The sequence below is a fragment of the Cupressus sempervirens genome, chromosome 5 (genome assembly GCF_028749045.1).
Source record: "Cupressus sempervirens isolate cs-2001-9-10 chromosome 5, ASM2874904v1, whole genome shotgun sequence".
NCBI classification, from domain to species: Eukaryota; Viridiplantae; Streptophyta; class Pinopsida; order Cupressales; family Cupressaceae; genus Cupressus; species Cupressus sempervirens.
Genome location: NC_143122.1, coordinates 691,876,826 through 692,003,095, shown reverse-complemented (window position 1 = coordinate 692,003,095; position 126,270 = coordinate 691,876,826). Strand labels below are relative to the sequence as shown.

At 35.8% G+C, this 126,270-nt stretch overlaps 1 protein-coding gene across 1 annotated transcript; it reads left to right on the top strand.

Moving 5' to 3' along the window:
* Positions 1 to 57,333: 57,333 nt before the first annotated feature.
* Positions 57,334 to 125,008, top strand: LOC149557845 (putative RNA-dependent RNA polymerase 1). Its single transcript, XM_089832322.1, has 4 exons — positions 57,334 to 58,950; positions 62,003 to 63,906; positions 123,562 to 123,712; positions 124,226 to 125,008. Exons 1-4 carry the CDS (start codon positions 58,435 to 58,437, stop codon positions 124,982 to 124,984), a joined length of 3,330 nt encoding a protein of 1,109 aa, XP_089688448.1. The 5' UTR covers positions 57,334 to 58,434; the 3' UTR covers positions 124,985 to 125,008.
* Positions 125,009 to 126,270: the final 1,262 nt, after the last annotated feature.

The window sequence follows — 126,270 nt, the reverse complement described above, 5'->3', positions numbered from 1 at the left end:
TCTCTACCATTTCTAGTGTTCATGGGGAATGATAGGTAGATCAACTAGAAACAAAACTCATAAATATCATTTGTTTACCCATTCAACTGACTCACATCCATCCCAATATTTCTCTTCACATGATGGACAAAAGCATTGCATTTATTGTGTGTGGATACTTCAAGAACCTACATTAGAGCTTCTAAAAGAGTTAGCTCACTCGATACTATTAGTGTACAACAATCTTCATATGGTGTAATGTGTTGTCCCTACCATAGGTTAGTATATTGAGGGGTGGGTGAATCAATATACTCACTGATCTCAACTTTTTACTTCAGATCACACTTCTCACTTATCTATGGTTTAGTGCTAGCTATAACTCAACTAGTCAGGATTAAGCAAAAGCACATAGCATGAAAGTAGCAACACACAGCAAAACATTTATCTCATGGAAACCCAACTAGAGTATATACCATAGTGTGTGAGTTGATCTTTACATGCTTACACTCTTCTAAAGTGCACCCGATCAAGAGCTTATTTGTGTTAAAAGATTACAAAAAAATAGTAAGGTGTCACCCTATTAGGGGGATTTGATAAGACCTTATAGTCTATACTTATTAGGGGCAACTTAGTTAAAGGACATTAAAACACAATATAATGTGTCGCCATATTAAGGGATTTGTACAAAGAATTTTTTTGGGTCCAACCTTGATAGGATTTTTTTTTGTAAATATTAGTAAACAAACAAAAAAAAATTATCTAACAATTTAGCTACTGAACTTAGCTTGAAATAGATCCTTCTTCAGCTATCTTGATGAGTGTGGAACTAATCTCTATCTTCTTTTGGATCAAAAACTTCAGACTCTGATCACTTGTGTGCTTGAAAATCTTTTCTTATGCACACAATACACCTTATGTTGTTTGGACTCACTCTCCTCTTTTTACACAATCACTCCTTGAAGATGACCTTTCTCTGATCACTCTTTTTCACACTATGCAAATCCACCTTAGCTAAACTCCTCTGGATCTCTAGCTATTTGCTTGGAAATCTAACCTTTACTCTTCCAACTTTGTTTTCTTTAATAATTTCCTCTTTCTTTGCTTGGAAGACTTGACCTAAGATTTTAAAATTTTAATTCTTGCCCTACTACTAGCTCGGCCTCCCATTGTAATAATGTGTCACTCATGTCAGGTTGTGGTGTGTTTGTACAGGAGTCATGAGTGACATGTATTCTCGATTGACTTACTATTATTGGAAATAATTCAAATTTGAATTCTTTTGGCTATCCCTAGATCCTTTACCTCATTACCATTAAATGAAAAATTGAGTGCACTCTTACCCTCTACATGACTAGGAAGTCACAAGTTTCTTGATTTATGCTCATCATGCTGACCTAGCTAATTCAACTCATTGTTTTATCTACTTTCCTTCCACTTTGCTTCCTCCTACTTACATGTACTTAAGTTAGCATGCTTTTTCTAAGTGGATCACCTTTTTCATCACCTCTACTAGGTTTCCACATCCTCTCGACTCAAATTGCCCTACCAAGTTAGAATCACACATTAGTGTCCTTTACCGATTGTGCCTATCCAACAATCATGATTCCTTTGTATGTGTTGCCAAAAATGTCAACACCTTTGATGAGTAAGTCTATTAGTTTGTCTATCGATTAGTCTTCAAGACACTTAGGCCAACAAAATCCCCCTTTGGTATTAATGGAACAATTTAGTCATTTTAGCACTCTCTATTTTGTATGGGTGCTTTGCTTTCCTTCTTTCATTGTCTCCACTAAGATAATGCATTTTTGTGCTTTGATCATTTGCAGCTCCATTTTTCCTCCTCTCAACTTCTTTCCCTTGAATAGGAATGCCAAAGGTGACCATTTTTTCTTGCATGTTGCTCTCTTCACTGCTCGCACTATAGAGTAGTCCCTTGTTCTCATCAATCCAACTTTAGTCTTCTTTGTTCCCTGATCATGGATTGATGTAAGCTTGACTGGGCTTAGTTTAGGCTAGATAGGTGGTAAGACCCCTAATATTTCTCTCAGATACTCAAAAGTATTCTTTTAAAGAGGCTTTGAAAAGATATCATTCAAATTCTCCTTGGTTGGTACATATTGTAGCCTGGCCTATTTTTCTCGCACTTGTTCCCTCAAAGAATGGTATTTGATGGATATGTGCTTTTTCTTTGAGTGCATAACCAAATTTTTGAATGTTTTGATAGCACTAGTGTTATCACAGTTGATAACTATTGGTTCCTCCATTTTCTCCTAAATTCCTTCAAGTAGTTATTTGATCCAAAAACCTATGTGTAATTCATTGATGCAACAACATATTTTGCTTCAATTGTTGACTATAGTATGGAGTTTTGCTTATTTCTAGTCTAGGCAACTAGTCTTCCTCCAAGAGAGAATGCACCTCTAGTTGTGCTCTTCATATCATATACATTTCCTACCCAATAAACATATGTAAAGACACTAACTTCAAAGTTACCTTAATGAGGATGTGATAGACCATATTCTTCAATACCCTTTAGATACTTGTAGATTCTCTTCACATGGTAGGTTGGCCAAAAAATCTAGTCACAAACCCAACTTTTTATTCTAGGCTCAACCTAATGTGCACCACATACTGCATGTTACCAATCATGGATTGGTAAAATGTCTTATTCACTTCAAGGCTTTTATCTTCCTTTGATATCTTGCAACTAGTTTCCATTGGAATACCTACCAGTCTTGCTTCCTCCATACTAGATGTCTTCAATATTTCTGTCACATATTTAATCTGCCCTACAAAAATCCCTCCCTTTAACTAGGACACTTGGAGTCTAATGAAGAACTTGATTTCTCCAATCATGGACATTTTAAACTTCTTCATGGCTTCAAAAAAAATCAACACTTAGCTTATCATTTCTCCAAAGATGATATCATCTACGAAAATCTTTGTAATCAACAAGCTTGTTTTTGCTTCTTACTTCATTTATAGATTGTAATTATTATTGGTTCTTATTAAACCAATTTTTTTCAAGTATGAGTGTAGCCTCTCATACCATGCTCTTTTTTCCTATTTTAGTCCATACAGGGATTTAGTCATTCTACATACTTTGTTCTTGCCTTGTTCATTTTCAGATCCTTTAGCTTGCTCAATATAGACTTATTCCCTTAGAGCTTCATTTTGGAATGCAGACTTTATGTCCATTTGATATACTTGAAATTCTTATGTGCTACAAATTCTAGGAGTATCCTAACTCATTCCAACCTGGCCATTGGTACAAATATTTCTCCATAGTTTATGCCTTCCTCTTGTGCATAGCCATTGAAAACAAGTATAGCCTTGTTTCTAACCACTTATCCATCTTTGTTCATCTTGTTTGAACACCGATTTTGTACCAATTATGTTCTTGTTATCAGGTCAAGTGACCAAAAGTCCATGCATCATTTTTCACAATTTGAGCAATTTCTCCTTCCATGGCCTTTCTCCAGTCTTGATCTTTCAGAGTCTCTTTTGTAGCTTAGACTGCATGTGTGAGAGTAGATACACTTTCTCTCTCACCTTTCTTTTGTTTATTACTCTAGCGTCTTTATTCCCAATTATCTAATATGTTGAGTGGTGTGTTCTTGCATACATTGCTAACACCAATTCTCCTTCGATTGCCTTTTCTCTTTGCTCTTCAAATCAAGCTTCTTCTACTGGAGTTGGTATGATTTCTTGTATAGGTTTATCCTTAACTGGTACTCTCTCCATTGCATCACTTAGTGGGATGTACTCAAATTACTTGTAATCTTATGGTTCCTTCTTATTGTCTTCCTCGTTCTTTTGTGAGAATTCATCCACCTTTACATTGGAAGATTCCACAATTTTGTTTGTTTGAAGATTAAGACATTGGTATGCTCTACTTTTGGTAGCCTATCCTAGAAAGATACCCTCATCACTTTTAGGGATGAACTTCCCTTTTTATTCATCCCTCTTGGTATAACATTTTCTTCAAAATACCTTGAAGTAACTAACAAATGGTGTATGACAAAACCACAGTTCATAGGGGGTCTTCTTTGTCACCTTCTTTACTTGTACCCTATTCAAAGTGTATATAGTTGTGCTTACAACCTCTCTCTAATAGATCTATGCAACATTATTTTGCATCATCAATGTTCTAGCACAATCTATGATAGTTATGTTTCTTCTTTCAGCGACATAGTTCCATTGAGGTGTCCTGAGAGCTGACATTTTTCTTCTAATTTCATGCTCCTCATAGTATATTTAAAATTCTTGTGAGGAAAACTCACCTCTGTGGTCTTATCTAGAGCACTTCAATTCTCTATTGGTCTTTCCTTCCACCTTTTCTTCGAACACTTTGAACATGTGGAAGGCTTATGACTTTTCTTTTAAATAAAAAGTCCACATCATTCTAGAAAAATAATTAATAAAAAACATAATTTATATGTCATTAGATACACTCTTCATCCTCATGGGACTACACAAATTAGTATGAACTGGATATAATACATGTTCTAAAGTAAGTGACTTGCTAGAGAAACTTGAACTTGCCAACTTTCCTAATTGACAATCTTTATACATAACATTGTTAGGTTTATTAAAAAGGGGTAGACTCTTATACAATTCTTCCTTCCTATTTTGACAATGTTTTTACTTGTAATATTAACACAACCTCCTATGCCAACTAGGGTATGTGCAGGATCATGGTGTGCCAAAAAGTGGCGATGTGAAAAAAAATAGAGTTTGAAAATGTCTAAAAGCATTTCAAAATCCGCTCTAACTTTTTTTCACCTATCTAGGTACCAAACCTGGAAAGTAATGCCCAACCCTTATCGGATATCCAATTTGATATCAGATACCCAATATTATATCCGATATTCGATATAATATCAGATACCCGATAATGAATACTTAAAAATATATAGTATGAAATATATATAAAGTAATATGAAATAATAAATTAGTTATTACATTATATAATCATAAAATAATGAATATATATTATATTATTTATGAAGAAAAATATTATTATATTTCAAAAATCATTCACAAATATTAATATGAGTATAATATAATATAATAGTATAAATTACTAATATAATATAATAGTATAATATTATATTGTATTATAATAGTATAGTATAGTATAGTATAATATAATATAATAGTACATAATATAATATAATAGTATAATATAATATTATATTATATTATAATATAATATAATATAATATTATAATATAATATTATATTATAATATAATATTATATTATAATATAATATTATATTATAATATAATATAATATTATAATATAATAGTATAATATCCTAATAATATAATAGTATAATATAATACTAATACTAATATAATATAGTATAATGCTAATATAGTATAATAATATAATACTATAATATAATAATATAATACTATAAAATAATATCATAATAATATAATAATATAATATAATATAGTATAATATAATATAGTATAATATAATATAATACTAATATGTTATTTTTGACTCGTAGGGTATTTCAAAAAAGACAACCCACGGGTTGATGTGGACAATATCGGATACCTGATATTTGCCAGTTTTTATAATAATAAAAAGCAACCCACTGGTCGTTATCACTATGAATCTCGTGCACAAGGTTTCGGATATGGGCTTCCATATCACGTATCTAATATAAGTAATTTTTTTTAGTTTTTTTAATCAATTTTAAAATAAATTTAATAAATTTTATCATGAATTTGTTAGTTGTAGTTGAATTTGTTAGAAATTAGGGTTTTTTGATAGAAATTGTTAAAATTAAGGTTTTTTAAAATATAAATTATGTTTTACAAATTAATAGGAATAGCTAATCAAAATGATGACACTAAGGCAAGGAATATTATTCCTCATAACCTCCCACCAAAAAATCCAGTGCCCCTGCAAAACTGTCCACCAAATGATCCTTTACCCCCCCAAAACCCTCCTCGAATTGAGGATTTGATAAATGAAAATCTCAACGAATTGAGGGGTTTGCGAAGAACATATAATAATGTACCCACATTGGCTCCTATGTTATCCACGTTAAACACCATAGTGGATAACATTGAAACCCTTACCAACCAAAAAAATGTCGCTCTTCGTTGACGTGATGAAATGCATGAGATGTTTGATGATGGCTTGGACTATGATGAGGTTGTGGCCCTCAATATAACCAAAGAGGATTTGGCTAGCCTTTATGCGAACCCAAAAATTGGTATACTAGTTGACAAAAAAAAAACTCAAACTATCAATCAAATGGTGCACAAACAACACCATACGTGCAAACTTTTGGGATCGTTGGTGCATGGTTTTTGATATCCCTCCACATAGCAATTTAGAGGTGCCATTTTATTTCCTTAGACAATTATATGTAGAATTTGTGTTGAAACTCAAAGTGAACTATTGGAGCAAGAAGCCCAACATGGGTGTAGAACTAGGAGCTTCTCAGAATAGACCCTCTTCCCAGTGGAAGAAAGCTGGCACTTTTGTCCCCCCTACTAATATCCCCCCTCCTTGAGTGCAACATCCTAATATTATGGTAGAGGCTAGCTCTCAGACCATTAGAGTCATTCATAGGCTAAGTAGCCTATTGATATCTCAGGCTAGGTCAGTCCTACTTGATGATGCTAGCGCCAATTCATCATCGGCTAGCTTATCACACGTTTGTGTGCCTCACACTTGCCTTATGTGCAAGAATATTTTCCTGGGTCCCATAGATGATCTTGCTGAGTATCACTTTGTATTAGATGAGGATACACCAAACACATGTGTAGAGGCTATAGACCCTGATGCGAGAGAGGAGGGGAATGTACAGGCATTGACTCCTTCTGTGGCGATACATGTATAAAAAAAAAATTTAATGACATATGCAATTTAAAGTTAATTTTTATAATAGAGTAATTTTAATTTTTAAGCCACACTGACTTATACATGTATGTGATCTTCATTCATGTTTAGTTGATGACCGAGGAGGAGCTCAAATAGGTTAATGATGCCACACTCTCAGCCATTTCATTTGGCCTTGAGACATCTACGGTACATTATGTTGTGTTCTCATTATTTTTTCTATTTGATATTGTAGCATATATGGTTGCTTATCTTTCTTTTATCTTGTAGGTACCACCTGTCCCCAGGGGACAAAGTGCGGGGGATGAGCCAACACCCATTGACAAAGGAAAGGTAATTAGGTGCTTTTTATTTGATTAAATATCGATGCATTCTTGTAAAATGTTTGTGGTAATGAAATTTAATTACATTCTTTATTGTATATAGGGTGTGGCTACTACAATGAGCCCATACAAATTCTGTGTCGTAGACGCTTAGGCATTTCCATTCACACCGAGGGCCCCATTGTATGTATAACTATCATTTATTTTTTATTTTCCTTATCTTCATAAATAAATTCCAAACTGATTTCTGTGATATTAACAACTACTATTTTGTATCTCATAGGAGACTCCTAGTGCACACGAGGTTCGACGGGAGAGTTTTGTAGATTTGATGATGCAGTCACTATATCCTGAGGAGGAGCCTACACTAGTAAGTCGTAGTTTGAATTCATGATTAAATATGTTATAAATTTAGCATGTTATGAATTATAATGTTATAGTTTAAGTTGTAGATTCATTTGTAAAACATATTTGAACATACACAGCCCACAATCAATGAGGTACAAGCATTGCCGAGGGCATACGAGAGGACTCCTGACCAGCGTAGGAGGTCGACGAGAGAGGTATTTATTATGAAAGTTTAATTTTATAAATATTCATTAAAAAAAATATCATTATGCATTTTAGTAGTTCAATGTTAGATACAAAGAATCATATAAATTTAGTAGTCTAACTTTGGGTTTTCCTTTTTTATTTATGTAGGAGGCATCTGATCCACCTAGGGTAGCGAAGATGCTACATTTTGATCATCCACCGGTACCCTAGGATAGCATAGTTGTTGTAGGATGCGTCATGAGACATTTTGAGATGGCATATACCACATTGCTTACAGAAACATTGATATTATACACATTCCAATGGCATGATCAGCCACATTTTGTATATGGATCTATGTATTTTGATATATATTTATGTACTTTTTCTATGACCTATGACCCCTTTTGACATATTTCATGACGACATATGTCTCTAGGGCTCCTAGGACCCCTAGGGACATATTACAATCATTTATATGGGTCGAAAGGGGCCATAGGATGACCTATGACCCCTTTTGACACATTCCATGATGACATATGTCTCTAGGGCTCCTAGGACCCCTAGGGATATATTACAATCATTTATATGGGTCGAAAGGGGGCATAGGATGACCTATGACCCCTTTTGACATATTCCATGATGACATATGTCTCTAGGGGTCCTAGGACCCCTAGGGACATATTACAATCATTTATATGGGTTGAAAGGGGCCATAGGATGACCTATGACCCCTTTCGACATATTCCATGACAACATATGTCGCTAGGGGTCCTAGGACCCCTAGGGACATATTAGAATTGTTTATATGGGTTGAAAGGGGCCATAGGATGACCTATGACCTCTTTCGACACATTCTATGACGACATATGTCTCTTGGGGTCCTAGGACCCCTAGGAACATATCAAAATTGTTTATATGGATCAAAAGGGGCCATAGGATGACCTATGACCCCTTTCAACATATTCCATAATAACATATGTCTCTAGGGGTCCTAGGACCCCTAGGGACATATTAGAATCATTTATATGGGTTGAAAGGGGCCATAGGATGACCTATGACCCCTTTCGACACATTCCATGATGACATATGTCTTTAAAGCTCCTAGGACCCTTAGGGACATATTACAATCATTTATATGGGTTGAAAGGGGTGATATGATGACCTATGACCCCTTTTGACACATTCCATGATTACATATGTCTCTAGGGCTCCTAGGAACCCTAGGGACATATTACAATCATTTATATGGGTCGAAAAGGGCCATAAGATGACCTATGACCCCTTTCAACACATTCCATGATGACATATGTCGCTAGGGATCTTAAGACCCCTAGGGACATATTATAATTGTTTATATGGGTCGAAAGGGGTCATAGGATGACCTATGACTGCTTTTGACACATTTTATTACAACATATGTCTCTAGGGGCCCTAGGACCCTTAGGGACATATTACAATCATTTATATGGGTCGAAAGGGGCCACAAGATGATCACCTATGACCCCTTTCGACACATTCCACAATGACATATGTCGCTAGGGGTCCTAGGACCCCTAGGGACATATTACAATTATTTATATGGGTCAAAAGGGGCCATAGGATGACCTAAGACCCCTTCGACACATTCCATGATGACATATGTCTCTAGGGGTCCTAGGACCCCTAGAGACATATTACAATTATTTATATGGGTTGAAAGGTGCCAAAGGATGACCTATGACCCCTTTTCGACACATTCCATGATGACATATGTCTCTAGGGGTCCTAGGACCCCTAGGGACATATTAGAATCATTTATATGGGTCAAAAGGGGCCATAGGATGACCTATGACCACTTTCGACACATTTTATTACAACATATGTCTATAGAGGTCCTAGGACCCCTAAGGATGTATTATAATTGTTTATATGAGTCGAAAGGGGTCGTAGGATGACCTACGACCCCTTTCAACACATTTTATTACAACATATGTCTCTAGGGGCCCTAGGACCCCTAGGGACATATTAGAATCATTTATATGGGTCGAAAGGGGCCATAAGCTAACTTATGACCCCTTTCAACACATTCTATGATGACATATATCTCTAGGACCCCTAGGGACATATTACAATCATTTATATGGGTTGAAAGGGGCCATAGGATGACCTATGACCCCTTTTGACACATTTTATTACAACATATGTCTCTAGGGGCCCTAGGACCCCTAGGGACATATTAGAATCGTTTATATGGGTCAAAAGGGGCCATAGGATTATCTATGACCCCTTTCGACACATTCCATGACGACTTATGTCCCTAGGGGTCCTAAGACCCCTAGGGACAGATTATAATTGTTTATATGGGTCGAAATGGGTCATAGGATGACCTATGACCCCTTTCAAAATATTCCATGATGACATATGTTTCTAGGGGTCCTAAGACCGCTAAGGACATATTATAATAGTTTATATGGGTCGAAAGGGACCATAGGATGACCTATGACCCCTCTCCATGCATTTCATCACAACCTATGTCCATAGGGGTCCTAAGACTCATAAGGATGCATTGGTTGGTTCCAATGCATCAAGAGGGGTCATAGGTTAACCGATGACCCCTCTCGATGCATTTCATGATAATTTATATCCCTAGGACCCCTAGGGACCCATTGGGAATGTGTTGAAAGGGGTCACTAGGGGCCCTAGGGACATAGGTCATAGGTTAACCTATGACCCCTTTTGTGCATTTTATGACAATATTATATTTAATAATAATATAATATTGTATATTTTAATATAATAATAATATATTATTAGATTATATAACAATAATAATCATATATGTTACTAGATTATAGATTTAATAATAATAATAACCATATATATTATTATATATAATAATAGTCATATAATATTATAATATATATTTAATAATAATAATATTTATCATATATATTACTATATTATATTTAGTTATAATTATTATTATTATATTTATAACTATATTATATTTAATAATAATAATCATACATATTGCTATAATATAATAATAATTATAATCATATATAATAATAATGATAATAGTTAATAATAATAATATCAATGTCCACAGTTCCCCCAAATAAATTTCCCTCTAAAACACTCTAAAGTTTCCCTCTTAAATTTATTTCCTCTCAAATTTCCCCCCCTCCAAATTTGACATTGGAAAATCTCTCATCTCAAATTTCCCTCCAAATTTCAATTGAAAAATCTCGGACCTGATCGGATACCTGATTTGAAATCGAGTATCCAATTTGAAATCGGATATCCGATTTGAATTCAGGTATCTGATTAGCCCTAGTATTTATCAAGCCTATTCAGTCAACCCAAAAAATGTGTTTGAGAAGGGTTTCACTGATACTCAAACTTCGGGTAGCCATCTGATAATGTTATTTTCATCGAAATTGAATGAAATGAAAAGAGTTTTTTTATAACACTCTCGAGATTCCGTCAATATAATTGTTGTCAAATTCTAAGTTCGATAAGTATTTATTAGTTAATTTTCAATGAAGATGATTGTAAAGTGTTGATTGACATACTGATTGAAAAATAACTATAACTTTCAAACGGTATAACATTTTTTAAATCTAAAAGTTGCATCACATTCTATGCTTCGCCTAGTATAAGAAAAATAAATTAAAAATTAAATTTTGTAAAATTTTCTATTAGTTAAGGTGGTCAGACACGAGAGTTTTTTTTTCGAAAAATTTTTAATAGAAAATTCATATTTAATTATTTATTTGGAATAAAAATAACCAAAAATATGCCTCACATCTGGGCATGAGTCTACTTTTTATATCTATAATTATATTTTAAAAATATTATCATTTGATTTTGATTAAGGTGGTCAGACATACACCTACTTTTTATTTTCGCCCTGAAATTTTTATAGTACTACATTAAAATCCAAACTTTTGACCAATCAAATTTTTTTTCTTCAGATAAGGCCTAGTATTTTAGAAACTACATTCAATTTCTTACAGATTATTTTCTTAAAAATTTTTGATATAAAGTCCAAAACCATTTTAAAATTATGTGTCAAGTTGACATAACCCTGATTTGTTGGTTTTTCACTGCCACTTAAGGCCATAGTTTGGTTGACCATGATCCTGCACATACCCACCAACTATTGACATTTCTAGCTATCATACAAGTATTTCCCAAAATATTGAGGTAAAATAGGTTGCCTCTTCTTTGATCTCTTGTTGCTAGGAGCTTGCATGTCTTGTTAAATATTCTACAAGACCCTTTGTTAAACTCAAACTTATAACCTTTGTCCATTAGTTGAGCCACACCCAACATGTTATATTTTAATCCTTCCACTAGATATGCATCTACACAATGAGTGGGTTCATTTAGGGCTAAAATACCCTTACATATCACCATGCATGGCAAGTTTTTGTCGCACTTAAGTATTCCTCCATCATAGGCCTCAACCACATGGAACTTTTTCCTATCACCTAACATGTGGTATGGGAAACTGCTATCTATTATCTAGTTCTTATGGATATTGGTACTAGTTATCAAGGATATCTCTACCCTTTCTTCTATGATGGTGACAAAAGATACTTCATCCTCACCCTCACCCTTATCGCTAGTTGACTCTTCATTAGTCACACCTTCTTTAGCAATGTAGGATCACTTCTTCTTTTGTTTGGAGTTTGACAACTTCTTGTTGGTACCCTTGCAGTTTTTGTTCTCTCTCCTCGTTGACCTTGTTCACAATGTTCTACCTTTTTCAATTAAAGCATTTGAAAGGAATCTTACCCTTGTACTTCCCTTTTCCTTTGACCAAAATTTTTAATGAAAAGAGCCTCCAAATCTTCTTGTTTATCTTCTTTATCATATAGGATCTCTAGTTCTCTCATGTGTCTATATGTTCCCCTTTCTCTCAATGTTTCAACTAGTGTGATTGAAGCTTTAAATGCAATTTCAACCTTGGGTGGTTGACTATTGTTGAAGTTTCTAAGTTCAAATTTGTAGTGAACTTTCCTATCAAGGCATTGAGTGATACCTCTATCTTGTTTATAGCTCTCATATCTTGAATGGATAACACTCATCTGACATACTTGGGTAGAAAATTTTGCAACACCTTTCTCACGCAACCATCTTCTGTTATTACTCCTCAGCATGCTCTGATGGGTAGCATGATATATTTTTCCTGCTTGTCATAGGCTTCAATATCTTCGCCTTCTTGCATCCTCTTGTCATCAAACTTTCCTCTAAGGATTTCAGCTTTAGCTTTCATGACATACATGTCACCACCATGGAAAAATTTCAACTTCTCCCATATTTTGTATGTTTTCTTAAGTTCCTCCACATATTTATATTTAGAGTTGGATATGCTACTCGCTAGAGTATCCATTATTATCATGTGAATCTCCTTCTCCTTCAATTGGTCTACACCAAGTTGACCAATTGGTTCAACATATGTTACCTCTACATGGGTCTAGTAAGCATCTCCAAGAGTCTTTAGATGAAAACATATCATCTTACACCATAAGTTGTATTTTTCCCTAGAAAATTTTGGTGCATCCCTTTTAAACATCTTGATCTTTTCTTTGAGTTATTAAAATATCATCTCCTGAGGACCTAGGATCTTATACCAATTGTTGTCCCTACCATAGGTCAGTATACTGGGTGGGGGGTGAGTCAATATACTCACTAACGTCAACCATTTACTTTAGATCACACTTCTCACTTATCTATGGATTAGTTCTATTTTTAACTCAACCAGTCAAGATTAAGCAAAAATTCATAACATGAAAATAGCAACACATAACACAATATTTATTTCATGGAAACCCAACTAGGGTAAAAACCATAGTATGTGAGTCGATCCTCACAAGCTTGCACTCTTCTATAGTGTACTCGATTAAGAGCTTATCCTTGTTAAAATATTACAATGACACTGTAAGGTTCTACTCTACTCTACAAAATTTTGATAAGACCTATTAGAATCTTGCCCTATTAGGAGAAGCCCAGTTAAAGGGTTTTAGAACACAAGTTAAAGTGTCACACTATTAAGGGATTCATACAAAGAGCATGTTAGGGTCAATATTCATAAACAAAATAAAATGATCTAACAATTTAGCTACTAAACTTAGATTGAACTAGATCCTTCTTCATCTCTCTTGACCAGTCTAGAACTAAGTTGTGCTTTCTCTTGGGTCTGCAACTTTAGACTCTGATCACTTGTGTTCTTGGCTCTTTTTGCTTATACACATGATACTTATGTTTTTTGGGATCACTCTCCTCTTCTCATCACAATCACTCCTTGAAGATGATATTTCTATTATCACTATCCTTAACACTATGAGATTCCACCTTAGCTCAACTCTCCTGACTTTTTGGATATTTTCTTAGCAATCTAACCTTTACTCAAAGATTCCAACTCTATTTTCTTTTATACTTTCCTCTTGCTTCTCCTCGAAGACTTGACCTAAGAATTCAAAATTTGAATTCCCACCCTACTACTAGCTTGGCCTTATGTTGCAGTAGTGTGTTTCTCATGTTAGGTTATGACGTGTTCGTACAGGAGTCACAAGTTAGATGCATTCTCGATGACTCTCTATTGTTGGAAAGAATTCAAATTTGAAACATTTTGACTGATCCTTAATCCTTTCCCCCATCACCATGAGTTCACTCTTTCCCTCTATGTGACTAGGTAGTCACAGGTTTCTTGCTTTATGCTCATCATGTTGACCTAGCTCTATAGAATGTGCTCAAAACTCACTAATGTCAAAATGGTACTCCCTTAATATATTTTTTCCCTCCTTAGTACTTGCAAGTGAATGTATGAATGTTATGTGAAAAAATATGGAAACCTATTGAGAAGTATGATACTTTTCTTGCACCTCATTTTGTGGGTGTGTAGTTTTTTGTGAAGTTCACAACTAAAATAATAGTATTGAGTGGGAATGTGTCCTTGCACAACTTGAATTGTAAATCCAACCATCAAGCCTTATGTGTATGTCTCGCATACTCATAAATAAATTTTCACAAGAAATCTTCATGAACTCATACACTAGAATCTTTTCAATCACTAATTCACATTTTTACCTTCTTTCCATATTTTAGAGCATACATCACAATCTTATATTTTCCAAAATCTAATATTCTATTTCTAATTGCATGTGTACTATCCATGTGTTGACAAGTTGATAGAAGTTGAAAACCACTACAAATTATGCATGTATCATTCAAGCATGACAACTTGTAAAATTGATGATTTTCTCCTCTTTCACATAAAATAGTAGATGTGAATCCTCTTGAAGATCTAGGTGGCTCATTTATGTTACAATCTTATAGAACAAGCTTAGAATACACAAACACACATTTATGCCTGAAAACATCAAAATGGTTTTAAAAATTCAATATGTACCCTACAAAAACAAGTTGTGTGTGTGTATGTGTGATTTATCTTCATGTAAAAAAGGTTTACCCATTTCAAAATATCTTTAACTAATTTTAATTTGAGGATACATGCTCATAAATTTTGGCAAAGAACTATGTCTGAGTTGAATCCAAGTTTTTTTTTTTGCATGTGGATCACGGATTCAACTACTAATCCTCCTTCATACATCACCTCTATGAATAGGGAGAAAATGTGTGTTATTCTTCCAAAAATATTCAACTAAAAATTTTAAAGCTTCACTAATTTCTTTATCTTTTCGCGGTAGTCTATCGCTAAATATCCATAGCTCATTTTTTGTCTAATCTTCCACTCTTTCATGCCTTAAGATGGCTTAGAGTACCTCTTCCTATTTTCAATTCTTTGCTTGATTTTATAATGAGTGGATCTTTCCTTAATTTGGGTGCTTACTATAATTGATGTAAGTGTGTATCTTGTGATATTACTATCTTTGGTGTGTGACTTACGACCCACTTTGTCATATGCACCCAATTAGATCATTTACAATATATTTTTCGTTTGACTCATTTGTGGTTCTTAGCCCAAGAATCTTCATGTTGGGCCTAAATTTCAAACTCCTCATCATTTCAACAAATAATTGGCTTCTTGTCACATTTAATTCTACAAACAATAATCTCCATATACAATTAACTTCTCTTTGACAAGTGCACTTTAGAATCTTGTTAGGCATTGATTTTAAAATATTGGCATCAATATCAATCAAATATTTTGGATTTCTAAAATGAATTGTAGAAAGTGTTCTAATATCTTCAGTGGGCTCAACATTTTGAACACCAATATAATTTTGGTTGAATTTTGTGTCTTCAATCAAAGATGATGTGCCTTGGAAATAAGATGCAAAAGATAGAATATTGCCTACTTGGTATGTTGATGTTGTGCCTTCAACATGACATGATGGAGTGCATACCTTGTTGGACGTAGAACATAGTGTCTCTTCAACATGAGATGACAATGTGACTCCAATATTGAAAGATGGCATACCTTCACAATTCAATTGTCTTGAAGAGTGTAAGAGTCTCATTTGTCCTCTTTGTCTTTCCAATTCTAAATCGTTTCTTCTTTCTCTTGGTCATTCATGTTCCTCTTCCAAAGACAAATTTTCATTAATCGATTGAAATTTTCTTTGTTAATGTAATACTCTCATTTTACCCCTTTTCATTGCTAAATCTCTCTCCTTCTATTTCATTGTTTGAGTTTTTTCTTTCTTCTTTGGCATGATGATGATGTTTACATGTCAAATCATTCAAACATATGAATTAAAATTATTTATAAATATCAAATCAATAAAATATACAAATTACAATGATTTCTATGAATATAACATATTACAACTTGTCAAATTAGAATAATATTTGTCTCTAGTCACATTGTATATTTAAAAAAGGACTGTACTAACCTCAAGCATGTTGCAATGTTGATTAACACTTGAAATAGTGTAAAAAATATTTTAATTTGGTGATTTATGACCTCCAACACCATGAAAGCCACTTTTTTTCATAAAAGCATAGCATAATACACAATAAAATAGAGAATGTGGGCCTGTCTCAATAGTCATATTTATATTTTACCATTTTGTGTGTTTTCACATAGCATGATCACACTATATAAATATTAAACTCTCTCTCTCTCTCTCTCTCTCTCTCTCTCTCTCTCTCTCTCTCTCTCTCTCTCTCTCTCTCTCTCTCTCTCTCTCTCTCCCATATTCTCTCTTCCTACCACCTTCTTTATCTCTCTCTGTCACCCACTATCTCCCTCCATCCTATCTCATTATGTCCATCTCACACTCTCTCTGCATCAATCAATATATCTCACTCTCTCCATCCTATCATGTTGTGTGCATCTCGCACACTCTCTCTACATCAATCAATATCTATCACTCTCTCCATCCTCTCCCCTCTCCCTTTTTGTATCCCCTACTTTCTCTCACACTCTCTATCAGTCCCATCTCATTCTATCCATCTCTCACTCTCTATCTACATCAATCAAAATCTCTCACTCTCTCCATCATATCCCCTCTCCCTATTCTTTCTCACACTCTCTCTCTCTCTCCATCCTATCCACTCTCCCTCCTATCCCATACTCTATCTCCATCCTATCTTCTCTCTCTATCTTATTCCCTCTCTCTTCCTACCCCCTTCTCTCTATACATCACTCACTATATCTCTCCATCCTATCTCATTATGTCCATCTCTCACACACTCTTAGTATCAAACAATCTCTCTCTCTCTCTCTCTCTCTCTCTCTCTCTCTCTCTCTCTCTCTCTCTCTCTCTCTCCACATTATATCCTCTCCTTATATCTCCTTATGCTATTCATTTTCTACCTCTCTCTCTTCCTATCCCTTTTTGTCCCTCACTCCTTTCCTTCCTCTCTTTTGTCTTTGTAAATGTGTTAATTGGTGTGTACACTCTATACTACATTCACCCTATAGCATTCTCACAATATATTTTACATAGCATGCATGCTCAATAGTGTGCTTACACTATAGGACATGCACACTTTATAATGTATTAGAATTCAATAAGTCTAAGGATTGGCTTTTCCTTGGAGATCCAACCCAAAGGTTTGGTGGTCTCTAATAGGTTTGAGACATGTTTTCCAACAAGCATACCAAAAATGTTTATTTTTTCTCATGTGCTCTCCATTAGGTTTTGTTGTGGTTCAATATTGATGAAATTAGGTTACATGATATTATGGATCTCTGTATTAGCTATGTATCCATATACTTTATTTTGAATTTAGACTAGTTTAAGCCTTTCAACTATAATTTCTTTTGAATATATGTTAATTTTCTCTCAAAACCCAACGTGTAGTATTTGGGGGTTAGATTTTTAGCTCGTTCTTCAAATTTTGCAACAAGTTAGTTTTTTAGAAACTAGACTCCATTCTACACAGTTTTTTAAAAAATTGATTTTTTACAGTGTTGCTTGCGGGGATGGAGTAAGATTATCTGTGAGTCTGATTCCCAGGTGGTGGTGAACATGCTTTCTTCGCAAGAGCTTGAGGATGTTAGTTGGCAGCTGGCCACTATTGTTAAGTAGATTCTTTTCTTCTCTTCCTCTTTTCAATTCATTAGGTTCACGTATATTCCTCGTGAATGGAATAGAACTGCTGATTGTTTAGCCAAATGGGCATCTAGTCATGATCCGGGCTGGAATATTAGGGATAGGAGGCAACTGTCCTTTGAGATGGTGCAAGAATTTGATGATCTTGTTGCTCAGGATCGAGCTCCTTGTTGAGCTCTCCTTGTTGTATTTCTTTTTTTCTTAATAAATTTTTACCCCTCTTTTTGCAAAATAATTTCTAGGGGGAGCACATAGATATTTCATGTTTTTGAGATGTGTCCACTTACCAAATTCATAAATGAATAAATAATTAATTTTAAAAAAAATTAAAATTAAAAAATTAACTAAAAAATATGGGATAAACTACATGGTTTTAGGTAACTTCTGATTAAAATGACCAAAGATTTTTTTTTTTCAAAGTTTGCATTGTAGCAGGATCACACATGACACTATGTTATGTTTTTATTGAAAAATAAGTATCACTTTGTGTAGCCCTCTTTTTTGAGGACCTTAGACTCCACCATTTAAAAAAAATAAAAATAGTAGTTTAGAAACTAGATTCAAAGGACTACAACTACTTTTTTTGTCATATCTTAAAATTTTGACTGTAACTATCTTCAAAATTATCGTTGTAGTTCATAAATTGTTGATTTCATAAAAAAACATAGCATCTTATACCCCCTTTTGGTACCACAAATTCTTGCACTTACTCAACATCTATATATTTTTCAACTCTCCACACTATCAATATTTTATGAATCTTTTAACCATCATTTAAATTAACTTTGATTCCCCTTCTTTTAAGAGTATTATAAAAAATATGGAAGAGATATCAAACCTAGAAGGTGAATTGATGCAATCATGTCAAGAGTTTCTCCAATAGAGATGATCCAAATCATGCAACTAGAGTCAACACAATGGAAATTACAACCAATAATTGTAATCAACACCAACACATATGCAAATGGATCTTATTAGAATCCCAAGAACAAGAATATACATCATATTTTCTTGAAAGTGCAATTTGTAAACTTTTGACAAACATGCCTCATTACTAAAGACACTAACTATCTTCCTAGATCTGAGATCTATCACCACACTTCATCAAATATTCCCCTTCATGACTACTACTAAATAAGAGCCACTACAACACTTCTAAATAAGATCATGGGTCACAAGTTAGTTGGATCAATCACATTCCCCAATAAAGAAAGAAACATATTAAAACATATAGGTTAGGATCCAAATCCATAAGAACACCCTCCAAGATCATATGGAATGAAGTGTGAAAATAAAAGGAGGTCAATCATGAGAATAATATCATCAAACAATGTTTCATTTATCATCATTTATTATGAAATAATATTCAAGATCAATAATTCTAATCTAACTATAAAAATAGAAAGAACAAATAGGACCAAACCAATCTCAAGATAACATCATCAGGAATGAACCAATCAAGATGCAAAGGTAGACATAGATCTTTGATGTAATAGAACACACCATAACGACCACTTATAATAACAAGCCAACTAGGATAATTTCCACACAAAACATAGAAAATGGGAAACAAGAACATAAAAAAAGGAAATATGATGTAAGGTCACCAATTACCCAAGAATACTCCTACATTAGACACCGTAGGTGAATATAAGACGTTCCATAAGTGGAAATTATGAAACCCTTATATGATTCGTGAAATAAATTCCAATTTCATTCTTTCCTCCTCATCTCTGATAGTCACAATCTGCAAATGAGTACTCCTATGGTTGTTATATCCAAATATCTCATAACTACTAATATGCACTTCTCATCATGTAACACTCTTCCAATTGCCCTTGTTGTGCTCACCAAACCATGCAACTTTCCTTTGCCCCATGAAACACACCATTGTATGATTATCATTCACCAATGACCTCTTAAGTTTAGATAGATATTCACTAGATCCTTTCTCAATTACACAACCTCAGGTGCACCCTGCAAGAATATATAGTCCACCAATATAAATGGTGGGGGTGGGGTGAGGGGGGTGTTGAATCAGTTATCCAACTAATATCACAATTATCAACTTTTTTAACCTTTAACCATATGGGCAATATAATCAAAAACCAAAACAAGATACTCATGCACAATAACACTAGATATGTTAACTAGGGAAACCCTTGACCGAAGGGAAAACTCTGGTGGGGATAGTACCCACAAGATGATGTACTAATATAAATATTCCTTGTTAGAGGATGGACCCTATTAGGAATCTATAACAACATTCAGTACATATTAGTCCCTATTAGGAGACTTTGAATCCCTGTTAGGAGATTCCAACCATATTAGGATTTGTGGGAGACAACTAGACCTACTACCCAAACATCTTCAAGGGAAAGACCATTGGACCCACTGTCCAAAAGATCTTTGTATTATTCCTTGTAGAATAATAGAAATGAATAGTACTTCCTTCCTTTGTCCTATCAACGAGACCTTTGCTCCTTCTGATCTTGTAACTTGATCACAAAACTTGCATCCAATAATCCCTTGGATCACTTAGCCACATTCAGTAAACACTCTACTCCTTTTCACACTTCGCACTTCATACAATGATCACAACTTACATACTTCTATGCAAATAAGGAAAACATCTTTCCATTATACCATATCTTCAAAATAATTCCTTGAGTCTTCTCACAATCTATACAATTTATCATGTGTGCAATACTAGGGTTTGCACATCTGTTGATATCATCATCAGACTATCTTCTGCCACTAGTTGTCTGTGCATATTCTTATTACATCTCAGATGAAAGATATAATAGAAACATTAGAAATTGATTTCCAAGCACTCTGTGTCTATACTGCTCCCAGTAAATCAAGTACAACTTATGTACATGTTTGACTTACATGTTGCACATTAAACCTCATCATCAGGACATAGTACTAAACATGTCCATGACCACACATCACCTAATAAGAAAAACCTTGTCCGTACAACTAAGATCTCTCTCTGCTACTATGCCAATCTTCATAGACTTATTGCTATGTTGACATCAATGACAAACACAGTCATGAATGAAACATGGCAATACTCTCTAATTCTTAGGATACTCCATCAATATAGTATCATTAGCATTCATGCTAACACACCCTTCACCACCTATTGTAAATCATTATCTATATGATCTATAGTAGTTTGGCTCTCTAAGGTGTAATTCTTCACCATGCTCAATTTCTTTGTAGTTATTTCTTCTTCCTTCAAAGGAATTAAAATGAATTTCCTCCCACCCTTCATAATAGAAATCAGATTTTATCTACAATCATGAATGACACTTCTACGAAATTGCTAAGGTCTCCCCAACAAAACATGAAAAATACTCATGTTAACCAAATTAAAGGATAATTCATCCTTGTAAGGCCCAATATTGAAATTAACAAAACATTGTTATGTTACTTTCACCATATGATCATATTGAAACCAACATATCCTATAAGAAAAGTGTATTTCTATCTCTTCAAGAAAATATTTTGTACCAACACCTTTGATACAAGGTTATTAGTGTAAAACCCCAAAATTGGCACATTGCCATGCTAAACCAATTCTGGTCTATTTGATCAATCCTAAGTCTTATTTTACTAGGCAATTTTGATTCTAATAATTGCTACTTGACCTAAGTGTCAAATGTAGAAACATTACACTATTTATTTAATTCCTAAGTATTGACTCAAATTAGCTACATTAAACCTATTAATTAAGTTTAATTTAATTAGAAGTTTTCATTCTTTAATTAAATTAAAATTACCTTTTAGCTAATGTACAAGGGAATTATATGTATTTGATTTAATAAGATGTATCCTCATTTTAGTTTATTGAATTTAATTATTCAATTAATTAAGATTTTACATTTATGAGGTCATATTCAATTTTATTAAATTAAATATACTCCCCAAATTCTCTCTTCAATTTAGAAATGGAAACTCTAAGTGAACTGGAATTGGAAATGGAATTAATTCAGTTAACTCTTTCTCACACTCAAAAGAGAATCAATTAACTCTCCATGGCACTCAGAATTGAATCAATTAACTTCATCTGCACAAGGAAGTTTCTACTCTAACTAAATCTTATTCCTAATCTCGACTGTTCATCCAAATTGATCTCAATCGTTGATCAATTTTGGAATTCTATTTAAGAAGCCTTCAATTCCTCATTAAGGAGGTTGATAATTGAAAGTATTGAATTTAAAATGAAATATATATATTTTCTCATACATTTATAGCTTTTAAACTTTCTAGCATAGTAATCTCATCTTAGTGTTGAAATGTATTCATTTAGAATAATATGCTCTTTTTATTCTTAGCTTAATGTATGCATTACATATAGATTAATTTGCATATCTCATATAGATTAATCTTGCATGTTCATATAGAGTAAATCCTTCATTCTAGATGTCTGATTGCTAGCTTCTCATTCTAAGAGCAATAATATAATCAATCTAGTTAGGAGGCAATAGATCAACTTGCCAAATTGTTTCAGATGAACAACCCAATGTTCATTCTCGGATGGTTCTGCATATAATGATCATGTTGAAGTGTGTGAAGAGAGAGGCCCACATTTTTGGCCTCATTTGTTTGTTTGTTTTTTTTTTCATTTTTTAAATATTATGTCACTATCATCCATATAGTATTCTAGATTCTGGCACAAGAAATCTCATTTTTACATAAAGAAACTAAGATTTTGATCCTTGTTTTGCACTTCCTCGCACAAAAAAGTGTATAATTGCATGATTTCTCATGTGGTACACACCATTTTCTCATGCAGGCTTGTGTAGGATTTTGCACGAAATTCTGCATCAGCAAATGCAAAGTGTAGTTTTCAGACTCGATTTTTATCATCGAGATTTAACTAACCATTGTTTCTGAAGAATTTTCATTTTGATTTCTAATTTTTTAGTAGCTTAATAGTGGTTTTTAATAAACTCCTCAAAGAAACCTTATTACAAACCCTTGAAATAGTATTGAATGTTTGATTGCAAGATGTTTGTTAAAGATGCAAATGTGAAAGAAATAGGGGAGTATGCTCTTTACTACTTGGAAGTGATGCCCAAGAGTAAATCAGAAACCTAGACATCTTTGAAAGACCATACCTGAGGGAGGCAAGAAAGTTAGTGGTTGTCCTGTATAAGCCTTTTTAATGAAAGGATGATGACTTCCTTTTAGGAAACCAAAGTCTTGAGAAAAGAAAAGTCAAGATCGATAAGCTAACTTTGTGATGAACATGTCTTGTGTGTTTGGGTAAGTTGACAAGGTAGAGCAGTATGCTCTTTCCCCTTGAGGGAAATTAGAAACTTGGACCCGTAGATCTGAACCACCAGTCTAAGTCAACCTTTAGAGGGCTTGCTAGAGTGATCCAACCTCTGGGAATGACCCAAGTGAGCACACTCCTTTTGCTGGAGATTCCAACTCACTATAATAAAGAAGGTTTGTAGAGTGAAAGACTCCAAAGTTGTGTTAATTTCTTCCTCTTGATTCCTAATATCACATATCAAGAGGAGGCTTTGTCTATTGCACTGGCTAGTGTTAGTGTCGACCCTAGTCTTACTAGTCAAGTGTGTGCACTTTCAAATACTGGTGTGGGTTGTTGGCCTCAACTTCGTTTGTGAAGCCACCGATGGTTAACATAAATGAAAGACAAGTAAAAACCTCTTAGTTAGTTTCTACCTGATTCACCTCTGAAAGGGGGCATAATCTTTGTGCAATGAGGGGGAAGAATCTCTCCTATAGATACTCACCATAGGCATGTACCTAGATGTTGGAAGGTGGTATACACACTTGACCCTTGCTACAAGGGTGCTCATTCAACATATATGTTATTGAGTCCTTGGAATACACCAAAAACACGAGCGCCCTCTAATGGGGTGACATGGCTATGTGAGGTGAACGCATGCACATAAGTTGTGCGACAAAGGTTTTGCTTTCTCTACCATTTTGGTTATAGGGATAAAGTGTGTTTTTTTTTAGTCTTTAAACTTGTCCAAATCTATCAAACAAACAAAAGATCAAGACTCCCCCATCCCTCTGAGTTGCTTTGTCCTTAGTTGGATTGTTTGTGACTACTCCTTGCTTCCCATGTTTGAGAACAACTGTCTATTTGGAAACCAAAATGCTATCCAAAATTTGAAAAATACCCTGATATCTGTCTAAAACTTGTCAAGACAATCAACCTTTTGTTTAGAACTATCGAAACCATTGAAAATCTCTTTGAATTAGTCAAAAACTATTGGTCTGGTCCTTTTCCTCATGCCCAATTCTATGAACTTTCACGTGAGAAAACTCTCTATCAGCACTTCCTCACATGGCTCTGTGCAAGTCCTAGTGCAAGAAAACTAGTCAAAATTTGTTGTTTTGAATCTTTGCCTTCTTTAATGTACTTTCTTGTGTGGTTCCTTGAGAATGCTCACGCGGGATCTTGTCTTAAAACTATCAAATTGTTATGTCAGAGTTATCTGTGCTCCAAGTTTGATCTATGTCTATGACATTTTATCACTTCTCTATCTATAAACAATGTCAAGTTATAGTGACTTCTTGCTTAGTCAATAACTTGTGATCTACATGTGAACTGGTCTCCTCACTTAGTTATCTTATTATGTCCTCGCATGTTTGTCATACTTTGTGTCATGATATTCATAACCCTTGTCTATTCTAACCATTACTCAAATGACTCATACCTAAGTATACAATACCCTTATCTCACTTTTTGAGGCTACGTTCTAGTGTGGTCCTTGTCTAGGCTTTTTCTCCTTGTCATTGTTTATGACTATGGCAACAAGGAGTAGAAATGTGTTTCATCCCCCATAGACTTAGAGGATGTAGAGCTAGGGGTTGTAATTGTGGGAGAGATCACTTCTTAGCTTATACACAATCTATGTCCAGTACTTCTAGTGAGGAGTTTTCACAATCTCCTTCACCTCTTAGATCCCCTCGTGTTCAGAGAACATTTTCCATAAACTTACAACAAACTGGGAACCCCTTGTATCAAGAGGATCCTAAAACTAGCAAAGGTCATACATCTCCAAACAACCCAATTGAATACTTATTCAAGAGACCTTTTCAACCAACATATACTGAACCTTATCATATTCTTGACATGGATGATCAAGACCTCGAAAATGGAGAACATAGTAGAGAAAAAGATCACTAAAGGAATGAAAGACATAAAGAACATTTTACTGATGAGAATGAGGAAGAAAAAGAAATACTTCCTAAACATATCAAAAGATGTTGTAAGGACAAAAAATTCTAGAAAGTCATGGAAATCATGCTTAACGAAGAGAAAGAGAAATACTTTCTCAAACTTGCTCAAGAGGGAGCCAAGCTACCTCATCACTTTAATGTCAAAACAATCATTACGCCTGAAGAGGAAACTGAAACGTCTAAGTTGCAAAAAAAACTAAAGATCATGCAAGAACAGTTAACCCAAATGATGTGTGATAAGGACAAACCTACAAAAACATACACCCTAGACACTCTTTGTCCATTTCCTTTTGACAAGAGTATAGACATGCCTCCTTTTCCAAGAGGAGTTGAATTACCTAAGTACAATAAATACTTTGGAACTTTCGATCCCCAAGATCATTTGTGGGAATTTGGTGCCTTGTCTATGGAATATATGCATAATCAGACATATCTCATGTGACTATTACCATAAAGTCTAGGTGGTCAAGCTATGGAATGGTTTTCACGATTTCCTACTAGTATCAAAATATTCGAAGAGATTGCTAACCTATTTGTTCAACAATACTCTCAAAGCATACAACATCTAGTTAACATACAAGACTTGTGTAACTTTAAACAAAAAGTTATGAAACCTTTCCTCACATTCCTTCAAAGATGGGTACAAATTTACACCATATATTCATGAAAGATTCCTAAAATGGAAAAACTTGACATCTTCACTAATAATCTTTTACTTGACTTTAGGTATAAAGTTCAAGTTCAAGGTCCACACACCTTTGAAGACATGGTCACACAAGCTATCTAGATAGAGGAATTCATGGTCAAAAAGGGTGAACAACCCTTCAAAAGGACACTAAACAAGGGTCCACCTCTAATAAGGACAAATCTAACTATGTGAACAAGAATCAAGAGGTCGTACATGATGGAGTTGTTGACAACATTACTCCCAAACCTTATAAGGTGGCTTTCAATCTTATAGAAAATATAAAAACATCTAAGAATGTTGATAAACCTCCTTTTGACAACAAGACGTTTGGAAACAAACCAAAGAACTCATCTTGGGTTACCTACCAAAAATGAGAATATACACCTCTTGGTGAACCTTTAGATGTGGTCTACAAGATTGTAATACAAAAAAGCTCATTTCTCCATTGGATAACTCTCGTCCTTATGATCCACAACCATGATCACCATGGTGGAATGAAACTCCATTTTGTGAATATCACCAAAACAAAGGTCATAGCAATTGCATCAACCTATGTCACAAAGTGCAAGACTTGATTGATGATGGTGACATTGTTGTGAATGGACATAACAAGAACACGGATCACAAAGCTTTCAAGGAGCCATTCTTGTCTTATGAAAAAGGAGAAAAATCAAAGAAAAAATCTCATAACAAGATCAACTATATGTACTCTAATGATTATGAGATAGTTCATATCGTTGAACTAGTGGATTTTGAGTATTGTGATGTTATCACCATCAAGGGAAAGCTAAAAAAACTAAACCTAAGACACAATTTGTCTTAAGGGGTCCTACATCTAATACATTTGACAACGAACCATCACAATCTTGTACCAACATTGTTACACGTTCTTGCACAAAGTTAGTACTCAAAGGCCCTATGCATTTTGCTCCTAATTTAGAACAACACAAAGACAAACCCCTTACTGGTCCATCTAGAAAAGGAACAAAAGTTACAACACCATCTATGGCTACTAGCTACAATATCCTTGATCAATTACAGCAAACAAGTGCTCAAATCACAATCTTTGAATTGCTCAAAATCTCACCTACTCATAGGCAGATTCTCGACAAAGCCCCCACCGAGGAAAATGTACCTCAAGATTTTGATCTTGAGAGGTTCCAATCTATGGTAGGTCATCTAACTTGACCTTAGTATATGTCCTTCTCTAAGGAGGACAACAATTCACTGAGTCATTCGCATAACCAACCTCTACACATTGAAGTCATGATACACCAAAAACATGTCCGTTGTGTGCTCATTAATAATGGAGCTGGTTTAAACATTTTCTCTACTGCTCTACTCAGACAATTGGGCTATTTTGAAGAGTCCATTGATCCTTGTCGCAAGATAACTATCAAAGCATATGACGAAGTTGGGTGTAAATCTTTGGGTCTTGTTGTGTTACCCCTTTGAGTTGGTCCTGTTGAAAGGGATGTCACTTGTTGATTCCTTGATATTCCATTAGCATATAACATCTTGCTAGGAAGACCATAGATACATGAAATGTGAGCTATGCCCTTAACTTATCATCAATGCATCAATTTTCCATTTCATAGTTCTGAAGTCACCATACCTACAAATACTAGCTATACTTATAACATGCTTAAATCTGCTGAAAGCTTTGAACCTACTAATAGGGAATCTATAGACCATCATGATAACAAGCTGAAACAAATCGAGTAGTCATTCAAGTTGAAAGAAATTGGAATGGATGAATATCACATAGAACCAATTCTATTGATGATATCTCTTCCTGAATCTCCTTGTCATTATGGGAGACCATCTGAAGTGAAGATACCTTTTGTGTTGACACCTCAAACTAAGTACAATGGTACCTTTGTCAAAGCTATTGTACCTCTCAAGGAGGAAGATGAAAATAGAGCCATTGATGCATGGATATACAAAGAGGAAACTCCAATTGAGCTCATAGAGTAGTCTTGTGAAATTACTCTTGAAAAGTATGGTCTAGGTTTTCAACTCATGAAACACTTTGGATACAAGGGGAATGGTACAATTGGATGCAATAAATTTTTTTGGATTGATCCTATCAAAGTGATAGCTAGAAGGTCTCGAGATACATCTGACCTAGGCTTCAAGAAGATTCCCTTCCATTTAGGGATTAACAAGTTTATACCAGAACCTAAAAATCCATCTAACCATGAGTCACAAGCTAAGTCAATTGACCATGAGGATGACATTGATGATGAGGATCCTTACCTTATCCAATTCTTGATGATCTTGCTAAATTCTTTACAAAACCAAATGAATTTGTACCATGTGTCAGCACTATGGATACTAATAGTGATTCTTCTAACAACACTGTTGATTCTCCCTATATTCAACAAGAGAAAGGAGAGTCTAGTCATGCTTTAGTCATTGAGAAACTTTGTAAAAATCTAGATGATGGAGAATTTGTCCCTATCACTATTGGGGAATTCTACAGTCTATCTCAATGTAGCATAGATTCTCGAGAGTATGAATTCGACTCTCTCAGAAGCAACTATAGATGAAGATGATCAAGTTCATGTATATGAAAATCAGTTCGAAGTAGGTGAATTTTCTAGGGTTAGGTTAGATGAGTCTCATTCAACTAGTTTCATCAAGTCTTTGATTAATGACATTATAACTCAAAGGTATTCAAACACACTTGTGGACGAAGTCGCTCTAGGTCTCGAATTGCTTGTCCACACATTTGATGATTATACTGTGAATGCTATCGAACCTGCCACATCTCTTTTACTCACCTATCCCGAGCTCATATGCTGGAATTCCAATGCATCTAGTGAAGTCCCTACATTCTGGAACAACTATGCTCTTGCATGTTACCTAAGCATTGTTGAACCTATAATGTCTTCCACCAATGAACAAAGTGCCAACATGACTAAAGGTGACATCAAATATCTCAATCACACAATCAAAAAGAAAATAAATAAAAGGTCTGATGATGAAAACCACATTGTGGTAGTATTGGAACCTAAATTAGTAAAAATAAAAGACATATCCAAAGGTGAAAACCTCTCTGAGACGCCTACAGATGAGATATTTGATGCACTTCCTAGTCATTTTTAGGAAAGATCATCAGTGTCGATAGAACCAACATAGCCAATCAACTTGGGAATAGAGGAACAACCTCACATGGTACATCTTGTATAGTCATTATCTCCAAAAGAAAAAGAGGAATTCATTGCCTTCTTCCAAGAGAAAAAGATAATTTTTGTGTGGACATACTCAGACATGCTAGGTTTAGACCCTAATCTCATAATGCATCATTTATCTATTGCACCAGGAGTTAAACTAGTCAAACAAAAACTCAGAAAAATGCATCCTCATGTTGCATTACTTGTCAAAGCTGAACTAGAAAAGCTTATGAAAGCTAGTTTCATCTATGCTATTGATTATGTTGAATGGATATCAAACATCATTCCAGTCTCCAAGCATGAAAAATCTATCAGAGCTTGTATAGATTTCTGAGATCTAAACTTAGCATGTTCAAAGGATGATTTTCTACTCCCCAACATTGATATGATGGTAGGATATGCAATTTACTCGCTCATGGATAGATTTTTTGGTTATAATTAGATCAAAATTGCACCAAAAGATCAGGAAAATATTGCTTTCACTTGTGCATGGGGAACCTTCTGTTGGAATGTGATGTTATTTGGTCTGAAAAATGCTAGTGCCACGTATCAAAGGGCAGTTACTACAATTTTCCACAATATGATGCATAAGACCGTGGATGATACCTTTGTTAAGAGCACAAAACACAACACTCACCTTCAAGATTTGGGACCCATCCTAGATTGTATGGATAAATTTAGTCTAAGGCTTAACCCCAAGATATGCGCATTTGGTGTAACATCTGGGAAATTGCTTGGTTACATTGTCTCTACAAAAGGAATCAAGGTTGATCCAGTGAAAGTTCAAGCAATCATGGACATGCCTCCACCCTGTAATATCAGTCAGATGAGGAGCTTACAAGGAAGACTTCAATCCATTCACAAATTCATCTCACAACTAACAAATAGGTCACAACCTTTTAACAAGACTCTACACAAAGGTGTGAAATATAATTGGAGCCAATATTGCGATCAAAGTCTAACACAGATAAATAAATACCTTATTAATACACCGATCTTGATGCCTCCTATCTATGGGAAGCCTCTTATTTTGTACATCTCAGCAACCAAGTCATCTCTTGGTATTTTTCTAGCTCAAGAAGACAATGATCACAAGGAAAGAGCTATCTACTATTTGAGTCGCACACTAATTTCTTATGAAATGAATTATAGTATCATTAAGAAGGCTTGCTTGATAGTAATCTTTGCTTCCCAAAAGCTGAGACACTACATGCTCAGGGTAAAAGCACAGATTTGTGTCACCGTTTGTGATACAAAAACCTGTTTTGGTCAAATCTCATTTCTCTATCAAAACTCATTTTTTTTCAAAAACTAAAAATACCCTTTTATAGATCTTAGATTCAATATCATCATTATATAAATTTTTGAGTGTTTTGATTAGTTATAATATGTTATAATCTCAAAATATTATAAGTTGATATTTCAACATTTCAGAAGATGCTCTCTCAAAAAATTTAAAAAAATAGTAAATCATATCAAAAAAATAAAAAAATAATATTTATCACTTGAGGAGAGAATCCTCTTCACAAATATGTAATTTTTTTCCAAGAAGGAATAGATTTGATAGGGAATTTTGACGGGAGGAAAAAATTGTTGGATTCTAACAAGGTCGAACTTGGGTACTTATAACAAAGAAAATATACATCAAAAATAATTATTTCTTTTTTTGTTCACTAGCTATACATGTCATCTATAAAATATTTTCAAATCAGAACAAAAAAAGATGATTTGCACATACTTGTTTGACGAGAACTACATCCTATATTTTTTATAGTTAAAAAAGGGACTTCAAAATAAAATAAAATGAATAAATTCTTAGTCAAAAAAAATATAAAAATTATACGCATAAAATTCATACAATTCTACACATTTCATCAGTTTACATCATCTTCATATTTTAAACACAAATACCATTTTTTTTGTCATTAATGTTGAACTGTCACATTCTAATATCATGTTTCTTTATAAAAGGTGACACAGGTTTGTGCTTTTACCCCTCACTCATACTACATGACTAGTTGCTAAAATTGATCCACTAAAGTACTTACTCAGCAAGTCATCTCTAATAGGAAGGTTAGCTAAGTGGGTTATGATCTTAGGCGAGTTTGACATTCAATATGTTGAGAGAAAAGCTATCAAAGGACAAGCAATCACTGATCAATTAGCAGAAGCACCAATCTAGATTCTTCTTCCGCTAAACATTGACTTCTCTTATTAGTCAGTTCTAATGCTCACACACCAAACTTGGGTGATGTTCTTTGACGGTTCCTTCATCCAATAGGGATTCGATGCTAGGCTCTTATTCATAACACCACAAAGGTACTCACTACCTAAGGTATACAAGATTTTGTTTCCTTGTACAAATAATATTGTAGAATATGAAGTCTTTATTAATGAGATGAAGATTGCAATTGAATGGAGGATGGATGAATTAAATATCTTTAGTGATTCACAACTCATAATAAACCAGGTCAATGATGTGTATTAGACGAAAGATGAGAAACTGATCCCATATAAATACATGGTGGATGACCTAAAGAAATACTTTTCTCATGTCACTTTTCAACAAATTCCTTGGGTAGACAACAAAGCAGCTGAAGCAATGGCTACTCTTGCTTCCATGTTATAGATGTCAAAGAATGATCTTCGACACGAGTTCCTAGTGGTCATGTTACTCTACCCTAGCTATAATTCCCTTGAATCTCAAATGATTTGTTCTATTGTAGGACACAACTCATCTCGCTACCACCATATATACTCTTATCTACATGACCAAACAATTCTAGACAATCTAACCCAAAATGAAAAATGTCACCTTATCTGCAATGCTTCACAATATGTTATTGTTGTTGACGACTTGTTTAGGAGAGGTCTCGATGGAACACTCCTTAGGTGTCTAGAACTCGATGAGTCCAAACACACATTAATCAATGTACAAGAGGGCATTTGCAAATCTCACTCTAACAGCTTGACACTAGTTCGTAAATTTTTAGAGCTAGTTACTATTGGCCGAATATGGAGCAAGAGGAAATCAAATATGCCAAGTCCTACAAACAATGCCAACTCCATAGAAATCTGATTCACACCCTAGCCAGGGAGCTAATTCTATCTATCACATTGTGTCCATTTCAATAATTAGCCTTTGATCTTGTGGGACAGATTCACCCGTCCTCTTCAAATGGACACAAGTTCATCATTACAAGTGCAAACTACTTCACTAAGTGGGTAGAGGCAGTCCCTCTCTATAGAAAATGTTAAAACTATGGCTCTATTCATTATGAATTACATCATATGCAGGTATCATGTACCTTCCTCCATTATTACCGACAATGGAGGACAACAAAAATAAGGATCTTAAAGAATTGTGTAAAAAGTTTAGAATCATGCAACATTGGTCTTCTATTAATTACCCCCAGGGTAATGGTCAAGCAGAGGCATCCAACAAGGCGATCCTTAAGATTTTGCATTGCACAGTTAACAAATCTAGAAGGGACTAGCAACTTCAGATTAATTCAACTTTATGAGCTTATAGAACAAGTATCGAAACTCTAATGGGTACAACGCCCCTTGCTTTGGTATATGGAGCGGATGTTGTACTTTTAATTGAGGTTGAGATTCCTACTTTGAGAATCTCCATGAACGGCTTCATTATTGATGATAACTATAGAATATCTTAGCTTCAAGAGCTAGAATTACTAGATGAATGTTAGTAAGTGGCATGTGATCATCTTCGAGCTTATCAACATCGTATGTCTAGAAGCTACAATAAGAAAGTTAAGCCACGTGACTTCCAACTAGGTGGTCTCGTTCTAAGAGAAAACCCTAAGAATTAGCAAAAATGGGTACCAAAAGGGAAGTTCAAACCCAACTGGCTTAGTCCATAGATAGTTACTACAGTGTTTGGATCTGGTGCTTACCAACTTTCTACAGCCAAGGGAGAGGTGCTCAAGGAGCCCATCGACACTCTCCATTTGAAGAAGTTTTACAACTGATTTAATTCCAAAAGCTCTTTATATACACTTAAAAGTCCTAAAAAAATCATTATCTTGGTGAAAACCTAGCAATAGGCACCTTGGTAATACCAAAAAAAAAAAAAAAAAAATTTAAAAAAAAAGAGAAAAGAGCAAAATGCAAAAAAATTGAAAAAATTTGAAAAAATAAAAAAAGTGCCATTGATGAAAACCTAACAAACAGGCATCATGGTAGGAAAAAAAAAAAAAGAATCCCTGCCAAGAAGGTGAAAACCTGGTAAAAAGGTGCCTCTTGTTCCAAAAGCTATATCTTGCAATGCATCTTCTAGCTTCCTATATAGTTGCTTTCCTACTTTAGTTTGTTGCTTTTGCTCATGCATCCATGGATTGAATCTTGTCATAACTTGGAGGCAACACCCTACAATGTCATAGGAATCTCTTTCGCGGCAGTCACCAATTTTTCTAATTGTGTTTACCTATTTTTGCTCATGTCACTTTAGCAATTCCTCTGATGGAAAATCTCTCACATCAGTCACCAGTTGTTCTAACTATGTCTGCCTATTGTCACTAGTGTCATTTTAGAGATTCCTCTCCTAGAGATTCTCTCACAACAATCACCACCTATTCTAACTATGTCTGCCTATTGTCGCTTGTGTCACTTTATAGATTCCTCTCATGGAAAATCTCTCACGTCAGTCACTAGTTGTTCTAACTACATATGCCTATTGTCATTAGTGTCACTTTAGGGATTCCTCTAATGGAAAATCTCTTGCGACAATCACCAGTTGTTCTAATTGCATTTGCCTACTATTTCTAGTGTCACTTTTGAAATTCCTCTCATGGAAGATCTCTTTCACAATAGTCACCAATTGTTCTATGTCTATATACTGTCGCTCAGTTTCCTACTAAGGTTCTTCTTACTAGAGATTCCTCTTTCACTTTAGTCACCAGTTGTTCCAATTGCATTTTTCTACTATTGTCACCCTACTGAAGAGATTTATTTCATACATGTTCTGAACATTGACACTTGACATCAATCCCATAACACAAAAAAAAATTGAAAATGATGGATTTGTTTGGGATATGCTGAGATTTTCTTTGTTTGTTTTTCGTTTTTTTATCATGTCTCTTTGATCAACTTGATGATGTCACTTTCAACTAGAGAAGTCAAGATTGGGGGCATGATCTTTTCTTTGCTTTTTGTTTGTTGGTTTAGTTCCAATGATGTAAAGCATCCATATAAAAGGGATTTCCACTATAAGAGCCTCTATCTGGTATTGGATGGTCGTGTATACCTTGACTCATTTTATATGGACTCTTCATTGTGGTTGTTACTTTTCCTTGCTTGTTTGAGTGAATTCTTTGTGCTATAGTAAATATTGATACTCGTCTTGCTAAGTGAACGTACGGGTCACTACGAGTATACCTAGCACACTTCTTTCTTAGGTTACAAATGCAAGGGTCGTTGCGGACAAAATACTTACTAATTGCTTAGCATAAGAAGGATCTCTTGTGTGTCTGGTGTGTATGCATGAAAGAAACATTATGGTCATCCTAGTGTTTATACTTTGATGCTTATGTTCGCTTGCTACATTGAAAGGGACAAATGTTCTAGTCATTCTGGCTTCTTGTGCCTCAAATGCTTACATTTAATCCTGACAATACTAGAACATGTGTCATATTCATATTCCCATGATTGCAATGTCAGTGGGAATTGTACAACATGTAGGATTTAGCTACATGCTCAGTGATGATAATTGTCGAAGCTTGGTAACAAAACTTAGGGTTGCATCTAGTGTAGGGCTACATTGTATAAGCACATGGTTTGATCACTAATCTATTTGCATCCTTTGTGATGAGGGAGTGTTGATTTCTTCAAAGTATTACATTTCTTCATGGTTGCACAAGCATTTGGTTCTTTGGTTCATCCTCTCGATCTTCATGGAATACCTGTCACTATCAACAAAACGGAACACTGCATGAGATGTTAGTTCATTCACATTTTTCATTTCATACATTCTATCATGATTAATCTCATCTACACTACATTCATACATCATATCAAATTTGCATTCATAATCATAGCATAAATATCTCATGTACAACAAGCTATAAAGATAGAAAGATGACACATGTGAAGAAACTCAAATCAAAATCTCATATGTGTGTGTGTGTGTGTCTGTGTAGATTCAAGTGTACATTAGTACAAAACTGAATGCTACTCGAGCACTGTCAATCTCAAAATGATACAAAATGGTGCTGGCACACCAATCAATACATAGCCAGAGAAAAATCAGAATGAAATTGGCTAACTTTATCCCTCTCCCTCCTCTACAGCTGGCAGAGGAGGAGGAGGACGCATATCTAGTCTCACTTGAGGTCGTGCACCTCCTGACTCTCTCACATACTATGGAAATTGAGGCACCTGCTCTACCTCCTCCGGTACAACTGCTGCATAATAATAGGTTGCCCTCACTGACTGTAGCCAAATCTTGTCCTGTTGTTTCTCTGATATGCAAGCCTCTCGCTCCAGCTGCTCTGGCGATTTGCAGATCTCTCAATCCCACTTTGTTATCTGGGTATCCCTCACTGCAAGTTGTATACACAGCTCTCCGAACTATCACTATGTTGTCCTTGCATGATCTCGAGATATCCTTAGGCCTCTTGGGTCTGTGCCAAGATATCTCCACCCTGTAGCTCTACAGTAGGCTGATCCTGCATCTCCTCATCACCTAGCCCCTTCTCTAGCTACTCGGTTAGCTGCTCCACCTCTGTGCACGATCTCTAGGTGTCTCCTCTAATCACTCCTAGGGAATCCATCTCACCTTAAGGATGCCTCTGACCTATCCCACTACCACCATCATCTGGGTCTAATCTCATCTATGAAGGAGGAATAGGCACTTGGCATGTCCTCTGCCTAACTTTCTCCTCCTATGGTTGATATAGTGGTGGTTGTGGTGCTTACACTAGCTGTATGGGTACAACAATCCCCATTGGGTCTATGAATTGAGGGAAGGGATGACTCGCAAAATATGCTCGATATGTTAGAGTCATCCCCCCATCAGCTATGACTGGCAAGTAATCCCACTGTAGTCTATACATCAATCATCAAATGACTTAGATCTAACCTCACTAACCAACCACGATCTAGATCTATAGCAAGCCGTGTGTATGAACAATACTCTTGTGATATGTCTTGTGGCCGACCATAATGTCACCAGACTCGCGTAAGTGAAAATCTCTCTATGACCTACACAAAGTGACCAATCAATGGTCTAGAGGCAAACATGTATCCTAACTCTATGGGTGCATCATGCCATGCCTTTGTCTCTCTCCATAGTCTCCACACTACTGCTACTAGGTTGTCTAGTCGACCTTTACACTACCTAGTATTCCCTAGAGCTATATGGGTCAACTGGCCTTAATATCTACATATATATGGCTCCAAGGGCTATCTCTCATCTGCAAAAATGGGTTTGGTGACAGGAAAATGCTCTCGTGCCCATACCTGAAGAACATAGACCCTGACGACCATGCTCTTCCTCTCATGGTATACAATCTCATGCATCTCATGGAACATCTGGGTGAGCATGCACTAGCCCCATCCGTATCTCTCAGGCGACTCCAACATCAATTGCAACATCTACCCCCATTTGCACTCTAAACCATGCTGACCTCTATCCAACATCAAAAAACAACTGATAAATATGGCCAATACTGATGGCAACTAGTGTGTGGGTCTGTATGTATGTACTAGCTCATCCCATTTGATAGCTCAACCCATGATAAGGTCCTCCTAGAAGATGGCCCTTAGTGCCTCTGTACTTGTCCATGGTACTATGTCATACACTACATGTGGCCCGTGGAATGGTATGTGAAGAATCCTATAGATATCCTTTTGCACGATAGTCATCTCTCCCTGGAGCAAATAGAAGGTGTTCATCTTTGAATGGAAACACTCAACTAGTGCAGTTAATAGGTCATGATTCACTAGCAATGGGGGAATCTGACAAAGATATGACAATCTGAGCATATCAATATGTGCCATGTCTGTAATGTCCCCTTTTTAGCATTCATAGCATGATGTTGTCATTAGCCTATTTCCCCACGGTCCCATAGGCTAACCGGGACATTAAAGGGGCTTAGAGGCCATTTGGCCTAGATAGTTTCAGTTGCAAGTCTTTCTGAGGGGTTTTGAGGCAATTTTGGGCATACTTACTATTTATAGTAAGTCATCTTGGACATGGGCGGACATCCAGTGGCAATGGTATGTCGATGGTAATTGTTTAAAATCGACAAGAAGACTTGTTTATCATTGATAAGATTTGTTATGCATTGATAAAGCTATTTTATAAAGTTAAATTTAAATATTTAACTTTATTAATGCATAGACTATAGTTTGTGGGAAATATTTAAATTAAAAGAGTCCCCTATATTTTATAACACATTGGAGACATAAGTTGCATAAAGAGAGTTATGTTTTATCTCACATTGAGAAAACGAAGGATGGAGCTCTTGTGAAAACACTATAAAAGAAATGGAAGAGCTTCTTTTAAGCATGCTTGGAGATATCAAAGAAATTGAGAAATTTTCTGGAGATATTGTCTCAATAGTTTGAAGGACGAAATCCCTTCAAGCTGGAAATCTTGAAGCCATTGAAAGATATGGTCTTGAGATTCAACATGGTAGCAGTCTGAAAAAAGCAAATACGAAAAAGCAGCCCGAAAAAGCGGAACCAAAAAAGCAGGCGGAAAAAGCAATCTGTAAAAGCAGTTCAAAAAGTGGATCTAAAAAAGCAGTTGAAAAAGAAAAGCAGAAGGGGCAGCATTGAAGGAAATTATTACAGCCATCTACAACTAGGTTCCTTTGTTAATATTGCTTTTTAGGGTGTTATAAGTTTCAGCTGTAAGTGTGCATTATATTGGCATTATCATTTTGAAATCCATGTAAATGCCAAAAGTCTTGGTCATATTTCATGAGCATTGTATTAGAAATTTCATTGCAAATTAATAAGATAATAGTTGTTGGTGTCATTTAAGCAATACAATATCATTATTATCAGCTAGTTAGTTTGCATACCAACTGTTTGTAAAAATGCCAGTTGGTTGTAGGTGTTCATTTCTCATGCTTAGATCATATATATGCACTGAACATTGTCAAAATTAGTAGCACAGTCATGTTAGGCCATTGTGTAGTCCATTTGGAGTCTTCTAGCATAAGAATCTCATTGATGCAAATTGAAAAAAAAGTCATTTAAAGCCAGTTGGAAAACTATATAGTCATACATCCCTTGCATGTGAATTGTTTGATGAAATTCCTTGAGCTTTCATCAGCATTTTTTGAGAGCAGATTAGAGGAGGGCCATTACAGTGGTATCAGAGCTATAAGTGTTGCCATCCTATGGAGGTCTTATAGGGAATTTGGAACAGCCAGATAGAGGGGAAAGTGTTTGACGAAATGTCAAAACACTAAAATCAGAGCATTTATGTTTGAGCATGCGACAAGGGCCTTATAATTTCTGCAATACTAGAGCAAGACAAAATAGGATTTCAAACTTGCAGAGCGAACAATCTAGTTCATCTGTGTAGGTGGACATAGAATCCAGTCATACAGACACAGAGGAGGTATTCTTTGATCAAGACATCATATGGGTGACCGAGATGACAAGAATACATGATTAGGCAGAGGTGGGAATGCCAGTCCAGATTAGTGAAAGGAAAGATTCTTACAGTTATTAGACACCTTAACACAGGGACAATGATCAACAGAGCAGAGAGCACAAGAATAGAGTCAGAGATTGGAGCTTATGATGCAGATGATGGCTCGTCAAATGGGGTTGAATGCTAATGTGGGTGGAGGAAATAATCAGAATGGTAATAACCAGAGTGGTAATAATCAGGATGGGACACATAATGGAGGCGAACAAGTTGGGAACAATTTCGGTCATGCACCCCAGCAAACTAGGATAGTGAGTTCGAGGCCCATTATTCCAACATTTCCTCCTAGAGCTCTAGAGCAGCCTGTACCAGAGCCCCAGATCACTGATATACAGGACTAGCTGAGGAGAGATTAGAAAGTCAAAGGTCCAGATTTTACTGTTGCAATTACCTCTAGGGAATATATAGATGTGTGGATGAAGCATATGCCACGTGGACATGACAGGAACCAGAGTTATGAGCTACGAAAGAAAGTAAGGAAATTTCAGTTACCATATTATGATGGCTCGGGGAAGTCTACAGCAAGAGCTTGGGTTCAAAGGCTTGACACATACTTTCAAATGAACCCTATGCCTGAGGAAGAAGCTATTAAGTATGCAACAATTCACCTAGATGGGTTAGCACACAAGTGGTGGCATCATGGTATGGTCACTATGGGTTATGCACACATTACCTCATATGTGGAGTTTAAGGAGAGACTGATTGAACATTTTGATAGGCCTAAGGAATGTACCTTCCCTATGACAGGCAGAAACTTGTATGAGGAGTTTAACAAACATGTTGATTCGATACAAGGAGACATTAGCACATCTTCAGGTAATGGTTTATCTGCATCGTCTTCACAGGTAGAAGGGGTTACAGATGTTGTGCAGGTTGAGCTAGAAGGTGATATCACAGGGACACCAAATTGTGCGATTGAGATAGATAGTGATTCCAGTACAGTTGGGCTGGACGAAGTTATAGCAGTTGAGGATACTATCATGTTTGAGGATAGTACAGTTGATTAGAAAGTGAGCATTCAAGACTTTACAAAAAATGAGTATGAGTATCAGGCACAGTTGGATGCTTCTTCATGTGAGATAGAGGCTAGTAGCTCTTTACTTGGTTTGGCAAGCCATCTGAAGACAAGGGACAAGAATATTGTCACGGCGTTATCTCATCATGACAGGATACATGGATTGATTGAGAATCACATTTGGATGATTCAACTGCAGGAGAGACAAAAAGGAGTCACAACAGGTTCTTCTTGTGACAACTTACAACAGATCAAGGAAGGCATGGAGGCAATGAAGTTAAGTTACATACACCTACTTTCAGATCACGATCATATCCTTAATCTTGCAAGGATCTATTTAGATGCAGTGAAGAAGGAGGAGAAAGAGGTTGATAGATTTTTTCATGAGCTGGAGGATACTCGAAATTCCTTGGTGTGTACTCAGTTGGCTCTCCAGGATTCTGAGAGAAATGTGGACGAGCTTTGTCTTGAGGTGAGCTCAGTTCAAGAGTTAGCGCATATAGTAGGGACTCAGTTTTCTTTTACAGTCAGATCACATGTTGATGATTTCTCAGAGATGACAGAGTTTACAGGAGAGTCCTAGGATCTGAGTATTACAGATGATAGCTATTCTGAGGTTACTCTTTTGGACAATGTACTAGGGATAGAGTATAGGAGTTCGACCAGTCAGCACAATCATGTGTCTAGTCAGCTGAGAGTTGGCAAGTGAGATATTTCTATTGCTTGCGAGCATTTTGATGCTACTCGTCATTTGTTAGCAGTTTATGGATGGGGTTCTCCTACTAGTGATGAGCAAGGAGACAGTTGTCTTTCTTTAATAGAGATCCACTCTTTATGGGAGGCTATCCGGATTCTGAGACAAAATTATATGCAGTTGGTAGCCGACAGAGATTATCTTATGGAGTGGGGCAGTACAACATATGATGCATTATTGGTCAAGGAATATGAGGTGAGTGAGCTTACTCAGCAGCTTGAGATGACTTCTAAGTTTCTTGAGAGTACACAGTTGGCTTTCGAGGAGTCACAATTTCATTTAGCTGAGGTGACCATGGAGTTGGAACGACTTCAATCTTTACTCGATTCTGTACAGTCACTGATCGTGGTGTCTGGTGATCCGAGGATGTCCATGGCCGAGGTTGATAGAGGCAATGGAGATGAGGATATATTTGTCCATGACACTAGTATTGGCATATTTGGTCTGTTTCAACTGGAGGTAGGTTCAGCTGAGTTAGGCACTACAACTGAGCATTGTGGTATGTTTGACTTGAAGGGCACAGAGACTAGTGATTTTGTTGATTCTGCGCCCTTGGCTATATCATCATCTGACTTAGCTGATGATCAGTCACAGTTGGTCATATCACGTCTGCAGGACGAGTCTTTGACTGAGATTGGTTTTCTTTACCAGCATTATACTAAAGGATATGTTCATCGGTTTGCTTTTGATCCATGTGTTGAGGAGTTGATGGCAGACAGGTTTGGACTGGGCTCTCATTTTTGCTATCTACCGTGTAATGACTATTCACCATCAGTAGTGCATGGGTGTTATGGTTATGAGACAGTGGTCGATAATCTACAGAGTTGTGTTAACTGCAGTAGATGTACAGTGTGTGGATTCTCTATATTTGGTGCAGTTTCATGTAGGAGTGGTCACCATTGTAGTAGAGTTGGAGTGTGCATTCCGCATAAGACGGTGGGTTGTGTGGATGGTGTTTATTATGTTGACAGTTTGGGTGATCTACTCTACTTGGGGTCTAATATTTTAAGAGTTTGTGTCTCGTGGGTTCCTGACTGTGGTAGTAGTGGATTTGGAGTTCAGTTGCACCGTGATTCATGATTCATTTATGGATTTCTCTTGGTTAATTTTTAGAGGTTGTTGTAGGAGCCTATGTTGACTGAAAGCAGTATAATTCATGACTACATTTGGGATCTAGGTGGATTGATTGGGTTGTTATTCAATGATTGCTTAGGGACAAGCAATTTTGGGAAGGGCGGACTATAATGTCCCCTTTTTAGCATTCATAGCATGATGTTGTCGTTAGCCTATTTTCCCACGATCTCGTAGGCTAACTAGGACATTAAAGAGGCTTAGAGGCCATTTGGCCTAGATAGTTTCAATTGCAGGTCATTCTAAGGGGTTTTGAGGCAACTTTGGGCATACTTACTATTTATAGTAAGTCATCTTAGACATGGGCGGACATCGAGTGGCAACGATATGTCGATGGTAATTGTTTAAAATCAACAAGAAGACTTGTTTATCATTGATAAGATTTGTTATGCATTGATAAAGCTATTTTATAAAGTTAAATTTAAATATTTAACTTTATTAATGCATAGATTATAGTTTGTGGGAAATATTTACATTAAAAGAGTCCCCTTTATTTTATAACACATTGGAGACATAAGTTACATAAAGGGAGTTATGTTTTATCCCACATTGAGAAAACGAAGGATGGAGCTCTTGTGAGAACACTATAAAAGAAATGGAAGAGCTTCTTTTAAGCATGCTTGGAGATATCAAAGAAATTGGGAAATTTTCTGGAGATATTGTCTCATTAGTTTGAAGGACAAAATCCCTTCAAGCTAGAAATCTTGACACCATTGAAAGATATGGTCTTGAGATTCAATATGGTAGCAGTCTGAAAAAAGCAGATACGAAAAAGCAGCCTGAAAAAGCGGAACCGAAAAAGCAGGCGGAAAAAGCAATCTGTAAAAGTAGTTCAAAAAGTGGATCCAACAAAGCAGACGAAAAAGCAAAGCAGAAGGGGTAGCATTGAAGGAAATTATTACAGCCATCTACAACCAGGTCCCTTTGTTAATATTGCTTTTTAGGGTGTTATAAGTTTCAACAATAAGTGTGCATTATACCGGCATTATCATTTTGAAATCCATGTAAATGCCAAAAGTCTTGGCCATATTTCATGAGTATTGTATTAGAAATTTCATTGCAAATTAATAAGATAATAGTTTCTAATGTCATTTAAGCAATACAATATCATTATTTATCAGCTAGTTAGTTTGCATACCAACTATTTGTAAAAATGCCAATTGGTTGTAGGTGTTCATTTCTCATGCTTAGATCATATATATGCACTGAATATTGTCAAAATTAGTAGCACACTCATGTTAGGCCATTGTGTAGTCCATTTGGAGTCTTCTAGCATAAGAATCTCATTGATGCAAATTGAAAAAAAAGTCATTTAAAGCCAGCTGAAAAACTATATCAGTCATACGTCCCTTGCATGTGAATTGTTTGATGAAATTCCTTGAGCTTTCATCAGCATTTTTTGAGAGTAGATTAGAGGAGGGCCATTATAATGTCGGCATCATCTAATTGTAGCAACAAAGCTCCACAAGGCAGGTAATGTGATCAGAATCTGACATTAGGAAAGATAATCTGCACACACGAAAACACCAAGCAAACGATCAGTCTCCAAAAGGCGAAAACAACAAATGCAAATGCAAATGCAAAATATAATTGCAAAAATCAATTTTCAAACATTAAATTTGCAATTTACACTAGATTTTTGTGCGAGAAATCATGTTCTCGTACTAGCTTTCACATCTTCGCACGAGGAAACACTTTCTTGCACAAAAAGTGACAAAATAATGAGCGAAATAGCAAGCTAGTTTAGGGTTTCTCATGCGAGAGATGGGTATCTTATGCACGAGGAAACCCATAAAACCAGGCAAAGAAGTACCGGCTTAGTACTTCTTCACGCGAAAGATGATTGGCTTCGCATGAGGAACACAACAAAATTGAAAAAACCCTAAAAAATTCTTTAAATGACTCAAAACATGACAAAAATTCAATACATAGTGAGATTATTGATGACTCACTGAAGGTCCGTAGTCTGTCAGCCGACTATGTCGTCTGGATCACTTGAATCGATGTGAATGCATGGAGACCACCATTTTTCTCCTCAGAGCTCTCTTCTTCACAAAAGACAAAAGCACAAATGAATTGAAAATGACTCTTTAGGCCCTTATATAGGTTTTGACCTAATTTTTGAAAGTGCTCCAATTGGCATGAAAATCACCCCCTGGGCTAATTTGGCTACTCTGAACACATTTTCGGGGTCAAATTTGAAATCTGACACACTTAAATAGCTCAAAAATGCATTTTAAAATTTTGGGACCAACGCGATCAAACGCTCGTGCAATCTATTTTTTTGATACTTTGTGAATCTTGGAATCTTTTCAAATCACATTTTCTTCAAAAAATTCCAAATTTCTAGAAAAAGTCAACTCAAGTCAAATCTAGTCAACTTTGGTAAAACTTGGCCTTTTGGACCTCGAAATCACTTCGAATCGACTTCAAATTTTCTAAAAAAAATTTTGATTTCTTCTATATTCTTTGAACCTCAAATTTCTTCAATATCTTTCACTATACTACTCTGCATCATTGTTCTTATGTGTCATCTTTTGATTTCGCTCCCGAGGGGGCAAGATGATTACATCATTAAATCTTTAAAAACTAGCTTCAACTCAATTTGAATCTTATTTCCTCATCACTCGGGGCATCTTGTTCCCCTCTATCTAGCATCTATGTCATCTATCTTATCTTTTGATCATCTGATCAATTTTATAACAGTTCTTGTAAGAGTTCGATGGACGAGTATCAGGACAGTCTAACCTTGACTCCTAAGGATCAAGCCTCATTCTGGGGATGATTCTATGATAGGTCTTGTTATCTCTTTCATGGACTAGTATTTAGGTGTTCTATTTGGACTGTAGGGGATTAAGCTCCATTCTAGAGATAATTCCAAAATCTCACTAAGGATTAAGCTTTGTTATGGAGATAGTCCTAACTTTTGCTAAGAATTAAGCCTTGTTCCAAGGATAATTCTAAGCTCTTGCTATCAACCACTATTCAATGGATAGGTATCGGGATAGTCTAACCCTAACTCCTAAGGATTAAGCCTCATTCTAGGGATAATTGTATGAATTGTGATTAATCTTGTCATCTTCTAATGCATAGGTATCAGGACAGTCTAACCCCAACTCCTAAGAATTAAGTCTCGTTCTGGAAACAATTCTGTGAAGTTTCACAATCTTTGTTCCATCAATTTTTTGTATCTAGGTGTTCTATCTTGATTCCGTAAGGTTAAGCTTCATTCTAGAGATAACCTTAAAAAGCTTATCAATTTCGGTTTCTAGGTGTTCTATCTGGATCCCCTAAGGTTAAACTTCCTTCTAGAGATAACCTTAAGAAGCTTATCAATAGGTTTCTGTGTAAATCTTAGAACTAGTCTCATCAATTATTGGTGTCTAGGTGTTCTATCTGGATCCCCTAAGGTCAAGCTTCATTCTGGAGATAACCTTAAAAATATTATTAATTGATCTCCTCATCAATTTTGGAATCAAACTCATTTCTTGATCTATGCTTCATACTTCTAATTTCTTTGAATCAAATGGGTTGTTCGCTCATTCATTCAAAGAGGAGCAAATGTAATACCCCAAAATTGGCACATTGTCATGCTAAACCAATTCTGGTCTATTTGATCAATCTTAAGTCCTATTTTACTAGGCAATTTTGATTCTAATAATCACTACTTGACCTAAGTTTCAAATGCAGAAAACCCTACTACGTATTAATTACACTCTTTATTTAATTCTTAAGTTTTATTTAGCTACATTAAACCTATTAATTAAGTTTAATTTAATTATAAGTCTTCATACTTTAATTAAATTAAAATTACCTTTTAGCTAATGTATAAGGGAATTAAATGTATTTAATTTAATAAGATATATCCTCATTTTAATATATTGAATTTAATTATTCAATTAATTTAGATTATGCATTTATGAGGTCATATTCAATTTTATTAAATTAAATACACTCTCCAAATTCTCTCTTTAGTTCAGAAATGGAAACTCTGAGTGAATTGGAATTGGAATTGGAATTAATTCAGTTAACTCTTTCTCATACTCAGAAGAGAATAAGTTAACTCTCCATGACAATCAGAATTGAATCAGTTAACTTCATCTACACAAGGAAGTTTCCACTCTAATTGAATCTCATTGCTAATCTCGACCGTTCATCCAATTGATCTCAACCGTTGATCGATTCTGGAATTCTATTTGAGAAGCCTTCAATTATTCATTAAGGAGGTTGATAATTGAGAGTATCAAAATTATGCTGAGATACACATTTTCTCATACATTCATAACTTTTACATTTTCTAGCATAATAATCTCATCTTAGTGTTAAAATGCATTCATTTAGAATAATATGCTCTTTTTAATATTAGCTTAATGTATGCATTACATATAGATTAATTTGCATATGTCATTTAGATTAATGTTGCATGTTCATATGTATTAAATCCTTCATTCTAGATGTATGGTTGCTAGCTTCTCGTTCTGAGAGCAATAGCATAATCAATCTAGTTAGGAGGCAACAAATTGACTTGCCAAATTGTTTCAAATGAACAACCCAATGCTCATTCTGGGATGGTTCCGCATATAATAATCATGTTGAAGTGTGTGTGAAGAGTGAGGCCCACATTTCCAACATACAATTAGTACTACCACTATCTATAATAACTGTAAAATATTTGTCTCTCGATTTTAAAACAATCCTAAACATACTTTTCCTTTGCATATGACCAACTTCTTTCTTACTAAACATACTTTTCCTAATCATAAGAGATTCTCCAATTTTAGGTGCAACCATACCTTCTTCACATTCATAAATATCATGTTCCTCATGTGTTACAATATTCTATTTACTAATGCCCTTGGTAGAGACCTTAGGACATTAAAAAAGATTATGTCCTATTTTCCCACATTTGAAATGAGTACCTTTGAAATCCTTGTTTCCAATACCTCTACTAAGAATTGTTTGATCGAATTCTTCTTTAACCACTTTCTTCTCTGTGTTTATGCCACCAACTTGTTTGTCCCTTCCTCTAGGGTTTCTTTATCTCTTTTTCAACTTATCTTATACATTTATGGAATACTGATAAGCATCTTGTACTATATTTATCATCAAGATTCTTAACATATCTTGGATATTAAGTCTCAATCCATTAACATACCTAGCCACCTTCTCTTTCAATGACTTTTAGTGTCCAAATCTGATTGTCATCTTGTAGAATTCTTGGAATAATCCTTCACATGTAAATATTTTTTCTTCAGGTTATACAACTTCTTGAATAACTCCAATTCATAATTATTTGAAATGAATTTGGCCTTAAGTTTAGAAACCATAATCCTCCATCTAGTGATCTTAGATTCACCATTATCCTCCCTATCCTTTTGTACTTATTTGGACACCATAAGGCAACATAATGACCCTTCAACTTGGTCTGAGCTAACCTAACCCTTTGAGGATCCTTAAAATATCTTCAACCTCAAAGTAATTCTCTAATTTACCAATCCAACCTATCAAATCATCAGGATCTAATAATAAGAGAAACAAGAAACATCCATTTTGCAAATCTTACCCATTTTTCCATAGCCTTCAATAATCTTTCTTCTTTTGCAGGGATCTCAACTTTAATAGTCTCGAGATCTTCAATGAATTCCTCATATTCATCTTTTGTCTCAAGATTCCTTCTTAATCCAGATAGAGTATTATAGTTCTTATCCCTTACCTCATCACTAAATTCCTCCATCACTTGTTCTAGTCTTCCAAGCTTTATCCTTCTAGGTAACATCCTTCCAATCCTTTGGTGCAATTGCCTTAACTTCAACAATTTGGTTACAATGCTTCAATTATCTCTCCTTTGACAATCTATTGAATACACACTTGGAATATACCTTAATCTACAACCTTCTACCAATGTGATACCTCCAATTATTGGCAAAAAATTCTCTTCCCAACCACCTTGTACATGCCCTCTATTGGTGTAGGTTCGATACCTAGTTTTATCACCCCACAAACAATAAATCGGCAACCTAATAAGCTTAGGAGCATTGATATGCAATCATAAAAATAAAAATTTGCTTTGATACTACTTGATACTGTTATGATAGGAGTTTCCTTAAGGGAAATGGTCCAAACCATGCGGCTAGAGGCAACACAATAGAAATCACAACCAATAATTGTAATAGCAAATATGCAAATGGATCTTCTTATTATCATGCAGGAATAAGAACATACATCATATTGACCTACAATTGCTATTTAAAAACTTGAGTTAATGAGTTTGACTTTGTTTGAATTACTACTCATGAAACATGAGTTAATGAGTTTGATTGAAAAACTACACAATTAAATTCTGATAACAATATCACACTTTGACTTGTGGAAAACATCTCCTACTTTTCAATTGATGACCTTAAGGGCTTTTTGATAAATGGTTCATAAGCTACAACACTTGGTGAAGTTTTTGCAAATGGGGTTGCAAGCAGAGTGAGTTTGACTATGGAGAAAACTCTATAGTTAAGCACACTCAAGTTGGAGTAGTACTAGGATAGGTGATCTCCTGGGAAGTCCTCATGCTTCACCTTGTGAGCATCACCTAGATCCAATAAGTGTTATGTGTTCCATTTGTTCTCATGAGAGATGGATTTGTGTGAATCACTACTCATGAAACATGAGTCAATGAGTTTGACTTAAAAACTACATAGTTAAATCCTAATAGCAATATCATTATTTTCCTTGCTATGGAAAATATTTTTTACTTATCAATTGACAAGCTTAATGAAATTTCTAATAAATAGTTCATAAGGTACAACACTTGGTGAAGGTTTTACAAATGGGGTTGTAAGCACAATGGATTTAACTATGGAGAAAACTTTGTAGTTAAGGACACTCAAGCTAGAGTAGTACTGGGATGGGTGACCTCTTGGGAAGTCATAATGCTTCACCTCTATAAGTATCAGCTAGATCCAATGAGTGCTAAGTGTTCCATTTATTTTAATGAGAGATGGATTTGTGTGAATCACTACTCATAAAACATGAGTCAATGAGTTTGACTCAAAAACTACACAATTAAATTCTAATAGCAATACCACAATTTGATTTGCTATAGAAAATATCTCCTACTTGTCAATTGATGAGCTTAAGGGGCTTTCTAATAAATGGTTCATAAGGTAAAACACGTGGTGAAGATTTTATAAATGGATTTGCAAGTAGAGTGGGTTTAACTATGAAGAAAACTCTGTAGTTAAGTGCGCTCAAGCTAGAGTAGTAGTAGGATAGGTGACGTCCAAGGAAGTCCCGATGCTTCATTTCTGTGAGCATCACCTAGATCCAATGAGTGCTAAGTGTTCTATTTATTTTCATGAGAGATGGATTCATGTGAATCACTACTCATGAAACATGAGTCCATGAGTTTGACTTAAAAAACACATAGTTAAATTTTGATAGCAATATCACAACTTGACTTATTGTGGAAATATCTCATACTTGTCAATTGATGAGCATGAGGGGATTTCTAACACATGGTTCATAAGGTACAACACTTGGTGAATGTTTTGCAAATGATATTGCAAGTAGAGTGAGTTTAACTATGGAGAATACTCCATATTTAAGTGCACTCAAGATAGAGTGTAGTATTAGGATGGGTGACCTCTTGGGAAGTGCCAATGCTTCACCTCTATGAGAATCACCTAGATCTAATGAGTGCTAAGTGTTCAATTTATTCTCATGAGAGATGAATTCATGTGAATCACTACTCATGAAACATGAGTCAATGAGTTTGACTCAAAAACTACACAGTTAAATCCTTATAACAATATCACAACTTTTGACAGATACAACTCATTACTAAAGACATTAACTACATTCCCAGAGATGAGATCTATCACCACATTTTGTCACCTCTTCCTCTTCGTGACTATTGCCTAAACAATAAATACTACAACACTTATATACAAGATTGTAAGCCACCAAGTCAACCAGACTAGTTGCATTCACCAATAAAGCCAAAAATGTGTTACAACATATATGTTAGAACCAAAATCATAAGAACAAGGAGGTTGAATACGAGCATAGGATCATTGAGAAATGTCTCAATTAGCATCATTGATCGTGAAATGCAATCACAAGATCAATAAGTCCAATATGAGTGTAAGAATAGAAATCTAACAAACAAAACTACTTCATATTCTTCCTTTAGCTCTCTCATCTTAATGATGGATCACATAGTGTGATCCGAAATGTTGATGCAAAAATTAGAACACAATCTACCTAGAAAATACAACAAACAAAACCGAACAAATCTTAAGATAACTTCATCAACAATGAACCAATCAAGATGTGAAGCTAGACATAGAGTTACAATGATGCCAATAACATATCATAAAGATCACATAGAATAACAATCCAATTAGGATGAATCGCCACATTAAACATAGAAATTGGAAAATAAGAATAGGAACAAAAAAAATAAAAATTGGTTGATGCAAGATTGTCAATTACCCAAAGATACTCCAACATCATAAACCCACAATAGTGAGTCCTACTTAGAAAACATCACTTTTTAAAACTTTAATGAAGGGTGCTAGCTAATCTCTACACAAAATGCACCAAAGACAAAAAAAAAAAAGTCAAACATGATTCTTTTTTAGATTCATGAAAACAAAACAAAATTTTCTCAAAAAAATTGTTGTTTTCAATCACAAAATTTACAGATCATGAAGATCAAATGTTGAAAATTTCAAAAAAAATTATTGTGTTTTCATTTTTTTGAAATTTAGTCAATAGTGAAATATGTAGGGAGGATAGCCGCATCCTTAATGAAATACATAAAAAGTGCCTCCATTTGAAAATTTAAAACCTTAACAAACTTTTAAACAAAGTTAGTTTTTCAAAATTGGAATCCCTTTATTTTTTCTACTTTTGCAAGTCATCTTCCCCTCTTCTCTCTAAAACTCAACTCAAAAGTTTTATTTAAGAGGAACACTTGAATTAAAAAGAGGAGATGCCTCATACTATCTCCAGCTTCAATCAGACATAATTATTGACACTATCAACAGAGTTTGTAAGCAGCAGAAACTCATTCCCAACACAACAATAACAGAGTTGTTGAATTCACAAAGCAACTACCCCGTCGGTTCATTAGGTGTTATTGTAACTAGATACAACCATTCAGCAAATGAGTACCAACTCCATGTTCATGATGGAGATAAAATTTTAGATAAGGCAACTGCATGCTAACTCCTCTCCATATTATTCCAACCCTCTTTCATAAATGTACTCTTCTAATTTATAGTCACTAAAATTTGGTTTTTATTTGCAACTCTACATTTCATATTTCCACAAAGAAGCATATGCCAGACTAGAGAAACTCCTTGCCAAAACAAGAACACCATTACTCCTAAAAAGTGTCACTCGAAGTAATAGTAAGGATCCGTGCAATTTTAAATTCACCTCTACAACGTTCATTGATGAGCTGAATGATGAATGCAACCAAGTTGCACTTACTGACCTCCTCTTCGCCATCTTCAAGGTGAATTCTTTAATATATCTTCACTTCTATCACTCCATGTCCTACAATTGCAAATAATCTAGTCTAAAGATGTGACATGTATTCATATGCTACTAAATATATTTACATGGAAATATAACTCTCTTTACATGTTTGATTTTGCAAGTTACTAGCACACTAAAACCAAAAAATGCCCATCTACAACCCTATCAACTATGTTGCACTATTTGCCACCAACCACCACCACCCATCCAGTTATTTGCGGCCACCTCTTTCCACTGCTTGAATTGTGCAACAGTCACAACATTTGCACAAGAACCCTTTCTGAAATGTGTAATAGAGACTACAGACGAAACTATCGATTGCACTTTGCATGGTAAGCTACTATAAGAACACATTCCTCAACTAGCAAAGATAACATTTGAGAAATACAATAAAAACATGTCAACAGTTGTCTATCTTGCCAGACGTTTCAACATACATGGTACATTTTCATTTGCACTCAATGGCAATATAATCTCGGTTGAAAAGGACCCAAAAAATGTAAGCTCCTCAACTCTATACTATTGTATACCACAATAGCTGCATTGTATACCACGGTAACTGCAATATTCACTTTCTAATATATTGCTTCATTTTATATTTTGTTCATAGCTGCAGAGACTATGAAAGGAGGAACCAACTACCTACATAGAGAATCCAGTTCAACTCACTCTATTTTTGTTGAACTAGCTACCTACACAAAGAATCCAGTTCAAATCACTCTATTTTTCTATTTTGTATCTCAAATTATATTTGTTTTACGTATACTATATAAGCACACTTTGAACTAAATTTCTCCAATGGTAAAAATGATTACCTATTGTACGTAACTACACTGTGATCCAAGTAATGCCTAAATTTTCTCTTTTTTGAAGCTTTTGTAAATGCAAAGTATTTCTCATGAAAGTATTTCTTATAATTTTTCTCCATGCATTTGGTTGTACATTGGTTGTTTATATCTGATCAAGTGGGGAAAGCTGCTTTGGAATTAAACAATATGTTTCCTACTATTATCACGTGCTAGTCTCACTAATAACATATGCATGATTACTCTCTCAAATTTTTATTACCCAACAATGCAAAGTATTTCTTATAATTGCCTCCATGCATTTGGTTGTACACTGGTTGCTTGTATCTGATCAAGTAGGAAAAGCTTCTTTGGTAGGATTGTTCATCCCTCTTGAAACAAAGTATAATGTTAGCATCTGAGGCTTATAGTCTACATAGTGATAAACCCTCACTACCCCTCATGTGCCTAGAGCAGTTGAATCTTTTCAACTACTAAATTCTACATTAAAGTGCTTATTATTTTCTATTTCTATCGAGTTCTATCATTCTCTCATCTTCAACTTGCAAAAGAACTAGAGCTATGTGTTGACCAAGAACATTTGCTACATCTTTCCCACTAACCCTGCCACAAACAGGGACTAATGCTACACACACCACTTGTTTTATTACCTCTCTCACATATTTTAGCTCTTTCAGGAATGTGTTTGTGTAGTAGCTTACCATGCAGAGTGCAGTTGATAGTTTCATCTATAGTCTCTATTACACATTCCAGAAATGGTTCTTGTGCAAATGTTGTGACTGTTGCACAATCTAAGCAGTGGAAAGAGGTGACTGGGGTGGTGGTGGTTGGTGGCAAATAGTGTAGCATAGTTAATAGGTTGTAGATGAGCATTTTTTGGTTTTAGTGTGCTAGTAACTTGCAAAATCAAACATGTAAAGAGAATTATATTTCCATGTAAATATATTTAGTAGCATATGAGTACATGTCACATCTCTAGACCATATTATTTGCAAGTAGGACATGGAGTAATAGAAGTGAAGATATATTAAAGAATTTACCTTGAAGATGGCAGAGAGGAGCTTAGTAAGTACAACTTGACTGCATTCATCATTCAACTCATCAGTGAAAGTTGCAGAGGTGGATTTAAAACTACACGGGTCCTTACCATTGCTCCGAGTGATACTTTTTAGGAAGAGTAATGGTGTTCTTGTTTTGGCAAGGAGTTTCTCTAGTCTGGCATATGCTTCTTCATGGAAATCTAAAATGTAGAGCTGCAAATAAAAACCAGATTTTAGTGACTGTAAATTGGAAGAGTACATTTTTTTATGAATGAGGGTTGGAATAATATGGAGAGGAGTTGGCGTATAATTGCCTTATCTAAAATTGTCTCTCCACCTTGAACATGTAGCTGGTACTCATTTGCTAAATGGTTGTATCTAGTTACGATAACACCTAATGAACTGACGGGGTAGTTGTTCTGTGAACTCAATAGCTCTGCTAGTGTTGTGCTAGGAATGAGTTTCTACTACTTACAAACTTTGTCGATAGTGTCAATAATTGTGTCTGATCGAAGTTGGAGATAGTATGCATCATCTCCTCTTTCAAACTGGGACCTTTTCTTTATGAAGAAATTTGTTAACAGTCCACTTGTGCATGATTTTAGCTTAGGCATGAATTTTTGAATTAGATTATCTGTTATGTTTGCAGTAATTATCATCTGACCTTCTTTATCAATCATATCTATGTGTGATATTTGTGATTGTGGCAAACTTGGTTGGTCCTTACCAAATGTAGGGCCATATGCAATTAGTATGTCGCCCTTGAACACATTTCCAGATTGGGTTGTGTGAATGTCCAACACACTTGACATTTCATCCAGTTGAGCCCTTGATCTGTCCATAGAATAGCGAGATTGATTTTTTTCATGGGAACAATAATAGTTTGTATAACTATGTCATGAGGTATAAAGGCTACCTTTTTGAGTTATGCAATATATCGTCGATGTTAGAATGAGGTGTAAGAGAACTTGCATCTTGTGGGCTGCAAAAGAAAAGACACAATTTAGTGTGGTGGCGTAATAAGTATTGTGATGTCTATAGTAATGATAATATATGATGGTAAGAAATAGCAATACACATAAAGTGGGGTGATGAATAGAAAGTTTGCATTACTTGGTGTCTAGATGAGGTCGTTTTCTGCTTGCCTCATTGTGTTGCATCTTATTTGTCATTTTGTTGCTTCTCTGAAGAAATATATCAATATGTTGAGCGTATAATCTATTGCAATGTGCACTTGTACTATGTGGTAACCTATCCTCTTTAATCAGTGCTTGGTTAGAGACATGTGCATAAGTTGGTAGCAAATGAAATGTTGATGAAAGAATTATGAAAGGAAGAAGTTGTTGTGTTAGATGCAATATGCTAATTAATGTGGGTTGTAGGTGAAATTGTAAGGATACAACATTATGGTCTGTCCAGTATGCATCTAGTATAGTGAATTTCGCGTGGGACATGTCAATATTATGAACCCAAATGTGATCTAATGAGCTTCCAACTTTTGTTGTTGGCTTGTCTGTGGTTAGATAGAATCTATGGGAATGCATGAACTAAGTAGCAGTCATTGTGAGTTGGTGCATTTTAACATGTCAATGTTGAAGTCTCTAGTAATGATGACCTTTGCATTGTGTGGCAATGTGGAAATGACATTTTCTATAAGGTTAAAAAGCTCTTCAATAGGTGCTCTTGGTATCATGTAGATGTTTGTGATGCGTAGTTGATTTCTAAGATGCAAGAGATTGGTGGTTATTGATTCCAAATGTTTTGTTGCAAATATTGTTGTTTGTAGTGATGTAATTGTTTTTGCATGACATGTCAATAGCCTGCGTATGGACATTGCAAAATAGTAGTTGAAACGTATGCTGAGAAATTTGAGCTGATCTTGTGTCGTATGTTTGGTTTCCTGAAGGCAGAGTATAATTGTATTCATTAGATCATGGTCATGGGCTATTTCTTGACCATGCATTGTGAAGCTTCGTGTATTCAAGGAACATATAATGAAGTGGTGTAGTGGTACTGAGCCTCGAATTTCTTCATCACCTAAACAAGTGCAGAACATTTTTGGGTCCCACTATGTAATGAATTGCGCCCAATGCCCTCTACTGTTGGGGACAATGACAACTTAGAAGACAAAGACCTAGACTTCGAAATTAGAAGAAACCCAGTCCTTTGCAATTGCTATTTCAACCACAGAATCAAGGCATTCTGAAAGATGATGCTAAAGAATCACAAAATATTTGGCAAAGTTTCAGATTACTTCTTCGTAATCGAATTCCAAAACTAAGGAAATGAACATGTCCATTTCATGCTCTGGATAAAGGATGCGCCCATATATGGACATTGCCCAAACACTGTCATCGAAAACTTCATTGACAAATACATTTAAAGTGACACAACACTGCTAGATGCAAATCTATCAAAAATGCAAACACATCATCATACTAGAATATACAAAAAATACAAAATGTCATCTTGTTGATTCAACTTCCCATTGCCCCCAATGAGAAGGACTACAATATTAGAGCCCCTAGCAGTCACTGCTAGCACCCTTAAAGAAAAAGTGAAAAACATCTTCAAACAATTACAACAAAAAAAAAAAACAAAGGAAACTACGTTTGAGAACTTCTTAGATGATTTCCAAATAAATGAAATAGAATACATCTTGATATTGCAATCGACATTGACACTGAAAATTGTCCTCCTGCAACGACTCCCAACTGATATTTGGATAAATCCGTTTGCCAAAGAGGTACCCCAACTATGATATGCAAACATAGATACACAATTTATCTTAGATGCATACGCTGCAACATCTTATTGTAGTTCATACATGACCAAGCAATATCGAACACTGCTACTTGCATTTCGATAGGTACGAGAGCAATGCACATATGCTTATAATGACAAGGTGCAATTCATACAAAAATTAGGCAACGCATTGCTAAACTATCAACAAATGTCTAGTCGACAAGCCGTCCACCTTGTCCTTTCATTGCCACTGCATAAGAGCTCACGGAAAACTATCCTTGTTAATACTGCACCACCAGAGAATGGAGTCCTAATGTTAAAAAGTCTAAAGTTGCTTGCAAAATAACCGGACAACTCTGAAAACATTATATATGCCTCTGTAGTTGACAAGTATATGCATTGACCAACACACTTAGACAACTTATCTTTAGTTGAGTACACAACATTTTACTTGGCCATGCAACACATACAAAAAAGAGAAAAAGACCACTTATCATATGTTATGTAAGGTATAGCCCGCATATCAATTATGGAAACTATTGTCGAGAAAAGCTAATGCTATATTTGCCTTTCAGAAACACTGAACAAGCATTATTACTTGGGCACCAAACATGGAGTGCAACATTCCATGCAAATTGAAACTAGATTGCAAATACCCAACAAATGTTTATAGCACAGGTAGGAATCAAATGGGGAGACATTGAACAAGCTGCAATACAAACTACCAATGACAATTGCCCAATTAGAAGAAACACAGTCCTTTGCAGTCACTATTTCAACCACATAATCGAGGCATTTCAAAAGATGATGCTAAAGAATCACAAAATATTTGGTGAAGTTTCAGATTACTTTTTTCGTAATTGGATTCCAAAACCGAGGAAATGAACATGTCCATTTCATGCTTTGCTTAAAGGATGCGCCCATATATGAACATTGCCCAAACACTATTATCGAAAACTTCATTAAAAAATACATTCCAAGTAACACAACACTGCTAGATGCAAATCTATAAAAAATGCAAACACATCATCATACTACTTTTGCAAATCATCTTCCCCTCTTCTCTTTAAAACTCAACTCAAAAGTTCTATTTAAAAAGAATACTTAAATTAATCTCTCTTCATTTAAAAAAAAAGAGATATGCTCCTAAATGCCCCAAAATTGTCTTAAATTAAATATTAAATACCACATCAGCGAGTCTAATCATATTAACAAAAACTGCCACGGTTGTCTAGTTGATGAACGAATGACAAATATATAAAAGCAGACATCCATTCAAGAGATGCAACACGTATTCTTTGTCCATTCGATCCAACCCCGCGTTTAGCTCATGATTCGGAGAGATTTCACCAGCAAAATATGCTTTCCAGATGGTTGAATTTATGGATATGTGCTTCCATTTTGAGCTGAGGCGAATTTAGTAATGTAAAAATGAATTTTGTGTTCTCTCTCGTAACTACAATCTAGAAAAGAATAATCGCTGGCCGTACAGGATTGGGTTTTCAGTTTGTATACGGAAATATGTTCGTCTGGTGCTGTAGGATCTTGCACCAGCGGTTGACATGAAAAAGCATTGGATGCATACCTAAGAGTACTAGTGCTATGATAACTATGTGCATAAATTTCTCGGTGGATCTAGTAAACCCCAGTATGATGTGGTATATACACAGTATCCAAACAATGTATTTCTGAGTGGCCCAACTGGGATTACAAGTTGGGTTAAGGGCTGTGGGATCTGTGACGTAGTAGAGTGGTATATAGAGTATAATATCAGCAGTCGTCTTTGCAATGCAACCGGAGCGGAGATATAAAACACTATGTTAGGTGTTCTATCATGGTATCCAAGAAATGTGGCTCATGGTTTTGCATGCTGGAGTCAGGATGTAGAGGAAAAGAAATATAGCTAGTCGAGATGTTTGGGATGTTATAAAGATGTGCATGCGTGGTTTTGAGGACAGGGAACATGTGCTGTGTATGGTAATGGAGTTGGGTTGTCCGAAGACTTAAAAAGATTGTTTTTTTGGGTTGTTGGCAGATGTGGGCGTCACTGGAGCAAGCCTTAAACGCGAAATTGTGGGTTTTAATGGACTTGATAAGTATTTGCTTACACGCGAGTCCAGTTGTGTTCTGATTTAGGAAGTTAAAATTTACAAAGCTGGTTTGTGAATCTGAAGAGGCGGTACTTGGGGGAGGTATAATGCTATGAAACATAAAAATATAGGGAATCTATAGAAGTTATACCTCATTTATAACGAGCTCCATGAACAGGGTATTCCAGAGAAAAGAGAAACAAATTTCCTATATTCAGTCTTTGTTGTTGGGTTTTGGGAGGGGTAGCGCAGTAATAAAAATAATTCAATTTTAGTAGAGTGCTGAGTGGCTTAATCATGATTAGTTGCACGGTTCAAATTTCAAACATACCAATAACAGCAATTGCAACGGAACTGGTGGAGTACGTGGAGGGTATTACAGGTAAGGGCAGTGTTTTCGGTTGCGAGATTAAAACAGACAGAATGAATAGGAGGTCCAGAGGATTTGGTAAGGTACAATTTGAGAGCATTGATTCAAGAAAAGAATTGTGCATGCTTTCCCAATTGAGTCTTCTCTTGTTTCAGAATGAAAACTTAATTGTTTCCACCGCGGACACGGACATGTTCCCAAGGACTACTTACTCAATATGTAAAACTCAACTTCTTGCAGGCTGCCCAGTGTACCATAATGCATTGTGTGTTTTATGGTCTGCAAGTGACGTGCTTTCTGAGTTTGAACAGGAGACTAAAAGGGTTAACTTTTTCGTTACTGAAAATGGTGTGGACTATAAGTTGGCGGTTCACTTTCATGACATTGTTAATATCTCCTCATGCGTTTTGAAGGAAAATGGGGCACATGCTATTCTCGTACAGGTATGTGTGATTTTTGCATCCTGTTAAAGTTAAATTATTTTGTAGAGAGATTATGCATTTGTCCTATGCTCTTTAAGTACAAATGCTCAAATGTGGTCTTAACCATGTAATCTGTTCATAAATCTCTTCCCATAACTTATCTCGTAGCTAATTTCCAAAGTTCTACTTTGAGCACTTATCGACATCTCTGTCCGGCTATAATCAGCTTACATTTACTTGTCTGTTTTAAACCGTTATCGCGGTTCATACTATTAAGGTGGATTAGGAGCGTTAGCTAAAACGTTGTTCTCGGGCCTACCCATAAATCTTTGTACTAAATTTCTGAAATAACCCTTCAAGTCCTTCTCACATGCTTGGATTCCTTAGCTATTAATTGCCATATACGCTTAAATCTCTTAGCACCTATGGCTTATGCACAAATGCCAAAGCTGTGCCCGGGTAGAAACTTCGGATTGGGGATTTTTCAAAGGTTTCAAACCCTGTGGAAACCTTGTGTTCAGAATGCAAAGGTCCACCAAGCTGTGTTAAAAAATGATTGAATTTTAATGATGTCTATTCGATAAGGACGAAGAGACAAAATGTTAATCTGTTTTCAAAGTTTCTTTTAATTACAGGGTTTCTATTATATCTTGATTATAAAATCCATTATATAATGAAGCCCCGTCGGTTTAATATCTCTTTCAGACAGTGAAGTCCCCTTGTTTTAATATCTCTTTTAGACAGTTCAATTGCAAGATGTTTCCAAGTTGAGTACGAATATCTTTATGTGCTGTACAATCTGGTATGAAATGTTGTTCAACCATTCCTTTGCTGTAGGAAATGCAAAATTTTCTCTTTCCTCTTGGTGACCGGACATCTGTGTGTGTCACATCTAAGATGGTGAGACCCAGTCCTCAACTGAACAAATAAAATTCTAGCCTTTGACTCAATTGCAGCCTTTAAATAAGCCTTTCCATTATGTTCCCATATAGGGTTGAACTTTTTGATATAGTGTGATTTTTCTGACCTATTTGTTTTGCTCACATGGAAGTCTTGAATTTTTCTTGCACAATTTTTTTTTATGTCTCTTCATTGATATTAAGACATTCCTGCCCATTAATGTCCCATTTGCTCGTCCACTTCTTGTGCTTCATCCAATTCTTCTTTCAATAGTCCTAATTCCTCTGAACAATAATTTTGGGTCAGCTATTTTTTTTTCTTAATGTTTTAGATTTTTTTAAATAGCTTAGCAAATAGATTATAACTGATGCTTCCATTGGAAACATCTTTGCTTCATTCAACGGGATCTCATAGAGAATTGTGAATTTGACTTTAAGAGTATTGATGATTAAATGTTCTTTGATTTTTCCTAGCTGTCTCTAGTTAAGGTTTGACATACTACTCCCCCCAATCTCACAATCGTAGAGGACAACCAGCACGACCAACAAAGCAAAGAGGGTTTTCCAATCCCACAGCTTCGGTTTCCTGCCCCTGTTTTGAAGCAGCTAAGAAGCTGTCCATCTGCTTTGAATCCTTTTTGTTCTACATGTATCTTAAGGGAGCTTATTGTGGAACCAACTCATAGGTACTTTTATTCTGACACTCTCTTCAACAAGCTTTCCCTAAAGATAAAGCTAACATGCTACTTCTTCGTTTTAAAGAAAAACATTTTTAATTTTGATCTTGCTGGTTTTCACTTACTTCCCAACTTTGTGGCAAAAGAGCTCTAAAGCCTTCAAATGTTCTTTCAAACCATGAAAAGATTTCATAATAAGAATAAGGCTGGCTATATACAAAATATATAGCATTCTTCTATAAGAATATATTGAATATAAAGCCATTCTTCTAGTCTGTCAAGATATAACTCAAATAATGTAGAATATAGAACACACCATTATTTGACTCCAATGTTACTGCTAAAACATTCAGACATATCCTCTTTAATTCTGATTTTACCACAAACTTGCTTATAAAATTTGAGTATGATAAAAGTGTGAAGGAAGGCTCTAGTACGGAACTAAGATTTCCAAGCTGTTGTAGCATACCACCTTAAACCTTCACCATTGAATGCATTATCATTTTTTCATTGCTTAAGCTATGGCATGGTCAAGCCTTGTGTTGCCATGTCTCAAAGCTATGTTGACCTAGGATGTTGTTGAATCTGATAGCAGGCAAATGTCTTCTAACAATTGGAGATTTCTCCGTGAACCAGTGCCTTAATTAATGCTTTAGTGCCATTTAGTTTGTCAAACATCAATTTTAAATTCTGCTTTTAACATGTTCATTATTAATAAATGGTATATTACAGTTCAAATTTTTATTATTGATTCATATTATATGAGTAGTGGTTTGTACAGATTTATGACTTATAAGAATGTATGGTCTATTTAGCACTTATTGCATTCTGGCGATGCTGATATAGATGAAAAAACTTCTTAAAAATCTCCCATCCTTGCACTACTCTAACTCAAAACCCATTTAACCATAAAATTTTCAAGATCAAAATCAGTCAGTTCGCTAGCCCATTTAAAAATTAATATCATATGAATTCAATATTTATTCTCAACGTCCCTGGCACTGGAAAAGTCTTATTCTGAGTGGTTGAGCTAACCAAATGCTTATAGCATATATTTTGTCTTTTAAACATAAACTGTAATAACATTAAAAAGATGTGTGACTTATAGAGATAATAATAGGAACAGAAGACATATAAGTAATTTTTGTAACATTAAATACTAACACATGATGCTAGATTCTCGAAGAAGTGCCTCAGCCTTCTTACTTATTGTTTGCTGCTTAACCCTTTTCTAAGCATGCTTACATGCTGACTTTCTATCACACCCACCTTTGATAACTAAGAATTTGTTAAATGAGGAAAAGGCAGTTGTTATCACAAACTGTTAAAAAGGTATACAATTTCTGAGGGATATCAAATTTTGCTGCTCAGGCAAGGTTTTAAATTCACCTCCTATTTCATATGCAATTATCTTTTTATTACAAATATTATGGTGCTTGCAGACTTGGAGTAGAACGCTAAAAAGTTAACATATGATGTTATTTGTTTTTGTTGCAGTGGCAGTTTGGTCCAAGAATTTTTAAGAAGGTTGCAGTGCAGAGATCATGTTTGATAGTTGACCAGGATCCTTACAAATTTTGCAAAGAGGACATTGAGATTATCTGGTGTAGGACAACAGATTTCTCAGCATTCTGTAGCATTGGACAGTCAAATGCATTTTGTCTGAAACTTCCTGATGGTATCGAGCTTACTAAAATCATTGAAAGCTTGCCTCTGCATAGAACAATGGCAGAGCAACTTATTCTAGAAAATGGCAATTCATTTTCTCCTTTTCCACGTATGGTTCCAACTGTTAATGTTCCAGAGGGTGTTAATCTGCCTTATGAGATACTGTTTCAAATCAACTCTCTTATTCATCGTGGGATACTCAGTGGCCCAACACTGAATTGCCACTTTTTTGATTTGCTAAATAATGAGAAGAAATCAGCTTTGCACATATGTCTGGCCTTAATAGAACTACATAAATTGAAGTCGACATGTTTCAACCCAGAAACATGGCTTCAAAATCAAGTAAAGAAGTTGCAAACTAGTCAAAATCAGTTGAAGTCTCTGACAATTTCTGGACATAATGGCACATTGAAATTCCATCAGACCCTAGTTACTCCGACTAGGGTCTACTTTTTGGGCCCCGACTTGAATATTTCAAGTCGAGTGACGAGGCATTTTTCAAAGTATGTTGATGATTTCCTCAAAGTCTCTTTTGTGGAGGAGGACTTTAATAAGCTTCATTCAATTGCTTTGACTGCAAAAACTGAATATGGTTTTCATGCAAGACCACAAAGATCACAAGTATATGATAGAATATTGTCAATTTTGAAGGAAGGCATTACAATAGGCAACAAAAGATTTGAATTCCTTGGCTTCTCAGCCAGTCAGTTGAGGGAAAATTCAGTCTGGATGTTTGCTTCAAATGACGAAGTTACTGCCAAGACCATCAGAAAATGGATGGGAGATTTCCACTGTACAAATGATTCAGCCATACATGCCATGAAAATGGCGCAACCATCTAACTCTTCGAGGCAAACATTAAATGTTCGAGATCATGAAGTTTCCCTTATTCCTGATAGTTATGTTCATACAGATGGTATCAACTACTGTTATTCAGATGGAATCGGGAAGATTTCTTTACGTCTGGCAAAGCAGATAGCTCATATTTGTCGATTGAGTATGCCTCCTCCTTCAGTGTTCCAGATAAGGTATGGTGGCTACAAAGGTGTTGTAGCAATTGACCCTACTTCCTATCATAAGCTGTCTTTAAGACCAAGCATGCTCAGATTTAAGTCAAATAATACGACTTTGGATATTTTAAACTGGAGCAGGTTTTTGCCTACTTTTTTGAACCGTGAGCTAATTGCATTGTTGTCAACTCTGGGCATTCCAGATCAGAATTTTGAGCGCATACAAAGAAGGATGATGGCATATTTAGATCAAGTACTGGTCAATAGAGAAACGGCTCTTGATGCTATACATATAGTTTCCTCAGAGGATGATCGGAAGTGTCTGACTGATATGCTAAAGGCAGGATATAGTCCAAACAGCGAGCCTTATCTTTCAATGATACTTCAAGCATACAGAGGATATCAATTTTCATTGCTAAGAACTAAGTCACAGATATATGTCGCAAAAGGCCGGTCTTTGATGGGATGCTTGGATGAAACCAACAGTTTGAACTATGGTGAGGTGTTTATCCAAGTTTCTAAGACTAACATAAAGTTTTATGATGACGGGATTTCCACATATGGATTCAATACAAACAAAAACACATGCATATTGCAAGGGAAAGTAGTGGTTGCAAAAAATGCATGCTTTCATCCGGGTGACATTAGAGTCCTGCGTGCTGTTGATGTTCCTGAGCTTCATCATATGGTTGACTGCTTGGTTTTCCCACAGAAGGGACCAAGGTAAGAAATTGGATGAGAGCAATATTTTTCTGTCAAATCTTGTTGGATACATGTTTGCTGTAAAAACGTGTAGATGTAGTTAGTCATTGATAGGTACATTCTGACAGCTTTTTATTTCAAAGAATCTGAACCACAGCGAGTAAAAAGTAAATGCCGCTGTTAGTCAGCTACCTGTATCTTTGAGGTTTGGCATGGCTTACATACATAGAATATCAACAAGAATGCAGAAATGTAAAAGTAATGCAGTTTCTGGTTTCATATCCATTGGTCAATTGTAGAAGCAGCCTACTTTACAAACACTGCAAATAATTATGCAATGATAGGTAAGTGAATGTCTCCTGCTGAAGTAAAATAGCACTGCTAACTTGAGAAACCACCAATGTGGTCAGGATCAACATGCTTAACATATTAAACTAACTAGGCTACTGCCTATGTTTTTATCTGTTTCTGGAAGTCTTTCATGTAAGCTAGGCTAGTGGCCACTTATTGCTGGATGTCTTTCATTTATTCTCTTGTATGTTAGGCATTTTTCATGTCAGCATGTGAGACAAGGTCCAAATGGCAGGATTCAACTCTTTTAGACTATTAGTAGTAATATATCCTATTGCACATCCGTTAAAACCATAGATACTCAAAAGGGAGCTTATTTGTCATCCTTAGGAGGCGGATGGACCAAAGGGTATCTTTAGGCATTTGATAGATCAAGGGATTTGCCCGCTTCTCGGTTCTTGATATCAAGTGCTCAGACAAGGGCCTGGAAAATTTGGGAGAGGCCTTTCAGTGAATATTCTAACAGTGGCAGTGATGACTGTTAGGCCGAGAAATGAAATGCTAAGGCAGAATATAATTATTATATATTAAAACTAGGGAAGATCTGCATTTGTATTATAGGCAGTGAAGATCAGTTTGTCACATCCCCCATGATCAAGCACTACTAAAATAATTTTAAAAAATAACGCTTATTAAACTGACTTTTGAAACAAAAAAGAGGATGAAGAGATAAGTTACAAAAAGGTATGGTTGGGGAGGTGGGGAGAGAGAGGGTTTGCATGCCATGGATAAACAATTTCCTATCACGCCATTAAGGCAGTTTAATGTCCACTCTCCTCATCCATGACCCTATGCTAGAAGTATCGGTCATTGGCTAAAAGCAGAAGGCATTTTATTAGGTGTAAAGCCAAAATCTTTACACAGCTATTGTCAATGGCCTCTGCCTGTGATGAAATGGGAGCCAATTCTACGTTTGCTCTTGAATGGGATAAGGTAGATGTGGGGAAAAAGCAGGGACATCCATCAAAGCATTAAGAAGAGAGGAATTTGCCAACTATTGTAGCTGCAATTGTCTGGTAGACATTCATGCAAAATGTGGAAGGATAGAAAAACACAAACTGTTTGACAGAGTGCTCAAAGAAATGTGGTCTTATGGAATGCAATGATTCCAGGACATACACTAAAGGCAATTTTGAAAGGCATAAGAGAAAAACAATTGCACAATACTAGATAAAGTAGGTTGATGAAAGTTGGGTGAGAGGAAAATGCTTTTCAAAGCTAAGGTGCACATTTATCATTTATGAATTGTTGCATGTAGATTTGAAACCAAACATCCTGACATAGGATGCTTAATTTGTTATTTTATTACAACTTCTTGTATTTTTTCTTTTCTAAGTATCAGTTAGCTCTATTAAATTTCTTTTCCTCTTCAAACTAATTCATGCTTTGATTGCTGGGGCTTATGGCTCTGCAACTTCCTTTTCGACACCTTAGATTTCGTAAATTTAGACCTATACACCTTAGATTCTGTAAATTTAGACCTATATTCATATATTCTCAAATTTTACTTCCAAGAAATGCTTGAGTAATAGAAAAATAGTCAGTTGATCAAAAGTCCAACTTAATGGTTGAGAAGCTGAGGAATACTAAATAATGAAATTATTCTCTCTCTTCATGCACATTGGGTAAGCTTGTATGCAATATGCCGAATCTTAGACAAGGCATGTTTGTGAAAAAATGATTGAAAGAAATATGTCCTTGAGAAACCTGTAGTAGTGGAATTATATTACTTTAAAAAGGTTTCCTTAAAAAAATAAACAGACCAACATCTTGGGTACTTGCACTTAAATTAGATCCTGGGATGATCGTGTGGATGCCATCAAAGCATATATAAGAGAGAGTTATGTTGATGTTAAAATTTTCTAAGGGTCACTTCCTATCACCTTTACAAAGCTCGCGCAAGAAGAATTGATGCATGAATTATGTAATCTCTTTTTAGCTAATATTGTGTGGACAAGATGTGAAGTTTTTGCATTCTAGGGCTGAGTACTAGAGAAGAATGCTTTGCTATAGCTGAATATGACACAATAATTTCATAGTGTCTTTATCTCGAAGAAAACATTTCTTATGCTTGCAATAATAGTTTATGTGATATCTTCTTTCTAAAAGATAATTCAATAAATAAATGATAATGTTAAAATCAGTAAATAATTATACAAGACAATTACTAATCTTGTTGGTCAGTTCAATTAATACAAGGATTAGAGAACAAAAATATGATATTACAACCAAACAAGGCCGATCGAAACAAATATCAAGCCTCATTGACAAGGAGATATTATGTACAGAGAAATACGTATTATGGAAGCATCAATTATGTGTAGTCTTCAAACATCAGCAACTAAATGACTCAAGATAATAGAGATAAAAGCTGCATGGTTAAGGATGATGATAAGGAATTAAGTGAATGATTAGTCTAAGAGACTATTGCCCGATTTGATGGATAGCTTCTTATATTGTATTCAGTGATTAAAATGGCAACTCTATATATGGTGATAGTAACATTGCTATTCTTATCACTCCAATACCTATTATGCTTATCAATCATAGTTTGATAAGTTGTGTCTACAAGTAAAGGCACATGATGAAGAGCTTAGTATTGTTAATGATCAGAGTATCAATTGAAGGTTGTTGCTCGATGAATAATGAGAAGATTTCGATGAGGCCATCTCTCTTAACTCAACGGGCAAAGGAGGCATTTTAATCTTATGTCATAATGATGGGTGGCAACCCAATAATAAACTTAGATATTAGAATGATAAAATAAATTAGTGACTAGTTTTCAATATCTAACTAACAGGAGAATATCGTAATCAAACATAATTCGATATGAGAAGTAAGAAAAGTAAAGGAAATTGTTCACCATTAAGATCATTGTCTTAAATATTTAAGGAAGAATTGTTTATCTGAATCAAGGAATGATTAAGTCATGTCTTAAACCAATTTTCTGAGGGGATGCGATTTGCTTTGAGATATATGATTGGGCAGAGACAAGTCTCTCAAGTAGCCAATCATCCAAGGACATCTTCGAAGACTAGGTGACCTTGCTAGATACTATACTACTAGTTCTAGTGATTGATGTATACTACCTGTAGTAGAGTACCACCTTGGCCAAGGTTTTACTTTTAATAAGTAGAAGCACATTCTCTATGTAGTCAATGTTACTACCAGACTCATTTAAGGGTTCTCTTGGCCCTATAATTTGGATATCTACATCTTGATGGTTTTAGATTCTAAGGTATCACAAGTTTCAGCAAATGCATATACCCATCCCATTGCTATTTCTTAAGCAGCTATCAGATTAATCAATGATTTGGCCTCAAGAAGGTTCAGTCTTGTTGATGTGAGTTTTGTTCCACTACAACACGCAAAATCAAATACTTAATGTTTCAAGGAGAAACACCAAACACTCAATCCTCTCTTGATATAAGGTCATCTCTCATGCTAAGCTTGCAAAGTAAGATCATGAAATGACTTCAAGGTTCCTTCTTAATCGTGAACTTCAATTAGTTTTATGATGTGAGATGCTAGTTATCACAAAGGGACTTACATGATTCATTCAATGGATATCAACTCTTGGGCTTCTAGAGATTTTGCTTCAAAACATGCAATGAAAATATAGCTTGGTTTTCTAACTTTCACTTCAAATTAAGCTTAGTTTCTACTACTACTTCTACCTCTAACTAGGACTACAAGGAATCATGGATGACTTGGACTCTACTAGATGTAATCACACTAGTGGCTCCACCCACCTAGTGTAAGCTTTTAAGGAATCCATAAATGATTTTCACATCAATAGCCTTTCTCCAATCCCATCGTCTTGATGCAAACCAAAGATTGAACATCAATTGAAGTTAAGTGTTTACATCAGCTTACCACATAATGCACCCTTACCTTCGGCAAGAGGCTATTGGCCTGAATTTGTTTGAGTAAAACAAGAAAACATCCACAATAACTTCCATTCAACTAAACTACTTTAACATGAAAAAATATGTACTCCAAGTGAAAGATTGAGGAAATCATGCAATACTACAAAGCAATATGAAGTAATCCACCATGAAGAACCAACAATGAATTATCAATTACTTTGATAAGCAGTATAGCAAAAACTTCATCAAGTTGGTAGCCTACTCTATTCTAGCTCTCCAATCTCACCTGCTAAACTAATTTCCTAAGCTCTTGTTAATCTCATCTAATGAATTACAAATGAGAAGGCCTTGCCCTTTTATAGTAGTTCCATTACAATGAAGGGCCAAGATTGATTCAAGATCAAGGGCTGAGATTTCTTCCCACAAACCCTAATTAGGGTTGCCCAATATGCAACCAATTATATGAAGGCGCCAATTTATGGGCTAATAAGAAAAATTACAATGATTTTGGTAGCCAATGAGAAAATGGGACACTTGGCACGATTTGATTGACTATGCTTGAAACTGAAATTTTTGAATTGGAGGAGGCAAACATTTGTCACTTCATCATCCTTTGGAATTTCCTCTTGGAATTGACTTGAATTGCATACATTCTCGTGAACCTGCGAACTTGATCTCTCTTGATTTTCCTTGGATATGTCCTCATGTAGCTGGATACTTTGTGCTTTCTTGAATTTGGTCTTGATTTCAATTTGAGTTTGTGCGTTGATAGCTTCACCATGAATCCTTCCTTCTCACTTGAATCCTCGGGCTCAAGCCATCTCTTTGTAGTATCCGCTTGGAATTTTGAGGCCTTGATCATCACTTTGCTCCATAGCTTCTGTTGGTGTTCCAATGGAGGGTATGTGCACCAACAACACTATGATTTTCCAAGAATGAATTTCAATTCAGCCCTTCTCCTTGAATTTACATTGCAAAACAAAGGAGAAAAGCATTAAGCTTGTGGAAAAAATCTAAGAACAAAATCAAATCAATAATAAACAAAATTCATCCCAATTTAAACCAACCATTGCAAAGCGAGGGCAAATTTTAATCTCATCCCAATCCAAAACCATTTATTATTATTATTTTTTATTTCTAATTTTCGTCACTTTCTCTCTCATTTTTTTTTTTTTGGTTTTGAGGATGGTTTTGGCAAATTAACGAAGGACGATGGTTGGGCTTTGGAAATTTTCCGAAGATGCAAAATTCCCCAAGAGGAAAATCCTTTGGAAAATTATCAATTTCTTCTTCTCATTGTTTTAATATTGCAATGATTAAGTTTGCCACGAATAAAGGCCTCCTAAAGTGTTTGCACTTCATTTTAACCAAAGGGGGAGTCTTGAGATTTTTGGGAGTCTTGAGACCAAACTTCCACTTTCTAGTTGGACTTAGGCTACGGAAATTCCTCTTAAGTGGCATCAAAATGCTCACACAAATTGACGAGCCAAAATGCCTTCCCGACGAGCCAAAATTGCTCAAACTTACCCCGAACTTGGAGACTTGAAAAAACAATGTTCCCAACCAAAACCGCCCAAGACAAAGATTCCTACTTGCTAAAACGAAAAGAGGGGGTCCCCATTTGCAATGGGCCAATGGTGTGAAGAGAACACATCAAGTCCCATTAGACAGGTTCTATGGCTCAAGACAAAGTGGTTCAGATCACTCTATGACTTAGGCATAAGTTTCCTACATGAATCCAGCATGAAGGATTAAATTATACACCTTTCCAAACGAATGTGCCTAACTGAATTGGTTTCCTTAACAAAATTAGATTAATGAAATTCCATCCTCGTAAGATCTTTTATAAAAAAAGAGCTTTGATCGTATCTACTATACGCTTACCATTTCAAATGAATGAATCTTTTATGAATGTTACTATGAGCAAGATTTTTTTAAATCAAATCTGTCTGCAGCTTTAGAATGAATCCATCGTTGTTCAAATGTTGATTGAAGTATTCTTGTGAGGTTTTCACATCATCACCCCAAAATTTTTTGAGACCCCCTTTTTCAGGCAAGCCTTGGCAATTTTCGTGGGTGTTTGGTAATTTTACACCTTGGATGCCTTCAGGGCAGAAGAGAGATTTGATTTGTTTTCACTCGGTGCGAAACTTGATTTTCCAGAACATGTAATTTTATCCTTAGGCCTAACAGATACAACAACATTTTTTTTTGATGGGTAAAATAATATCTGACAAGATAAAATTGCAAATTTTGGACTTAGATGGATTTTTGAAAATTTGATATAATTGTATAGCTTGAGCATTTTCAAAATGAATTTTAGATTTAGTCATTTTGGAAAATCTTGAAATTTTTTCGGTGAAAAGAAATTTTCTTTTGATAGTGAAATGGATTTGGAGTTTGAATTTTGACTGTCAGGAAAAGGATTTATTTTGTTAAAAAATTGAAATTGTATTGCAAGATTGAAATTGGATTGAATTGCAAAATCTCATTAAATCGGTTGAAATTTAGCCTAGAGGATTTTAGAAATGTTAAAGCAAATTCTTATTTTGTAATTGAAAATCGATTTTGGCTCGCTAGATTCAATTTTAATCAAAGTACCGAGAATCAGAATTGGATCGGAATCGGTAAGACCGAATTGAATCGTGAATCGGCCATGAATTGCCCATGAATGGTCTATGATTCAGTAAATTAAGAAAAACTCTTTAAATTTAGAGATTTTAACAATTTAAAACTTATTTTATGCACCCTTTATTGAATATAACTTAAACACACTATAACATCATCAAATAGAAGTTAAATCTTAACATACATAAACATGGAACATAAATTATATATCCATCACATACGTAACTATGTTACATGTAAAATGTAAATTGTAGGCTAGCTGAAGTAAATAGAAATCATATGATCATAATGATTCAAATCATAGAATGTATGTAAGATGAAGATCCATGAGACATCAAATCATAAATGCATATAAGAATCTAAGATGAAGATCCATGAAATGTATGTTTATTAGTATCAATATCTGTAAACAAAATGAAAAAACAAGGCTCCAGCTCAAGCCTCATCATCATCCTCATCATCATCCTCAAGCTCTGTCGCAGCCTTAGCCTCAACCTCTGAGTATCCAGTTTGCCTACTAGAAAGGCGTCTAAGGTAGGTCCTAGAGGATCACCGAGCCATATCCTCCACATGTAAGATGGGCTCACGAACAACATTTCTACGGCCTATGTTTGTGCGTGCGCGTGTGTGTCTACTAGTGCCTGAACGTGCTCTAGCTGACTCCTTTGCCATGGCCACAGCCTCAGCCTCTATATCCACCTTGTCAACCCACTCACAGTCTTCCTTAGTGAAGATTGGATCAACAACCTTACTGAGCCACTCTGATTCTGGATCAATCTCCTCTAGAATGATCGGAGAGGAGTTAGCGCTCAAAATCTGTTTGATCCTAAGACGAAGGTTGCAATGAACAAAGACAAGATCATTTAACCTCTGCATAGTCAACCAATTTCTCCTCTTCGAGTGGATGTGCTCGAACATGGACCAACTGCGCTCACATCCAGAAGCGCTGCTTGGCTGACTTAGAATATGGATGGCAATTTTTTGAAATTTTGGGGTTGTGGGCCCAAACATTTGCCACCATCTATTTGAAATAAGGGAAAACAAAAACAATTAGTCTCATTTACAACCTTAAAATTACATAATCAACCATTAAAATTTAAAATGCACAACTTATAAGTCATAAACTTTAGATTCATGAATATGGCTGTATTGTTCTCCGAGTATCTATGGCCATCATGCCAAGAAAAGTGGCCCTTCTTTATTATTGAACTTGTCGAGCTCAATGATTGCAGCTGTGCTATCCTCATCACTACTCAACCATTGGATAACTGTATATAAGCCGGTGAGAACCTCTTCATCCGGCTTGAAGTCAGGATGGAAACGAAATGCCGGATTCAAAAACTAAGCTACTGCATGGATGAGTCGGTTGAGTTGATTTTTCCATCTCCTATCAATGATATCCCAAATAGGGGTATACTTCTCCTGCGCTCCTGCATATTGGGCTCTAATGGTCTCCTTGGTCATATCCATGCTTTCATATATGTAGCCCATAGAGGGCTTCTCCGCATCAGTAGTTCGTAGGAGAGATACAAGGGGCTCAGTGACCTGCATATAAAGTAAAATGAAAATTTGAGTCAAAACTCAAATATAAAATTATATAACTTAAAGTAAAACTAAATCATTGAACAATTTAATATTAAATATTAAATAGTAAATTGTGAAATACTAAATGTTAAATTGCAATAAATTTACCATAAGGATTTCTTTAGCAGGTTTCCAAAAACCATCATCAAATATGCAATTCACCACATCTACCCCTCCAGTGGTTGTAGCATAGGAAGATGAAATCCACTCCCGCCCAACAAACATGCTTCTCAAATTGTCCCTTGATGTCAACAAGGACTGCAATGTGATGAAATTCGAGGCAAACCTCGTGATGCTTGGATGAGCTAACTCTTTGCCTCCTGTGTACTTCCTCATTGTGCTAAGTACAAATGAATGATTATAAATAAACTTGCATATATTTTTTGCCCATTTGACACATGACTTGACCCACTCAAGCCAATTTCCTCCAACGTGAGGTCAATGCAGTGTGCCGCACAAGGGGATCAAAATATGGTGGGGTGCTTCTCCATCAAAAGTTTACCTACAACAATTTTAAGTTAATTAGAAATTCAAACATGTTACAACTTAGGAAACTTAGAATTAGAAAAAGTTCAAAATTCAAATAAATTTATTTTCAAAACTTGAAAAGTTAGAAGTTTACTTGTAGCAACATACCTTGCTACATTATCCCTCACCACTTGCACCACATGTTGTTCCCCCACCTCTGCTATGACTTCTTCAAACTCACATAAGTATGTGGCATTTTTTATATGAGCGGAAGCATCAATGGATTTGAGAAACATGGTATATCTTACAAAACAACGAATTATAATAGATCATCAACAAATTAGCAATCAACAAATCAAAATTTGAAATATTCAATCATGATTCACAATTATGTATGTAGGAAAGTAAAATGATCAATCACCTCCACAGGATACAAGAAAATTGAGGAGTGTTTTATTCCTCCTATTTGTTCAACCATTAGTCATGATGGTGCAACCCTTTTCGGTTCTCCTCAAGCTCAACCCTCATATCCTCTACCATATCATTCAAGAGGTATCCACTCAAGTCAGCCTCAGTTGGGGCTTTAAACCCCGGACCACAAATAACAACTGCATCTATCATGTTTTGCCAATAAGGAGCCCTATCACAAATAGATAATGATTAGAAATTTAGATGTCAAATCATTATGTAAGCTTGTAAAGTGAATCTATGATTAATCAATGAATTATAAAACAAGTAGATATAATTAAAGTTTTACTTTTAAGTTTAACCTTAAAGAAAACAAAGAAAAAAGAATCAATTACTTGGTTGCAACAAATGGAATGTTGCAAAAGTATCAAAGTTTGCAAATCTCTTTTCTGGCAGCATCATGAATCTCCTTGTTCAAACGCATGCCCTCAAGTGTGGGTTGTGAGCTAGGAGTAGTGCGGGGCACTAAGTAACTATTCATTCTGTTTTTATGCACTCTAGACCGCATTAGGTTGGAGTTGGACTCAGTCTTAGTATAAGAGCAACTAGCACTAGCACTCGCATGAGCACTAGAACTAGGACCAAAAGGAGGCTTGGAAGAACCCTCTCCAACACAACCTATGGATGCGGAAGCTGATGCAGATATGGGAGCATGGGAGCCAATAGCCCTTAACCCTTCAAGTTGCATTTTTTGATTCAATTTTTCTTGTTCATATTTTTCTAATGCCACTCAACAAGTGCGTTTTGCCTCAGCAGTTTGTTGAGTGCAAATTGTAATATCATGTCCAAGTATAACAACAATGTGGTATTTGAATCTATAAATACTTCAAGAATTTATTTCTTCACAAAACATACATTTCGTTTGAAATTTGTTTCTTCTAGGAAACTCTTTAGTATATTTCCAACATTCATTTTTTTTACCCATTGCGGAAAACGAAAGCAAAGTGCTACTGGAATAAGAAAATTCATGTAAGATATCAAAGTTTGAAACTAATAAACAAAAGCTACAAAACAACAAACCCTAGTTTGCAATTTAGTAAAACTAAAAAACATTCAAGATTTGCAAATGAAAATTAAAAAATTTAACAAAAAATGCATAATATACTAACATGCAAAAAAAAAAATCAGCACTTACCTCTTGCAAATGAGTTGAGGAGTGTTGATATTGACTCCTTAATGCTCCCAATGCAATTTATGGCCTCTCCAGATGGACTTCTGATCTCCTTGGTGCTCTTCCTTCTTGCTGGTTGGAAATTTGTGGTTTTTCTTTTCTCTTCTTCTCTCTCACTTTTCCTCCCTTCTACTCATGCTTAACAATTGGAAGGCCTTTTAGGGTTAAAACAAAGAGGAAATGCTAAAAAGAAAACAAAAAAATGTGTTTTATTAAAAAATTAAACCAACTTTATACCCTTCCACACAGCCAATTAAAGCGATTTTTGCCACGAATCGCATGAATCGGCGATTCATGGCAAAAAATTGCTTGAGACAATTCATGGCTCCAAAAAAATCATCTGGCTTGAATTGAATCGCCAAACCGGTGATAGGCAATTTCAAGGCGATTCTAGGAACTATGATTTTAATTATATTCTAATTGCCAAAGCATTGTTAAATGAAAATTTTGACATCTCCTAGGTTTACCTTGTTTCTATTTTGCAATTTCGGATCAAACTGGCAATTAAATGGACCACTTTCACTACAGGGCTAAGTAATTTTAATGTTGCATTTAAATTTGGGCCATTAATTGAGGGATTAACTTAATTTTGTTTTCCCTTCAGGCAGGTCGGCCCACTTTGGAGGCAAAAAGTTTGGTATAAGAGGGGCTTCCCCCCTCTTATTTCCTCATTCATTCTTTCCCTCCTCTTGCAAGTTGAAGCGATTTTCTTCTAGGGAGCGAATTTCTAGCTAAGGCGATTTTTTGGGGCCTAATTTATCCTTCTTTGGCAGCGATTTTTTTCCTCCTTGGTTGGGCGATTTTTGCCCTAGGGCATCACATTTTGGAGGAGCAAATTTGATTTTTGCAAGTTGGGCGATTTTTGCCCTAGGTCAAATTTGTGAGGGAAAGCTTGATTTTTGCAAGTTGGGTGATTTCTGCCCTAGTTTGAATTTGTGAGGGAAAGCCTGATTTTTGCAAGATTGGCAACAATTTTGAAGTCTGATTTTTCCTTCTAGGGCTGCAATTTTCTTCTTCAGCTATGGCGATTTTGATTTGGTGAAGAGGCAAAGCGATTAAAGGTTTGGTTTTTTACATTTGAAGGCGAGTTTGGGAAGTTGAAATTCTGATTTAGGGTAGATTTTGCAAGCAATTCATTTCCTAGAGATTCATTATTTGCAAGGGGGACTGAATTTTCAGAGATCAGATTTGAACTTGAAGAGGCTTGATTATTGGTAAAGGCAGATTAAGTTAAAATTCCCATTCATTTTTAGAGGTGAAGATTGGTTTTAAAGGCGGATTTTATTCCTTGTTCTTGTTTGTTTCGTTTCTCCTATCTTCTTCTTGCATTATTCATTCACCACTTCATCATTTCTATTGATAGGATTGAAGTTGGGAGATATAAGTGTAGATTTCATGTAGGACACTTGGAGAGGCAGAAATAAGCTAGACCACCCTATGATTGAAGTTGGGAGATATAAGTGTAGTCCATCCTAAGGCAATGAAGAGGCAAAAAAAAGTGGTAGTCCCACCCCTAGAATTGAAATTTGGAGATTGATAAGTGTAGAGATAGGACTTGAAAAAACAGAAATAAGCTAGATTCTATCGATAGAAAGAAGGTTGGAGATTGACAAGTGTTTTCTATATCATTTAGAAAGAAGGGGTAGAAATAAGTGTTTAAGATGGTAGATGTTAGTGCAAGCAAGAGCCCAAAGGGAATGAATACCAAAAAAGACAAGGAAGACATGATGCCTAAGACTACCTTCTCGAAAGTGAGGCGAATAAGTGATACCAAGATCGGTACAGTGAACATGGTAAAGTTGAAGGATCAATTGAAGGAAGGATAGTCCTCCATAGCGAAGAAGATCTGCAAGAGCGGAATTGTACACGCAGTGGCTTTCCTTCTTAATGGAATGTGCATCCCAGTTTGATATTGTGACCAAGTCCATTTTTGATGAAGGGAAGAGAGTGTTGGCTAACATCAACGGACAAGTGGTCGAAGAAGTATTTAGTATTCCCTAGTATAAAGGCATGACAATGGTAATGATGGATCAGACAACCAAGCTCTTTCAGGATAATCAGGAGGCCTAATTCATTCATCTAAAGTTGAATTTGTTACACAAAGGCAAGAAGGGAGTTACCAAGTCGTCAAAGCTCACCAAGTCAAATTTCAAATAGGAGTATGGCGATCTAATTGTGCTTCTTAGTTGGATCATGGGTGTGGCTCAAGGTATGCAATTCGAGAATTGGATGTACTACTTTATTGATGAAATTGAAAATAGAGAGAGAAAATTTGATTGCGCTAGAATCATAAGTGAAAATCTAGAGTTGCAACTTAGGATAGTGCAAAATCAAAAGCAATTCTATATGGGAACCTATCTTTTCTATCTGATTGCGAGACTATATGAAAATTCTGGACTTAAGACCTTAAGAGTGATTGGTTATGGGTTGGGGCAATGTTTGGTGTATGAGTGCTATCCACAGCTTCATTTGTACAACACCAAAGATTATAAAATATTTTTATGACGCCTTTGCCATGAAGACGATAAGGATATTACAAGGGACACATGCTAAGAGGCTCTCAACAAAAGCGGAAGTAAAAGTTAAGTATGGGAGTTGGCTCATCCAATTTTCGCAATTCACATATATTAGAGTGGTAGGAAGTACAGTTTGTACCAAGGGACTTCCGAGGTACCCACCTGACAAGATAGTTTTGATGGAGTTGGCTAGGCAACTTGAGCATTATGGCAAGATGATGAAACTTAAGGATGAGATAGGAATTATCTTCCCATTTGGAATAGGCAATGATACTTGCCCCAATCCCGTCGTCTTTGCAGTTGCGGAGAAAGAGTTAGAGCGATATCATCTAGGATGGTATAGAGCAAGATAGGGATTCTATCCTAATGATCTTATCGAGGCATCTCACAAAAACACATTCAAACATATTCCTACTATAGAAGATTTTTGGGCCAATGCACAGAATGACTTTTATGTGAGAAAGCTAGCTTTCTCAAGATTGTTAGTGGGCATGATGAGGGCAATTAGATGGAGAGGCCTTGATATTCTTGATCAACTGGAAGAGGATGAAAATGTGCTAAGAGAGGATTATGTGGAACAGAATTGGGTCCAATGGAATGGGATGGTCATCAGGATCCTTCCTTAGAGGCAGTTATAAGGACAATTGATCTACGCATTGAGTCATGGTACAATGAGAAGTTAAGGCAATTACAATGTCGGAAGGTACGCCTTACTTATGAGATGATGAAACCGAAGACAAAAGGTCCAACAGAGTCAATCGGACAAAAAGGTGGGGGCAGTAGTCAACGACAAAGAGTAGTTAAGAGCAAAAAGAGAAGTTTGGAGGTTGAGAAAAGTAAAGAACATCAGGAACCTCCAGCAAAGAGACAGAGTGCAGCACCATCAAGGGAGAGCATAATTGAGGCTAGGAGCCAAGGGGTTAATACAAGTGGACAAAGGGTCTCAGTAGAGGTGAGTTCTGATTCAGAGTCACGTAGTTACAGTAACAGTACCAAATACTCTCCTCTCGTGGAGAACCAACATGGAAATGATATGATAGTCACTAGTAAAGAAGAGGATAGGCCAATTGAAATTGAGTAAATAAGCCAGGTGCCTAAGGCTGTTGGTGATGCTTTGCTAATCGAACCGAATCCAGATTTGGGGAGATGCGCTGCACCACTATGGTTAAGGCAAATGCTTATGCCAAGAGGTGAGGTGGTGACTGTTCGAAGAATTAAAGATATTCAAGGGTTAGTCGAAAAGGAAGATAGCGAGAAACAAAGACAAATTGCAAAAACGGTGGCAAAGGTAATCATGAGCGATGATGAGGGTCACTAAAAAGTTCAGATGGCTATACCAAGTGTTACCAAGGTGGTGGATGAAATTGTAGCCCAAGAGTATGAGATAGTTTAGCATAACTTGGGAAGAATCACGGATGACATGGAATGTGATGAGATCCACGAAGGCATGGTTTCAATTAGAGAAAGGTTGAGGAAGGCAAACGAGGGGATTGTAAAGTTGGATGCCGAAAACAAGTATTGGAGAGATTGCTAGCCTATCCGACAGTTGCATCAGCAGCCCTTCTGCAAGACAACAGGAGAAACATAGAAGAGATATCGGCTCAGCTACGCGAAATCAAAGATTTGACTAGTGATATAATTCAAGATGGGCGAAATTTCTTGCCTTCCTTTATCGTGACATTCAAGTCATTGGTGGCTATTAGAGACAAATTTAGAACATTTGAAGGGGAGTGGAAGGATTTCCTTCTAGTCAAGTACTTAGCCATTCCCAGGCTACGAGCATTTATTGGGCTACCAGAGAGATTTTTGGAGAGAACCAAGTTGGTGGATGAAGGAGGAATGAGTACAGTGGAGTCTTAGTATGTTGCCTTGACCATTAGATTGAGGATACTTGAGGAGATACAAAATGAGATTTTGTAGCATAGCCCTGGCGTTGACATTTCTATTTCAACCATGATGAGCGATGTTGGGGCTACACTTGATTTTGAAGATATCAAAGAGGAGAATGTCAATGAGACATAATTTGGATCAAGATTGCATGAGTTGGGGAAGGTTGCCATCAAGAAGAAGCATTTGGGCACCCTTGAATCCCTCAATGCCTTTATCGGATATGCAAAAGAATATGAGAAAGATCATGAGAAGACACTGCAAGCAGCAAGCCATGTGATGAATTCAGCTAAGCTCAAGATGAAGCACACGCCTTGCCCTCCCATGAAGAAAGTCAACGACAGGCTAGCCAAGTTCATTGCTTTGGCTAAGAAGATGAAAGAAAAGGGTAGAATTATATTAGAAGATAATTTGATGTAAGCCCAAGTGGCAAATTCTCCTTCTTCTTGGGTAGGATAGGTGTCTAATTCTGATTGGCTACCATTTTGGTGCCTTCTCATTGGTTGCCACTTTTTCTTTTTTTCATTGGTCCATTGATGAGGTGGCATCTTCTCATTGGCCAATGGGGTGGCAAACCTAATTAGGGTTTCTGGGATTTGATCTGAATCGTTGATTTTGCCTTTAATCTCTATTGTTGGTTGTAATTTTGGCCCCTATATAAGGCCATTTGCTCTCATTTATAAAGGGTTGAAGAAAATTGTTGCTTAAGATAATACCAAAATTGCTTCTCTTTATCATTGTTGTGACTTGCATGGTGATTAAGAACACTTGGTGTTATTGCAGTGTTTCTACTTCCAATAGTTAGACTTAAGTTTCTTTGAAGTTGTTAAAGTAGATTTTATTTCAAGAAAGTTGTTAAGAGTAAGAGTAGATGGATAGTTGCATGGTGATATTAGTGGATGTTTGAAAGGGATCGATAAACTAGGCCACTAGCATCCTAGCAGCTGGTTAGGAAGCCTTGCGTGGTAATCTAGTCTTTTTCTTGAATCATTGCATCTATGGAGGTAGAGCCACTAGTAAGCTTTTATTAGATTTGATCCCCATTCATTTGCTAATCTTTCCATTCATAGGAGTAGAAGTAAAACAGCAAGTGGTTCAATAGTTGGAGTTCATTTAAGAAGAAAGTTAGAAAAGGAGAAGCATCATTGGCAAACATACCCTGCATCATCACCATCAACATCATTTGATGCTAGAATACATTGCAAAGCTAGATTCATCATTATCATAGCAAAAGTTCAACATCCTTGAAAGAACAATGTAAGCCCACCTACGTGATTAACCAGCAAATCACATTGATATAATTGAGTTAGTATCCACAGGTGTAAGGAACCTTGGAGTTTTTCTCATGTTCTTCATGAGTATTTACTTTTCAAGAGAGGGATTGAGTGTTTGATATTCCATATTAAGTATTCAATTGCTATATGTTATGTAGTGGTACAAAATTGACATCAACAAGTATGGACTCTCCTATTAAATTCAGCAATAAGCAAGCAGACTTGTAGATGCATCTATATGATATACAATCAAGTATATACAAAGATGTGTGGTCGGATCTATTTAACCTTTAATGTGCATGTAGATCTGAGATTATATCATTCTTAGCACAAGATTATGAAGTGCAAGGATGCATATGTTCTTCCTTAATAATTTGAAATGCACAAGAGTCAAAGGACCCACTAAGCAAATTGCAAGAAATAATATTTTAACTAAAAGAACCTAAAAAGAAGCTTCTAATACATAGTAGTATGCCTTTGTTCTTGATCTTCCTCACAAAGTTCAAATAAAGAAAACTTATTGCAAACTTCATTCTAAAATATTCGAGAAAGAAGAAGACTAGCTTATAGGAGTTGATAGAGAGAAAGGGGAGAATGTTCTTGCAAAAGAGTCACGATTCGAAGAAAGAGACAACCACAATCCTTCCAAATTCACATACCCTTCTTAACCGAAAACAAAAACAATCCAAATGTAATGCTCAACCTGGAGCTCACAAGTTTTCCCTCCGAAAGTCCCATTGATAAACCATACCAAAGCATAAACACATCCCCAACCAATGCTAGACTCTAGAGAGTGTAAGATAACTTTACAAGAAGAGATGTGTCATGCAATACATAGCAAGATGGGTTCATGGATGTTATTGGGAAAATGAGAACACGTATAACTCACAACATTAAGAGCATAAACAAGAATGCTAGGGCATCCAATTATTTGTGGTTATTTTGATTCATAATAAGTAGAGTTTCTATATATGATATAATATCAATTGACAACATATTCTAAAACTCGTTGGAACAAGCACAAAGGAAGAAAAGTTACATGAAATCAATTTAAAATTTGGGTTAACATGTAAGAGGCCTAAATTCCTCAATGCTTTGCCTTGCCCTTGTTGGCAAGAATGAGTCAATGTACAGCAAAGAGAGGAATGATGATACAAATAGAATTGGCAACGAATTTGCTTCACTATATCCTATAACCTATGTTATAGCCCAAATTTTTGATCTTTAAAAACAATATTATAGCCAATGCAATGGTTAATTAGAAACTCTCAGCTATCATGATCTTATGAAATGGAAGTTATGAATAACTGAACTGATTCATGTGAAAATGACTTGTTAGTTGATTACTGTTATTTCAACAAAAATGAATGCTTATATTTTAAGATAAAGGTTAGTGGTGGTTAGCCGTGCGGACAGTTTTTAGTTTTTTTTTCTTGATATTTAAATTTAAATTTGAGGAACATATTATTGTGGAATATGCATTTTTTATTTGTAGGAGCAGATGAAGGGGGGACGCATTGCTAAACGGGATTCACGGAATGGGGCACCAATTTAATCCATTTTCAGACCATCAAGTATGGGCTCTAAGTACCTTGAAGAAGGATTTAACGACTAGGCAACAGAGTATACCTTGGACAGTCATGAGCTACTTGGTCAATTTTTATAACAAGAGAAATATTAAATCTTTTATATTATAAAAAGAACTATTACCTCGCTTTCATTTTTGAGACTGTGGATGTGCTCAACATTATATTATAAACTTTATTTTTGTGTACATATATATAATGCCACCATGATACTCTGATAATGTCTATGAATTGCATATATAAATTTTTTTTATACGTACTCTCAAAATTACACACGCATTTCAATATATGTATATGTAGGTACAATAATAGATAGAATTGAATAGGATGATGACATATATATATATATATATATATATATATATATATATATATATATATATACAAACCATCATGAAAATATAAGCAATATACTTTATTATGACTCCAAACAATGAGTGGTGCCACCTTTTATTGGCATCGGTTTTGAATTTGAATTTTATGGAGTTCTTGTAACTGATATTTGAGCTCCTTGTAATAGGAAGTGGAAGGCTATATCTTTCCTTCCCCGCCGCTGAAGGAGCATATTCTCATGCTTTCTCATTTCTGTCTATGATTTTCTCTATGAACCAAGTATTCTCTCAGTTTACTTTCTGAATTTTGGAGTATAATACCATACTACTTCTGCAATATTGGGCCGCATGGGTGAAGCCATAACGTGCAGGGTGGTTGCTACCACATCAATGATTTGCATTATTTCCTTTTTATTCTTAGGTCATGTATTTTTTTGCAAGTTATCCGCATTTTATGCTATACCATTACAATGCAAGAACTTCTATTTATAATCAGCATTTTCCAAAATGAAGTAGTGGCACAAGCTTTACTTCAGGTGTATGCCCATAGGGACATAACTGCTATAATTCCTTTTAAAGGGAATGCTCAACCAATGTTAATGCATAACAGTGGTATGTTGTGTAAGATCTACTTTATCTTTGACTAGAAGTATCTTTTGATTTCTTTGTTATTGGATATTTACCAGTTGTGGTTAAATTCAAAATGGCTCGCACAAAAAAATCTAATTAATAAGAATCCTGTGATTAACAATAGTCTCCTAGGATGCACCCAAGGCTGGAAGAGCCAAGTGTAAATGGGTGAAAAGGAGAGGTATTCTTGCAAGAAAAATGAACTATTATTCAGTGTCTAAATTTTATGATCATTTAAAGGAAGAAATTGCTTTAGTCCAAGTTAGCTAATGGTTGTCCAAGATATAATCGATTGTCAAGTTGAGCGGTGGTGATTGGGTTGTTTAGTGCCCACCTAAATCCTTGGCCAAGGTAGAATAGAGGCATGCTTGCCATGAATGATCACTAGAGGTCAGGAATGCTAGCTGACAGAGGAATTTCTCAGCCTTGTCTGCTGCTCAGCCAACACTCTAACACTGATATGCTTAGGGTGGTAGGACTATGGTGTCCCAAGCATAACCCGGGGTAGGGAGGGCCTTTCTCATAAGAGATTGTGGGGATATGTTAAGGTTTGCGGTTGGGAGGTTAAGCCTATGCCAATGCTTCTCCTCTTTGCCAGGTCCCGAGGCTTGCACAACACACCGTCAATTATTTTAGTTCATGTATGAAATCCTAAACCTTTTATCTGTACGTACCTTTATATTACTTTGAAATGTATATTTGTAAATATGGTTAAATTGATTTGTTTCTTTTAAAATGTAATCATAGAAGTTAGTTATGGAAGTTAATTTAGTTGTCTTTCATATGAAATGGATATAGTTGCTATTTAATTTTGGATTTATAGTTTGTATAATTCAGAAAATAGTTTCATTTTTGTATGATGTATTGTTTTTAAATTACGTCATGTCATTCCATTATGATATTTGGTTATAATCCTATAATATGTTCTTTACTTTCAGCTTGGTAAAAATGGTATGTTACAACCTACGAGGGTATGTTGGGTCCTCTGAGAGCATGAAAACAAACTAGCAAGCACAAAGTTGCAAAAAAAATAATGCAAACTCTATATTAACGATCATAATGGAAAGGAGGTACTGCTCTAGTTAGTTGTCCCCAACAAGTTATTCTCCTCCAATCTTGATCATAAGGGAAAGGAGGCAAAGCTTGTATTGAAATGATGGATAGGGTGGTATTAGGCATCGTTTCTACAACGGATAAAGTTGCCTTACCATTTTAAGCAAGTGTCAAAAATCTTGTGAGAATAGTTGACAGTATAGGAATATCTTCCGGATTTATCAAACATACACTTCTTTGAGAGAGTAGTGATTTTTTGAAGGACGCTAAGTGTATATGAGAAATATGTTAGCAAGTAATACTAATCTATTCAAAAACAAAAGCATTAACTAGCATATAAACCATAACATAAATGAGAGACTAAAGAGGAAACCCCAATTGGAAATGTGAGCCAAATGAATGGACTCTCCCAATGGGATTTAGCTCCTTGCTTGGTAGATGGGTCTAAAGATTGGGATGTATGCTCAAGGTTCCCAAAAACTAGCTTCAAATGGAGATGAAAAATGACAAATTGGTAGCTTTGTGAGCTCTCAATTTGGCATCATAAGGGTATGGTTGATGGCTTTTGGCTCTCAAAAGGGCATTATAACTTTAGCTCCAAGATTGTGATGAAATGGCTTGGGAGGGGATTCAATTTATAGGCTAAGGGCTTGAGGGATGGAGGGCTAAGATGGAAGGAAAGATGAAAGCCTAAGGAGGGCTAGGATGCACTCAAAAAGGAGCACATGGATTGTGCTTGTTTAGCACCAATCAGGGAGTGACACATGTCACAAGGTGAGTGGATGGAGGAAAGGGGAAGGATGAGTCAACAAAGGAGGCTCAAAGGATAATATCTTCATAAAGAACCTTCATTATGGCTTGTAAGAGCTTGTAAGAGTCTTTATGGCTTTTGTAAGAGCATTCATTGTTGGGTGGTTGGGATATTTTGAGGGGAGTTGAGATTGTTGACTTTCTTTGGCTTAAGAAAGTCTTAAGCTTGTTTAGGGAATGTGACAACATTAGGGGGTGGATTAGGCTTGGGTTTAGGATTAGATTAGGGATGTTAGAGATGTGCAAGTGGATGGCATTAATGAGGTTGGGTGAGTTAGTGGCTAAGCTTGGTTAGTATGGGTGGATGGGGTGGATTAGGCTAAATGGAGGATTAGGGATAGGTTAGGGGTTTTTGGATTTGAGGATTTTATTTATCAAATAGATTTATTTAATAAATGGGGATTTTTGGAATTAGATAGAAGAATAGGATTTAATTGATAAATAATAGGTTTATTTGATTTATCAATTAGGACTATAGATGATTAATTAAATTAATCAACTAGGGATGGCAAAGGATTAATTAAATAAGAATTTAATTAATGATGCCTTTAGAGATGGCTAAATTAGATTACCAAAGCAGTGTAATCAAATTTAGGTGTCTACACTAAGAAGCAAGAGGGTCATTGCCAAACTCTGTAAGAGGGGCAACGACAATCCAAAGGAGGAGCCTCCTCAACCACAACAACAAAAGAAGATAAGTTAGTAGGTGGAGAAGGTAGGATAAATTGCTTTTGATGTAAGTTAGGAACATGGCTTTGCTCAAACTTGCACTTAAGTGATTAATGTGAGATCTTCACATCAATTGTGGCAGGTTTGTAGAACGGACACAATACACTAAGTATGAATTCATTGTTACTAATATCAACATATGAAATTATGACCAATGATAAGCATATCGATTAATTGCGAGGGAAAACAATATTCTTTATTGATTACCAAAATAAACAATACATGATTCATGTTCCAATGTTGTTGAATAGTGCTTAGTTGGTTAGGGAGGCCAATCGATACATCCCCTCACTACCTAACTATCGAAACCCAATACTATCTTTAATTACATTATTGTTTTATTACGCCCTACATTATCCCCCCCAAAAAAGAAGTCATCCTCCAAACGACTACCCAACAATAAACCAAAAGAAAACTAGACTTCAAGATGTAGGGTGGGAAGACATCTTTGAATTGGATGCACATTGCCACAGAAGCCGTAGATCTCATTCTTCCGTCATCTGCTTAGCTCGAACTCCCTATGGTAGTTGCAAGGCTTCCATCCTATCCTTTTCTGCTGATGCCAACTTCTCTGCTTGAGCTTTTTCCTCCTCTTCCCACTCTTCTTTCATTCTTCTTGTCAACTCCTTTTCCTACTGGAGTCCAGGATTGTCCCCCTAAATGCCTCCTCCATCTGAGCAATTAACTGCATGAGAGGTGGTTGCTCTATCACTATAGTCATGGTATTTCTAGCCTTCCATATTTCAGCTGCCTCCGTGTCCTACTCCACTTTGCATAAGTAAACTCCAATTCGTAAGACAATCTTTCTTCATAAATTTTGCAAGGGGCTCTGCTGCTTTGACTATGGTGTGCAACTTCTGCCCCTTAGCTTGTTTTATGATTTCCTTGGTGGTTTGTTCCATCTCCTGCAAGTCCTTGAGGAGATTTTCATCTTTTTCTTGCAATGAAAGTATCTTTCTTGCCCCTACCAATTCTAAGTGTTGGCTTTGTGCTTCCCTCTTGTCTTCATTTCCATCTCCAATAGGGTTGGTGAGGGTGGAGGTAAATCTTTTGCACTCATCTCAAACTCCTGAGCAATTTATCTGTGTCCTCCAACACTGTGTCCTCAACATAAGTTATCTCCTTTTTAGTTCCAAGTCCCTCCATGTGCTTCCCTCTATTACTCTATATTCTCTTCTTTCCTGTAGATTATACAACCAATCCAATCAACTGAACCACTTTGGTTCCCTCATTAGTGTTGAGCTTGATAGTATGTGGGCCTTTCTTATACAGCCGAAGATCTACCACCTTAGTCTGGTTCATCTGTTCTGATGGAACCAAATTCGCCACAACAAGATTTACCACTGCTAGAAATGAAATCCTTTTAGCTCCATTTGCAATTATCTTTCCAATTTCTACTGATGAAGTATGATTGACTCCTACCACTATACTAGCCCCTTCTAGTCGTATGTAATTGCTATCTATATCCTGGCATACAGATTCTCCAGCTTCTTGTACAAATCCACTATGTCATACGATTTGTTGTCACGTTCTGTCGTACGGTTGATATGGTCATATGGTGCTCATCTCTTACTTGTGTACGAGCACTCTAGGTACAGTCCCCCTCCTCCAAGCATGCCTATGTGTGGATCTCTGTCTCGTGGGGTATAGCTCTAGATAATGGTGCTTCTTCTATTGGAAGGAATGCCACATCAACAAGTGTGCCCTTGATCTGGCTTAGTCAGAATTCATCTTCATCAGAGTCTAAGGAGGAAGATGAGGTTGTTGTACATTCCTTCCCCTTCTCCATTTGTACTCTCATCCTCTTCACTTGCTTCTACGGTTTGAGTTTGAATGGAAGGCTCCTATGCTGCTTCATTTCTTAATTTTTTCCTCTATGGCTCTTCGCTACTTACTCCAAAAGTATCCATTTGGAACCAATATGCCATAGCCAAATTACAGGGTTCTACCCTATTTGTAGATACAAACATCCTTTTGTGTTATGGGGCCACTTGTGTCTGAACTGCTTCCAAAAACAAGGCTATTGTGTGATGAGGCATGTAAAATGCCTTTTGTTTCAACTCCAAAAACTCCCTCAGCCACTTTGAAAGAAGTTGGGCCCAATTGTATACCCTCCCTACATTTAGTCTCTTCACTATTGACAACATCTAGATGGCTATGTCAAACGTTCTGCTCCTACCATTGAGTTTTCTTTTCAGCAAATGTTCGATGCATCTCCACTCCTCATTTGCTTTGAAAATTTTCTTCAACCCGTGGCTATTGCTCTTGCTCAAAATGCTTCCCTATTCCTGCTCTATGAGGTTGCCCCTACACATCAAGTCCAACCATTTTTTGTTTTCCTCCATTGTTATTTTTGTTGGAGTTTTCGTTGGATCCTGCCCTTAGTTGGGAACCCCAAAAGCCTTGCTTATCTCCTTTGGAGGATACAAAATGTTAAGGGTTTTTTGAAAATATTGAGTGATTGATAAGTGCCCTTTCTTATCATATCCTGCAACCATTATTCTCAATAGAGGTTCAAACTCTTTTAAATAAAAAATTGGCATGGAAATTATTTAGTCTACCTCAGCCTTGTGCAATGCCTCCTTTAGCACAAGGTCTTCCTCTGCATTCTCCCACCATGCTCTGCATTCGCTTCCCACCACGCTTTTGAATGTGACATTGGTGGCTGTAATATTTTAGTGCTCTTCCCCTTGTCCTTTGTAGCCAAGGCCATTTTCCTCACCTGTAGTACCTTGTTTTTCATTGCATCAATAACTATACCTCTTCTTGAATTACCTATGCTTCTCTTCATCATCTTGTAATTCTTTTTAAGTCTCTAGGTGGCTTTTGTGTTGCTTGATTGACAATGGTTTTCTTCCACGTGTCCAATCGTACCACTCGGTACAATACCCTCTTTCCTATTTAAGGGATTCGTATGATACCACTCTCCTCCTAAATCCGTACCTTGTATGACTATTGTTCTTTCCGTATCCTGTAGGGCTTGCTGGCCTCTCTCCTTCGTACGAAAAGATGGCCTCTCTCCTTCGTATGACAATTTTCTACCTTTGTATGGCTCTTTGATCTGATGTTCGTACGCTATATGGAAAGCTAACCTCTCTCCTTGCGACAATTTTCTACCTTCGTATGGCTATTAGATTTGATGTTTGTATGCTATATGGAAAGCAGTGTACTAATGTTTGCTATCCATACATTGTATGAAACCTTGTGTATGGAAATCATTGTATGAACTACCTTTAGTACAAAATTCTGTATACGGGCTTTTGCATACAGATCTCTTCGTATAGATACCTGTGTTTAGCTTGGTGCTTCTTGCTTCCTTCGCTTCCTTGCCTTCCCATAGGCATCTTCTTCTAATGCTTTCGAACTCTCTTCTATTGGTTTTATAGATCTTGTCTCCTCTTTCTAAGTACTTAAGTGTTTTCTTTTCCATATCCCTCTTCCCTATTTTTCCTTTTATTTTGTACAATTGATTTTCTTATTCTTTTATTTCTATGGAATAGATATGAAAAGCCTCTTTGCTCTCTTTATAAAGTTTCAACTTGGACCATTAATAGTCTTTTAAAGGGGATGTTTTCTGGTGTGGATAATTTTATTGCCCACTTTTAGTTTTTTTGTACGGTCCCAACCATTGCACTTTAAACTTGCTAGGCTTTGTTTCATTCTTGCCATTGAACTTAAGTACTACCTGCCCTGGTTTAAAATTCATTCTTTTCAAATGTTTGTCATGCCAAAGCTTCCTTGTATTTTGTGCTACCTTTGTAGTCCATTGCGCCATCATTCTTCTTTCATCTAGTTTTGTTAAGGCATTGAGCCTCTCTTGTAGGCTCTGCATATCCCCCATTTTGTGCTCAATTGCCACTCTTAGACTTGGTATTGTATATTCCACACACATTACAACCTCTTGCACGTATATTAAGTGAAAAGGGGTTTACCCCATAGTGGTCTTATAGGTAGTCAAGTACGCCCACATGACTGTTGGAAGCCTCTTTTCCCAATCTTCTTTTTCAACTCCACATGTTTTGTACAGAATGGTCACCAATACTTTGTAGCTTCGACTTGTCGGATGGCTCTGGGGTAGCATGGAGTGGAAAAATTATGGAAGATCTTGAACTCACTTGTCATTGTCCTGATCAAGTGATTCACAAAGTCTACTCCTCTGTCACTTGTTATTTATAGGGGTATGCCAAACCGAGTCACTATTTGTTCGCAGAGAAATTTGGCTGTACTTAGTGTTGTATTCTAAAGAAGTGCCTTTGTCTCCACCCATTTTGTGAGGCACTCTATTGCCACCACTATATATCTACATCTGTGAGTGCTGCTAGTAGGAAGAGGTGTAGCATCCCCTTTTTCTGGGCCTTAGCTAACATAGCTAACATCTAGCATATCATAGAAATACAATTACTACACATTTATGAGAAAACAATTATAACAGTTATGTTCATGTGAAAGAGATTAATGATTACAAACAATTTAAATGAATATCTTAACTAGCGATTGAAGGCATCATCAAATAAATTTAAATAAAGAATTTAAGTTCTACATACCCTAAATTCCGAAACTGAAATCTGCCTAGGGCAGTATTTGTAAAATCCATGTTAGTCCATATATACCACTTAGGGCACAAATAGTTAAACCATGGTATCGTAATGTCAAATATCATTTAGGGCATCAAATACCATTGCATCATAATGACCAATACCATTTAGGGCATCAAATACCACTGTACTATCCCTTTTCTTTCCTATTGTTATTTATGACAATCTCATATTGTTAAAGATGCGTTCATATTCATTATTCACATAAATGAAAGACAAATGTAACAACCATCGGGTAAGCCTATCTCATGCATGTAGATACATTTCATGATCAATTTGTAAAATCAATAGATTTCCTAATACATTTAAAATGAAACTGATTTCTAATCATTGTAAGGAACAATTGATTAAACGATATTAATCATCTAACATTTCTTCAACTTGAGATTTCAAAATCATAAAAGTATCTCTATCTTGCAAGCCTTGGCATTTGATGGAGAGGAGAAGCATTGTTAGGGGCGTAACCTCCCAACTGCAGACCCTTAACAATCCCCACATAGGTTCATCGGAGAAAGGCCCTCCCTACCTGGAAATAGACATAGAACACCTTATCCATCCACTGAGCATCTTGGTATTAGAGTATCAATTCCAGTGCTCAACTAGGCATCAAGATCTAAACATTGGTCTACCTTGATCTGACTCTTCTTAATTAAATTTTTTTTCTATTAAGCCTTACAATAACTATTATTAATGGTTCCTTACTTTTCATGGGGGAATGATCCCATAGTCCAATGATTTTCAACTCACCCTTCATCTCAGCCAAGATGGCCCCCCTGGATGAACTTTCTAGGTGTATTCTTGAGTGTTCTTTCTGAATTATAGTCCCAGTCAATTTCTTCCGTCCCTTCCGGACTTGTTAGAGATTCATGAAGTATGCTCTATTGCATTTTCTTATGCTTGTTACCTTTATCTCAGGGACATATGAGTAGATGTCCTTGTATAAGGTGTATTTTACAGATTTGGCTAAACAAAATCAGAGTATCATTATGAGATTAATTCTAAATGAAATTCGCCAGCAATCAACTATAACTCATTATCTAAACTGATGGATGTATCTTTCTGTGGATATTAGTCTGATATGAATCAGAGTTTTCCATTGAATAAGCATTCTGATTTGATATCAGAGCTTTAAAAAAAAGGGTCTTATTCATTTACATACTCACCCATTGGGTGGCTACCTTATTCTCATGATCATACTGCCTAAGCAAGGGCGTAGCTTCAAATTTAGATGCATATATATTTCAGACTTCACATCAAAAGATTCAAACATGAAAATAATAAACATGACTTGGAAAAGTGGTAAGCCCAGTCAGCACAAATATGGAGTAGCCAAGCCGGATATGCTACCAGCAATACCGTGCAATAAAAATGGCCCTGTCCTGGTACCGGTAATCACTCTCAAGTATCCTGAGGTAAATGGGCAGGTTGCAGTTTCAAATAAAACAATAACTCTGCATTTCGTGCTTCAATATGGGTAAAGAATATGTTATCAGGGGGTGTCCCGGGTGAAGAATTGGCCGTATATATGCTTGCTTCCTCTCCATGCTCGGTTATGGCCAGAACAAGAAAGGGGTGGCATAGAGAGTTACAAAGGAAAACAAAGAGACATTGACTGAAGTTGTAAACATATATTATTAAAATTTGGCCACTGCTGTGACACGAGGCCCGATGAGATGATATAGAAATATGAAACGTGGCCACACATGATATAATATTAAACCATAGCCAAGGTGAAAGGAATAGTAATATTGTCTTAGTATATAACTTCATGGTATCTATAGATACACATATATGTGTGTATTATATACGTGTACATGTGTAAATCCCAATCATAAATCTCTTAACTATATGCCAAATATCAAGTATGCGTATATGTCCTTATATATAAGATTGATTTACGTATGTACACATATACATGTATAGATATGTAGGTATCATGATGTCGATATGATAAGACATGCTTATAGATTGGGAGGCTCCAACCAACAACACAATTGCATAGTTACAAACTTGCTCAAATTTCAATTCATGCTTAATGATTTCTTATATTATTAAATGATCTGTAATTTAATAGTTAGTTCATGGTCGTCCAACTTATACTATTGGTTGCCTAGTCATTTACCCTTAGCCATGGTGGTTCAGGGCTCGTACCTATTTGCTTAGTGATGGTGGTGCCCCCCGTGCCCAATTCCTTTCTGGCAATGCTTCCTCCCTTCAACGTCCTCCTGCAAGGAAATTCTCCACAATTATATCATATTCCTCACTATAATAACAATTTACCATAACAAGTTGTTATTCATAAACCATCATAACGACTAATCACCATTCCACTTCGCATGATGAATAACCAACTTTCCAAGATTTCAAGATAACAATATAATAGCATCATAATGATCAATTAACATATCATCTTCATATGAAATTAGAACGATTAACCATCTTACCATTTCACATGATCATAACTAATTTTACCTGTCAATTGACTTCACGTGAAACTTCAATGGCTATATGAACATTTTATAAATTGATTAAAAAATTGGGATGTACTAGGAGGTCCCACAAAATCCAACCCCCAACGTTCAAATAGTTCCTAAGGTTGTGAGGGAAAGACTGGCATGGAATCTCTTTTAAGGGGTTTTCCTATCCTTTGACATGTATGGCAACATAGAACCCATTCTCGAGCATCTGCGTAAAGTTTAGGCCACTAGAGTCTTGCTAGTAATACCTTTCGGGTTGTTGCATCCGATCCCTTATGGCCTCTTGATAGACCTTTATGAAACTCCCTCAACACTCCCATAAAATCCTCCTCCATCACACATCTCCTTAGTACCTCATCTGGCCCCATTTTATCTGATAGTCCATTGAATAGATGAAATGTCTTACTTTTCAATGCGATCTTTCTTCTTTCTGCAACTAACATCTATTTGGGAAAAATGGAAGTTGATAGGTACTTGCCAATAGCTTCATACCAATGCAGTAGTACGGCATGGAATAGTCGTGCGTCTAGGAAATCCTCATTCACTTCATTTTCGACAGTTTTTTTTGACTTTATCCTAGACAACTGATTTGCAATGACATGGCTCTTTCTTGGACGAATTATGATTGATAGTTAAACTCTTGAAGGAGGATTTGCCACCTACTTACCCTTCCTTGAATAATAGGCTTGTTGACCAAGTACATGAGAGCTTGATGATGAACAAAAAATGTGAAAGGAGTGGTTAATAAATAATGTTTAAATTTTGGAACTGTGTAGACCATACCTAGTGCTTCTCTCTCCCTGGTGTTGTAATTTCATTTAACTTTTGAAATGACGACTTGCAAAGTACCCTGGATGGTCCAATCCCTCTTATCTAGTTTGTGCCAATGTGGTGCCTATTGCATTGTTGGAAGCGTCCACATGGACATGGAACTCCTTGTTCCAGTCTGGGTATATAAGGATTGGTGCTCCCACAAGTCACCTCTTTAGTTCTTGGAAAGCCTCCTACTCCTTTCCCTAGACGAATTGATCTTCTTTCCTGGTTAATTTTTCCAAGGGTAGGGATATTTTTGCAAATCCATTTATAAATCTCCTATCGTATCCCACATGCCCTAAGAATGATATGACACCAATCACATCTAAGGGAGCCTCCATGTTAACAATGACTCTGATCTTGTTGGGATTTGTTATCAACCCTTCTTTGCATACTATGTGGTACAAGAGCTTGCCTTAAGGGACCATAAATCCACATTTCTTTGGATTTAATGCTAGCCTTGCCCTCTAACATCGTTCTATGTATTCTCCAATGGCTTTCAAGTGGTGCTTCTTCGCACTTTAGATTGACCAGTCGTCCAGGAAAGCTTTGAAATTCCCTATTGACATTCCATCAAAGATGTGGAGTATGATTCTTTGGAATGTGGTGAGTGTGGTGCATTGCCCAAATGGCATCCTAGTGTATGCATACACCTTGTCTTCCACTATGACTATGATTTGCAAATTGTCCTCTTTCGCAATGTTGATTTGGTTATATCCTAGAAAGCTGTCCATGAAGGAGTACATCTCATGATTGACCACTTATAAAATGTTGTCAGTAAATGGAATTTACCACATTTAGGCATCTGAAGTCTACACAAATCCGGATTCAGTTCCATTTTTTTTCAAGGATATAACTATGGGCGACACCTACTGTTACATACCAAATTTTGGCTCAATTTAAAATTGTTTATAGTCGTTGAGGTTTCATGTGAAGTTAGTTGATAGGAGCACGTGGAGGGGAGGGAAAGCATTGCTAGAAAGGAATTGGGTGTGGGGGGTACCACCATCACTGGGAAAATAGGTACAAGTCGTGAACCACTATGGCTAAAGGGAAAATGGCTAGACAAGCAATAGTGTACGTTGGCCAACCATGAGCTGCCCAGTCAGTTCTTTTTTATTTTGGTCGGAAATAGAGATTTTTATTTAAAATAGCCAGGAGGAACTTGCCCCGAAGCAAGAGTGGCAACAAGGCTACCACAATTCCTACAAGCATCTCAACAATATAACAAAACTAAAAATCGAAAAGACGGTAAAGAGCCAAACAACTCAATGCCCCTCATGGCTCGCCTGTTTATTGTGTGGCCTGAGAACCATTCCAAGTTTCATTGGAAGCTTAACCTTTTTTCTCTTGACCACTTGCCATCCATCTTCCACTCTAGTAGCCTCGCCTGTCTCAGAATCACATGTTCATCAGGATCATTCCCAAATTCATTCACCCCTGATCTCCCTTCATCCACCAAATGTTCATTATGTGCTAATTTACCCTGTTTTATATGGTCCATTGTTTTAGATTTTTCCCTTCCAATCGGTGTTTTCACCTCCATTTGAGCCTTCTGCCCCTTACCCCTAACCATGGCTTCATTTTCCTTCAACTTCTATGAAGAGAGAAATTGTCCCGAGATTGTCTCGTACCCAACACCTATCGCCGCAAATTGGGAAAAAGTATGTTATTTCTCTACTTTCTTCTTTATTGTATAGTGCTGGGTCATTACATCTTTCTACCATGTTGAAGTCTTAATGCCTTTCACGTGTTCACACTCTGCAGCAACATGACCTATTTGGAAAACCCTCTTCAAAGTTCATTTCCACCAATATTCAGGCAAAGGTAGAGTAAAGAAGATTTGAGGAATCATCATCAATCAGCAAAAATGTACCTAAAGAATTACCAATGGACTCCATAGAATCAAACCATAGATGGAGGGGCAGACTCAGAGTCTAACTCAGATTGGCACCGTATCAAAGTTCTCTATTGCTAGGCAAAATTTTGAGTACCATGGCTTCAACATCAATGAAAACTTATCCTCCCAACACCAAAACTGATCACAAAGAACCTTCTTTCTATATTGGACATTATCAAAGACACAATAAAAAATCCTTAGCAGCTGGGAAAATTTGAATACTGCCATCCAGAATAGGCTTCCATTGCTCCGCGATCAAAGAGTGAAGTGCTTGCAAGCTTGGCCTAAAATCCTGGAAACGACCAATAAATCCCAACTCTAAAAAAACTGATAGATTATGTGCAATCTCTAGTTTAGTCTCCGTACTTACATCTATTGTAATAGCCTTCAGAGCAGGCCTTAGTGCACGACTCCTGCTACTCCCTAATTTTCTCTCACCACCGAAATGCTTCAACATGCATCTAGCAATATCCTGTCTTTGCTCCATCTCACTAGGATTCTGTCCGTTCCCCAAACCCATCTCTAACCTGTGCATGTGTCTCTTCCACCCACAATCATTGTTTGTGGCAGAGGGAAAACCTTCATGCTGTCGCCTACCAACCTTAGGAAGAGCATTGCCCTTCCCAGCCGAGCCCTTCCTCTCAGGCACCATTTTTTGGTTTCCTTGTTGTAGTCCGCCCTTACCCGAAGACTTTTCACTCTCAAAAATGTAAGTTTTGTTTTTTCATCCACACTGTTGGCGGTGTCGAAGCCTTCAAACCCTTTGTTATGCCGTCCTATGGGTTCTTTGGAACTAGTGACTTTAGATTATTGCCATTGAAGCTCCCGTGACACCAATGGGCCAAAGATGCAAGAACCCTAGTTCCAGAGAGAGGCATAATGGCATTAAGATGTCCTCAAAATGTAAATCTATATATTGACATCATGATATTTTAATACCCATAATTGCACTTACATGTGTGGCCATATATACGTACATATGTGTGTGTATAAAATAATATATTGAAAGGAAAAAGAGAGCTGCACGATTTTAAATTACACATGCACATGTATATGTATACATAGGCATAAGTGTACATACAATTATAAGTGACATCAAATAACATGATGCCAATATATAATTATAGTTTGTATATATATCAACCTTGAGTAACTATAGTTATATGTCTCTCATCGGTTCCACCATGTTGAGATATTGCCACCTCCACATCGACTAAAATCTTCTTTTAAAAATTCATTTAAAGATTTATGAGGAGTTACAAATGATTGATGGATGATTGTGCTACACGACTCCCTTTCTTGTAACAAAAGGGAGCGAGCAATGTAATATGTGAGCATTTCGCTACCAAAGTGTGCTTCCTCTTTTGTGTACCTATCTCTTTTCATAATCATAAGAACTCTCAAAACTGATTAGAGAAATATATGCAGCATTGATACATCACCATTTTTGTTGCATTATGACATCCCAAACTGCAAAATAATCAGCGATTACTGATAGTTCAGAAAGCAAGTTTGTGACTACAGCTCTTGGTGACGTGCTACAATCACCCAACGTGAAGATCAATTCTCAGGTCATGCTACCATTTCCATGATTCACTTTTACATGCATTCCGTCCTTTTTTTTGTATACCATTGTTAATGAATGATCATATTGATATCGTACATCCACAATTCATGGATTAGAAATATTGGCATTACCTGAAGGCCTTGAATAATGTTTTAGAGAACATGGAAGCTATTTTATATTCCTTTCATATTTCCATTTTGTGTGCATTGGGTGATGGAAATCATACAAACCGCACAGTCCCGATCAGCTTTTATTATTTTGATTTCTAGTAATCACAGTCAAAATGTGTATCGTGTACAAAAAATAAAATATAGAGCTTGTCCTGATATTGCTCATGAGATCTAACTTATACAATGGCATAATCTATATGCCATTGAGATAAGAACCATACTTGAGTAATGATTGCCATATTGAATTGCATTGTATACATTGAGACCTCCTAGGATACACTCTAGACTAGGAAGGTCAGGCACAAATGGGTTAAGGAGGAGAAGTATCCTTGCAAGAACAAATGAATGTCAGTAATTGGAAGTAAATGAATAATTAAACTGTATAAGTAATACTAAGTTAGCTCATGGTAGTCCAATGTTTAAATCTTGATGCCGAGTCGAGTGGTGGGATTGATACTCTAGTACCAAGATGCTGAGCTACTAGACAAGGTGTTTTATGTCTATTCCCGGGTAGGGAGGGCCTTTCTTGGATGAGATTGTGTGGGGATATTTAAGGGTCCACGGTTGGGATGTTAAGCCCTTGATAATGTTTCTCCTCTCCATCAGATGCCAAGGTTTGCACAAGACAGAGATATGATTATGCATTCAATATCTTTTGGTAACGGTTATTTTACTTTTATGATTTTTTAATTTACAAGTTGAAGATATGTTAGATTGATTAATATTGTTGAATCTGTTTTTCCTCTTCAATGTAGTAAACAGTTAGATTAGTTGATCTTCCGATTGAACATGAAATATATCTGTATGCTTGAGATTGGCCTACTCGATTGATGTTATAACTATCCTTTTATGTGAATAACAAAAATGCATGTATCTTTTAACTATATGTCCTTTCCATAATTAGTAATAGGAAAAGGGATGATACAGTAGTATTTGATGCACTAAATGGTATTGGTCATTTTGATACGCTGGTATTTGATGCCCTAAATGGTATTGGTCATTAACTATTTGTGCCCTAAGTGGTATATGTGGACTAACCTGGGTTTTTTAGATGCTGCCCTAGGTGGATTCCGGTCTTGGAATTTAGGGTATGGAAAACTTAAATCCTCTTAGATTTTTTGATGATGCCTTCAATTGTTAGTTATGATATTTCAGTTAAATTAATTGTAATCGTCAATCTCTTTCGTATGAACATAACTGTTATAATTGCCTTCTCATAAATTTGAAGTAGTATCTCTATTTCAATGTTATGCTAGTTAGCTAAGACCCGGAAAAAGGGGATGTTACAAATGGTATCAGAGCTCTGGGTTCGACACTGAACCTTGGGCCCGACATTGTTTCAGAGAAGCTGAAAATGTAATGTTGAATGAGATAGAATGAATATTTATTTATTTTGTAAAACTGAATATTTTTACAACGCAAGCTAGAAAATCACGTTAGAGATCATCCTGAATAGCTAGGGAAGGGCTGAGATGATGATATGGTCCATATGAATTGGACAAATAGATAAATTTGCAAAATCATAAAGAGGAATCAAAACTATGAAAAATCTACATAATTGGCAAGTCGAGCGGTGGGTGATCGTGCACACAGTGTCCATTAGAAATCCCTAGCCAGGTGGGTTTAGTGGCAAGATTGCTATTGGGATCACCAGAGGTCAGAGTGCTAGCAATTAGAAGATAGGTTAATGGAGGGCAACCACAGCCTTATGTGCTGTCTAGTCGACACTCTAACGTTAGGATGCTCAGGTGGCAGGATCAGAATGGTGCACGTGCCTTATCCTAGGTGGGGAGGGCCATTCTCAATAAAGAATGAGTGAGGATTACACTAGGTCTAGATGCCGAGGCTTGCACAACTCAAACCAGTTTCTATATCCCTTGATGTGTTGTTATCTAAACCTTGATATTAACTAGTTATTTCTTTCAACATTATACTTTATGCAATTACATTCTTGTTCATATGAAATGGTAGTTAATATTTGTTATCCATCTTTGAACTTGAAATGGAAATTAAAATAAAAAATGAACCATAATTTTGAGATTCTTTGATCTTAAGTGGCTGAAAGTGCCTATATGTTGCTAGTTTTGCTAGTTTTGTATCATAAAGTGATGATCTTTTCTAATGATGATTAAATGATGAGAAGGCCATACATCACAATTTGTGCTCCAGTATGGAGTAAGCACACTTGCATAACTGAAACTATAAATGCTTATTTATAGATGTAACTTTTGTTTGACTCAAGTTTTTCTTTGGAATATTATGATGACAAGGTGGGCATGAGAGTTTAGGTCACATGAATGAGAGAAGTGAATTGTCAAATCTTAACAAGTGATTGGCAAGTGCGCCTAGATGATTTACCTACCCGACAAGAACCCTATGTAAAATTTGTTCTGATGCTTATGATCAATTCATGACCCAAGGATGGGTTGAGTTAAGAAATTTCAGCTTAAAAGGTAATAATTTTTAGCATGGAACTTGATTGAATAGATTACAAAGAACTTACAATATTTTACTTGCATCTAAATATTTGAATTGTCTCCATCAAAATTAGTGTACACATAGGTGCATAGATTTGAAATATCCTATATGAAATGAACAATACTATACAAGATATATGATATGAGTTGCATGTTATTATGAACTTGATTATAGATAAGTGAGGGGATTTCTATAGGTGCAGTCCCATGAAAATGTGAAAGTTAATGGTAAGATTGAACTTAGGATCCAAGCCACAATTGGAATGATGTGAATAGAACACTCAGGCATCAGGTCCACACCCCTATCTCAGGAATTGCGTGTGGGTGTGTAGTCCAAGGGCTAGGAGATTGGGATACAAATAGTGTGGAACCATGTCTATCATAACCTCTATGATCTTGATTGGATGTATGATGATCTTTCATAGTATATATTTACCTCTTTGACACACTGTAATACATGTATAATACACATGCAGTATTGATTTTATATGGCAATGAAGTAACAAGACATACTGAGCTGTTTTATATTGTTTTAGGGATGAAATATGTTTCTATCCTGAAATGTTTATTCTAATGAAATGTTATTATGGGAAGATGGGCATGAAGACCTAGGTTGCATAAATGGAAACATGGATCCACTAACCATTGCAGGTGATCTATGAATGAGTACCATATGCTAGATGGTATGTATGTGTGATTTAATTTCTATGTTCAAGTTATGATCTAGAGCATGTTAGTCAAGGAATTACAAATGTTTGAATGATTATCTTACTCTTGATTATTGAACTCTAAAAATTTCTTTTACGCGAGATATCAATATGGGAATTGAACAAAAAATATTGTGTCTACATGAGTATGACAAGAATATGAAATAAAATATCGTAAAACATGATCAACTCAAAGTGATGCTGAAGTGGCTAGAGGTACGGGAAAGTAAATTCAGGTGAGTGTGTTTCATTTTTGATTTTATGATATCATGAAAGCCTCTTCCCAGAAACATTGAGATAAGGAATGGTAGACCTTGATTATGATCATGGCTTAGATTTTGATTCAAGTTTGAAAAGAGATGATTTCATGATGTTGTATATATATCTTGTATTTGGAATATTCTTTTTGTTGATGTTTGGTAGCTTTAGTCGGATAAACCTATGAGACTATAGTGTATATATATATATATATATCACATATATAAGTGAGAGATATATTGTGTGTGTGTGTGTGTATTAATTATATGTATTTAATATGTGAGATATTATATAATTTGTTATTTTATTAATTATAATGGATAGACATGTCTCGTGAGGAGACATTCTCTCCATGTGTCATTTGCAAAATATATAAGAGGAGATTGATGCATTTGAAAAGCATATACCAAAATGGCAATGCAATTACATCTGCAAGCGGCCCTAAGAAATCAACATGGTATCAGAGCCAAGTTGTAGTTGCATATGTAAAGAAGTTTGAGAGATCTATTCTTCAGAAATCAATCTCAACAGGTTGTTTAAATGAGAATGAGTTAATGTAGAAGTAGGGTGTAGGCCAGTATTGCGAAGTCACTCTAGACAAGTTAGTTTATTCTCAAGATTGCCTCCAAGTTTTGTTGTTGGATGTCTACATTTCCAAAAAATGAATCGCTCGGCTACTATGATCATATCGGATCAACACCGAGTGCTCAGAATTAATTATGCTTGGGATGATGGCCATTGAAATGAAAGGGTCAAATTAGAGTTGTGTGATACTATTGAGATCCTATGGTCTTGTTGGCACAAATAAGTAAGGCTCATCGAGCCAAATCAGACCAAACATGTATAGGCTTGGATCGTGCAGTCATTGTATGACAATATCGATATGAGAAAATGTGCATTTGGGAGAAAGCGAACAGAGACATGTAATCATCGAAAGGACACAAAAACTTATAAATGTAATTTGCAAAAAATTTGGGAACACAAATAGAAAAGAAGTCCTACTAGCAGATGATGGATGTCACATGCTTTGCATGAAGGTGATTGGCAAATGTCACACTACCTTTGAAATAAATATAGTTGTTCACATTAATGAACCATAAACAACTAGCGATGGTTGTTGGATATTATCAACACCGACTCTATCAAGTTTGATGTCGTTGATGTCTAATCGCACACTGTTATAATCACCGATGGTCAAGATTGATGTCATGCCCAAAATTATAGGGCAAAACACAACCATTTTTTTTTTTACATGCCTTAGAAGTTCTCATAAAGAATTATTCAATGTTAACTCAATTATCTCTGATTAGAAGTTTGGGGCATGCTACTATAGTGATAAATGTTCTAAAGAAGGATATGGAGCATGTCAGATGAACATTTACCCTAACATTTATAATACCAACCCTAGGTACTCTTTTAGTCAAGTACGAGTTATGAAATACGCTCGATAGTTAATGTCTATCTCGCCAAATTTAACTTGAACCTACTCTCTAGGAGGTCTTTTGAAATATACACTTGTGGGGAATTCTCACATTTCTAGGTTAGGTAAAAATGTGTGGGTTCATCTTAAGTTGGACATGTAGTTTTAATATTCGTGACAAGAGTATGTATTTGTACTACATAGGGTCTGCTATAAAAAAATCAATGATACTTGTTACTTGTTCTTGTTGAGTGCCATTTAAATTGTTTACACTTATCTTATAAATCACTAGCAATTCAATCAATGTAGTTCAAAACCTTTAATGAAGCTTACATAATACATTGGTTTATATATATGTTAAATTATCCCATAATGCCTATCCCTTATTAAATATGTAGTATTAATCATTAATTTTTTTTTTTTTTGAACTAATCAACGATTAATTTTCGATAATCCAAACACCCAAACTTGGCATACATATCCCTAACAAACTTTGCTACCGGTAAGGAATACTCCGCTAGCTTCATTGATATTAATCAACATGCAACTTTAACTCTAATCCACTTCTTTATGCGTGACTTTCTAATAGATGATCTCCTAAATTTGGGAATTCTTTATTTCATGTTATGCACCATTATGTACCATCAAAATTGCTATACCTATTATTTAATATTTTCTTTTTTTGTGCCCTAACTAACATATTACTTCCAATGTCATACTTTACTCTTACCTATAAATCATATTACACATTACTTATAGTGTGTTATGTTTATTGGTCATAGTTCGTGAAAAGATTAATTATCGCAACTTAACAACATATATTGAAATATTATAAATATTAATTAACATACATCAAGTATTAATTTATTTATGCTAATTTTAAACATTACTACTTTTTCAATTATTACTAAATTTGATTACCAGTTTTAATTATAATCTAACCACAAATTCATTTCCCTTTTATCATCTAATATATATCCCCACTAAAATTGTCTTATTTGTCACCCCATCATTTAAATTACATGCTATAACACTTAGGTAACCTTCTTCCCAAACCTACGACATGGCTAATTCCTAGTCCAAACATTGTCGATTGGTACATATGTTAGTCTAAACCCAATAACATCTTCCCATACATATAATACTCATGAACTTACTACCTACTAAACATTGAAGTGTATTACTAACTCAACACTAATTACTAACATTCTCTTACTAACATATAATAATATTCTAAATACCAAATATTTCTAACTTCCTAAAAAAATGACTTACCCATCTACAACCACTTGAATTAAATGTCACTCCAACCCTAAACAACCCATAAATCTCACAATGATTTCCCACTAACCCTTATTATCACATGACTTATGTTATAATAAACAAAACATACAAAGAACATCCTATAAAACAATTAGCACAATTCCCCTTTTACCTCATGACATAACATAGTCCACCTTCCCAAACATCAACACCGATCTTATAAAACTGTCATAATTTTCCTTATCTTTAAAAACAGGCGCTAACCCAAAGTCCTATCCCAAGCCATCACTTCCTAGTGCACCTAAGGGCCTAGGGGTCGCGTTTCTCCTTATGCCAAGGTGGAGGCACCTAGAGAGGTGGGGCTGACATTATGTCAGTGTCCCACCTTATTACATGAGCTTGTAAAAAGTTTTTGACAAGGATATGAAGGCGCTGACTTAAGTAGCTATTTTTGCATTTTTGAAAAGTTATTTGTTAAAGATATTATGTCCCCTCCCACTTGGCGCCTAGGAAGATGGTAACCAATTAGCTTGAGGCCTTTTTTTCAAGGTGCCTTCACACTCTCTCCTAGGAGGATGCACATAGGGATAGGGACTGACTTTATGTCAGCAGTTGCCCCCTACAAGTTGATTTCACATGCATTCCATTGTCTCAAGCAAGGTAAGCGCTTGGTTTGGCATGATTTAATATTTTGTTGGGGTTTTCTTGTTAATATTTCCTAGTTTAAACATGGGTGACCAGTCCATTTATGATCCTTAAATTTGGCATAGTTCTAAAACACACATGTTATAGATATTTTGTTGTTTTCAAAAAGATGGCCCAAGGGTCTTACATGAGTCTAAGGTATATAGGTTTTTAACTCAAGTTTATTATTTTCTTTCTATTTGTTTTTATTTATTTATAAATTCTATTGGTTTTATTCATAATGGGAACCAAGTATTATTAAATTTATAGGTTAACCCTTGAGTGTAGTTTTAGCTCCTCCAAAGGATAGATCGAGTCTATTACAATCCATGTATAGCATCGAATTAGAACCCTATATAGTTCATGCAAATGATCAAATAAAATGAAGTGTTGAACGTACTCACGAACTAAAGATACTAAAAGATAGTAGGTTATTAAAGTTGTTAGAACATAATTCAATATCGAGATGTAAGTGTACAAGCAAACTATTAATTAGCTAATATGTAAAAAAGAGTCGAGAGCCATGCTAGTGTAAATAGTTTGGCTATTGTGTCCCTATTTTTGAGTCATGATGGAGTAATTTTTTCAACCCTTACATCATTTGTATGCCCTAATGTAGCATCATGAATTTGTAAGTATGGGTTGTTCAATACCTACGTTATAAGGTGGTATAGAGCTAGAGTAGTTAGATAGTCAATATTGGGTGATGCTAGGAAGTGAATTAAACATCATAATTGATTTAATTGTAAGAGATGGAGGTTTTTAAAATTAGTCCCTGCAGGCTATAGTGTAGCCTTTAAGTGTAAATAGGTTCTCTAGAGGGCTGATCTAATATTTTGTAACAAGTAAACAAATCGAATGGAACTCATGTTATGAATCAGATTAAATGTTATGATACATGTCATCTAAAATTATAGGCTTGATAATCAGTCACAATGTTTTATATAACTCTATAGATCTTGTGAACACACTATATGTTACTTTTAAATAATGATATAGGTAGGACATTATTTGAATACGAATACAACATATAAATCAGGAAAGATACAACTATGTAAAAATTATTCATTTGAGCACCTTGTAGCCAGGGTAGCCTGTATTGTAACCTGAAAAAAACATTAGGTGTTATGAGAAGAGTACAGAGTATTTTAAAAAAATAAAAAAATTTGGTTGTGCCCTATAAAATTAGGGCATGACAATCGGGTCAATAATAAGGATTCAAAACAAGGAATTTTTTTGATAAAGGGTCAATTCAACATATTCTAGAAAGGCAGGATGAAATATGTTGGGCGCATGGGCCACATAGAGATAATGTATCCCTTGTCTCGTTGTATGTTTAGACTTTGCCAACAGAGCTCATCTCATTGAATTTGAGCCATCATTTGTGTCCAAAGATACATAAAGGTTTTCTCATGACTACCCATGTGACTTTCAAATTTTTACAAAACAAAAACATATTGAAATTTTGCCGGCAAGGATAGAGCATGCAGAGTGACTACCATTTACAAGGAAGGCCTCAATGAGGTTAAACCAAGACGGACTGCCAACTTTAGGGAATAAGTTTTGTGAGGGGATATTATAAAATGAAGGATAATGTCAGCAAGAGCAACCCTATTCACTCCACATTGGCATGATAGGAAATATAAGGTGAAATAAAGTTAAGTCAACCACTTGGGAGTACAAAGAAGAAATATATATGGCCAACGAATGAGAAGGGGCGTGTAAAAAGACAAAAGACCCATAGTTACGTGGATTGTTGGTCTAGTTGTTTATAAAAGAAAGCCTTGAAATAAGTGAAAGTAATAGAAGGGAAGGCATAACAATCGATCGCCATCAATACCCCATCGAAACATTTTGTTCTAGTTAAAGATGACAATATTATATATGTTGAAAACTAAAGGTAATTAGGTGAGTTAAATATTGTCTTCATCTATTATTATTATGGAATGTTCCTAATATGAAATATTAATATTAGATATGAAATATTATTGGCATACACAATATTAATATGAAATAATATTATTAGCATATTTCTTGTTATATAATTGAAGAGTTATATAATTAAAGGAGTTTGATTTTCAAATGTGATGGGATAATGATCAAATATTTATTCAATATAATTAAGTTTCCAAAATCTTAATATTGATTTCAAAATGGAATTAGTTCCAATCATTATCATAAATAATTATTAAAGGTGAATTTTTTTGATTTTTTATAAGAGCTATTTGCCTTGATCTTTTCCTCCAAGAATGTTCTTGTAGGAAAAGCAAGATTGATTGAGATTCATTGGGAGCTTGACATTTCATTAAAGACAATCTTGAAAGAGAGGGAGAAGATAGAAGAATGACTCAGTCAACCTTCGTTGATCTCAGTCATATTGATTCAGAGGGAGTAAACTGATGATGAGATGGATTCTGTAACAAACAGATTTTCATAACAAACTAAAGGCGAACTAGAAAGAGATTTCCTTAACAAATTATTGAACAAATATATTGAATTCCCTTTCATGGGACATTAACTGCTTTTAACTACCAACGATTAACTGAAATAACTGTAACAATGATCAACTGTAATAACTGAAATAATGATTTACTATCTTTCCATACGTATAAGTAAAGTAAATGCTTAACATGAAAAAGAAAAAAGAACATATAAGAAATATTTGGTGAGTCTTTAGTTGGTTGTGCAAGCCTCGGCTTTCGGTAAGAGGAGAAGCATTGACTTAGGCTTAACTTCCCAACCTTGGACCATATTTATCCCCACACAATCTATTGAATAAAAAGGCCCTCCCTACCCCGAGATCAGGGTTGGGATACTTTTAGTCCAACCACCTGAGCATTTTGGTGTTTAGAATGTCCACACAGTTATGGATAAATATGTCTGAATAATTGGTTCTATTGACATCAAGTAATCATAGAGGGTAAACATGCCTTAAAATGACTTTGGCCAAGGTTTTTTGATGGGTTCAATGACACGATCACCACTACTCGACTTGACAATAGGGGAACAATAATATGGATGAACATGAGCTATTAAATGAAATTAATTTAGATTTAGTGTATCATGTCTAACTTTTATTTCCATGTCATTGCAGATTCCATCTCACCTCTTCACCTTTTTCATAATTATATAGCCGGTGAGTCCTAGGTGCTCGAATCTCAGAGCAATCGCCTATGTCCATTGATCCTTAACTAATTCATGAATATTATATGTTTCCATCTTATCACAATTTGTGATTTGAAGATTGTGTTCTTAAAGACTTGCAAAAGAACATCATTTGATTCTGACTTTTAGTGGCTTAAATAAAATATGATAGCATGTCATGGATACTTGGCTTTTTATTTATCATAAACAACTGTATCTTAGAAATGGTCTATCTAACGATGTTTAAGAAAATGATTTGTATCATGATACAAGACTGTATCTTACTGCTATAGTAAATTGGAAATGCAGCGATATCTAATAATAAAATATATTGTAAAGCTTGGAATATAAACACCACATAACCTGGTTAAATTTGGAAATAGAATGGTGTCTTGCTGGAAGCTATTAATCAGCCCACTCTTCACGGAAGAAATGCAAACTCCAGTGTGATTAACAATCACGTCTTTAGTAAATCATCAATGGCAATTCATGGATAACAATGGTAAATTTCAGAGATATCGTACTGTATCTGCAGAGGTATCCCAAATATAGGAAGAAGACGGGTGCCAAAAAGAGGAAGTTGGATGGTATGGAGAAGAAATCAAGTGCAATAAAAAGAAGTCAGGTGATGAGTTATATTGTCGTCCGACCCACTTGGCTCCATAATATAAGAGGTATTCGGAAGTCTCTCTGGCTTCCAAGAAGCCGTAACCTACCAAGAAGAGACTTGGCTGTTGATTGCCAATAAAATATGCCAAATGTTCATTTTGGTTTTAGTAAGAAGAAATGAATAAATATGGAAAAAGATTCAAAGTTTTTAAATCGAGGATAATTATAATTTATATCTATCTACTTGCACATAGATATACATATGAGGTGGCATCATATTATTTATAAAAGTAATATTATGGTTTCACTTTATTCCTATATCTATGTGTATGTACATAGGTATACATTATAATAATGTGGAGGAAAGATCAATCAAAAACCTTTTGAGGTACGTATTATTTTTAATTAAATTAATTTATGTTTTAAATGTTCATTTAATAGCTCATGCGGGTCCATCGATTGTATCCTGAAGTTTAGGTCGCTAGGTCCTTACCAAGGCAATTTAAGGTCCTACCTATCAACCTGATAATTGGACTAAGCTAGTATCCCATTCCATTGATCCTGTTTAGCAATGCTTCCCCCCTTCATCTTCTCCTACAATCACCTGTGCAATATTTCCACGATAATAACAAGTTCCATAATAATTTCATAATAACATTTAATATAGATCAAGAATTTAATTATTAACCATAATTTCAAAATCAAACAACTGCTAAACATCACGTGACAAATAATGGATAACGATCATCTTCATTAAACAATTAACATAATAAATGCAATATATATTTAACTACCTTCTTCACATAATTATGGAAGAAAATCCGTTCAATCTAACGGCTATAAATAATTTCAAAATTAGGTCAAAATTTGGGATGTAACAGATTCTCTAGTGATTGATAAATTGTAGTAGTCAAGAGGACTACGATTCATGAATATACCTCATGACTGTGATTTTAATGGGCTTACTCCCTGTGTAAATGAGGAAGTGACAACTTCCAAATGATGTCACTTGGGTTTGCAAGAAATTATTGAAAGGTGACGATTTTACAATAACTTAATTTTTTATTATGATGGATCTTACGATGTCTATGTAGATCATGATAGATTATACTTTGCTTGGTGGATGTTTATATGGCATGCATTATGAGAATGCAAGTGCACATACCTTATGAACATTGAAGCACCTAGTGAATGTCAAATGAGTTGACTTTCAAATGTCAAATGAGTTGACATTTGCCAAGTGAGTTGGCATTCAATAAACCAGGAAGTCAAATGAGTTGACATTCCAAAAACCATTTTTTACATTGAGGTAATATGTTGTTCATATTCTTGTTTATCCTCCCTAGCTAAGAGGGAGTGTTGATGTTTGGTAGCTTCAGTCGGTTAAACCTATGAGACTATAGTATATATATATATATATATATATATATATATATATATATATAAACTATTATATAATTTGTTATTTTATTAATTATAATGGATAGACATGTCTCATGAGGAGACACGTCTCTTCATGTGTCATTTGCAATATATAAGAGGATATTGATGCATTTGGAAAGCATATACCATAAGGGCAATGCAATTACATCTACAAGCGGCCCTAAAAAATTAACACTCTCAATGTTAAAAAATTGTAGAGTTCATCGAGGACGATGAAACACAAGGGGGAGAGTATGTTACATCCCAATTTGAAATGCTCCTTATTAATGTTCGTTAAAATTTCAAAACTCATCGAGGACAATGAAGCACAAGGGGGAAGGTATGCAACATCCCAACTTTTGGCTCAATTTAAATTGTTCATTGCCGTTGAGGTTTAATGTAAAGTTAGTTTATAGGAGCACATCAAAGGGAGGGAAAGCATTGCCAGAAAGGAATTGGGCATGGGGGGCACCACCATCACTGGGCAAATATGTATGAGTCTTGAACTACTATGTCTAAAGGGAAAATGGCTAAACAAGCAAGAGTGTATGTTGGCTGACCATGAGCTACCCAGTTAGTTCTTAATGCAAGAAAACATTTAAACAATTATTGGAAAGGGAGATGTTACCTTATCTTTATTGTTGTTGTGGCATAATGGCATTAAGTTATCGTCAGAATGTAAATCTATATATTGACACCATGGTATTTTAACACCCATAATTGAACTTACATGTATGGCCATATATACGTACATATATGTGTGTATAAAATAATATATTGATAGGAAAAAGAGAATCACATGATTTTGAATTACACACACACAAACGTAGGCATAGGTGTACGTACAATTATAAGTGACATCAAATAACATGATGCCAGTATATAATTATATTGTGTATTCTATCAACCTTTAGTAGCTATAGTTATATGTCTCTCATCAGTTCCATGACATTGAGATATTGCCGCCTCCATATTGGCTATAATCTTATATTAAAAATTCATTTAAAGATTAATGAGGAGTTACTAATGATCGATGGACAATCATGCTACATGACTCCCTTTCTTGTAACAGAGGGAACAGGCAATGTTATATGTGAGCATTCCGCTGCCAAAGTGTGCTTCCTCTTTCGTGCACCTATCTCTTTTCATTATCATAAGAACTTTCAAAATTGATCAGAGAAATATATTCAGCATTGATATATCACCATTTTTGTTGCATAATGGCATCTCAAACTGCAAAATAATCAGCAATTGCTCATAGTTTAGAAAGCAAGTTTGTGACTACAACTCTTGGTGACGTGCTGCGTCACCCAACGTGAATATCAATTCTCAGGTCATGCTACCATTGCCATGATTCACTTTTACATGCATTCCATCCTTTTTTTTGTATACCACTATTAATGAATGATCCTACTGATATTGTGCATCCACGATTCATGGATTAGAAATACTGGCATTACCCGAAGGCCTTGAATAATGTTTTAGAGAGCACATAAGCTATTTTTTATTCCATTCATATTTCCATTTTGTGTGCATTGGGTGATGGAAATCATATAGACCGCACAATCCCGATCAGCTTTTATTATTCTGATTTCTCGTAATCACAATCAAAATGTGTATCGTGTACAACAAATATATATAGAGCTTGTCCTGATATTACTCATGAGATCTGACTTATACAGTGGCATAATCTATATGCCATTGAGATAAGAACCAGACTTGAGTAAGGAGTTCATATTACTATACTGAAATGCATTGTATACACTGAGACCTCCCAGGATACACCCTAGACCAGGAAGGTTAGGCACGAAGGGATGAGAAGGAGAAGTATCCATGCAAGAACAAATGAATGTCAGTAATTGGAAGTAAATGAATAATTAAACTATATAAGTAATACTGAGTCAACTCATGGTAGTCCAATGTTTAGATCTTGATGCCCATTTGAACGGTGGGATTGATACTCTAGTACCAGGATGCTCAGTGGCTGGTCAAAGTGTTCCATGCCTATTCCCAGGTAGGGAGGTCCTTTTTTGGATGAGATAGTTTGGGGATATTTAAGGATCCGTGGTTGGGAGTTTAAGCCCCTAACAATTCTTCTCTCCACTAGATGGCAAGGCTTGCACAAGATAGAGATACGATTCTGTGTTCAATATCTTTTTGTAACGGGTATTTTACTTTTATGATTTTTGAATTTACAAGTTGAAGATATGTTAGATTGATTAATATCGTTGAATTAGTTTTTCTTCTTCAATGTAATTGGTAAATAGCTAGATTAGTTGATCTTCCAATGGAACATGAAATATATTTGTATGCTTGAGATAGGCCTACTTGATGGATGTTATAACTGTCCTCCTATGTGAATAACTAAACAAACGTATCTTTTAACTATATGTTATTGCCATAATTAGTAATAGGAAAAAGAATGATGCAGTGGTGTTTGATGCCCTAAATGGTATTGATCATTAATTATTTGTGCCCTAAGTGGTATATGTGGACTAACTTAGTTTTTGCAGATGCTGCCCTAGGCAGATTCCTGTTTCAGGACTTAGGGTATGGAAAACTTAAATCCTCTATTTTAGATTTATTGATGATGCCTTCAATTGTAGTTATGATATTTTAGTTAAATAGATTGTAACCGTTAATCTCTTTCGCTTGAACATAATTGTTATAACTGCCTTCTCATAAATGTGAAGTAGTATTTGTATTTTGATGTTATGCTAGTTGTTAGCTAAGATCCGAAAAAGGGGATGTTATGTGTTTAGACTTTGAATATTATGCCTGCATCAAGCATCTTAGTGATCTCCTCTTGTACTTTGGCCGCATAGGTCTTGTTCATTCAATAGGGTCTCTTGCGAACTGGTCTTGTTCCAGGTACGAGAGGTATTCGATGGATGCACAATTCTTATGGCACCCCCTTTAAGTCCTTGTGTGTCCTTGCGAACACATCGTTATATTTGAGGAAGATTCTAAAGGTTGTTGCTTTCAACACCGGGTCCAATCATCTCCTATGAGAATCTCCTTAGGATGGTCTTCTTCCCCTAGGTTCATCTTTTCCAGCTTAGCCTCTTCGTATTCTATTTCTCTGTCCTTTTTGAACTTGTGTGTTGGGATGTCATCTAGGGTGGCCATACCCTCCTTGTACTCCTTATAGCACCCTTTGTATTCCTCCTAAGATTTCATCTCCTCCTGAATCTATAACATATTACATTCTAGTTGAAACACTCCATTGTCCCCCATTTGGCAGCGGAACTTACCATTGAGGGAACTTGTTTTGTCCTTTGAGCATTCTCCTAGCTGTAATATGCCTTCTTCATCTGGCTTGACTCCTTCCTCATCTTCTCCCTTCGCCTCTGAGTTAAATGCGAGTATTTGACTTACTGTTTGGTTGTTCAAGTCAATTGTATACTGTCGTCCATTTGCTTCAATGGAAAGGGTATTTTTCTTCCAATTGTGATTTGCCTTCGCTATGACCAGCCATCCTCTCCCTTTTTTTTATTAGACTGCAGTAATCGGGTGCAACACGACCTCCCCTATAAATTGCAGTGCGCTGGGTAAACTTTTTAACGTGACTGGTAGTGCTAGCGCGACACGCCCACCGGTACCACGAGGACGGGGGAGACTAGAACCCATGACCAACCCCCTGCAACAGGGAAGATTTAGCCAACCGAGCTAGGGCCCCCGCCCCAACCATCCTCTCCCTAATAATGCATCATATCCTTTCTTTCCGAGAGTAATCACCACGAAATCTAGGAAGAATTGTTGTGTGCCAATTACTACTTTTTGTGCCATCAGGGTCCCTATAAGCTTAATTCCATGTTGATTTGCTCCTATGAATTGGAATGTGGGTGGCCAAAGAGTTGGTTTTCCGAGGGCCTTCCACGTCTCCTCAAGGAGTACATTAACACCTGAGCCTCCATCTACAATAGTGTTTTTCAATTTGCAATCCATTATCTCCACTTCTACCACAATAGGGGTCCTACCCATCCCTCTGGTAATTAAAGTGTTTGTGTCCTTCCCTGCGTTTGCTTCCTCCTTTCTATCCTCCTTGGGATGTCCTTCCTTATGGCTTCCTCCTTGTGTTATTGCCACCGTTAGTTGAGGCAATATTTCCAACATATTGACAATCTTCATTGGTATAGTGGCCTCTAGTACTTGTTGCATGATGTTAGGTTCCTGTACAGACCTCTTGGAGGGGGGTTTAGAAGTACTTACTTTTCCTTCCTTTTCCATAGTATCTTGGATATTCCTTCTAGCTTCCTCAAATCTCTCTTTTTACGTACCTACACTAGGATATATGAGTTTCTTGGCTTGCATTCTTGTGATGGCTAGTGCTTCCCTCCTTGGGTTTGCAATCTCTAACATGTTTACGCCTTTTTGTTTGGGGCAATTGGCATTGTCATGGTTACTAGGTCCACACCACTTGCAAAGCATTCCTCCATTTTTTCCTCCACTTTGACAGTCCTGAGAAAAATGTCCCCATTCACTGCACTTCTTGCATTGTATCATGTGACTTCCCTTGAATCATATTGGATTTGGCTACTTGGTGTATTATTATTACTATTGCTACTGCTTCCCTTTCTGTCGTTTTAGTATCCTCTGGGTGATGCCTTTGTGTTTGTGTTCCGGGGGGGGGGGGGGAAGTGGAAGGTGGCGTGGATTGTTCTTGTGTAAAGATTGCTTGAGCATTTTGTGCCGTCAAATTATAGGGGCAGTCCTTAATTGAATGTCCCAATAATGTCATATAAAGCCTTTCTAGGGCAAACATTTTTTGTGTGCCCTTCCTTTTCATAGTCAATGCACCATAATTCTTTCCCTTCTTTTTTGTCTCCCTTGCTGCAATTTCTTTCATCATTTTCATTATATCTTTCCTCAATGCCTGTATTGTTTGACTCGTCCCCACTCTCTTTGGAAATCTCACTTTTACTTCCATGCCTCCCTTGTGAGGTTTTGCTTTTGCTTTCTATATCCATAGCACGAGTACAAGCATCCGCAAAAGATGATGGTGGTACTACTTCATTTTTTTGTGTAGGGACAAAGTTAGCCCCTCAATAAACCATCTCTTCTTTAATCCGTTTGATTGTTTATTTTCTAGTTTTCCAATCAATTTGTTCAATCTTCTACTATAGATTCTTAAGGATTCATTTTTTCATTGTCTTGTATTGTATATTACTATTACTGTCTCATCATCTTGCTGTAGGAGTCTAAATTCTTCCTCAAAGGCCTTATGAAGATCCTTCCATGTCGCTTTCTTTCAAACCTCCATATTTGTTTACCAATCAATGGCAATGCCCCTTAGGGTGGCGAGAAATGCCTTTAACCACTTGTTTGCATCGTTCTCTCCATTAGCCTACAATATGGTTATGCACGTTTTACAATGTCGTGTTGGATCCTCTAATCCTTTTCTTGTGAATTTAGGAAGTTCTTGTTTGTCTATGGCCATCTTGGTTATCCCAGTCTTCCCTTGGGTGTTCCCTCTCGACAGGATAGTGTTTCCTCCTAACAGGATAGTGTTCCCTCTGTGTAGAATTGCTCCTTGAGTACTGGTTCCTGTTGAGATAGTGTTCCCTCCTGACGGGAGTACCCCTCGAATACTTGCCCTAGTTACTTCTCCTTCCCCTTGAAATTCTCCCTCCTTACTAGAGCTTTGTTCTTGGGTAGGATGATACTTTTCTCGTGCTAGGGTTTCTTGGTCCATCCACTACTCCTTCCTTTCTCGTCCTTCTGAAATTGCCAAATTGGCTATTATAGTGTTTTCAATCAAATTTGCTTTAGTTTAGTTTGGCACTTGAGTTTGTTTAATAGCCCTTCTTAGACAACGTTGTCTTTCTTCCTGCTCTCTAGTACGTAGGATTTGTTGTTGGGTAGTTTCCCCTCCAATTTCTTCTTATGTGACTCGCCTCGAGTTCTTATTTGGGATTAGTGGCATGAATTGTTTTATTGCCTCGTTGTCCTCCTAGGATTTTCCTATTCCTGGAATTCACACATACTTCTTTTAACAAATTGTTGTAGTACTTGTTGCTTTGTCCACTTTCTTTGAGCGTGGACTCTTTCTTCCTCTACTTGTACCAAGTTTCTTGCCAGTGAGGCATATTTGTCCAAGGAGTTTGTACATTGCTGGTGGAATCAAAAGTTCGTCCCATACTGTGCTCTTTGGAACTACTTTCTCTCTGGCTTCCTTTTGCATGTGTTGGTCAACAGAAACTTCTCAAGCTACTACCAAGTCTCTTGCCACTTGGTCTTCCCTTGTTATTTCTTCCTCTTCCCTGTCATTGTTTGTGACATGTACTTGTGGTAGGAATGGTATGCCCATTACCGCATCCCGTTTGTCATATGACCTCTAGGCTCAAACTTAGGCAACGACGCCAAAATGTAGGATGGTTAAAGTACACTCAATATGAATTCAATGTTACCAATATTGACATAAGAAATCATTACAAATGATAAACATACTAATTAATTGTGGGAGAAAACAATATTTTTTTCATTGATTACCAAAATAATGAGTACATTCATGTTCTAATGTTCTTAAATAGTGCTCAGTTGGTTAGGGAGACCAACTGACACATCCCCTTGCTACCTAGCTACCCAAACCCAATACTATCTTTAATTACATTATTGTTTTATTACACCCTACAAGGTTTGAGGACCCTAGGAAACCTAGGATTAAGAGTGCACTAAGAAGCAGGATGAGCAACAAGAATTGCATTAGATACAACATTCATATGAAGCGAAGCTATGTGCTTAGCAAAAGGTAGAATACCAACAACAAGGTGATAAGTGGTTCCAAGGAAGGAGCAATGAACATTTGCTCCATTTTGGGACAAGACTCATCATTCCCCAAGGCAACTGAAAGTGAGAAAAACAACATAAGTAGAAGCAACTACAATTTTAAAATTGAAATAGGATTAAAAGTAGTAGCATATGAAGACGTAGGATTAGAAGTAGGAGGATTCTTCTTAATCTTTTGTGAGGAGTTTTGTTCGTAGGCCATGGGACACTGAGATTGCTCGACATTGATGTGGTATGAGCACAACCAATTGAGAAGCCTCCAAAATATCCCGCTCCACATATGAAGCTATCTTCACATCCGATACCAATGGAAGAACACATTCCACAAGTGAAGGAGGTGTTCTAGATGTAGGAGCTTTGGTTTCAACCTCGAGTCCCTTGTTTTGCTTTAGTGGCAAGAGGAGCCCTTGAGGATTGAGACATAGGAGTTGTACATGAAGAACCTACCTCAGAAAAATGTTTCCCTTTTCCATACAAAGTAGGATGAGCAACAATAGGAAGAAGTAGAAGTTGAAAGAGTTGGGGCTTAGACTTAGACAACTTGAGTGTCTTCCCCCTTTACCATGTTAGGCACAATTGGAGGTAAAAAAGACATCATTGGAGGTTTTGAAGCCTTAGAAGAATGAAGGGGCATACTTACGGGAGAATGCTTGTCTTTGGTCCCCAAAGAGGAAAGTACAAAATTGGAATACAACAATGGGTTGAGAAGGAGGAAGAACTGGTGATGGTATTGAGCCCTTGCTCTTGTATTTATAGTTTGCCTTACATAACAAGTCATTGTTGGGTAATATAAGTCGTATTGGAGCAAGCCAAAAATAATCAAGCGAAAAACCCTTATGTGACACTAGTGATTTGTACCTAGTGTCCTGTATAATCTATATAGTGTCATCATAAGGAAACTTTAGACATTGGTGGACAACTGAGGTCATTACATTCATGGAAACTAGTCAAGGAATGCCTAGTTTCACTTTGAACAGATCATAGTTGGGAATTACTACAAATTTTGTGTCCATAGCCTTGAGTCGCATTAGGACTGACAAAGAAATGAAACTAAGAGGTTGTCGATAAAGAGCATCATGCGACTACTAATAAACAAAGTATCCTTTGTTATAATATTGACCTTGCTAGTAGGATCAACCATAACATTGACAACTTTGTGCTAGTTGATCTTAGCATAAATGTACAATGGGGAGTATTTTCATTTAATGAGAAACCATTGGACATAAAAGATACGAGTCATGTTCATGTAATGATTTGGAGGAGAGATAGTAGTTATGCTCACCATATTAACATACTCATAACTTGTAGGTGCAGAAGAAGAAGGTTCAATTATGAAGTTTGAAGAATGAGTACGATACATATCTATGTATATTTGTAGTTGCTTATTTATCCTAGCAGTTGATGAGTTTTTATTTGTGTAGTCGAGAATGATGGTACCGCTGTTTATGTGGTCTTGGTAATGTGTCGAAGATGCACATAATTCTTAATAACATGACCAAACACTCAATGGTATTGGAATTTTTTTGCGTGTTATACATGATAGGGTATGCCTTGTTGTCAAGGAGTGGTCTTATCTCTAGAAGTGTTATCAGATTATTCTTTAACATTTTTTGTGCCGTGCTTTGATATGGATCAGATAATTTTGTAAAAACTCTATTGCACTGTGAAATTAGTGTATTTTTTTTGTAGGTTTGAGGTATGGTTATTATATTAGAGATAGCCTAATTTTTCTTTGACCCGTTAAAGGAATATGCAACTCTTGTTAGGATGAAAGGATGAGGTAAAATCCCCATACTGTGTCAAAGTCTATTAATAGTCACATAGTGCAGCTTATAAATGAGGAAGGGAAGTATACTTCTTTAAGGGAACTTTCTCCCTTAATGTTGGCTGCAAATTAATCTTATACGTACGTTAGATGTCGGAATTTGGCAGGGCATATGGGATTTTAGAATGAAGAGATTGGTATCTAGACATGAAATCAGTGACCTTCATGTAAGACCCTTTATTACAATAGAACAAATCAATGAAAGTGGTTTTTCGTCCAATGTTTTCCTCATAGTGCTGAAGGAATTGGTTCATCAGCCACTCAAATGAAAAGATATAGTGATCAGGAAGTGAGCAAAATTAATGTAGTACAGTTTCCTTGGGAAATTGTGTGAAAAGTATATCTAGTAGGGTATCCTGAAACACAAAGTCACTACAAAGAGCAGTGAAAGAAGACATTGGTTCGTGGATCTCCCCTTCCATTGTATATATTGAATTTCAGTATCTCCAAGTCTTGAGGTATGGGGCTTTTGAGGATTCAATGATAATAGGGCTGCATGATAGATTGAGTAGAATTGTGAGTGCTGCACTGACTTATTGTGTAGATTGAGTAGATTGATAATAGGGCTGCACTGACTTATTGTGAGTGCATTTGGCACATGTTTTGGAGCAGAGCATTAAGGATAGGGTTCAATGGAGGATGCTTGGCCATGGTAGTAAAGGTTTGGATGTAGTTTCTGGAATGGTGGAGAGGGGTGGATTAGTGATTTGGTATTGCAAGGGGAGCTAAGATACATTGATAGATGGAGTGGAAGGAGGAATAGACACTCCATTAGGACCACTAGAAGATATAGGAGTTGCAATAGGATCAAAACTGACCTCATGCATAGACTCTTATAGCACCGACATATTCAACTAGGTACAAGTGATATCCGATTGAGAATCATTAGGTTGATCTAGGATAGATGTAGACAAAGGTACATGCGTCTCAATTGAGTTAGTGCATGTAGAAATTCAAAGCCCTTGTGTTCTGAGATGAGAATATCCCTCATATTATTTATGGCAAGGACTACTAGAGTATAAAAATAATCCTTATTTAGAAAGTCTTGAAAATCCCTTATGTTATTTTCTCAAGGTCGAACGTGTTAAAAGGGGATCCTAAGAGCAGCTTCATGATGTATAACAAGATTAGACCTAGGTAGTGTAGGAGTACTAGGTACAAACTGTGACAATATATGAACATTTACAATAATTTGGATTGTAAGAATATTGGTCCTTGTCTAGGAGGACTAAAAGTTTGTTTTGGTTCAGACATGTTTAGATTGCACAAACTCCTTTTTACATTCTCGAAAGTAGTAGATTGGGTTGTGAAGCTCATAATAAGCTAACACAGTACATGGTCCAACAAACCTCAGGGAAAAAGAGAAAAAACAATATTGGATTTCTTGTCGAAAGGTTTGCCTAGTTTTGCAAAAATTGTTACAAGGAGTATTCATGTCAAGTTCACCAAAGTGTGGATTAGGAATTTTTTGTGAAATATCATTTGAGAGCTCAACTTTCAGCTATACACTCGAATAAACTAGAGATAATCACAACCTTCATGTTTGTCTGATTAATTGTGAAGTTATAATTTGATCAAGGATGTTTATTTTTAAAATTCTATTTATATCTTTAACACCATAGAATCAAATTATGAAGATTGTAGAAATTGACGTAAATGACAAAGACAATGTTTTCAGGGTGAGCTAGCATCCCATATGGACAAAAAATGAGACTATTATAGGAAAAACCTATATGAACCTTGCCTAGATTTTGAGGACAAAAAATACCATAATGTGAGAAAGTAGAGTATATTAAGTAATGAGCATTAAAAGTAAACTAAATAGAGAAACAAAAAGGCAAAGGAGAAGGATCACCTAAAGCTCCCTCCAAACTTGCGCACAAAAGATTGAAGAGAGATGTTGGGATGGCTTTGTAGGAGCTTCTTTTAATTAGAACCCCACTATGGTGTTTCTACCTACACGGATAGGCAAGATAGAATAGGAATAAAATGACATGAAAGATACAAGAGAAAGATACATGCTTCTAATGAAAAAGACAATGTAATAGACTCAGAGATTGCTTCTAAAACAGAATTCTACCAATCTCCCATAGTTGAGGAAGACAAACTGTCTGACGATAGAGTTGCCTTGTGTCAGTAAAACATCTTTGTTCTCTGCTAAGGTCGGCCTGAGGGGCCCAAAAAATTAAATAAATAAAAGAACTTTATTGGCTACCCAGAGTCAAAGTTGGCCTCCTCAAACAAATGTGCCCTTTCACCCTTCAAACTCATATATGAGGGAGATCGTGTTATTTCATTTTGCATCCAAAACAATGTGATGTTATATCTGTCTGTAGCAGCGATCTGCACCCTTGTAGACAGCTAATTTTCATCCAAATATTTGGCAAGTTTGGGCAGCGATTTTAGGCAGTGGATGAATCTTTGACAAGGCAGAAAATTCCTCTAGGAGAGCAGTGAATTTATCCCCTTAAGTGGATCTTCAATTATTTCAAGGTGCTGGAGCTATACCGAGATTAGTGGATCATCATTAGGAGTGAAACCAGATCTGGTGGAGGGAAGTAATTCTGGATATTTGAGGCAGATTTATCCTCAAAATGAGAGATAAGGAGGCCAAGAGAGCCAAATCTGGGTATACATAATTCATTTATTCTACCAGATTTTAATATCGAAATTTGCAAAGAGAGATATTAAACTTGAGAAAATCCACTTTTGCCTCCTTATTTGATTTTAATGCATTGCAATACCATGGAAACTTAAATTTTTTCTTATGTGTTCTTATCAATTTCGGTAAACTTAATGCTTGCCTCTTTTGTTTATAAAGGTGAATTCAAGAAGGAGAAGCTAGAGGACAAAAGAGATGCTGGAGACCCCAAGGACCTCAAGTGCATGCTACAAGAAGGCGGCCATTTCAAGTTCAAGCTCAAGGTTGCGAGTGGGAAGGAAAGTTCAGCATCAAGAACAATTAAAATGCAAGTTTAGATTGATATCGAAGTGAATATGAAGACAACCTTATCAATTCCACAAATGTAATCAAGTATGATCAATTTTAAGTCAGCAATGAGAAAATCCTAGAGGATGGAGAAAACTTGAAAGATGAAGTCATAGAGGCCATCACAATCATCCTCATGGAATTGATAGTTTCAGAAGAGTTAATCAAAGTTAGAAATGTTGACTATCAAGAGACATTTTCTCTTCATCAAAGGATTAAATAACAAGATAAGAATGATGAGGTGGCGCTGAGTTGTCTCCAATAAATAAATTCTAGATTCAAGCTCAAGCAGTCAAATCATGCCAAGTTCCATATTTTCTTATTGGTTGTAAAAATCATTGTAATTTTTTTATTGGCCTAGGATGTGGTGTCCTCATGTAATTGGTTGCAAATTTGGCAACTCTAATTAGGGTTTATGGGGTTAAATCTCAACCCTTGATCTTCAATCAATCTTAGCTAGAGAGCTAGAAGTAGACTAGAATAGGCTAGCCAAGAGAAAGAGTTGACCAAATTGATGCTATGATGCTTTTGAAGTAATGGATAATTCATTGTTGGTTCTTCATGGTGAATTACTTAATATTGATTCCGAGTGTTGCATGGTTTCCTTTATCTTTCACTTGGATTAGATTTCTTTTCATGTTGAAGTAGTTAGCTGGATGAAAGTTGTTGTGTACTTCTTCAACTCAAACAAATCCGGGCCACTAGCCTCTTGCTGATGGTTGAAGTTCTTTGTGCGGTAAGCCAGTGAGTGAAAGTACTTAACTTCAATTGATACTCAATCTTTAGTTTGCATCCATTTGATGGGATTGGAGAGGGGATATTAATTTGAAAACCATTCGAGTGTTCCTTAGAAGCTTGCACTAGGTGAGGGTAGTCGTCGATCAAGCTGCATCTAGTTTAGTCCAAGTCATTTATGATCCCTAGCATTCATAATTAAAAGTAGAAGTAATTTAAGTTGGAGCTGAAGTTGAAAGAGAAAATCTGTATTTTCATTGCACATTGTAAAGCTAAATCTTTAGAAGTGCAAACAGTTGATATGCATTGAATGAACAAAGTGATTACTAGCAAATCACATCATTTAATTGAGCGAGTTCCCACAATTAAAAGGAACCTTGGAGTTATTTCATGATTGTACATTGCGAGCTTAGCATGAGTGATTACCTTATATCAAGAGAGGATTGAGTAGTTGATGTTTCATCTCGAAACATTAGCTATTTGATTCAGCATGTTGTAGTGGGAGAAAATTCACATCAATAGTGGATTCCAGAACCTTATATTTATACCATGCATCACTAATGGTCCCACCTCTGTGTCTTTAATGTGGTTCAATTTTCTTTCAATAGTTTGAGAGGTTTTTAGCAGAGTTAGGGATTCTAGCAGAGGGTAAGGATTGAAGGAGCAAAATAGAGGAAAAGTATAGTGAGAATAGATGATCATGAATGCGAGTTTAACAATCCCTCCACCCTTTCAACAGAAACGACAAAAATTGGAAAATCTCAAGAATTGCAAATACAAGAGAGCTTCTCTTTTCAAACCCTTTTTTTCGCATTCTCCTTTGAATGTTTCTTTGTATTTGCCAAAATTCTCAAATGCAAATGATCAGAAAGGATGGCATTCATATTTGTGTCTGGAGCAATTAATACCTTCATTTCGGCAACTGTAATATTGCTTTGAAATTTGAAATAAGAACTTTTAATTAGTATCTTGTCAATCAGGCATTAAAACTGATACTTTGCTGATGTCACCACACTAATTACCACTCACGGCTACCACTATCAAAACATCGAGCTATCACATCTTTAAGAATCATAGAACAAGAGAACTGTGTGCGAAAAGACTAACAAAGTGCGATCAGCCGATAAAGGACTAGTGGGGGAACCATTAACATAATGCTACTGGGGATCAGGTGTCGGCTGGAACAAGGAATTGAGAAGAAGAAACCAATGGGCGACATTTCTACTGAACACCAATAGGGAGACACTTCTACCAAATGGTGATGGAATGATGAAGTAAGGGTTGGGCCCCTTTAGACATAAGTGAGACTTGATGCCTAATGAAAGTGTTGATTGGTCAATTTGAAAACGCATGAATGTCAAAAGACCGCAATCAACTTATGACATTACACAAAGATGATGCAATATCCAGATGTAAAGTTCAAAGGATTTTCATATTGTAATCATTCATCCAAATACCCAATACTGATGCAACTCGAATCTAAACGAGCATCCACAATTGAATTTAATGCTTAAAGTTAGTTAAAACCAACCATGCACTGTGGTTTGCTATCAACAAATAACAAATGGTTTACCACTTCTTTTCTGTGACTCACCTTAACAACTCTCTTGGCAATCCTACCACTTGCTTTCAATCCTCGTGTATTTTTCTCAAGAATCAAGGACTGATAATTTGCTCACCTCTTCAGGAGAATACCTGAAGGCCAAAACAACTACCACAACCCAATGCTAAGCCTATAGCGACTAAACCACTAAGCAAAAAGTGGGTTTCCATTTGCAATGGAGCATGTGCATTTACAACACAACAGGTAGAACATAAATTTAATTTGTTATTTGTTATAGAAAATGCATTTAGTGCCAGGTTTATTTTATCCTTTGCAATCATATTGTGGCATTTGAATGTTTGACCTTTATCATTTTTAAGGGTGAATTTTTTATCAGTATGATGTGTTAAGTTGCTGGTATTTCTGACGATTCTTACATCTGCGTAGGTGTAGAGGATTTGTGCTGCATTCAAAACTAATTCTGAGGATTTATTTGAAATTGTTGTAGAGCATTTAGTTTGGGCTGCATTCAAAACTAATTCCTCAAGAAGTTCTAGTCAAAGAAAACAATGGCATTTTGAAAGACAGACTAGATTTCAGAATCTATGATGTTATGTAATGGAGTTTTTGGATTTTACTGTATCGAATCATCAATTATAGAGTATGATTCAAAATATTGATGAAAACATTCAATACTGTCAGATGTAGACACCCAATTTCATATTTGCCAAGAGAGTTTTAAATATTTTTCAACAAAGTTTCTTTCCTTACAAACAATTAAGAGGCACTTTGATACATCCCAGAAGGAACTCGAGCCCTAACTCATGCATATTATTTGGTTGTTTGAAGCTTCATATATGACTTCTTGCAGCATATGTAGGTTGTAAGAACTTGAATATATAGGGATCTAACTCACTATTATCTATTATGTAGGCCTCATCCAGTTGAATCTTCTGGGAGTGATTTGGGAGGGGACTTATATTTGGTATGTTGGGATGAACTGCTTATTCCGCCTGATCAAGATCTGCCAATGGACTACACTGTTCAGAAACCTGTTCCACTAAATTGTGATCTGATGATCGAGGTATGTCTGTATGATAGAATAAATTGATGGCATGGTTATTATTAATCAACACCTCATGCATAGATCTTGTTTTGCTGCTTTATGTGTTCTAGTATTCGGAATACTATGTTGCAAACATGGTTAGAGGATATTCTTCTCACATCACTGTGAACCTTATGTTTTAGTAGTTTATTATCACATTTGTATCTCACTGACCTTGGTTACACATGGAAATTAATGCAATATAATTATTTCTTTCTATCTAGTGATATGTACTATAAATTTCTGGCTTATTTAAGCAACAAAATCATGTATAGACACCATTTAGAGATTTAAGTCGACAGTCTTAATCATAGGCTCATTAGTTAAGCCGTTCCATGACTCGTCTTTGTCAAAGAATGCTAATTTGGAACCAGAGCATTAACCTGCTGCACATGTTTACATCTACGCTTGAAAGTAGAGATGGAGCATATGTAATGCAAATTTTTTTGTGCAAGTATATCAGATGACTTCATCTGTAACTTTGGCATGCAGGAAATTGAAGAGTATTTTGTAAACTACATGCTTAATGATAGCTTGGATATTATAGCTGATATGCATGCTGTATTTGCTGACAAAGAGCCCACCAAGGCGCGGAGTCAGCAATGCCAACTTTTGGCAAAGCTTCACTCAATGACAGTTAATTTTCCCAAGACAGGCATACCTGCAGAAATGCCCCTGTCCTTGTTTCCAAAAGAATACCCCGATTTCATGGAGAAAGATGATAAACCCATGTATATATCTGCTGGGATTCTTGGGAAGCTTTATAGAGCAGCAAAAAACACATCTAAAGAGAGTTCCAGTGTATCAATGTCTCCCAGAGGAGATGTCCATAAAGCTTATGACAATGCTCTAGAAGTTGAAGGATACAAGAACTATGTAAAAGATGCATTAAAGTATAAAAGTTGGTATGAGGCCAAGCTATCGGCATTGATGGAACATTATAATATACAAACTGAAGCAGAAATTGTAAGTGGAAATATAAGTCCGATATCAAAATTCTTTGACAAGCAGAATGATGGTGACATTAAGGAGAAAATCAATGTGTCAGTGAGATCCCTTCGTAATGAAGTGAGGGGATGGTTTCGGGAAAGTTGTAAAGTGCACCATAATGAGTCTGCAATGGCATCTGCTTGGTATCATGTCACTTACCATTCTGATTATTCTACCAAAACTCGTTTTGTCAGCTTCCCATGGATTATATATGATGTATTACTCAATGCAAGAAAATACAATGAATTGAATTATAAATAATGAAGTTAATTTTAACAATTTAAATATTTCGTTATGCTGTGCTTATGTTCTGTTTGTTAGGCTGTTTTTTCTTTCTTTTATATTTATTTTTCTCACAAATGGAAATATGGTTTTGTCCATCATCTGAATTTGAAAAAATAGAAGGCTCAGTATATTTACATTAGAATAATAGAGGAATCCAGTTCACACAACACAGTAACTACCTAGGTAACATCAGATTAAATAACAAATTGCCACTCAAATTCTTCCCCGACAGGATTACTAATATCAAATATTGAAACAGTCCGCGGTGCAGTGGAAATATACTGAAACTTGTCACAGTTCAATTGACTCTCATATGCAAAGAATTCCAATGTTGAGGATTATTGCATCGTCTTTTATTATTAAATTTGTTCAGATTCTGAAATTTCGTCCATTATTTAGCACCATGGGACATAAATAACGCGGACATCAAATTTCCCCTCTTTTAATGATAATCGTGAACATATTTTATAATTGGTATTTATATCTTTCAAAAACTTTGTATAAAATATAAAGAAGAAATTTTATTGCACTTAATACATGAAAATTTTGATAAATAAAATATAACTATTTTTGTATGTTCTAATCTTAATATTAGATAATTGTATAATTATGTAATTAAAAGTAGATTATATAATTTAAAATTACTATTTATAGTTTAATGTTAAATCTAAGAATAAAAAACAATTCTTACATTAATTAAATATAGTGGAGATTTTTTAAATAAAAACTAACTATAATAATCAAATAATTTAAACTTTAGTTTATAAACATATTCTAAGTATCTGATTTACATGTTCATTTGAGAAAATAGAGGTTTGAAGTATATCTTGATTAATGTATTCTATTTAGTTTGGTGTGTTATCTTTTTAGTATAAATGCTATATTCTAAACTCAATTGAATTTAAGAATCATTTGTAGTTTTTGGCTATGCCATAACTTCAGTACACCATAAGCAAAGTAAACTTCACATATGATAGCTTTTGTTGTTTTCTAGTTTTCACGTATGAAGTTCATAACATATATAGGGGTTGACATATCTTTATTTTTAAAACTTTACATGGTAAGCATTTTCAATTATTGAAAACATATAACCTTGTACTTTCAAACCAAAACATAGGTACATTGTACCGACTAAAATATGGGTAAATTGTGAACTATGTATGACTCGTAATAAGGTGATTGTTCAATCCTTCTAAAATCACATAATTTGGTACCTTCCGGAATCCCCTTGGTCTTATAAAACTAAAAGTGAAAGTAATCTA

What these genes read in the sequence shown, in the direction of transcription:
- LOC149557845 (XM_089832322.1), top strand. Translation starts at nt 58,435, where the DNA reads ATGATTAGTTGCACGGTTCAAATTTCAAACATACCAATAACAGCAATT. An exon ending in TTCCCACAGAAGGGACCAAG is followed by an intron (nt 63,907 to 123,561) that starts GTAAGAAATTGG and finishes TCTATTATGTAG; the next exon opens with GCCTCATCCAGTTGAATCTT. An exon ending in ATTGTGATCTGATGATCGAG is followed by an intron (nt 123,713 to 124,225) that starts GTATGTCTGTAT and finishes TTTGGCATGCAG; the next exon opens with GAAATTGAAGAGTATTTTGT.